The 142062-nt window shown below is 42.4% G+C and overlaps 9 protein-coding genes across 10 annotated transcripts in view; 7 read left to right on the forward strand and 2 right to left on the reverse strand.

Annotated features, from left to right (window-relative positions):
- The first annotated feature begins 9326 nt into the window (after window positions 1–9326).
- Window positions 9327–15968, forward strand: LOC115359037 (inositol hexakisphosphate kinase 2-like). The gene is made up of 5 exons (XM_030051249.1): window positions 9327–9686; window positions 11757–11991; window positions 12828–13012; window positions 13332–13507; window positions 14310–15968. Exons 1-5 carry the CDS (start codon window positions 9419–9421, stop codon window positions 14985–14987), a joined length of 1542 nt encoding a protein of 513 aa, XP_029907109.1. The 5' UTR covers window positions 9327–9418; the 3' UTR covers window positions 14988–15968.
- Window positions 15969–31443: 15475 nt separating this feature from the next.
- On the forward strand, window positions 31444–37000 carry LOC115359580 (protein transport protein Sec61 subunit alpha-like 1). The gene is made up of 12 exons (XM_030052131.1): window positions 31444–31596; window positions 32498–32565; window positions 32681–32746; window positions 32863–32941; window positions 33179–33310; window positions 33501–33610; window positions 33919–34072; window positions 34190–34350; window positions 34535–34732; window positions 35430–35621; window positions 35742–35818; window positions 35930–37000. The coding sequence occupies exons 1-12, from the start codon at window positions 31590–31592 to the stop codon at window positions 36114–36116; spliced, it is 1431 nt and encodes a 476-aa protein (XP_029907991.1). The 5' UTR covers window positions 31444–31589; the 3' UTR covers window positions 36117–37000.
- Window positions 37001–37441: 441 nt separating this feature from the next.
- Window positions 37442–39868, forward strand: chchd4a (coiled-coil-helix-coiled-coil-helix domain containing 4a). Its single transcript, XM_030052559.1, has 3 exons — window positions 37442–37650; window positions 38166–38264; window positions 38370–39868. The coding sequence occupies exons 1-3, from the start codon at window positions 37629–37631 to the stop codon at window positions 38726–38728; spliced, it is 480 nt and encodes a 159-aa protein (XP_029908419.1). The 5' UTR covers window positions 37442–37628; the 3' UTR covers window positions 38729–39868.
- Window positions 39869–41046: 1178 nt separating this feature from the next.
- On the reverse strand, window positions 41047–46543 carry LOC115359588 (netrin-4). Its single transcript, XM_030052141.1, has 10 exons — window positions 46468–46543; window positions 45342–45832; window positions 44935–45255; window positions 44029–44155; window positions 43293–43481; window positions 42655–42871; window positions 42419–42546; window positions 42272–42340; window positions 41981–42151; window positions 41047–41487 (listed from the first exon to the last, which is right to left on the reverse strand). Exons 1-10 carry the CDS (start codon window positions 46541–46543, stop codon window positions 41354–41356), a joined length of 1923 nt encoding a protein of 640 aa, XP_029908001.1. The 3' UTR covers window positions 41047–41353.
- Window positions 46544–55805: 9262 nt separating this feature from the next.
- On the forward strand, window positions 55806–94501 carry dnah1 (dynein, axonemal, heavy chain 1). Its single transcript, XM_030052458.1, has 77 exons — window positions 55806–55823; window positions 56030–56191; window positions 56609–56712; window positions 56980–57139; window positions 57245–57377; window positions 57464–57622; window positions 57771–58026; window positions 58205–58362; window positions 58516–58727; window positions 59039–59337; window positions 59614–59764; window positions 60799–60992; window positions 62359–62584; window positions 62834–62953; window positions 63048–63130; window positions 63299–63440; window positions 64208–64363; window positions 64550–64748; window positions 64960–65213; window positions 65437–65649; window positions 65867–66031; window positions 66240–66361; window positions 66770–66875; window positions 66975–67154; window positions 67249–67389; window positions 67655–67818; window positions 67920–68033; window positions 68118–68306; window positions 68475–68580; window positions 68695–68808; window positions 68904–69053; window positions 69290–69376; window positions 69474–69660; window positions 69757–69848; window positions 69969–70123; window positions 70212–70389; window positions 70487–70681; window positions 70813–70932; window positions 71321–71479; window positions 71611–71712; window positions 71810–71950; window positions 72071–72231; window positions 72341–72498; window positions 72805–72978; window positions 73385–73563; window positions 73953–74183; window positions 75539–75735; window positions 76321–76456; window positions 76821–77029; window positions 77210–77381; window positions 78044–78235; window positions 78443–78553; window positions 78913–79098; window positions 79251–79442; window positions 79644–79811; window positions 79950–80141; window positions 80476–80607; window positions 80856–80981; window positions 81164–81283; window positions 81620–81769; window positions 81865–82025; window positions 82517–82742; window positions 83189–83384; window positions 83580–83731; window positions 83851–84047; window positions 84155–84299; window positions 86514–86672; window positions 87452–87583; window positions 87838–88008; window positions 88183–88362; window positions 88785–88961; window positions 90107–90277; window positions 90700–90830; window positions 91883–92027; window positions 93077–93283; window positions 93562–93796; window positions 94237–94501. The coding sequence occupies exons 1-77, from the start codon at window positions 55806–55808 to the stop codon at window positions 94356–94358; spliced, it is 12459 nt and encodes a 4152-aa protein (XP_029908318.1). The 3' UTR covers window positions 94359–94501.
- Window positions 94502–95728: 1227 nt separating this feature from the next.
- mapkapk3 (MAPK activated protein kinase 3) lies at window positions 95729–114496 on the forward strand. Its single transcript, XM_030051282.1, has 11 exons — window positions 95729–95922; window positions 96207–96528; window positions 101732–101871; window positions 108148–108212; window positions 108452–108531; window positions 108649–108775; window positions 108958–109033; window positions 109536–109660; window positions 110819–110904; window positions 111051–111131; window positions 112567–114496. The coding sequence occupies exons 1-11, from the start codon at window positions 95876–95878 to the stop codon at window positions 112720–112722; spliced, it is 1305 nt and encodes a 434-aa protein (XP_029907142.1). The 5' UTR covers window positions 95729–95875; the 3' UTR covers window positions 112723–114496.
- A 5828-nt stretch (window positions 114497–120324) lies between these two features.
- pfkfb4a (6-phosphofructo-2-kinase/fructose-2,6-biphosphatase 4a) lies at window positions 120325–130002 on the forward strand. Its single transcript, XM_030051084.1, is given in 15 exon segments — window positions 120325–120519; window positions 120521–120611; window positions 122213–122329; window positions 122517–122613; window positions 122704–122770; window positions 122883–122957; window positions 123052–123108; window positions 123208–123329; window positions 123948–124155; window positions 124363–124509; window positions 124619–124723; window positions 126115–126244; window positions 127786–127848; window positions 127958–128022; window positions 129073–130002. Coding segments are annotated over 15 exon segments (1581 nt in total). The 5' UTR covers window positions 120325–120342; the 3' UTR covers window positions 129133–130002.
- Window positions 130003–132609: 2607 nt separating this feature from the next.
- On the reverse strand, window positions 132610–135815 carry LOC115358935 (actin-related protein 2/3 complex subunit 4-like). The gene is made up of 6 exons (XM_030051088.1): window positions 135664–135815; window positions 134768–134886; window positions 134261–134372; window positions 134015–134110; window positions 133454–133624; window positions 132610–133221 (listed from the first exon to the last, which is right to left on the reverse strand). Exons 1-6 carry the CDS (start codon window positions 135664–135666, stop codon window positions 133216–133218), a joined length of 507 nt encoding a protein of 168 aa, XP_029906948.1. The 5' UTR covers window positions 135667–135815; the 3' UTR covers window positions 132610–133215.
- Window positions 135816–135891: 76 nt separating this feature from the next.
- Window positions 135892–142062, forward strand: part of tada3l (transcriptional adaptor 3 (NGG1 homolog, yeast)-like) — a 6551-nt gene continuing 380 nt past the window's right edge. The window contains exons 1-10 of one of the 2 annotated variants that reach the window (XM_030051087.1): window positions 135892–136297; window positions 136398–136494; window positions 136652–136875; window positions 138428–138675; window positions 139061–139166; window positions 139360–139495; window positions 139620–139723; window positions 139909–140015; window positions 140653–140844; window positions 141819–142062. The exon at window positions 141819–142062 is cut by the window's right edge and continues 380 nt beyond it. In XM_030051087.1, coding sequence (XP_029906947.1) covers window positions 136666–136875; window positions 138428–138675; window positions 139061–139166; window positions 139360–139495; window positions 139620–139723; window positions 139909–140015; window positions 140653–140844; window positions 141819–142011 — 1296 coding nt within the window. In that variant the 5' untranslated portion in view covers window positions 135892–136297; window positions 136398–136494; window positions 136652–136665 and the 3' untranslated portion in view covers window positions 142012–142062. Of the gene's footprint in view, window positions 136495–136651; window positions 136876–138427; window positions 138676–139060; window positions 139167–139359; window positions 139496–139619; window positions 139724–139908; window positions 140016–140652; window positions 140845–141818 lie in introns of both variants that reach the window. The other variant, XM_030051086.1, reaches the window with a different exon arrangement.

The raw sequence follows: 142062 nt of genomic DNA on the forward strand, positions 1-142062 counted from the left end.
GCACATCACTGACAAAAGATCTCCAGATAAAGAGACCAGTGTCCTTCAGACCAGCTTATATCTGTCCCCCCTTATCATGAGCGCTCACAGCTCAAACCCTGCCCTCATCTCTCTCGTGCATGCCCTAATCAGACTTTTAGAGTCTTCCAAATCCCGTCCTCCTGACCCGCCATGACCTCGGTCCTTCCTGTCCAAACCAAACCTTGTCCCTCACTTCATATCTCCTGTTTCACCGACCCTTCTCCCCACCTCTTCTCTTTCATTTTTGATTAATACAAGAGCACACCAACATTTGGGGAAACTGGTGCATTGTTCACTATGACAACAGAGACAACAGAAGGCTCCCACATACTGTTGTCTTACTTGAAAGGAAAAAAATTCCTTTTAAGTGAGCCGACAGTGTGTGGGAGCTTTGTGTTTCCTCTGATCTGAACCATTTCTCCAACTGTCCTTTTGTAGGTGTGCATAAGCCTTTTTTTCAGTAAAGAACAGAAGCAATGAAATCCTCCATAAGTCCCTGATGCTTTCTACTAACATTTCAGCATACACTGTGTTGAGTGATAGTGGGAGACGGGCATTATCTCAACCTGGATCAGCTCTGCAGGTTTGTGTTAGCCTGACATCACCAGACCAATTCGCAAATGTTAATTAAGGGAATTATTGAGCCTGATATCGATGTGCTGCAGGCTCCCGCTCGCCTGCAATAGTGGTCGATGGGGCAATCATAAACAGGTTGGAAAAACTAAGATAAGAAAAAGGTAACTCTTTTTCGGGAGAACATTGTGAGATCGGTAAGAGTATACATCGATCTACCTATTTCAGAGAAGTAGCATCTTAATTTTTCAGTGCCACGATTGCCCCATTGACTGTTATTGTAGCTGAGTGGGAACTTGCAGCACACTGATATCAAGATCAATACTGAAGCGGCCAGTGAAATGATGTACTCTATGTCTGAGCATGATGCCAGTTCATCTGTGAATAGGCCCTCGGTTCCAAAATAGCGAACTTGTCCTTTAACATTTTGTTTGGAAGTGAACTCAGAGGCTGATGAGAGAAGTATTCCTTTATCTACAGTCGTACCACAGACAGCTCCACTCTCCGCACTGTTCCCAACTCTTCAAGCACGTCAGGCAGGAAGCTAGTGCAGGATGGATGTGTGTGAGTGTGATGACCTTATTGGTCATCACACAGTTTAACCATCTCCAATCAGCTTGTATGATAGTAATCGACAATAGCTCTCACATGAATCACAAGTATTTTCATCATACCACCCCAAATATAGGAAGACATAGAAAAAAATATGTGCCGATAAGTGATAGAAGTTGGTATGCAAGCAAGCACAAATTGGAAAGCTTACAGCGTCAGTGATACGGTAATGATCTAGATACACTGCAGCTGTCGGCCAACAGGCATCAAGCCATTAAAATTAGTTGACCTTGTTACACTGTCTGCATCACATCTGACCAGGGTGACCAGCATCGAGATCCAGATGATCCAACTGGTCTTGCTTGCTTGCTTCTGCCTCCTGCATTTTCATCCTTGTCACATGGGCTGAACAGTTGCAATATGGCCAAGTGCAATATCCAAACCTCAGCAGCTGCATTTTTTTGATAAAGGTGAAATGTGCGACAAAAGCCTAAATGAAGTATTATGGTGCTACAGAGATGTCCTGGTCTACAAACTGTATTTTTTTAAAAAAAGTTAAAACTACAACGCAAAATAAAATCACTCCTAGTGAAATCATGAATCATATCTCAGTGGCAATATCCGTAACCATTCAGCCCTGCGTGTCACCTCAGAACTGGGTCACACTGGATGTTTCAGGTGTGTTTGTAAGCAAAACACAGACAGCTAAACTGAGAGATAGGCAGCGATGGTTGACAGTGACACACCTGGTGCATCAGTGCAGGTATTTACAGAGCAGCTGCTCTAACTGGAACGCGTGCGCCACTGAGCCTCTCATGCCTGCCTTATCAACACACATCGGCGGCCTGAGAATTGTTTCCTCTGTGTGCGACCCCTCTTTGTATTTGTCTGTTTGCCTCTCTCTGTATGGCATGGAGCAGAGCGGCGTATTAATAGCCACCAGGCCGTCTGAGTAGCCAGCAGCATGTGGTATTTTTAGTGGGAGCTTAGGTGTATGGTGACCTACCAGGATTTGGTTTGCGGGCTTATCTGGTGTGATGTGATGTGAGATGATCAGTCTGGAAAATGACCCTGCAAATCACCACACAGGTGAGATCAGCCTTTTTCCACAGTGCCAGTGCCAGGTGCAGAGATAGGCGGTGTGTGTGTGTGTGTGTGTGTGTGTGTGTATGCGCATGCATGTCTGTGTTTATGTTGTCGTTTGATGTTATGTGTGTATTGTGTGGCTTTGTAGGTGTTATTAGTGCATGTGTGCCACTGTTTCTACATGTATGTGCAAGGAAAGGCCGCTTCATTTAAATATCATATTTCATACACAGAGCCAATTCTAAGTGCTTTACAGAATAAAAACCAGCGCAGGCAGTGCATAACATGTTTATGCTCCTGCAAGTGTTTGCAATCTTATCAGCCTCTGAGTCTACGTGGGTGTTCATGTGTTTGTTTACGTCAATGTATGAGCGATGTGTCAGTGCTTGCTTCCCCTTTTCCATTAATCAGCCCAGGTAAATCCAGACTCATGCCACCTCATAGAGATTATTTGTCTCATCCTAAATCTTTTAAGACTCTTTCAGGAGAAAAGGTCAACATAAAAAATAAAATGGCACCGCACCGCGTTGTAGCCCTCAGAACCCGGAAAACTACAGAGGATAAGGAGTATATTTTTGTAGGTGTTTGTAGTCTTCGTTTATAGGATTGTGTTAAGTGTGGTATACACTGGAAGTAAAAGTTGTGTGTCTGTGTGTGTGTGTGTGTGAGAGTGAGAGAGAGAGAGCGGTCTTTGTTATTGTGCCCTTCACATTCCCCTCTGTCCTGCCTCTACCTCATCCATCTGTCTTCTATCTAAGTTCACTCAGCACCTTCACATTAGCCCCACTCCAGTTACCCATGTCCTCTTGCCCATGTCCCTGGCCACATGGGACACCCCCCACACCCCACCCCACCTCACCCCTCCCACCTCCACATGGGTCCTCTCAGTATCAACAAATCTGTAGATCTCAGTTCTGAGACTAATTGAACAGCATATTGAGTCCTCTGGAGGTGTTGTACCCCTAATTAAATGAAACATTAATTATGTGTGATAACCCAAAGTCATGCCTGGCATTCCTCCTTGTACGCATTGCGCTTGGATCGGGTTGCAAACCTCTACTAGATGGCAGTTAAGAAAATACACAAAATCAGCACATATCCTCAATGCTAGTGGAAATCTGAAATTTCCATGATTTCACAACCATCAGTTTCACATCAGCTTATAATTACGTCTTCATTGTAAGTACTGAGCGGTGGGACAACAGTAATAGTCCAGCTGCTGGTAAATATTTGGACTCAAACGTAGAGATCATTTTATAGCATTTAGCTCCACTGGTCAGCATATATTCTGCTCTTGCACTTTCTTTCTGTCTCACAGCCATCCATGGCCTCAGTTTGGTTGTATCTCTCTCTATAAACTTTGCATGGACTGATGCAGTGTATATATATGATGTATCAGCTCATGTGTGTCTCGTGTTGCATTCTAATGATACAGTGTATCAGGGTTCATGAAAGGCCACTGAGCACTGTGAGACAGAGAAAAACTACAGGACCACAAAGCCTCTCGTCTCTCTTGAATTTACACACAGGTTTCTACACACCACGCTGCACTCACTTGAACTTGGAATTGGAGTTTTTTTGTATTGTTTGATTTTTTGATTTGACCATTGACTATGCTGGATATCCTGTTAAATAAAAAGTTAAGTTACATCAATCATATTACTTGTCATGTTTTTGGTAGATCAGGAAGCCACCATCAAATCAACTTCCTAATCTTTGTGGCACACACATTGAGCCGCTGCTTGGAGTGAGCCGATATGCATTCATATGCACCTTCTGTATGCACAATATTTTGCATTCCTCTGTACTGTTTTAATCAAGCAGGATTAAATCCAGGCAGGCATTTGCTTGCCAATATTTGCCTTTGAATATCGGATATTGACATACCCATGTCTGATTTTTATTGCTGGCTATTTTTATCTCATCTTTTTTTTTTTTTTTTATCTTGCCTTTGCAATTTTCTTCTTTTGTTTATTCAAACATTTCAATAAAAAAGATTTACTCTATCAATAGTTCTTGTCTATTTTTTGCATTATAAGTTTCATATTTAAAGATACTGAATATCAGCACAAAATATTGGCTATCAGCGGCCTTAAAAAGCCTGTGTTGGTCAAACCCTGGTGATAACTAGGGCTGTTTCCTAAGAGCAGATTAAACCATGAGTCAGCATGTGTTCGCCCCTCTGTCTTTGTCAAGGTTGGAGAAGCTCTGACATTGTAAGGGGGCGTCCTTCTAACTATTCATTTGTTTAGCTTTGCAGTTTCCTAAATGTGTGGAGGTGAGGGACTGAAACCCACTTCCTGCTGGCTGCAGCGGTGTGGTTTTTGTAGATCCCCTCGTCTCTGTTTGTGTCTGGCACACATCTCAACAACACTGTCTTAAGCCCTCGCCAACTTCCCCATACTGTGCTCTGCCAATTTCTGTCAAGGTCATGGGTCTGTCTGCTTCATTTCCCAAACTCTGTTCATGGTCACTTTTCCACATTCTGTCGACTGAGATTTTACTGCTGCTCTCCGGTTGTTGCTATAATGTGCCCAACAGTAGGACAAATCGCTACGCAAAGTCTTTTATCCCTTCTGCTATCAAGCTTTTAAACACAGACCCTACCCATTTTAGATGAAACTGTTATATCTTAGAGAATTATCTATTTACTGGTCTTATTTATTCATGGGATTTTATTTATTTATTGGATTTTACTACAGATTCTACTGATTTTACTTAGCACTGATTTTACTATGTAATTGTTTATTATGTGCCCATGTGCTTTATTGTTTCTTTGACTCTGATGGTTGTACGGGATGCATGTGGAAAAGCTGCAAATGAATTGCCCTGTTGGGATAAATAAAGTTTTCTGAACTGAACTGAACTGAACCACTTCGGACCACAGTGTTCATGCACTTCCTAATTTCCTCCACACACATTTAAGGATTTATTGCTTACAAATCAGTGCACTGTTTTGTTAATTTACATTCTGTAATGAGTATTTATGATTATGATAATGCTGCCTTGTGTATCTGGACATCAAAATGCTGTCATGAGTAAACTGTTTCGACTATAAACAACGTACCGGGAGCTGTGCAAGCAGAGAAAGCCTTGAGGGTCTCAACTGCATTCACGTTTCACAACACAAGACATGTGTGTCTAGTTTTGCAGTTGAACATTAGATGTACATGTGTGGTTTTGTAGACTCTAGTTGACACTCTCAAGGTTTGCTCTGCCTACACATTTTGAGCCTCCTGTTTCACTAATTTCATCTTGTCATTTGGTCGTGTTATGTTTTTCAACAAAAATCACTATCTCACAATCAGATGTCGCCCAGAGATGTGTGATGGCTTGAGTGTTTGCGGTCAGTCAGTGACCTCGTTTAAGCCTCCCCTTGTCACTGACTGGCTTCATTTTCTTTATTTATTTTATTATATCATTTCTATCTGTTGGTCCCAAATTTCGAATTATTTGTTATTGCGCTCATGGCAGAGTTTTGGACTGTTTAGATGTCATTGTCCTGCCCTTTTTGTAATTGGCTCTTGTAATATCTGTTGATCACAAAGTTGAACTGATAAAAGTGACATCTTGTCAGACTCAGAAGAGTTTCCTATTGATTTTGTAATTCTATTGATCACAAAGTCGCACTGACAAGAGTAATGGCTTGTTGGACTCAAGGGTAAATATCCTATTGACTGAAAAATGTAATTTAATTTAATTTTTTTCTTTTTTTTTTTCTGAGGTGGATTTTTGTGGGTCTGAAATGTCTTCATTTTGTCTGACATGGCCCCTTTTAGGGTCTGAGTCATGTGTAATTCCTATGTCTAGAGACTTAGGAATTACTCATGTTAGGTTAAAACACTGGAAACTGGCAGATATTGAAACACTTTCATTTCAGCAAATTTAGCAAGTCAGTGCAAGTGCAACAGTAAAATAAGCTCTAATTCTCAGATTGCCACCATTAAATGTAAATGCTCCTACAAAGGCAAAGTGCAGCAACTTTTATTTTTTGACACATTTTGGCACTTAAGCCTCTCCAAAGTCTCAGTATCAAAATTAAATTGTTTACAAAAGCAAACAGCAGACACTAAACTGTTTTGTACTCAAGTTGCTTCCAGTCAACAATTAAAATGAAATTAGGAAAATAAATCATATTACTATTCAGCCTGTTTTTTGGCTTTAGGTGAAGATCAGACCCACACATAAATGCAACATTAAATAATTTTCATAGTTACTGGTGTTAATTAGGTGGCACACTATTTGTGTAAAGACATGCAGACATTATTTTTGAATTATTAAATATAATAAATAAAGGAAAGATAAACTCATCACTTCTGTACCAGTGATTCTTTTGTCAGGACCAGAGGTAAACTTTAAAGTAATATTTTCTCAGATTTAGATCAGATTGTGCTGTTACACATGTTTGGCTTTGTAGGGCAGAAGTGTGAGGCGTGCAAGAGCCAGAGCTACACATCATGTGGATGGACGAGTGCCGGGATAAATAATTGAACCAATCTTGCCAAACAAAAAGTTGATGAAAACCAAAAAACTGCAATATTTTTCTCCCTTTTATTTAACACTTGCTGCAATCCTCAACTACCAGTCTTTCAATGCAAATCTGTGTCACTCACATAACTGGTGAATTGATGATTGATTGTCAAGCACAAAACATTAGAAACATTTGAATGTGTGTGTACATGCATTACATGTTTAAAAGATACACTCATGAGGATTGAATTGCAAACCATGTTACACTAGATATGGACGTAATTTACTGGCAAGTCTCTTGGACAAACAAGTTACATGAAGTTCGACACAGTTTGTATGATTGTGTCTACATGGTCCACATTTGAAATCTGTGTCTGAGTGAATGCAGCTTTAAGTGGAACAGTGTTTATTATTAGTGCTCGCCCTGAGAGCTGTGCATTCATTTATGGTGTATTTGTTTGGTCTTGTGTGACACTTTTCAAGGCACTTTGTCGCACTACAATATGGAAAAGCTCAAAGGGACACTACATGGGTGAGTATGCATACTGCTTGAGCGTTTCAAGCGCTGGCACACTTGTTTCCTACTTGTTTGCCTCGGCCCATTTTCCTCTTGTGCTCCAAGAGGATGGATTAGAGAGATTAACGTCGGGCTGTCTGACTCAGTTCCCTGTGCATACACACATGCACGTGCACGCATTTATGCATACACTCAGGCATATACACACACAGCAAAAAACATAGGGTGGTTTCTTAATGATCTATCCACCATGGCCAAATGTTAAACATGCCATACATCTTAATGAGAGCCACTCTGTCTACCAGCTGTTTTCACAGGAGCGGTCAAGCTGAACTCAGCTATATCACCGTTCAGATGTGGACACATGAATGGAGACAGTGGTGAGTGACTGGCTTAATCAGATGTTATTTTGCCAGCCATCGTAATCTGTGTCAAGAAGGGGAGGGAGGGAGCGACGTGGGGATTATAGTTTCCATTCTGGCTTTATTCCAGTCTGGCTCCTACTCCATTAACACAGGCCTTAACACATAAGTAACAATAGCATATCTTTCATCTCATATCTTTGTTAAAAGTAGTGACCCATGAGACATGTTGGCTCTCTGAGTGCCACAGTTGGTCAGAATAGCGGCGGGACAGTTCATTACATTATATTGTATACTATATGGATACTAGATTAACTTAAGAAGTATTGGTAATTGTCACTTTCGGCCTGTGGGATAGTATTTCATATTTTTACTGCATTCAAATGAAATTTCAAAAGGAACTGAACTGATTTATTCATTCAACATGGTAAAAAAAAATTTATCACCATGAGTCATGTGATAATATCATTTGGACAGTTGCTTGAAATTCTTGACCTTATATACAACCACAGGCAATTTATTCAGAACAGCCTTTTCTAAGCCTTCTCTACAATGAAAAGTCAAACAAAGGTGGCCTTGTGTCACGATGCAATGTAAAAGTTTCAAGAGCAGTAAGTGTAGAACCAATAAAAAACGCCTCTCCTTGAGCTCCACAGGCTAACTGGTGTCTAACTTTAAGCATTACAAAGAGGACACCCTTATTTTTCACCATCCCATCATAAAATAGTCACATGCTGCCAACACTGTTGAGGCTGTCATCATTCAGGCCAAGTTTTCTTTGTCTACTGACTGCGCACGTGACTGGCATTGTGTTTGCATCTGACTACCTGTTGGTGTGTTTCCACTGCATGTGAGCTCGGTCATCTGCAATACTTTATCACCGTTCATTTTCGTCCTTTCCATCTGCCCCTCCTTTTGTGCTCCATTTGTTACGCTTATCTTTATGTGAGGAAATTGTGCTGCTTCTGCTGTCAGGCTGCAAAAAAAACCTCCTGTCACACAGAGAGAAAAACAGCTGAGTTCAGCTTGGCCCTCCCTCCTTGTTTTTGTACTTCTTTCCCCTCTCTCTCTCTCTCTCTCTCTCTCTCTCTCTCTCTCTCTCTCTCTCTGTCTGACTCTCTCTCTCTCCCCTCCCCCAGATCCCCCTCACCCCCCTTCCTCTGTCTTTGTTTGCTTGCTCCCTTCCCTGTAAGGGTTACCACCCAACAACCTGCTCCTGCTGCTCCTCATTGGTGGATTGGGGCTGATGGGGGCGGGATGAGTGTCAGGCTAGTGGGAGCTTTACCAGTCGTGAGCAAGCCCTCGGCTGTCAGATAGCTTTCAGTCTGCAGAGGAGACACATGCAGGATCTCTGTCTCTGTCTGCCTTGCTGCTGCAGCACAGCCTAAACCGTCGTCAACAAAACAAAGGACGTCAAAGGGGCTTTCTGCGTCCACACCAGAAGATTTCCTAGACAAGGCGGACAAAAAAGGGAATTAAACATCACCGAAAACACTGAGCCTTTTCTTGTATTTCTCTTGTATTTCCTACTTCCTGTCCCTCTTTGTTTTGGAGCAGCTCAGTCCTGCTCGTCCGCACAGAAGACGAATACACAGATAATCATCACAGCAGCTTCTGAAGACGCCGCGGGATTAAGAGAAAAGAAGAATCCGCAATCTTAATGCAGAATACCAGGACTAGTCCTCCTCTCTGCGGGTCTGCAGTGCGAGTGACCGACTGAGTGTGAACGTGTGTGTGTTTGTGTGTGTGGTTCTGCCCAGATACGGCCCCCACCACAGTGTTTGTGCGTGTGCGAGGAGGCTAATGCCCGCGGAAGCGTGGTCGAGGCCAGAGGAGGATGAGTCCGGCTGTGGAGGCTCAGGCCCAGGAGGCCATGGACACAGAGCAGCAGCAGAAACAGCAGCAGCAGCAGAAGCAGCTGCAGCACCAGCAGTGCTACATGGAGAAAGGGGTGATGCTTGAGCCCTTCGTGCACCAGGTGGGGGGCCACTCCTGCGTCCTGCGCTTTGGGGAGCAGACCATCTGCAAGCCCCTCATCCCCCGTGAGCATCAGTTCTACAAGAGCCTGCCCGCTGCCATGAGGAAGTTCACCCCTCAGTACAGAGGTAAGCCTTAAACAAATCAGCTACGGCCTGCTGTTGTGTTGCCGTGCTGTGTTGCTATGCTGCTCTCTTTCCTTCTTTTTTTACGTGCGCCTCGTAGGAATTCATGCGCAAGTAGACTTTTGCAGATGCACCTTCCTTTTTTATGTGGGTTGCAGGGTCTAAATTATATAGGGGGGTGATTTTACTGGGACTGAGCTCCCTGCTGCTGCCCAAGTCATTTTTATAGGTGCCTGCCAGGAGCAACTTGTGCTATACTGGACCTTGCCACAGGAGGGCGCTCGCAGTGAGACCCTGTTGGCTGTGTGCGCTATGTGTGAACGAAACCACCCCACCTGGGTGGCCTGCTTGTAGGAGGCCAGGTTCAAAGAACAGGTAAGTCAGGATAAGCAGACAGGTGGGAGCTAGTGTTTCTCTGCCCAGTGCGTAGACAGCCCCAGTGTCTCCTGCCAACAAGGTGAAAGCGATACGAGGCTGAGATCCTGCCTTGCTCGGATCCAGTGGCCGGGAGATAAAGATGCTTGGTGCTTCTGGAGAGATCATGAGGTCGCCTGAAAGGACTAACACAAACAGGGCTTCACCTGCTAATTGGTGTGCTATGTCAGCAACAGACTGTATCATCTTGCACCGACAAATCACAAATATGCACGACTCACATCTTCCAACTACCTGAGCAGATTTTTCTCATCATCAGTTATTGAGTGTGCAGTAGGCATTTAATACACCATGTACAGTAGTGGATGACATCAGTGAGGCTGACATTCACGTGGCAAGTAAGAATCTGCAGGGTCCTAAAAAGCCCTCAGTTCGGTTCATTGTTCATCTCTGCCATTGTGTCCATCCCCCTTTTACTCATGTCACATCCCCTTTAAATGTTATCTAAGATGCTGCCTCATGGGTCAGTGCAGCTGTTTCCCTTTTGTCCCTGGTAGAGAAGTGAAAGGTGAAGCGGGTTTTCATGGAGCATTATCATGATGTCTCTTTCCTCTGACTGTCCTGTACGCCTCACTGATGCTTCTGAAGTTCTAAAAGTTTCTCATGTGATCACAGGATATCATTTCTTTGCATTCTCTTATTTCCTTCTCTCTCTGCCCCTTGCTCTGCCATGACCTGCTTGCAGCAACACCCATTTTCCTTTCCATGTCTGCATTTGCACATAGGCCGAAGTTAACTTCTTATCTCAATACCCCCTTCCCTTTACTTTGCTTTGCCTTGTCACTCAGACACATCCCGGGTATGGGGTGTGGCGGTTTATGTTTGAAACAAACTGGGGCAAATATCATTGGTGTTTAATGAGCTCTTTTACTGTAAATGAAGCTGTAGCCTGTCATTATATGATTCCTACAAGCTATAGCCTATGCAAGGCAATTGTAAATTCATTTTTTTATTTTTTTCACTTTATTTTTTTTTTGTGTAGTGAATGTTGAAATGGCTTGTGTATGAGTTATGGTGATCTCAATATATTTCTCATCATAATGTTTGTAATATATTTTATCTTAAATAAACAGCATTCTGTCTTGAAAGTTTTGTAGCATTGTGTCATTTATGTTTGGGCTGGAGTTATTTTTTTCCCTTTGCTGCTGCATGCTTCATATCATAGCATTAGGCTTGCTTAAGTATGGGTTGAGGCCATGAGAAATTGTGCACAAATTGTGCAAAAGCACATGGTCTGTCCCTGTCCCCAGATTCTCTTTCTCTCTCTTTCTCCCTGTGCTGCTCACTCTTGCTCTCAGTCCACGTCTTTTGCCGTAGGGAACTCAGTATCTCTGTCCCATCCTCTCTGTTTGTCATAGTCTTGTCCAGGTATTGTTGGATTTCTATCAGATGTCTCAAAGGGATGTGGGTGCAGACAAACTGCTCTGTAAGTGTAACTGTGCCGCAAAGCAGAAAGAGATGGGGGTAAGAGATGCTCGGCAGTTCACAGCTTTTTCTACCTTGCCAGCTTCATTGTTTCCTAATTTTGGGTGACGTTTTTATGAGAGAGGCATGTTTGACTTACCGATATCGTTTTGTTTTTGTTTTTATTTCTTCTTTCTGTCTCTCTCCTTCTCTCCCTCTGTCTCTTTGTCTCAGGTGTAGTGTCAGTGAGCTTCGAGGAGGATGAGGAGGGGAATCTTTGCCTCATCGCTTACCCCATCCACAGTGACCCAGCAGGGGACCTGGAGAACAAGGACCCCTCTGCTGACTGTGAGCCGAAGAGCAAGATGCTCAAGTGGGGCAACAAGATGGGCTCCTCCCCGCTTGTGGACAATGACAACTACAGCAATGATGGCCGAAGCCGCCACTCCCGCAAAGACAAGGATAAGAGGTGAGATGTCCAGCTCCTGTATATAGTGCTGGAGACAGCTGTACACTCCTGGGACTTGTTGCTCATGTTTGCGTAGGAGGCACAGTCGCTGCATCAACACACTAGGGCGACATGAGTCACTCTAACACTAAGATCAAGGCTGATATGAATGATGTTGAAGAAGTTGGCAGATGATGCATTGATCGCTTTGAAAGCAGGTACTTAACTCTGATACATTTAAGCCAGTCCTCCTGTAGTTTCCCTGCTGAATGCCAAAGCCAGAGTCTGACTGACAAGAACAAATGACGCACACTAAATAATTACACATACAGCTTTATGCAAACGGACTCCAAATGAGAGCGTGATCCTCAGACCTTGGCTGAGTCAAACAAGGGATACACCCAGTGGGATGGGTAACTTCAGTGCATGCATGCGCACAAACACAGCACAGATCTTTGACTCGGTCAGCCCTGACCTTAGCAAAGAGGAGGAGACTACATGGGTGGTAAGAGGTTTTGGGCAGAGGATGGGAGGAGGTGGATTGGCGTAGTGTTGGTGAATGAATGCCACTTTTGTTTCCCGTGGGCCCTTCTTTATTTAGACTGTGACGTTTGATCACTGCCCTCTTTTTCTGCTCCACTACCCAGATGACACACTTTGACCAAGCACGCAACACATGCACCCACAGGGTAACAACTAAACAGCACATACACAATCAACCTGTAATAGACACCAGGTTCATTAAATGTGAGTGCATTCAGTCAATTGTAACTAATTTTTTGTCCAGTCATGTCGTCCTGTGCTGTACTGCCCTGCATGCCGAACTGACCAGGCTCTCTCCCTCTTGTGATGCCCAGTGGTCTTAAGCTCCCGGAGGACATGGAGCTGGAGTGGCTGCAGCAGGCCGAGGTGCTCTACTACCGTCTGGAGCGCAGCCACAGCAACGCCGTCCCGCAGTTCACACACAACCCCTGGAGCCTCAAGTGTCACCAGCAACACCTGCAGAGGATGAAGGAGAACGCCAAGCACCGCAACCAATACAGTATCCTTTCACTGACTGGAGAGCTGTATATTTGTATGTGCTGCTGAGGCATGCATGGTTTTTAGTGGCCTGACTGTCTGTAACAGAGAGGCTGGTTATCCAATATAACATCTACTTTATCAGTTTGTTTGCCATGTGGAGTCAGTTAGTGGACACTGCTTGACTCTGCTGCACATATTATAACGTCAAAGGTTACAGTATATGATTAGAGGGAGTGGGAATCTAGATGAAATGTATTGAACCATCCTGAGCAACCATCCTGTAATCGGATATCAGTCCATGCCTCTTCCGCTGTGTCCTCCTTGACTTAGTTTCCCAGAATTCATCCTGCTAGAAAACCTTACGTGGCGCCACAACGTGCCGTGTGTGTTGGACCTGAAGATGGGCACCCGGCAGCATGGAGACGACGCTTCGGAAGAGAAGAAAGCCATGCAGATCCGCAAATGCCAGCAGAGCACGTCAGCCTCCATAGGAGTCCGCCTGTGTGGCATGCAGGTAGGCGACCAGCCAAAACACAGCTCTGTGGGATTGTTCTGAGCTCCAGGTTTAATTGTGTAACCTGTGTGACAGCTGACCTTACTATGTGTCCTAACCTATTTAGGGCAGGGAGGACTTCACAGCGCAGCCAGGGTCAGAAAATGACACATGTCAAGTGTCAAATGCCGATGAAATCTGTCTTTAGCTGAGAGGTCAGGTCATCTGCCGCAGTGGCTGGTAACTAGTTGAGGTGAAGACATTGTAACGCTGGTTTGAATAGTATGTTGAACAGTTTTTGGTTTTTCCTGTTCTCAAACTTGGTCCTTGCTGACCACTGTGCATGCCTTCTGACTGTGGACCAATCAAATCAAGAGAAAAATGGCTCTGTATAAACAAGCTCTTGATTGACCTGTTTGTTAGGTTGGTCTACAGAAGGAAGTAAATTTTGATTTCTTCACAGCCAGCATGGTTATCCTGCCCAGTGTTAGTACAAATGTAACAGATGTGAGAGCAGATGTGAATGGAAGCGGTGACATATTTATATGCAAAAGTTATAGTAGTATAGTTGTTACATTATTATGCTTGGCATGAAGATTTTTTTTTTTAAGTTTACCATTTATTGGCTGGTGAGCCAGAAAGTTCATTTCGGACAGTGATCACAGGAAATCTTGGGTGATTTAGTTGTGGTCACTTAAAGAATCCCTGTTTTTAGATTAATCAAAAACCAGGATGTTCTATTTGGAAATATATTATAAATGTATCAATTCTAAATGCTATATAAATACAGTAAAAGTCTTTCTAACCTGATCTCCTCCCCCAGGTGTATCAGTCATACTCGGGCCAGCTGATGTTCATGAACAAGTACCACGGCCGCAAGCTGACCTTGCCAGGCTTCAAGGAGGCCCTGTTCCAGTTCTTCCACAACGGACGCCGCCTGCGTCGCGAGCTGCTCTCCCCGGTGCTGCGCCGACTCAGGGAAATGCAAGCCGCCCTGGAGGCCTGCGAGTCCTACCGCTTCTACTCCAGCTCCTTGCTCATCATCTACGACGGGGAGCCGCACCAAACACACGTGCGCCGACGCACCGAGGACAGCCTCTCCAGAGAAGAGGAGGATGAAGTGGAGGAGGAAGAGGAGATAGAGGAGGACATTGTGGTGGTGGAAGAGGAGGAGGAGGAGGAGGATGAAGTCGCAGGCGTGCTTGATTTCCCCCACAGCCCCTCTGCAGCGAGCGGCAGCAGCAACAGTTGCTCCTCCAGCAGCAGCGGCGGCAGCAGCAGCAGCACTTGCGGTAATCCAGTCAAAAGCCGCCGGTGCCTGTCCCGCTCAGACCCCCGCAGCCCCGTGGTGGATGTGAGGATGATAGACTTTGCCCACACCACCTGCCGGCACTACGGGGAGGACAGTGTGGTCCACGAAGGCCAGGACAGTGGATACATCTTTGGTCTCCAGAATCTGATCACCATCATCTCCCAGCTGGAGGACCACAGCACAGACTAGACTGACAGCATCAACACACACAGACAGACTTGTACACACACTCAAACACACAGATGCACAATTACACACATTTTACAGTCTCTCTTTTTATGACCCTTGGAAAAAAAAAACAAAAAAAACAGCAGGACTGGACTACAGATGAGGAAAGGAACTGACTTTTCCGCTCCTCATCCATATCGAAGAAGTTGCAGTAGCCAGCCCTTTCAGGGGTCTCCCCGTCTCTGTCATTGGTGCTTCTCGATGTTTCTGTCCTGTGTGTCTGTCTACGGGATAGTGAGCAGATCTGAAGGTAACATAGAAAAGCCGTCTGTGATCCTCTGTTTAATCTCAGTGTCAGACTCAGTGTTTTACCCATTGTCATCCTGATACATTCTGTCTAAAAAAAAAAAAAAAGTGTTTTAACCCGGTTTGTTGTTTAGGCAAAAAATTAGTTAGACAGCTAATAAAGAGTAGTGCTGAAGTCCAAGAGAGCGGGCATGCGTTTCCCCTGTGTCCCATTCCAAAGAAAGTGCCAGCATTTTGCACACATAAACATGCACACTTAAACACATGGTGATGAACGAGACTTGCTGTGTGCTGTCAGTGGGACAGGGCTATCCGAGAGAGCAGGAGTTGTATCTGTGTGAAGACGAGAGCCGAAGGGAGGACAGGTAATGATATCTCACCCTCCATTCTTCTTTCCTACATGTCCATTTTGCCGTCCCTCTTTCCCTGTTCCTCTTCATTCAAAGAGACTATATTCATATTAGGTATCAGAGACAGAAGATAGAGAGATATTTATTTATTTGACATGTTTCGTAAAAAAATAATCTAAGAAAACAAAAAAAGAATGTGAATGGAGAATACTACATTCCATGTTATTAATGTTACAATAATGATATTAATGAATATTGTTATTTGATATGTTCAGATACCTCTATCTTGTATATCTGTGTTGTCCACAGTTTGTTGAAGGAGAAATAAAGACTCGGTTTGTGCTAAGTTTCCTGCGTATGATGTTTCTCTTTGACAATCTCATCATCAGTGCAGAAACAAACGACATTTACAGAGGTGGAAAATAATGTGCATTGCAGAATTGGCAGCAATCAAATTTCATGTAAATGCACAGGATGGGCGGTTGTTCCCTGTGTGTGTGTAGATGAGGAGGCAAATGACTGCATGCTGGGTGCCAGCCAGTGCCAGCACATGATGAAAGATTAATTAATGTCCCTGCAGATACCCTGGAAAGTATGATAGGACTGAAACTCAATATGAGCAGGCTGTCAAGGCCCGGTCCCACCACCTGCTGAGCGAAAAAATAACTGGAGCACATGCCAAGCCGGTGGAGTTTTCCTTTCATATTAAAGCTGCAGACATATGACGCTGCACCGTCAAGATTCCCCCAATGCATTTCATTAGACTTGTTTATACCCTTCTAAAAGCATTCTTCCACTGCGGGGATGGTACAATGGTGACAAAGGCTTGTGCTGGCAGAGGGATAGATGACAAGTATGATTACCAAAGTGAGGTCACCCTCGGCGGTCTCGCCAGTCCAAGGCAGAGAGAGGAGTGACTCTCCAAGTCCAGCATGTGCTCCCTGATGAATGCATGAGTCACAGGACTGACAGTCTGCTTGGAGAGGAGCTATTAACCAGACACACAGGCTTGTGTCAACAGTTTGCACGGGCCATTAGCATTTCAGTGTCCTCTCTCTGGAATATACCATCAGTCTGGAATAAGATGGGACAGACAGGTGGAAGGAAAGAGCTCCACTTACTTCAATTAAATTTTTAGAGTGACACTTATTTCTAGAGGCCAGCACCACAATAATAGCACAAAAAAAAAAAAAAAAAAAAGGAAAATTGAGACAGTGTCCACAGTCATGCTGGTACATGTACCCTTTTGCCAGAGGGGGTGGATCTAAATATCTTCCTGAGGTAACACTTAACATGAAGTCTTTTCTTAAGATTGCCATAAAACTGTCATAACAGTGCCACAGCTATCAGTAACATGAAATACACATACATATGCATAATGAAATATATCTAACTTTTAAAAGTTGACATTTTCTTTGTCATGAAAACTTGTCATTAGCCTAACTTTGCAGGAAACATGACCTCAGTAACCATATGACAACAACAACAGTCAGAAATATTCATTAATGTTCATGACTGTTGTGATATCATTACTTAACTTTAAAAAGTGCTTCCCTTTCTGACAACAATTTCCAAATGTATTGTATTATATATTTTTACCATTATATTATAGCATCTGTCACACTGTAGACATTTGGGATGCTGGTACAAACATTGGCAATGATGTTGGTAACAGAATATTAACATTTAACCGTTACTTGAATGATTGAAGTCTTTATTTGTCCGACTTGATTATTGGAGTAAAACAGTTCAGTGAAATTTCTGCCTCGGAGTAGTACTTCAGCTTAACATTTTGTACATCTGTAGCTTAAGCATCTTATAAGCATCCCATAGGCTGACCATCAATCATCGTACATGGTGTGCAGTGCAGTTTGTTGTCAGTCTGACAGACAGGCCGTACAGTAATCCACTTACTGTGTGGTGGTCCAGGACATCCTGACCTTCCTCAGTGAAGGGTTATGACCGAGGAGACAGTCACTTCTAATCTTTAAGAGGAGAGGGCAGGGTGGGTGGACGTGTGGGAGGGGGGGTCTTTACTGTGTGATTGCAGCAGGATAGAGACACTGATAGATAGATGATTGGATGAGGAGAAGGAGGCGATAAGCTCTTCCATCTCCACTCCACTGGGAGGAGGAGGGGGGTGGTAGTTGATGTTGTGTAACAGCCTCAGGGTCAGTGGGCTGTTTTTATCTGCTTCCTACCAGCAGAATGATCCCATTCTGTCATTTTTTTTCAGCATGTGTGTGCGTGTGTGTGCATGTGTATTTTACAGCACATGCATGTATTTATTTCTCATGCTAGTGGTGGTTTGTGCCTGCAAACCAATGTATGACCTGTGAGTGTGTGTGCAAGTGAGTCCGATCCTGTTGCTTTGTGAAGGTTGCCACTGGAAGTAGACCAGTTGTATAACAGTGGTTAAAATCACTATGGCAACAACAGCATAGTATCTGTATTATCCTTTGCTATCAAATTAGGACTGAAATGGTGTCCTAAATTCTGAGGGTGCTTGAACCCCCACCCTGTACGATCATAATTTGATTAAAACACTCAATTTATCCAGATATAGTGACACTGTCATTACTGTGTTCATTCACTTTATTTGTCCCAGTCTACTCCAGTATCTAATGAGCATTAATTGACTTGGCTTCAATCACAATGAAGAATTAAAAAATACATTTGGGTTTGTGTACTTTTCCATATGTAACTCCATGAACATTTATGCCCCTATGCCCCCCCAAATCTCCACAACTCCTAGAGGTCCTTTTCTATGTTTTCAAGTGATGCTATATCATGCTGAACATGATATAATCCCATCAGTATGGTACAAGTCTATTTTTAAACTCGTTCCAAAGTCATCAAAGAATAAGCCCTGAATACCCCTCAATTATAGCCACCAGCCTCCTTAGTATGGTTTACAAATTGTATTATTAATAAACTGAACAGCAGGCTCCCAATATCTAGAAATGGGACAGTATCGTGGCGATGAGCAGAATGGATTTAGATCCTGTATCCATAGCCTGTATCTATCATTTACATTCAGTATCAACCACTGTTAGAACTAAAATCACCAAAGGCAAAGCCACTTTCGCATGTTTTGTTGACTTTTAAAGGGCGTTTGCCTGGATTAATACAGATTTGCTTGCCGTTAGACTTATGGAAGCGGAGGTGGATGGTAGATTCTATCAAGCAATCCAGACCTTGTATCGTTGCCCAGTTGTGTGTGTTGAGATCAAAGATATGTTTACTGACTGGTCTGATCCACCTTTTGGAGTGAAACAAGTTCATATACTTTGGTGTGGGGCTTTACCGAATCTAAAACTATACAGAATGGAGCTATACGATGTTTTCTGGGGGTTCAAGGGAGACATGGGCTAGGCACCAGGGTCTGTACAATGAGAATGTGACGTGATCCGACTGTGGAAACATCTAATCAAATTGGAAGAGAACAGAATAAATGAGAAAGTATTTATGTGGAGCAAATCACACAGATCTCCATGGGTGAAAGAGCCTCATTCAGTTTTTGAGGAGGTGGACATGCTGAATATCTACAGGAATAATTTATGCTGCAATGTCAGTTCCATCAAAAATAAGCTTTTATGGAAATTTGAAGAGAAATGGTTCAAAAACATTCTCTGAAAGCCAAAATTTAAGGACATATCAGCATATCAAAGAGAAAACTGGCCCTGAATCATATGTAACATCTCATTTATCTAGGAGCCAGAAATTTTGGTTGCACAGTTAAGAGCTGTATTCTTCCTTTGGTCATTGAGATTGATCTATTCAAAAATATTCCAGAGGAAAACAGACTGTGTGAGCTGTGTGACCTGGGTGTGCAAATTGAGTACTATTTTCTTTTGTAGTGTACATATTATAATGACCCATGAAAGTTACTGTACGGTGAAATCTCTTGACAAAAGAGATAGATTATTAATTAATGAATAGAGATAGATTATTTAATTAGCATTTTTTCTGATTTTTCATTAGTACATAATAAGCTATGTGACGCTTGTGGGACGTCTCTCTCCAGTAGAGAGTCAGACAGATACAAACATTAGGAAAATACTGTGGAACCTCTGATTTGGTTTCTGTAGTTTTCATTTTTGCTTGTTCCCAGTTGTACGTGTGTGTGTGTGTGTGTGTGTGTGTGTGTGTGTGTGTGTGTGTGTGTGTGTGTGCGTGTGTGTGTGTGTGCGTGTGTGTGTGTGTGTTAAACAGAGCTGGCCTGATAGACCCAGGTAAATCTTTGAACATATGGTTTATCTTCTTATTGCTGTCACATTGGTTTAGGTGCTCGCATGAAATCCCAATAATCAGAGATGCTATAGAATTTAAGCTTAATTCCTCTTGCCCAAATCCGCCTACATAATCATTTTCTTTTCCACACACAAACACACACACAAACACACACACACAGCCTTGCATGTCCAACACAGATTATCTTAGTATACATTTACCCTCATTTTAGGGAAGCTGCAGGATTCAAGATTAAAACTGCACATAACCAAACTGCGTAGCATGAACAGTCCAGTGCACAGGACACCTACATGCGATCGCTCACTGAATCGCTCCATTGTCTGTCATATAATTTGCAAAAATGCAGTAAACTCAGCCTCATCCTGTCTTGCTGTGGCCACAGTCCTGAGCTGTTCTTTCCTCCTCCTTTCATCTAGGAGACAACATTTGGCCAAGCTGCAAGATGAAATCTGTGCAATATTTTCTTGTTTACATGCAAAGAGAGCTTTCTCAATTTGGCAAAAGACTACGAGTATATCTTTACTGAAGCATAGGTATATTCAAGATCTCAGTCTATATAAATGTATATCTTCAAAACCAATCTACACACTTGAAGATGTACCTTTATACAAACTGAACTTATGAATAAACCCACACTTCAGTAACATACTTTTTTTTGCCAAACTAAGGTCTCATTGTTGTGAACTGCCTGTCCCGTTGAACCTCCTGTTTCTACCTGTTTGGAGTTTCTCGCTTAAATGCAAACACACATATATCGGACGTTTCTGAATTATTAGAGTCCTGCATCTATTCCAGTAAAATATCAGCTTTTAAAACTCTTTGTCCAGTATTCCTTCAGCTTAACTGCACCAAAAAAACACCAGGCTTGCAGCTGCGTCGAGTTTTGAGAGCTGGAATTTGATTAAAACGAATTGTTGCTGGGTAGATTGGATGCATGCCAAACTGAGCAGTGGAGCTTGAAAACAGAGATTATGTCCTGTAAGGTATTTATATTTAGTTGTGAGGAAGGGAAACTGTCAAATTTGGGTATTCAGGTTGATTTAACCTTCACTCCCACATGAAGGCGGAAAGAGAGCTCAGCGTGAATCGGGGATAGAGCGAAGGCTGTTTTGACAGGCGTTAAATTGAGCCAACATTATTGCTTCAGGCAGTGAATGGCGACAAGCCCTGCACAGACAGATACATAAACGACTGGATAATGAAACGAGCGAGGGAGATGAGAGAGGTGAGAGCGAAAGACAGACGGAGCGTAGAGGTTGCCTTTCTACTCCTTCTCATGCTTCTGGAGATTACACTTAGAAAAAAAAAAGAGAGAAAAAAAAACTCCTGCGATGAAGATGATGATGTTTGTAGGGATTAATCAGTTGACCTGCTGAGGTCTGTATATGATCTGATAGGATTAAGCCCTCAATGATGTGTGTATGTGTGTGAGTGTGTATGTGAGTGTGTGTGTGTGTGTGTCTAGGTGCACCCACTCAAGCAAATAATTGAAGGCCCATTCTGAAGTTGGTTTTCAGGTCAGGTTGGGAGAGATTAGGCAGCTGCGCTTTCCCCTAAAGATGATGTGATGACAGGACAGAGGTAGAGCTGTGTGCCAATGCACCAGCTGGGCCCTGCAAGAGATAAATCTCCTCCACCATTTCTTCATGAGGCAGTGGTGCATCTGAGTGAGCGGTGTGAGTTGGCCTACTGTCATGTATCAGCATTGTTTACTTCCTCATCAGCCTCAGCCAACCACTGGTCCCCCAGATCTGATGGATGGATCATTACATAAAGGATCCATCCAGTGACTTCATGACCTCAGCCAGTTTCAGAGGTTTGTCAGAAGTCAGAAGTTTGCTTTCAGGGCTTTTGTGCCAGAGAGGCTTTTTAACCCTAACCCTAATCCTTAGAAAAGGCTTTCAAAGACCAAATGTCTCGATCACAGCTCAACTCCACACTTAACTATTTGGTGCTCATGAGATTTATTCTCTCTTCAGCAGAGATTCAGGAACACATCAACCTTAGGAAAATACTGTGGAACCTCTAATTTGGTTTTTGTAGTTTGCATGTTCGCTTGTTCCCAGGTATGTGTATTTGTGTGTGTGTATGTAGGTTAAACACAGCTCTCCTGATACACCCAGGTAAATATTTCCCTGGAGAAATCATGAAATATGATGGTTGAGCCTCCCTGGTTCCCAGCATCATCCTCATCATCAGATATGAAGACATATACTTCAAATTTGAGAGGTTAAATTTTAGGCTACCACATTTTCTAAAGAAAAAGACTTCCTTTCTTCTTCATTGCAAGCTGTTTATTACTAACAAGTGAACTTGGCTCTTATCGACTCTCCTCACTAAACAATTACTGAAATCTGTCCAATCAGGCCAGTGTGCAGGAAGTTTGCAGCCACTGTTGAGACTGTTAAGCCTGTGAGGACTGAGTCTGCAAATTAATTGAGTTTCACTGACTCAGTTCAGCTTTCAACTGAACTACATTTATTTGCCAAACCATGCAGAGTGTTATCATGAGCTGTATAAATAAGCCTATTTGAAAACAAAATCAGAAAAACTGACAAATATTGGACTGATAACAGACAGTTGTGGGAATGGCTCACCAGACTGTCCATGAAAAAAGCCTGCATGATGTAAGCCAAAGATTATTTGGCACCGGATGACAAAATCATGCAGTAAACCTATTCTGCTCTGCTTCATGCAGCTCAATCCTCTTCTCCTCACTGAGGTGTGTCTGTTGCAACCTCCATCTGAGGCGGAGCCATGAAAATTAAAAGGGGACCCATGTTTAGCAGCTTTTACAGTTTTTTTTTAATCACTTTACCTCCACTGTCGACTCAGAAACCATGGTATCAAAACAGTTAATACATAGGCCTAATGAGAGGCGTCTTCCCAAAATAACACATTTTGTTTGCAAAAGGCTCTTACTATGACAAAACATTGGCCAATATAACTTGCAGTCAAGCGAGTTAATCCAGCCACTCACTCACTTCATACTCAACACCAAAATGCAACATACCCTTTTCAGTCTGAGCAGGTTCAACCTTACTTTTTCTTGTGTGTATTGCAGTCACATTTTTTTTTTTTGACAATTTACATAGTTACATATTGTAAAGCAAGTAGCAAAAGCCAATTTTTCCCTCAAACAACTCAACTTATGTCCAAATGAGTAGATTCCTTCAATCAGCTCTACTGTGCTGTAACACAGCTGACAACAGAATACAAAATACAGCTGTCAGTTTGAACAAGGTTCTCCTGTGAGCTACACATTCAAATGTGAACTTACAGTAAAGAATTGCATCCAAACTCAGAATGACTTTGAAGTGAAATTGTACTGTATTGATGGCAAAAACTGAAATACTGTAATTCACATACAGTATTACACAGAAAAACTCAAAGGAGTTGAAAAAAAAAACAGAATACAATTTATAGGCCCCTTTTTTTGGTGCATACTGATTGATTGATGAATGGTGATTTGTGGAAAGGGTAGTGATGCAGGTGCACTAGTGGTTTCACAGTGATGCAGGTCATTTCTATCAGCTGTGAGTAGATTTTTTGTTTTTGTTTTGCTTTTGACTACCACAGTGAAGTCAATGGAGTCAGGGCCATGTAAATGACAAATGTGAGAAGTGAAAAATGTGTGAATCCAATGAAAAGGTATGAACACATTTACAAAAGAAAACGTGATTTGGAGGTGAAGATGACGACAAAGTGGATCCCAGTTTCATTATACTGGAACAAGCGATTGAAAAAAACTGTAACCACTTAATATAATCAGCTTGGCCACTTTCAGTGAGAGGAAGAGAGAGTGATGGCAAAATGAAGAGAAGAAAAGCAAAAGCAAGTCGTGCTGTAATTAGTGTGTTGCATAACAGTGCCGGTGACATTGTCCGGCAGGCATCGGGGCCAGAGGTGGCCCAAGGCTTCTGCCGTACCCTGTGATCCACTCTGTCAAACAAGTTTACACTGACCCCCTAATTACTATAATTAACTGTAGGTGGCACAGAATAACTAGGTTTCGAGTTACAGTCTGAGCTTTGGGAAGATCTCTAAAATACCATTAGGGGCAGAGATAAATAAATAAAAAGATAATGCAATTTCTGGGGGGGGGGGGATCTCACTGATCATTATGCATTATGTGATCTAACACTTTCACACACACAGCAGCTACTTTTAGAAAAACTGTATCCAGTAGATTGCGACATCCCGAAAATGCCCACAGTTTCAGCGATGTATTTTACAGCCAAGGCCCAGCGCCAGGATGAGGTGACTGAATACACCCAAGAAACAGTGCTGTCCATTGTTCTGCAAAAGCTGAGCCATAATCTCTGTAGTGAAGATAATGCTAGCTGTCATGCTCACAGGTGAATTCCTTATGTCTAAAGCTGTTTTTTTTTCTATGTGGAAAAAAAAAAAAAAAAAAAAAACTAGCCCAGTTTGTTGAACCGGTCAGGTAGCTAGTCAATACTACTATCTGTTCAACGTTTTAAACATAATGTTGGCTGATACATATAGTGGCTTCTTCTAAATGGGTTCAAACGTGTGCAGTTTGTGCACTCTCAAAAGGCATAGTTAGTGTATATTCCACTGCGCCCCCTTTTGGCTTTGTATAGAAGTGCAGCCATACTGTCTGTCATTCATGAGAGAATATGGTGCATTTTAGCTCTTCTGCAAAACATGTTTATTTTAGGCTATTTATCTATTAACTTAAATAACAGCCTACTGATTACACTGAAAAATGCTGTATTTGTGATTAAAATAATGGTTGTTGGCAATGTATTAGCGACTCCCACAGATGTTTACTGCTTTCATGGGAGCTCACACCCCTCCTTATACCTCAGCTCCCACCGGCTCCCACATAATTCCAACCCTTACAAAAACATTAAACCCATTTTATTTATAGCTTCCTCATAAAGATCCTCTGAAGGAATCCCTACCACTCTCTCAAATTGGTACAAACTCATGGGCTTTTACCCTAGTTCTGGTCCAGATAGAGCATTACATCATCATACATAGACTGAAGTAATTAGAGATTGCAGGAGTTAATGTTAAAAGCTGAAAAATGAAAATGAAAGAAAATACAAAAAAAAAAAAAAAAAAACATAAAGCACTTTTGATCATAAGTGGCTCTGTTGACCTGACCTCAGTCATGTTGTCATTATGAGTACATTGTGTACATTATGAAATGGAAATAGAAACACAGGATTATAACACAATTCTTTTGATAATTCCCACTGGACTGTTGTATTTAACCATCAGTTTGACACCATTGGTAATATATAATCCCCTTCCGTGTGAGCCAGCCTCTATTCTGAGAGGTGGGTTTACATAACGCCCGCATGTATATTTGTGTGTATGTGCACACAAGTACACACACACATGACTGCATGATTTGTGCATGTGTGCGTGTGTGTGTGTGTGTGTGTGTGTGTGTGTGTGTGAGTGATGACACAGCTGGTGAACAGCTATTGGCTAAAGACTGACGTTATACTGAGACGTCTGTTGGATAGGTATGGAGTGACATGGTTATGACATGGTTATTTCTCTCTCTCTCTCTCTCTTTCTGTATCGCTCTTTCTCATGCTCTCACTCTTTCTCTCTCACTCACACACACATGCACACACACACATACACACACACACACGCACACGCACACGTACATGCATATTCACTGCTAAACAGACACAGATCTGCTGGGGGCACTACAAAATAGGACAAAAACACAAGACAATTACACATTTTTGTGTTTGACTGTCCGATGTGTCAAATGGATTTTGACACACACTTACCCTATTATACAACCAGCAGCCATCACATGGTTTTGCAACATATGCACTTATAGATCCATGATTGAAACTGATGGAGCTCTGCTGAGATGAATAGCCTACTGTTTCCAGGCTCCTATAGCAACTGCTCATGCCATTTCCCTTTGTAACCATTGACAATCTCCTGACAGAATGGCCCAGTGACTAACTAAACACACACACACACCCCGGCACCTACAGGAGCTGTTCACTGTATATATTTAGTCATCCCTAAAGATAGGCCTACTAAATAAAAAAAGATCTGACTCATCAGGAACAGACGCAAATTAGCCGTATAGCACCATCAGTATGTGTTCTTGTTAACATATCAGCTTCCCACACCTCAGGCAGGATGCATGTCTGCATTGCTCTGCACACTGTGATGGGTGGATATGTGTGTGTGTGTGTGTGTGTGTGTGGTTAAGTGTTAATGATGCTCAGCACTGGCATTTTTTTTTTCTTCTCTTTGAGGTCAGCACATGTTTGGTAAGATGTTATGTCATGTAATTTGTGGCTGTAGCAGTATGGATTGGGGAGGAGGGGCTCAGGCTTTTGATGGCAGATGATTAATACGTAGCATGAGTTTGGCTGGTCTGCCACTTAAGCCTCCTATGCCAGCTGGTGATGAAAGAGGAAACTCTGATGCTTATCGTATATAAAGAAGTATCCTGACATGCAACGTACGTCAGTCTCTAACAGAGAAAGTATCATGGCAAAGGCAAGTTTTATGGCTTCATTTCAAATTTGTATTTCAGATTTACAGAAGTCTGGTAGTGTTAAATATAAACTTCATCCAAGACAATAAAATATATGATTCTCAACTCTTCTTTACTTTGTAACACATCCTTCAACAGTGGAGTTTGTCCAAACCAGTCACTGTAAAGAGAACTGAATTGTAGCAGACATTATCCTGCACTGGTAAATTATGTAATATCTCTATCATGTTCAGTGGTGACACACATTGGAAGTCACATACATTCCCTTCGCCACTGCTCAGCCACTACGTTCAGTTCAGCATGGATACAATATTGTAAACCTTGTTTTATCCTTTGTGTGTCTCTGGGTCAATAACAATCAATACTTGTAGGTTTGAACTGGAGTCTCACATTCTCTATTTAGTGCTTACACAGTCACAAATCAAATTGAACAATCGGCTGCATGGCCTTTTCACACATAGAGGAGTCTTACTGTGAACTGACAATCAGTAATTTTCTTCATGTTTCTATTTCCGCAGTTCCAGACAGACAATGTACATCAGCCGCTTCTGTGACAAGTCGAACCAGAGAGAGAGTGATAAGCGGTGGGCACAATTCGCTCTCCTTTGGAAAGAACAAAAATCAACAAACAGGAATTTTCACCCAATGATTGATGTGATTTAGATAAGCAAAATTATTTAAAAGACCAGCCACTGACTGATTACAATCAGAACATCAACATGACATGAACGGTTTATGGCACAAAGCACGTCTCTATAGAGTTGATACATGGAGCAGAGAAGAGTTGGTTAAAGGCAATTTCAAAAGAGGCAATTTGATGTAATTCGGTGCAGAGGAATTAATGTAATATCTGAGCACAGAGTAGATAAGAAAGGACATTTGTTTTGGTTAAAAAAAACAAAAAAACAAAACAAACGGCACCCATGCCTTTGGCACACTGTGTTCCTTTACTTGGTCAGTGTCCATGCAAATTGCTAATGTAAATAGTCTGGCCCAGGTCTATTTCCATGTCTCGGGGTTCCATGTATTAAGGGTACACTGAAACATTGCTTACATAATTGAAGGTTGCAGACAGACACGGTGTTCTTCTCCACTCAAATGTTAATGGAGGTATAACCTTTGGGGACACACAGCATTATTAATATATCAAAACAGTATGATCAGCATCCAGATATTGTGCTTGCATTGATTATATATTTTGAAAGACCTATTTTACTTTGGCACAATGCTGCTGTAGACTATTTACAGCACACAAACAGTATGTAAACCAGGCACGGTGCATTCAGACAGATGGTAGGTGCTGTATTATTGCCTGGGTCATCTTTCAGGGATCACTCAAGCACTGCCTAATGAAAACATACTTGACATTCTGGATGACACAGGCTTCATTTAGATGAGTGTGCTTTAGCCACAATGAAACTGACAACAACAATAATTATAACTTCACTTGATCAAAGAATTAATTGACAAGAGAAACCGTGAGCTAGATCTTAGACACGGACGGCCATTGAAAAACTGTGAGGAGAGACTGCAAGAGGCATGTGCGGTATTTGCTTGTCCTCACCTCTGTGTTAGCTCACAATTTTGTGGTCATTATGTAAGCACAGGAACAAACATCTCCATCTAAGAGCAGATGAGCTAGTTCTAAACCACGCCTGCCTACCTCTGGATGAGCCTGCTGTTTTGCTGGCTGAAATTTAAATTGAAGTGATGAACCCCCACAGAGCCAGAGAGCTGCAGATTGACTAGTGGTGGATGGATCAGTCAGAAGAAGAGCAGACAGAGGGCTGGAAGCTGTAATCATCATCATCATTATTATCGTCATCATCATGGCAGCTTTGGTTTGTGCTGATTAAGTATGGCATTATGGGTCAGTGATTAAGTGTGCCAACTATTCTATACCAGTTACTGACTCATATGTAGGCATTGAAATAAGTTCACTATATAAACACTTTGTTTCTCTCTTTTCTCCATCTATATAAATCCCACCTTATTTTCTTTCTACATTTTCAAGCCCCACTTCAAGTTCAAGTTGATTTAGAGCCCAATATCACTGTTTACAGTCTCAAAGGGCTTTATATGCCCACAGGTTTTTAATGAGTAGGACAACGCCCCCTGACTCAATCCTCATAGCAGGCAAGAAAAAACTCCCTAAAACCCAGAAATCTTGAGAGAGAGGAGGCCCCATTCCTGGCCAGACAGGTGTGTGCGACAGGTGCTGACCCAGTGAGCAAATTAAGAAAAACAATACAGTCATAATGCAAAAGAAAGCACACTAGCAGACAATATGACGACAGAAGCGGCGGGAGTTTAGGAGTTTCACCAAACAGAATTCAACTCCACATTATGAAATCTGTCACAGCACCACTAGCATCATTCACCAACAGACACGCACACATACACACACACACACACACACACACACACACACAGACACACACCGTGACTTGATATCACTGTATCAACAGTGAACCCTAGTGGTAGAAAATTGCTAAAGAGAAACAGACGCTTTACATCCTATCAACAAATAAGAAAACATGTCTCACCTTGGAATGTAATTGTGTCAGAAATATATAATATATTTAAAAAGCAACAGATTTTATATAGAAATGGTAACATATTGCCATAATCTTGAAATGGATAATGCAAAAAAACTGGCAAAATCACTACAATAGAACAGATTTTCAATGTAAAATTATACTGAAGAAACCACAATTCCTTATTTGTTTACTCTACTCCTTCACTGCCTTCATTTCTTGTTCCACCCTATGAAGTTGATCAGAATGCACCCTGGTTCAGTTCTGATTCAAAGCCCATGTGTGTGTTCTTTTTCTTTCTTTAACAATCATAAATACAATTATTTGATTCAGAGAAATAAAACTTTGTTCAGAGGACTGAAGTTTCCTGACTTTATGTCCAAGCGTTCTGACCCAGTGCCCATGAAGACAGTCAACCTTTAATTCTGAATCTCCTAATTTACAATAATGATCAGAGATATTTGGGTAAAAGGTCAGCATAACCCTTAAAATAAACCCTTTCTCCAGCAATATATTTTCATAGATCCTATGGCAATGTAGAAGCCTATGTGCTCTGTGCAGTAGTAGTCTGATAACCAGATAACCAATTAATAGCGCTTGCAAATGTCTGTTAAAATCTAAAGCTGCAGAAAAATGTGATTGGTGTGTTTTAGGTTGATCCCAGTTTTAGGGCATCTAAACACAGAGAGAGGAGTGAACAAGACATAGAATTGGATCTATACTTACCTCCATCTGCATAAACCTGCATGAATACAAACAAAATCAGACTGGTGCAAAGACTGTGCCAATATTTAACTAACCATTTGTCCCTCCTGGTTACAAACTGCCCTTCAGGCTATCAATGAAAAGGTATGTACAAAGCAGTCCCATCATCATGCTGGGACCAAATCAGTGGACAACAGCCTCTGTCTGATCATTCTGCTCTGGGCTCTCTAAACTTCATGAAAGAGAACAGGTGGGAAACTGTCCAATGAAAATAAATAAGCCAAGCTACCACTAGCAGGCCCACTAAAATCACAATATCAAATCAATACATGGGCACAGAATATAGGCTAGGTAAGGCAGCTACTGTAAGTGGCAACAATTGTCAGTCTTGGCGCTCTTCCTCAGACAGCATCCAGTGCTGCAAATCATTTCCATTCTGTTTGTTCGTTTTGTATTTTGTCACCATACAATTTCCCACCTGCTCTGTTTCATGTGGATTCTCTCAAGCCGAGGCAGCCTGTCTGTCTGCTCCTCTGACTGGTTTTACCATCAGGGCTGCAGTGATAAGTGACAAGATCAATAGCCTACTCCTAAGCAGCTGGGTAAATTGCTGTGGATAGAAGAAGTGGTGATAGCCTCCCTTACATATTTCAGTGGTTATCTTGCTGATAGGTGGGTATACTGTAAATTGCCAGGAAAAGAGGCCTGCATAAACCCTTCACTACACCACTGTTCTACCTGTATGTGATTGTGAGAGTTGATATAAAGGGAAAAAGCAAGCCTTTCCAATAAAAGCTGTACTATTCATGTGTGTGTATGTATACACTACTCACAAAAAGTTAGGGATATTTGGCTTTTGGGTGAAATTTATGGAAAATGCAAAAAGTTCACGATACAGTGATATATATCATGAAAGTAGGGCATTTAAGTAGAAGCATACACTGGTGATTTCCTCATCTCAAACAATTTCTTGAAACAAAAGCCAACAACAGTGGTGGGTATACCACAACAAAAAATGTCAGTGTCAATAACTTGTCATGTGCCCTTGAGCATCAATTACAGCTTGACAACGACGTCTCATGCTGTTCACAAGTCGACATATTGTCTGCTGAGGCATGGCATCCCACTCTTCTTGAAGGGCGGCCCTCAGGACATTGAGGTTCTGGGGTACAGAGCTGATCCCATAGGTTTTCTATTGGATTCAGGTCTGGAGAATGTGCAGGCCACTCCATCTGAGGTACCCCAGTCTCCAGCAGCCATTCCCTAATGATACGACCTCGATGAGCTGGAGCATCAAACACCTGATGTGAATTTTGCCGTTAAACTTCTTGTTAGAGAACAGCAACTTGTGCAAAAAGTACTGAAACACTGAACAGTTGGACATGTGCATTCAAAAGTTTACAGAAGGTCACATTAAGTTCACCTGTAAAGGTTATAATGCATTTTAGGTTCATCCTGAAATTTCACCCAAAAACCGAATATCCCTACCTTTTTGTGAGTAGTGTATGTGTGTGTGTGCATTTCCCCCCCTGTCATATGCAACTTTCTCCCTAGACAAAATATTGATTACTAAGTCACACGCCACATCATGTGTGCCACCATGCATGATTATATGTCAGTGTGCCCTTAATCCAGACAGGCCCGCACGGATGAGTATAGTCCCACTGCTCTGTGCTACAAAAGAACTATAGTGTCTTAATACGCGTATTCAAACATTCAATCACACGGTTTCTGATTTGATAGGGCTTTTGCTTGGATATCACTGAGGAGCCAGTGGAGCGTGCCCGTCCTGTGAACTAGCGGCGTCCCGGAGAAGTGACGTGTAGCAGCGGCTTGTCTGGTGACGTGTCTCTACTGCTCTCTCTTTTCTCACGGAGCGGCTGGATGGAGCCACACTGACTCCTCGGAGCATTCAAAGTGGCACCAGCAAGAACACAGGAATCGGCCAAAGGACACGATGGGAAGTAAGTCACAATCTTAACACTCGAGCACGCATCACGGCCAGTCTAAATTAGCTGCTGTTGTTTTCTTAAACCTCATATTTTATATTGATATTTTGTGTTCGTTAGCATGCTAGCTAACCCTGGGTAGTTAGCAAGTTATAACGTTAACGCTAGCCCCCTAAGCTGCCAGCGTTAGCCAGTGTGAAGTTGCTAGCATTTACTACCAAAGCTTGTAGCGACTTTCTACGCTGTGTTAAGTTATTGTCCTTCACAAAATATGCGTCAAAGGGGTTTTAAGTTCATCAAACCCTTCGGACTGCTCATTCATTGACTCGCTTTGGTGATTAGCTTCAGTTAGGTTAGCAACATGCTAGCTAACGGTTGTTGGCTGTCCTTTATAATAAACTGCGATATATTGAGGATATTTTACGCATTTGACCACCTGAAATTCCCGTCTGCTTCACAATTTAATGGCAGGGATTTATTGGATTTGTAGTGCTGGACTAACCAACGGTATGTGTTAACTTAAATCACTCACTGTCAAAGTCAATTTCAGTGATTGACAGAGCTGACCAGCATTAAGGCAATGAAGCCAGCAGTGATTGCAGTAGTTAACCATTTTACACAAGAGGAGCTATCATCAGTCTTGTCCATATTCCTGATTTCTGCAAATCCACTTAGGAATAGGTAGATGTTCCGTTTGGGGCTAAACTAGCCAAGGGACCCAGCCTGTCATGACGAGCTTTGCCTGGCAGATGTTTGGTCAGTAGTTTGTGATGACGTAGCATCTAAGATAAACTGGTTTGAAGAGGACCAAAGACCTTTCAGATTATTTACATGTCTACAAATGTCACAAGGGCTGCTGACTTGAATGTGGTGCTGTTTTTTGGGGCATGTTTAAACCACTCATGTCTTTCCACAGTTAAATTTTTGGAGGTCATCAAGCCGTTCTGTGCGGTCCTGCCTGAAATCCAGAAACCAGAAAGAAAGGTACACTTCTTTTGCAGGTCTTTAAATGTCAACCAAAGCTTCTTAATGTGCACGACATGTAAATGTGAATGAATATGAAATTACATCTGTTCTTTTTTTTAAAAAAAACTTGCAGATTCAGTTTAGAGAAAAAGTACTATGGACCGCCATCACGCTGTTCATCTTTCTCGTGTGCTGCCAGGTTAGTGTCTGTTGATAGAAAAGCTCCATAACAACTAACTTACTTTTGGCTCCGTGTTATTGTGAAGGTTTGTAATGCGCTGTCTTGGGTCTTGTTTTTTCCCCCTGCTTATTCAGATTCCTCTGTTTGGCATCATGTCATCCGATTCAGCAGATCCCTTCTACTGGATGAGAGTAATCCTTGCTTCCAACAGAGGTGACTGAATTGCATACACTTTAGGCTAAGTCTTTATCACAAAATCATTTTACCGTCATGTGCAACTCTAGCAAGGAGGAAAAAAAACGAACTCCTGTGTTATCGCTCTTTACCTCAGATGTGGTCTCTTTTATCAAAAATGATAAGAGTGATAAGCCTGGATGCATTGTTTGAGCCTCCACTGCCACACTGTAAATGTGATTGCCACATACCAATAGTGTCCATTGTGTTTTCCAGGTACTCTGATGGAGCTGGGTATCTCACCCATTGTGACCTCAGGCCTCATCATGCAACTTCTGGCCGGTGCTAAGATCATTGAGGTGGGAGACACCCCTAAGGACAGAGCCCTCTTCAATGGAGCACAGAAATGTAGGTCTCTCTCTCTCTCCACTGTCACTATTTTTAGAACTTATTGCATACTTTTGAAGCCTTGAAGCTTTCTTGTTTACTTTGAAGCTTGCAGTCTCATTATACTATGCATTTGGCAGTAGCATCACTTTTGCAGCAGCTCTGGCTACAAGCATACCGATTGCAAATCATCTCTTTTGTCCTTTTGCAGTGTTTGGAATGATCATCACCATTGGACAGGCCATTGTGTATGTTATGACTGGCATGTATGGAGACCCTTCAGAGATGGGTGCTGGAATTTGCTTGCTCATCATCATTCAGGTTAATAAAGACCCTCACCACTGCTTTCTAATCTAAAGTCCAGTGTCCAGCAGAGATAAATTTTTAGAAAAGGCGAACACATTAAAATGTTGTCTTTGCAAAGTTATTTGTCAAGGTGGCAGTGCACCCGTACTATCTGCCAAAGACAATATTTATTGGCATTTAGTGGTGGACGCTTGGTAATTTCACACCCTGTCTTGAGGTTTATTGCTACATCCATTAAATCATGTTTAACATGTTGCGCTTGACAGTAGCTGGTTGTGTTTGCCTTGCCAAGATTGTTTCTGACTTCTTGTCCCTCTCTCCAGCTGTTTGTGGCAGGTCTGATTGTCTTATTGCTGGACGAGCTGCTCCAGAAGGGCTATGGGCTGGGTTCTGGTATCTCCCTCTTCATCGCGACCAACATCTGTGAGACGATTGTGTGGAAGGCGTTCAGTCCCACCACTGTCAACACTGGAAGAGGTACGAGTATTGGCTTGCAAGAAAACTGAGGATTGGGAAGATAGAGAAATTGGATGATAGCTTTTCGATATTCATCTGTATTATGCTGGGTAACCTGTGAGTCCTGTGTTTTTTCAGGCACTGAATTTGAGGGAGCCATCATCGCTCTCTTCCATCTGCTGGCCACCCGCACAGACAAGGTACGCGCCCTGAGAGAGGCATTCTACAGACAGAACCTGCCCAACCTCATGAACCTCATCGCCACTGTCTTTGTCTTCGCAGTGGTCATATACTTCCAGGTCAGTGAATGACACTATCTGATTACATGTTGTCCTATAGAAAAGGTATTTGATTCTTGAGAAATGATTTCCAAAGTATTTTGCCTGCTTGAAATAAATTTCCCCAGGCTGATTGCTGATGTAGATTGATGTTTTAAGTTGCATCAATGCTGACTGTTACTCATGAACATTGTTATGGCTCCAGGGCTTCAGGGTGGATCTGCCGATCAAGTCAGCACGCTACCGTGGTCAGTATAACACCTACCCCATCAAGCTGTTCTACACCTCCAACATCCCCATCATCCTGCAGTCTGCCTTGGTCTCCAACCTCTACGTCATCTCTCAGATGCTCTCTACGCGCTTCAGCGGCAACTTCCTGGTCAACCTCCTGGGAACCTGGTCTGTAAGTACAGAATGGGCTCTTGGATGCAGCGTCATCCCCTTCACAAAACACATGTATTTTTAATACATTTAGTTTAAAGCTGCATTACTTGATTCTCGGCTATGAGAGAGCAGCAGTGTTCTCCGGGTTTGTAAATAAACACACCACTTCAGGCACCCGCCACCAACCCACCCACCCAAACTTTGTGAGAATATAGGTCTGTTTAGTCATCCAGACAAAAACAGGGCTTTTTCAGATCTCTGTACATCTCTCATTTTAAAAACCAATCCATTGTTGACTCAGGTTTCGCTCTTGCTATATCTACCAATCTGTGGTCGGTCTTGTGTCATCATACTTAGTCTGTGCCTCAGCCATTGCTAAGCTAATAGCAACCGGGTAGCAATGTGAACAACTAGGAGCTGTGTGCAGACACTTTAATAGTCTATTGAGTATGGGGACTGAGGAGGTGTTAGTGTCAGTGCAGCAAAGAAAGTTATAAAGCTGAGAGGAACCTATGCCTATAATATCAATTAGCACAGCTTTAAAAAGCAGGAGAGTTCAAATGTTTGGACAGAACAAGCATGATGACTTGATTGTTAATTCAGGAGTGTGAAGTTCAACTCACTTGAACACTGATGACATGAATATGAACACTGTTAAGCCATGAACATGCACAGATTGGATATTATCTTAACAAAGTAATCTTTTTTGTTGTTAGGACACCTCTAGTGGCGGACCAGCTCGTGCCTACCCAGTGGGTGGTCTCTGCTACTACCTTTCTCCTCCGGAGTCATTTGGTTCTGTCCTGGATGACCCGGTTCATGCTGTCATTTACATCGTCTTCATGCTTGGCTCCTGCGCCTTCTTCTCCAAGACCTGGATTGAGGTCTCGGGATCCTCTGCCAAAGATGTAAGTCTGTGCAAGAATCTAAGCCATGCTTGTTTCAGAGTCCATGCTTCCATACAAGGTGGTATAAAGGATGGTGAAACATGCTCTCTGTGTATTTAACTTTGTGACTGTGTGTCCCAGGTGGCTAAGCAGCTGAAGGAGCAGCAGATGGTTATGAGGGGACACAGAGAGACATCGATGGTTCATGAGCTGAACAGGTACAAAGCAACCTTGGAAATAAACTCCCATGAATCTTCAGAATTGCTACTTGCAGCATGTATTAGGTGCTTTACCAGCTCATTTAATATTTTTTTCCCCTCTTTTCCCAGGTACATCCCTACAGCTGCTGCCTTTGGTGGCCTCTGCATAGGAGGGCTGTCTGTCATGGCCGACTTTTTGGGTGCCATTGGCTCTGGTACAGGAATCCTGTTGGCTGTGACCATTATCTACCAGTACTTTGAGATCTTTGTCAAGGAGCAGAGTGAAGTGGGCAGCATGGGAGCGCTGCTTTTCTAGAAAATTCCCACCTTCCAACACACACCAGACACACAGTACCACTCTCCACATATTATTTTGTTTTATTTTGCATTTTTATGTAATGCACACAATCAATACATTTTGCAGCTGGGATAGGTAACTTTTCTCTGCCACCTTTGTTTTCCACAATATCCTTGTAGGGTATGAATGCAGAGAACACGGGTTTGCATTTTGTCCCAGTGTTCAGCATAGTATTGCATTGTTTTTGTCCTCTTTTCAAAATTTATTGCTCATCTCTGCAGGCTGCCTAAGTCCTCACTGGCTGTCTTATCCTCTGTATAATGCCTAAAAGCACATTAAGTGTGAGGTTCTGTCTTTGACTCACCTCAGGTGTTATTTACAGCAGCTTGGAACATGAAGTGAGTGAAACCATGTTAGCTAGTGCTTATTTCAAGCATAAAGCACTGTGCCTGGACATTTTGGGAGAGTTGAAAGAAAGCCATGTCACATTTCAGGTCAATGGAGACCATGCTCAAGGGTTTTTCAGGGCCTATACCAGGATGTGAAAAGTATAAATAAAATATGCTGGTACTCCTGATAGGGCTTTGGGAGATCTCAGACAAGCTCTTAACGGTTTTCATTAACCTTATTTTTACGTTTGAAATCATGGACTATGTTTATATTCACTCTGGTCTTATCTAGGGCACATTGTTTGTCCGCTGTCTCTGGGTCCTAAAGGGAAGTGTTAGTCTGTGTTGTCATGCTCTTTTATTCCCAGACTGAATCGCTGCACAAAACTGCCGAGATATGGTTGGATAAGGGTGGGTTTGGTAGGGATGAAAAGGGGTTTCATGTTTTGGTTTTTACTTTCTGTATTGGACATAATTGTTATTAAAAAAAGAAAAAGATTTTTTTCCAACACACTTGAAAATGATGTCTTATTTCCTATTCCATCCTTGCTGACCTGGCTGCACAACTGGAGAGCAGTTTTTACACTGGCATCCATTGAGGTCCTGTAATTAATTCAACCTCCTATCTTCCCTATTTCTGTTACCCATCAAAATAAATAAATAAAAAAACGAGGGATACTTAATCTGGACAAATCCAATTATATAGGCTCATTAGGGAGACACTGAGCTGACTCCCCTAACACCCAGCCCAGCTCTCTAAGTTAAAGTTTTGATTAAGGTTAGGCAACTTTAAAGGTAAAGGGTTATGTAAGGTTAGGATTAGACATATCAAGCTGTATCTGCGCTGTAGTTTCCTACGGACCAGTAAGTACGCCAGTGCCGGTGGAGTCCCCTCCCAGCTCATTATGTAGATCGGTGCATTTCATATCGTTGAACCCACGCTTGATAGGACAACCTGGTAAGCTCCTAAGTGACGTCAATGTTGTGCGACCTAATGTGGACGCAGTTGACAGGTCAGATCTGTCAGAAGACGCCGGCTACTTTCTCAAATGCAATTCCGGCAATTGCACAGTAAAATCCTCCAAACCCATCATCGTTTACCATAGACGGGGAGGCCCGACGGACCCAGGCATCGGCAGGCATGTCGTACTGCAGGCAAGAAGGTACATTTTGGTCCTTTTCATTCATTTCAGTCCACGTCCAGTCCAGACAATGTCACCGAGGCAGCCGCAATGCTAGGCTGACTTAACAATACGTAACCAACATAAAGCTAACTTGCTAGCTGCTGGGCTTGCTAGCTGAAACTACGAGCTTGTTTTAGCAACAGTAAGGTTAGCTTCATTTTCACCTGTGCCGTTTCAATGATTTTTAAGCGTATGATGATTTACGCATGTTTTCTAGCCCGGTCATATTTGAACTTAGCTGCTACAGTGGTGGGCCCAGTTTCATTTGACACTCCCAGGCGTCACCGAGCAACCAAATGTCCTCACCTTTGTAGCTGCAACCAATCAATTCACTTAATTCAAGGACTTTTGGTATCTTTGCGAAACCGTGGGATTTTTAATAAAAACTTCTGTGGCTTTCAACAACCCAATGATGGGACCTGTAGGGTTGAATATTATCCAAGTGTCCTACCTGTAGCGTTCACTGTCATTCTTGTTTTTTCCCTCTACCCAAGGAAAAGATCGCATCATCTTTGTGACCAAGGAGGACCATGAAACCCCCAGCAATGCTGAGTTGATTGCAGATGACCCTAATGATCCTTATGAGGAGCAAGGTTAGTTATTGGGACATTGTAGAGCAGCAGTACCCTTTTCACCAAAGGTCTCTTAGCTTATTAAGGCACACCTTTAAATATCTTTGGGATTTCTTGCTCTTTAAGGTCTGATCCTGCCAAATGGAGAGATCAACTGGAACTGCCCGTGCCTGGGTGGCATGGCCAGTGGGCCCTGTGGCACTCAGTTCAAGGAGGCCTTCTCCTGTTTCCACTATAGCAAGGAGGAAGTGAAGGGCTCTGAGTGCATCGATAACTTCCGTAACATGCAGGAGTGCATGCAGAGGTACCCCGAGCTTTATCCCCAAGAGGAAGATAATGAAAGCTCCTCCCAAGCAGAGTCCAACACCGGTGCTCCCTCTGCCACTTCAGCCCCCAACAGTGACTCTACCCTTGCTGATGCAGCTTCCGAGTCTGCTCCCTCGTCTGCCAGCACACCACCCACAGACAGCCAGACTGCCAGCTAAGACCAAACACTTGTCCTCCACAGTCCTTCGTTCTCTCTGTGTACACACACTGCCCAGCCTAGATCACTCTCCATGAGGAGCTCAGCAGTGTGTTTTCCGATTGGCCTTACACCGTCTCTGGTTTTAACACCACTCGTCACAAGGAGGAAGGGTTTTAAAAAAAAAAAAACAAAAAAAAAACAGAGGCCCCTGGGATGGTGCGGTCTTGACACTTTCAGGCAATAAGGGAAGGATTTTACAGACTGAGAGAAATGAGACATATTACTTAGACATAGGCTGTTTCATCTACTGAGCACTTGGAAGATCCTGGGATAATATGTTTTAGTGACAATATGAGGTACTTTCTGCAGGGAAATTCACTGAAAGACATATGCAATAGGAATTCAGTTTGCCGTGTATTTTCATGCTTCAAATCAGATTTTTCTGTTCCGATGTGCATCACTACTTCTCAATGTGTGTCGCTCTGTTAACATCACTTGTCAGACCACTGGATAATGTTCACTGGACAGCCTAGTAATTATAGTCAACAAATCTTGTGCTCAAGCTTGTGAAGTGTCTTTCTGGTGTATGTTTGCTGTTGACTTAAAACAGTCAGTTTAATTCAAGGCGCTTTACAGTTGGATCTATTTTCTTTCCTTTGCTTGAGACCAAAACACAGAATCCTTCAAAGTTAAGGATTAAGTATTTCCATGTTTCTTTCCCCATAGTAGACCACCTCTGAAAAACAATGCCCACATTCTTGCTTATAAACAAACAGCTAAGCCTTTTCAGTCTTTTTCACAGCTGAAGCCTTGCAGATTACTTCAAACCTTACCTTCCAGTGGTTTAAACTGTTATTTAACATATAACTTGAAGGCCTAGTGGCTAAATAGGCTATATCTGGTGCTGGATGAACAAAATGTGGTAGTAACTTTCCTTCACAGACTCTACATCTGGCTTAGGCAGACCCACAAAGGCACCACCATGTGTCCCTATTGATGCTTAAGTGTTTCATTGTCCCAAAATTGTCCTCCAGAATCTAAGGCTCCACTCAGATTCAAGATGCTGTGTTTGTCATTTCAAATGAATGTGATTCAAGCCTTAATGGACTTGACATTTGTCCCTCGAACGTGTCCACATTAAAATGAACACTGAACTGTATCTACTGCCATTCTCCATATGTCCTTGTAGTCTGTGCAGGTTATTGAATATGGCTAGAGCCTGAATGTTACCTGTGTTTTTGGTGTCAAGACTATTGGCTGATATTATATTTGTATGTAAAAATGCACATTTATTGCAAGGAATCATCCAATCATCAATCTGCTGAGCCATCTGCTCAGCTGTTTTACGCTATTCTGCCAATAGAGGTGCTGTGCAAAGTAGTAGCTAATCTCCTATTTCAGTACTGTCACCATAATTAGATTCCACAAGTATTGTGATTTGATATCATGATGTATTGTAACCATGCATCCTCTGAATGCCCTTGGCCTCTAGGTTGTGGTTGTAAAGTTTCATGAGGCTCTAATTATCCTAAAGGCCACATTAGGTCATTTTATATAGTGACATCAAGTGTCAAAAAATGACCTCACTACAAAGAGATGGCTACCATGGGGACCAACATCATCACACATGAATGAATAAAAGTGGGCTCATTTAGTCCATGACTGTTTAGGCCCCAGTATGCACAAATGCACCATTTTAAAATCAGTACTGCATGCACAAACTTGAATGTTTCTTTGCCTCAAACTGCACAGGATTGGCATAAGGTGGACATGTCCGCAAAGGGGAGACCCATGGGTACCCAGACAACCCATTTTCATTCAGATATCTTGAAGTCAGACGTCAAATCTTTACTCTATATCATTTCAAGAATTTAAAAAATCTATTTAAAAAGTAATTTAAAAAATCATAACTTAAGAGAATAGATTTTTCCCCATCTCTAATGCAAATTACTGTAAACAATGAAGTTGGAAAACTATTCAATAATCACAGTGCTTCTTACAAAGACAGAAATATTAAATAACTACACACTGTCTCCCCTTGCTCGTTCTTATTTAATAATACAACATTTAGGAGCTTTTTATTTTAATATGTACTGTATTTTTTGCATATTGGCTAGTATATGACTACAGGAAGAAAAGATTTATAGCCTTATTAATGCTCTTCTCTTGATATGTTGTGAGTCTTATGGGGTTTTCCTGTGGACTGTGTACTGACTGAAACTACCCAGACGACTTTCAAGGTGAGGTAACCCAAGAGCCAGACGTGAGTCAGTTACTGGTTACTTTAATGTGTGAATTATGATAGAACCACACAATCGTATTTTATAGCCTCTGTATATCATAGTATATTAATGATGATATATCAGTTTGGAGGAAATCCTTCTCATGTTTGAAGAGAAAAATCCTCCTGAACCCTCATTTAAGTAATTTTTTAACATGAGGAATACCTGTTCAGTGACGTGGAGCCAACTTGAGTTCAACCCTTGAGTCAGTTCCACTTTGATGACATAATATAGTCACACAATAGTGAGAAGTTCTCTTTAGTGAGTTTCAGTCCATTTGCTGAATTGTCCACCAACTCTGTGTGACTTGGATGATCAAATCCTGTCTAGTTGTCCCTCTGGTTTCTGGATCTTATAGTTCATCAACATCCATGCCTTAGGCCCTGTGATATAAGTGTCCCCAGTCTGGGTGTCCAGGGGACCACTATGCTCTGCATGGTCACCAGCAAACGACCTGTCCCAGCCTCCTCCGGGCCTGCCAGCAGGTAGTCCATACCTGGCAGAGGAGAGCAGTAGAATAGAGAAGATACTGTAACACCATAAAACTGCAAATGGCTTAAAAGTAGATGGGAGCACTAAGTCGATAGCATAGATTTTTTTTCTCACTGTACCACGACTGATGTTTCAGTATACAGCCTTCAGAGTCAACTTGCAAGACACTGTTACAGTTTCAAGCTGACTGACAAGTACATCTTCATTTGTTTTGGTATGGGTGTGCAATCTACTTACAAGAAAAGATCATGTAAATTTATCTAATACATAAGAATGTCCCCTAGATTTTAGATATGCCATTGGTCGATCACCTAATTCATTGAGGGCATGGTTGTGGTAAAACACTGAGACCATATGCTTCATGGATTGTCAAGAGGTGTTCTGATATGTGTGCCCCTCTTATGCTGGGAAGCATGTACTGAGCATTATCATCATACATTCTCATGTCAATTCATAACACAAATTCCTGTTTTGTCTAGTGTTGGATCATGCCTTACCTGGGTTTAGGATGGGACAGGTGCAGCCACGGCTGGTCCAGGACAGAGGATACATGCTGATGGTCCCCAGAGACAGCGCCACCTGGCCAGATTGCAGGACCTTACGAATCTTGACCTGCACCTCTGCATGGCTCCCCTTGTCATGAGCAGACAGCACACTGGCCTTGATCACTGCCGTGGAGCACAGGCACACCGATCCAGAGTTAGCAAGGGCTGAGAAGGTATTTTTAAACATAGCTAACAACTCTGAAACAATTCAAACAACTGTAAATTCAACGTATTATTTCTTACCATAGTCATGTTTGGTCTTACAGAGGTCAGATGCACTTCTCAGCTTTCTCTCTTTGCAGCTGCACTTCCCTGTGCAGAGGCATTGGGATATTCACTGATCCAGTTCCCACTCAGCATTACATGCGACAGCTATGTTTATACACTCACCTGTGTAATGCAGGGCAGAAACTGCAAGCTGCTTTGACCATGTTACCTCACCCTCATGGGTGAGCATATGATCCAAATCAGGAATTTTTCCGCCAATGGGCACATTGAAAACCTGGTTATTTGAGTAGCTGCCAAAGTGGAAATCAATACACCAGACCAAAGTTGATTAGTGATTCTACTGTGGCTTTCTCTCTATTGTGCAAGAAAACTGGCAAAAGATAAAGGACATGGCTAACCTATCAAGGCACTGCCCAGTGGTCGGATCACAGCCCTGAGGGCAGGCGCAAGGTTTGCAACCCTCCACTCCAAAGCCCCAGTACCCAGGCAGGCAGTGGCTGCAGCTTATGCCCCCTATGCCAGATTTACAGTGGCACTGCCCACTCCTAGGGTGACACCAGGGTCCCTCTTGTCCCACATGGGCAGGCATTGAGCCCCGTGGATCACACCAGCAGCCTAAAAAAGAGAGAGAGAGAGTGAATTCTGCATGCTGTGTAAACATGCCACAATCACTTTGTCAAGAGTAATCACTAGTTTCTTATCCGCTGGCTTCTGTTCTCCTTCTCGCACCAAAATATGCAGTTACACAAATGTACCAGGAGATGGAGACACCAGATATTACGACTGTTAAGAGGAACGCTCCTCTCCAAAGTCACTCTGTTTCCACACACAAAATATAGTCTTGCTCTCCTTTTATTCCATTCCGAGGGTTTTCCTTCTTTTGAATGAATTCCACCAAAAAAATAAATAAAATACAATCAGAGGACAGATATGGCAGATTAAGCTGTGTTGCCTCATGGTCAATGCTGAACATATGTTATTTTGCTCTCTGACCACTTGAAAACACACCAGTGACCCCCGGTCTTCAGTCTCTTACGTGTGCAGGCGTGGGGGGAGCTGAGGGGCAGGGACGGGTGCCGGTGGTAGCCATGGCGGCAACGCTGGCACCTACGCCCGACTGTGTTGTGACGGCAGTTGTTACAAACGCCCCCACTGGTGCCACCCGAGGAAAGCCACACACGCTCCGAGAAGTGACAGCTGTCTGCGTGACTGTGGCACTCGCACTCTGAGGTTACACATGTAAAACAGCAGAGGAAGAGGAGCGACAAGATGAAGAGAAAAAAGAGAACATGGTGGGATGGTGAAAAGAAAGAGTGCAATTTGGGATATTAGGTAAACTTTTAGACAAATGATTCTAAGTTTAAAAACTAAAAAAACATTCCACGTATACAGCATATTTGGTTGTAATGGCACACTCAAGGCGTCTTTCCTTAAGAATGAGCAACATGGTTTATGTTTTTGAGCACTGTACTTACAGTCGCGTAGTCAATCAAAGTTATTCACAACTTTTAGTGATGTTTTGACAATACAACATTAATGAACAGTGGAACATTTTAGTGAAATATCAAAACATCTTTCATCTGAAAAAACTGACACAGGCCTGGAGAGTTTTCTTTTTATTGCTCCAAATAGTACCTTTCATCCAAAACTGTCATCCATTCTCTTTGCTATGATTCTCCCTTCATTTTACTCTTGACTGGCTATATTTATCACCATGGTGGAGATCTACTGTCCTAAAAGTGGGTGATGCTGTTTGGCAGTTTCTCACTTACTCTGGCATGGGTTTGGCTCTCCACTGCTGCCGTTGGCTGGCCTCCAGGGACGGTCATTGTAGAGTGGGGCACACTTCTCGCAGTGTTCTCCTGCTGTGTTGTGAACACACACACACCTACCAGGCACCTGCAAGACACAGCTGTGACTGCTCAATAAATTCACCTACATTAGCGGCAGTTACAGACGCTCAGAAACCTGTCAGGTAGCAGACCTGCAGTAAACGCACATCCTGACAGCTGCTATAAAGAGCAGTACAATCTGTTTAATGCCCTTTGACATGTGATTTTTACATGAGTAGAAGACTCATGTAAAAATGTGAGTACATTTCACATCCGGACATAACATCCGGACACCTGCGCTCTACAGCACTGTGTGTGAACACAGGCCAGTGCAAAAACACTATGGGTGTGATTGTTTACCCTTTTCACAATCTGACTACCTTTGTTTTGCTTTAAAAATAAATAAATAAAATAAACAGACTTCAGAATTCAATAGCTTTTATCATTTTTTTTTTTTTTTAAATCCATACCATTAATTCAACACATAAAACTGAACTGGGTTTTTTCCAATGTTGTGTAAAAGTTGTACAATGTAGCAATAAAATTCCTTTGTATGTGTCATTGAAAAGTCACTGAATGGATGAAAAGTTATTGAATGATCAACATTACAATTATGTTGTCTGTAATTTTGCATTGTGTCAAAAATATAAACCCTTCGTGCAGCAAAAAAAAAAAATCACAGTTCAGCACACATATGGTTCAGTGAATCAAGGACTGCAGAATCCTGGTTTTTGATTTCTACTAAAGCCACACAGGTATCCAGTCTTTTCTTGCAGTTTCTTTCTTTTTGTCCCTTCTTTTTTCTCTCAGACATACACCCACACACAGGAAGGATAAGCCACTCACCATGCTGCTGTCCTCCGGTGTGTCCTGGCTGCTATTGTGTGATACACAGTGCTCAGCGTGTCCATGGCACAGGCAGGTCCCTCTAGCCAGTAAAGTGTAAATGGCATAAGGTGCTGAGACTGGGCTCACTGCAGTAGACTGGGAGGACAGAGCTGAGACTGCGGCACTTGTTCCCTCTGCAGGGGTGTTTAGGAGTGCTGGGCATGTCTGAGCCTTCAGGAGTTTGATGCGGAGGTTTGTAAGAGTCAGGCGGGCAAGTGTCTCTGGACTATATGGATCCAGTGCTTTTACAGTGCTGGGGTCTAGGGTCCGCAGTATCACCTGGGTAGAGAAACAGAGCACTAATGAATACTGAATCACACAGTGTATGAGTGGAGTTGTGCCAACCTTTACACATATTGCCTTACCTCCCCATCACTGCAGGGTGTAATACTACTATAACGGGATGTACACAGCGAGCCTGGCTGACTAAGATCATCAGGCAAACCAAACTCCAGGCTACAGTTGTGGGCGAACAGCTTGAGAGTTTCCCAGGTCTGTCCGAAGTTTGACGATCGTTCAATGGCCATGGCAGCAGGCCGGGGTGACCTGAAGAGCAGAACCAAGTGGGAAAGACAGAATTGTGTTTCAAGATCCAAACGGATCTCGTCCTCTTGCTTCTGCCCCGTGCTGCCTGCCCTCGATGCCCACCAAGTATCCGGGTGCAAGAAAGGGTCGTCAGTCATGTGGGCAGGTGGGTGGCTGTCCTCGGGGCAGAGGTGGTGCATCAGAGGAGGAGAGGGGCATTGACTCTGGTGGTGGGAGTTGTTCCCACAGCAGCCTGACAGAGTGATGAGGGCTCTGCCACTAGCCAGGTTCCCGATGGGTGGGCTACATGCATGATCCACACATCTGGAAGCTGAGGCAGAGGTGAGTGGAAAGTCAGTGAAGGAATCATGATATTGAGGATGATGTTAACTAAGTGAAACAGACTGATAGCAGAGGTCAGGAGGCTTCATTACTGCTTTTGTAACTGGTGACAGAAAGGCTTCTGGAAATGAAAAAGGCATCATCCAGCACTGACACCATGAGCTAAACCAAGGTCCTCTTCATTGTTTTGCCATGAATATTTAATTAGCCAGACCATTGTGGCGCTGCTGCTTAGATGTGACACAGAATCCTGCCCTTTCCCCGTGGGATAGCATCAAGGCTCTCAGGTTACATCTAATGGCAACCTATAAAAGAGCCGCTAGCCAGCACTGCCCTATCAAGTTTATCAGCAACAGGTAGCCTATGACCTTTGCTACTTTTCACTGTAAAGATTGCAAGAACCAGGAGATAAAATATTTACTGTAAATAGTGAAGCCATACATATATAACCCATATGTGATAATTTCCTTACCCTATTACACAACTCCTGAACATAACTGCACTAGTGGTGTGCCAGGTCAACAAACTAGCCTGACCACAATGTGAAACAGGAGCGCGCAAAACGAGCTGAGCTGATGAGGTTCAGTCAGCATCAAACATCTTCCACAGAGATGAAGCACTCACCTGCCCCGCTTCGCGTCAGCGCCAAAAACAACCCGCTGACAACCGCCAGCATCTGAAGTCGACCTTTAACAGGCATACTAGACACTATCTCACGTGTTTCTGCCGTGTTTACAGGACACACAGAGCGAAAAAAGCCTCCCAACAGGAATGAGTGTCAACATTGTGAGAATTTATCTGATGACAAGCGCGTTCCTCTGCCGGCGGCCAAGTGCGCAATGCGCGCAGCTTCCAGATGAATTCATGAGTCCTCTGAGATGCTTTTTATCGATGTCCTCTCAGGATAGCGCTGTGTTGGAAAAAAAAATCATCTGCAAAGTTCATATTATATTCGTAGTGCGCATGTTCACATTAGTAATGTGCATCCCGCTGACAGCAGTGGATTGTAAGTGCGCTCCAGTTGTTGTTTATTTCTGTCGGTAACAGAAGGATTATTGGGGTATGGGTTACTGTGGTATAGTCCAAGAATGAAGGCTCCACATTTGACGTAATATCAAAATGCCATTCGTTTCCATGTCATAAATTGAGTCTCAATCCATTTTTGCCCAATAAAGCATAAGACCGTGAGAGCGCGGTGACTTTTGTGTAAAAGCTCTCCCAAATAATGATGAGAACCCTTTTAAACTGACAGTTAAATCCTGCAGTTGATTCACTAGCAGTCAACCTGTGTAGAGCTGTGTAGCCGGCAGACACGGAGAGACGCGCATGTGTCCAATGTCCAGACCTACTTAGCCGTTTACGCGCGGGAGTGCGCTCTATTTATCCAGGCCCCCCCCCACCCCCCAACGCCGTGGACGCTGCACTGCAACACTAAACCAAAACTACACTCGAGCCGATTTTCCCCCAATCTGGCAGCACACACACACTGTCCCTCACTGATCAATAGAGATTCCGCGAAAGTTCGCGTGAAGGGGAAAGCAGACTTGCAAGGGCTCGTCAACGTGGTTAATGTGAACCAGCCGCACTGCGCATACCAACTATACCAGGTCCCTCCACTAACCAGGGCCCCGTAATAGGGCGAGGAAATTAGTTGATCTACCTCTGTCCTTCTGTTTTTCAGCTGCAGGAATTCCCAGTTGCAGGTCTCTTTGAAGTCTAACTGGAAGAAACCTGAGATGGGGGACAAAAATAGTCTTCAGAGTAGGTCCTTACAGCCTGATTACGCATTGTCGCACCAAAGCCTACCAGACAGGACTTGGTGAGAGAGGGGGAATGACAGTGGATTCATGTAACTGACTTGGCCAAGAACAGTGCCTCTCCACACCATCTGTCTGCCTCACTGGGCGGATTATTCTTGCATTCTCTGCTATAACTCAAGACAGTAATACGGGATAATAAACACATGGTCTCAACAGTGCTGATATATCACAGTGCTTCTATTAAATTCCCTTTTAACCACATAGGCTATACCTCAGGAAATTTACAGTCTTTGGCTGAACTTGTTGATGTATCCCCCCCTCCCTAGCACACACTGAGTCCATGGAATAAACACCATGTCTCCTCAGTTTTATGTCCCAGCCTAAAATCCTGAGGGCTCAGAAAATTGGAATAGACACACAAAATTGGATTGGTTTCCATAAATGTCTTCAATGCCATACAAATTGTTTACAGACCAGCTTGATTGCCATTGCACAGAGTGGAGAACAAAAATGGAATTACTATGGAATGGCGTACAGGCCTATGGTATGATAATGTGTTGTGTTTGTGCTGACTGAAAATGTGATATGTTATTTTGGTGGCAACCAGAAGTAGTTTTCTTGCATGTTTTTGTCTCAATTTTCAATCTCAATTCCTAGTCCCAGTCATAGTGATTGTATTCTTTCCCTCAAAATGTATTATTTACTGAAGTCTTGATCTAAGTGAACTAAAGGTACAAAAATCAGCTTTGGCTTGAATTAATAATAATTGACAAGAAGCTACATAGGGCCTACATTACTATTTTGACACTTCAACCACCACATCCATTCATCACCTTACATAACCACATCTCAGGCCTCCATACAATAAAACCCTGGAGGCTCCTCTTCATCTTCAAACATTTCATTGTTTCTCATTTGGTCTCATTCCAGCGGTGCAGTATATGCTATGAATAGCTTTATGAGAGATTTGGATAATCCTGTTTATGAGAAATTAGCTGTGAGCTGGTAATGTTAGTGGCACACAGATGTAGTTTCTGGCTGCTTGTGTCACTGTTAGACTGATTTAGAGTCAGCTCTGTGACAGCACATTAGCCTGAGGAAATGAGATGCAGATCTTCTGTCAGGTTGTTGATGGGAGGGAATGTGATTATTTGTGTGTATATTTGTGAGTGTGGGTGCATAGACACACTGCTTCACATTATCGATGTTACGCAACTAGGTGTAGTGTTATTCTTGTGGACAGAATCAAGCTGGTTCTGAGAAAAGTTGAACAAACAAAGTGATAGGATTGTATTGTATGTATTATTGAACGTTTTTTTTTTTGTTTTAGTTTTTTTTTTAATTTACATGTCATGCCTCTCAAATGCCACATGGGATTACATCACTCTGTTAAAATGTGATGTTTTTGGAAATCAGGACTAACAATCTTTCAGCTTGCCGTATCATAGCTCTAAATAATATTAATGTCACAATTACAGTAATGAAGAATAATGTATTTGACTGTTTTTGGAAATCGGGACCGGTTATGATATTTTTCCCAATTCTCAAATTTATTTGCAGTTGCTATAAAAGAGCGTTGGGGTCGAGGTTTTCAGCGTAATGGGAAAGCGAGCCATAAACCATTTTTAAGAGAAGCCTGCTCAACAAGTCATCTATGTTCTGTTGCTTAGTTTAGCTTCGAAAATGCAAAACACATTGAAATCTTAATTGACTAAAGTGTAATTATGGGTAATTTTCTGTGAAAAAGCAGCACCTCATGCAGTGCTAGCCCACAACCAATAAAGTTTACGACATGTGAAAGTATCAAGGAAGCAAAAGAGCAGAATCTGCTGCCATTCCCAGCACTTGTTGCTGAGAGAAAAATGTACATGTTTTTGTGCCAGGAACTTTCCCTGCAATGCATTCTCTCAATGTTCTGAATGTGTCTTCATCATGGCCCCCAGCTGTGAGGGGTCAAATACCAGCCAGGCAAGGTCACAGGGATCTCCTACCTGCCCCATGACTGCTTCTCTAATTGCTCCTCTTTCTCTCATTTACTAGGCTTAATGGGGGCTGGGGTTAGGGAGTCGGGGTCAGATGAACAGGGACCCCCCCGGCCCCTATAATCCTCAGTGTTTGTCCAGGTTGCTCATACATGCGTGCGTTGAGAACATGGCATCACTCCTCACTTCTCCATCTCTTTCTCCCTCCCTGTCTTTTGTTGGTCCTTGTGTCCAATATGTCAGCTCATGTGTTCCTCTAGGAATGAAGAGGATTAAACTGTTTCCTTAAACCGCTTTACATGGCAGAATTCATAGGACAAAAATGATTATGTCTTCAAACAGCACATCTACTCACTCATTTTATTGTCAATGTATCCTGCTGGATTTAGAAAGATCAGTTTTATTCCTATATAGATTTAACTGCTCGTCAGCTTGTTACAGGCATTTCGTGTGTAGCATAGTGACACACACTGGCTTGAACTGTGTATGATCTGATATACTGTTAAAGAGCAGTAAGTGCATGCCATGGTTAATATGGTTTGTGCTAAAATACCAAGGCCAGAGTTTAATTATCTGGTTACATTTTTCACAAAAAACAAAACAAAACTTTTATAGCTAAGTGGTATATTTCTAAAATTTGGGCAGTTCTATACTAGGCAGTTGCACTCTTACCAACATGTGAAATTGACCCAACAGAGGAGATGACTAAAGCTGTTTCATCCAACAGACATTTTGCAACTGTGGGAGACACCAACAAGATATCAGAGTCAAGGGTTTCATCCGTAAATACTTGACCTTGAAGAGTGTCAGTTGGCATGATTTGAAGTTGAAAGGTCAAGGTGAAAGTTCAACTCCAAAGGTCTAGTTCAAGTCCAGTAAAAAGAGGATTCTTTTTTGATGGTTTCTTTCAGCTGGTCTGTTCTCATGTTATCTCTTTGCTGTCATTTATTATCAGTGTGGGTGGATTACTTTGCTTTCCCTTTGCTACCACAATCCTCATGTCATAGTGGGATGTTTTACAATCCAGGAGAGATGTCGGTTTAAGTAAGTTAAAGCTGATTTTGTTAATGCGTATGCATGCACACATCCATAATATGTGTGTGACTATGTGCGTGTGGGTGTAATAGGTTTAAATTGCACTGTGTGCTTCTTTGATCTGAGAGGATGAATGACATAGATTAAGCTGTCAAGCCAGGGACTGATAGAGGCCAGATGAGGCAGGATGACAAATCAAGGCCCCTGAGGAACACTTGGACAGATTGCCAAAGCAATAATGTGTGTGTGCGTGCGTGTGTGTGTCTGAGGACTTGTGTGTGTTTGTGCGTAGAACAGCATGGTCATAAACTCGTACATATGTGTAAGCACATGGAGACTATGCTGATTCGTTTCAATTTATTCTTTATTAATTCTTAACAAGAAAGAATGGCTGGAATGTTAAGAAGAGAGGCTCATTTGAATTGGTTTGGGTTGAGTGGCGGTGACTTATTTATAGCGGAAACTCCTGTTTAATATTGAACAAGGAATGAACCTCCCACCCACAAGCACACTTGCAAACACACATTCCTACCACTGGCCCAGTCAGTCTCAGTCCCTTTTCAATAACATTCTCTAACCTCTTCTTTATCTGTTTATGATGTTTTCATCCACCACACTCAAGATTTTATTTTGTGTTTTATTCACCCACTCACTCACTGAAATATATACACGGCAATATGCAAACACAGACCCACAATCGTTTTCTCTTTCAGTCCTTCTTAACTTTCCCTCGCCCACCCACATAAACAACCTCAAATGCCAGCACACACTTTCTCCCACAAAAACACACTCAGACATATGTTATAGATTCTGATCAGTGCTTTCTTATTCTTCCAGCTCATATCCGCACACTCACTTAGATAAGCATGCTGACTTGGTTTGTGTAACGATTTGGACACTAAATGTTAAACAACTTCAGTGGATTACCAGGATAACGGTGGTTCGGCCCAGTAATAACCATACATATGAAAGAGTAAAAGAGTTGAACAGGGTCAACAAACAGCCAGAATGTTCTAGGTCAGATGTCAGTGTAGACGTTAACAAATCACACTAGCCATTTGGTGAGGTTCAACAGCATTTGGACACAGCCATAACACATACATGTTCAGAATAACACACACACACACATACACGCATGTGCACACACATACATGAAGTATATGTACACACATCAGTCTCCATTTTTTAACCTCAGATCTGTGAGCGTTCTCCGCTATGCTGAGTATTTTACAACCCATGGTGTCTGATCTTTGAGCTTTAAAGTGACTTTGGCTCCCCTCCTAAAAGTCACACTGAGAAATGGGGCAAATGAGAGGAAAAATCAAAGGCAGATGTTTGGGGTCCAGGGCCACAGGTTGTGAGTTCCAGTTTCTCATGTCTGGCCATTTTGATGCTTTAAGGGCCTTCTGTACTCGTTAAACACACTCTTAACTTGCATGCCAAGAGTCCACCTGTGATTCACCCGACCCAAGACGGCAACTTCAGTGTCTACCCAGACGGGAGGGTCAGTGTGAAACAACAGTACCTAAAACGATCGGGAAGAAAATTTAAACTTCACGGGGCAACTTCTTACATCGCTCGTCTCTGCCTTGGTCTTGTAAATCACGCAGCCACAAAACACAGTGATGTTAATGTGACATTTGCCGCCCTAATGGTGTATCTATTTCATCTATTAACTGGCACCAGTGACATTCATATATCACAGTAGTGTTGTCACTGAGAGCAGACACCTTGTAAAAGAGGGAAAGCACTTGGAAAATTGGATGCAGTGATGAGTTGTAAATGCTACGTGTGAAGCATTCTTAGACTGTGACCAGGTGTGAGTTCAATCTGTTCCATGTCCTACAGTGTTTATGTGTAAAATACAAGTAGGAATGCTTTTTTCCCCCGTCTTCCAGGGCTAAATAAAGCAATATGTTTGCACAAAAGCAGAAAGAAGAACGTGACTTTACTAGAAAGTCATGCCTGCTTATGTTTACAGCCTCATGCACACATACAAAAATATTCACACTCCTATGTAGGGGAGTGCCCACATTTGTGGTTGGTGTGTGGGTTTCTGCAGGGGGAAAGAGGTGTGTGGGAATACTGTACAGTATGCGTAACCACTAAGCCCTGCTGGGTTGGCCAACAATGTGACAATAACAAGGGGATAGACAATGTTTGATCCTATCAGCCAACATCTGGCCGTCAGGAGGAGCTAAAGTTAGAAGCACATGCTGATCTCATTACTGTAAAATGGGAGTTATATTCACACAGGCATGACCCCCACAATAACCCAGCACTGTAAAAGCAAGAGGAAGATGAGAGTGGCATGGATAATAATGCAAGGATCTTAGGATCAAGATGCAAGATGATGGATTGTGGCTAATGCTGATCTTGTGTGGTGGTTGATGTTGAACCAGCTCTTTAAAGTGAGGATATAGCTGCTGCTGGACTGTCAGACAGAGGCGAGGGGGCAGAGCGAGAGAGAAAGAAGGGTACAGGGTGGATCAAAGCTGTTACAAGCTTGTTAAAATCTAATCAGTTCCACACAGCCAGAGCTGCTTGCCACATCTGTCCGCTCCAGCCCCTTCGCACTGGTGGGCTCCAGGCTCCAGTGATGGCCACAGAGCTGCCCGCCAAACCTTGGTAGGCAGCCATGTTTTGATGACCACCACACCATCAGAGACTTGTGGGGCTCATGTGGTTTCCTTTGGATACTCTGGCTCAGAGCCTCTCATTGATCTCATCAATACAATTAGGCACCTGCTAATGATTAATAAACCGCCGTGGCCTGGAGGGGTTGTTAGCATCAGACTACTGAGACCGCTCTGATATGATAATGTCATTATTAGATGTGGGTTAGTTAGACCCTTGGGGAAGTCTTTTATTGGGTTTGGCCTTCCACAATGGGTGAGGTCACTGTTTTGAGACTAAGCTCCACTGCAAAGATACCAATAAAGCAAAGGGCCTATTACTGTAGCCTATATCTCAACAGGCCAAGTCTTGAGTAATGACACGCCAATCCACAGAACTGTAGCATCCACAGCATCCATCAGCTTCTACAGCATGCATATTGAACCACTGTGTGTATTTAACCTTTGAATTTTGTTCCATTGTAAAGCACTCCTCATTATCTCCATGTCCTTCTCTCATGACACTTGAGCACAGCGATATAGGTCACCACTGACTCCCTTGTCCTTATGATCCCAGCCACAGCAGGCGCAGGGCCTCCTGTGGCCTCAGTTTTGATTTTCACACAGACTGCGCTTCCTCAAGTCCTCTCTGCACCCCTTCCGACCTTAATTCTGTCCTCATCTGCACGGCAGCATGTCCTCTGCAAGTGACACGTGAGGGTTCAGACACATGAGACCATTCATTTGTGCTTGGTTACACAATCTCAGACTGCTCTGATGGGTTTCAACTGAAGAGGCCAGGGGCTGGAGCTGGGGCCGGGGAGCATGATGTCCGTGATCTACCATGGGAAACAGACCAGGATACGATGCCCTTGTGACCTAGTAGTGTGGGCATCGCATGGGTCAATGGGGTTTCCCTTGCAGACACATTTAGGCAACCGTGGGTGTGACAAGGGAAGGATTGCAAATATGAGTGCAAGAACATGCTCATTCCAGTCACATTCCATCACCAATCATTACTGCCATTACCATCACTATCTTCACTGGGAAAGTAAAAGGAGAGGGATGTAGGACGCTAACCCGTGGGGACCAATGTCATGTCAAGTTACAGGTTATGTAACCAGAATTAATCAATTTGCTGTCAGTTTGCTCAGAGCTGATGCTTGAAACTACAGAATAATATTAACTTTCCATGTATCATTACCCTTTTCTCCTAATGCTAAAAAAATATATACAGTACAGGCCAAAAGTTTGGACACACCTTCTCATTCAATGCGTTTTCTTTATTTTCATGACTATTTACATTGTAGATTCTAACTGAAGGAATCAAAACTATGAATGAACACACGTGGAGTTACGTACTTAACAAAAAAAGGTGAAATAACTGAAAACATGTTTTATATTCTAGTTTCTTCAAAATAGCCACCCTTTGCTCTGATTACTGCTTTGCACACTCTTGGCATTCTCTCGATGAGCTTCAAGAGGTAGTCACCTGAAATGGTTTTCACTTCACAGGTGTGCCTTATCAGGGTTAATTAGTGGAATTTCTTGCTTTATCAATGGGGTTGGGACCATCTGTTGTGTTGTGCAGAAGTCAGGTTACTACACAGCCGACAGACAAAATTCATATTATGGCAAGAACCAATCAGCTAACTAAAGAAAAACGAGTGGCCATCATTCCTTTAAGAAATGAAGGTCAGTCAGTCTGGAAAATTGCAAAAACTTTAAATGTGTCCCCAAGTGGAGTCGCAAAAAATAAATGAAAATAAAGAAAACGCATTGAATGAGAAGATGTGTCCAAACTTTTGGCCTGTACTGTATATATACATTTAATTCACTCCATACAAGTTCAATCCTGGTTTAAGTTTTTGACCCCTGCCTTTGAAGGAGAGTGGTAGTTCATATACTTCTCTTGATTGGGCTTATGAATATGAACACATTCAGAAAAGCCGTTTACGTTAAAAAAAAAAAATGACACCCCAAAATAAGTATATGAATAAATAAATGAACACCGACAATAAAGTATACTAAATTAAAATAAAATACAGTGTGACAGATGATATGCTCTTTACTCACTCTGCTGGCGGGCCGACACATCACATCAACTTCCCTGACAACCGTTGCCACGTCCATCACTAGGTTACCACTTGGAAACAGAGATTTTTACAAGTTACGTTCAACCGGTCATGTACCTAAACACTGGACGGTTTGAAGCAAGTTTTAACGTTTCCTATTTCAAGTAAGGTATGTGGAAATCATTTCGGCTATGGTTCACAAAGTCAAATCGAGAAATTAGATGTGAAATTTTGAAGAGTTACTTTCACAGTGGAATGACAGTTATGCTAGGCTGTACGGACAGGTGACTTGGTTAGCACAACCCCAGTCTGCTCTAATGGGCTGCATTGATTAGCATTAGCATGTAAGTACAGCCAGAGTTGAGGTGAGCCTTCGTTCAGAGCCAGGGGTGTTTTTCTATTATTCGAGCTAAAACAAACAAACAAACAAACAAAAAAAGATTTTCGAATCAGAAAAAAACTCCAAATTATAGCCTTAATCTGAATTTCCCCAAAATGGCAGAGAACGTTGGAGTGAGGTCAGACAAAATTACCAAATGTGTTTATTTCCCTTAACGTACTACTATTGCAAAATGATGTGCAGCTGATTTAAATTGAAATTCTGAACCCACCCAGGGGCTACAGTCTAAGGTTAGACTAGTGGGGCCGGGTTTCAAAAACAAACAAGGTTTCCTAAAAGATGATCAAGGATTTTTCCACATGTCTTATTCTGTATTCAGATGGATAGAGTACCAGGTTTTGGGCGGCTGGAGCCACATCCACCCAGCACGCCTCCAATATCCAGGTCCTCTGCTCTGAGTCACAGGAGAAAACTCTGTCCTATCCAACCGATGGGGATCTACTCAGATATTATTAGTCCAGCAGCCAAATCTAAACACCAGGTAAAACCACATAAGCTAGTACGTACATTTAAATATTCATAGACACATTCCAATTTAGACATGACCTGTTTATTATATGCAAAATGCTAACCTCCCACTTTGCAATGACTACAACTGCCTATTGATTAGTCTTATGGAGGAGGACCGGAGGCCCGTCCGAGTTTACAGAACCAACCCTTCCTTGAGTGTAACACGCCAAAAGGTGATATATTAATAGGCCACATTTTAACCGTGTTTTAGTCATCTCTGATATGCCTCACATGCTCCAATTCAATATTAGTTTAAGAGGTGCATATGTGCTATGCTTCTTTCTGTCAAATATGAGTTTTTTTTTTTGTTTTCTTAGTGACAAGCTTCAAAACTCCACCGGACCTATGCAAACTGATTGAAATGGATAGCCATGGGCCCACCACACAGCAACCTCAGATCACTGATTTCTCTCCTAATGGATATACACCCAAGGTCCAGTTGCCCTACATAACCATGCCTGGTGAGCGCCCCCGCAGGGCAGAAATAGAGAGGTACGTTTGTGTGCAGATGGAGGAGATGCTGGAATCCAGCAAGAGTCAAAGAGCTACTAGCATACATAGTAAGAGATATTCTCTTACATTAGGTAGTGTTGTGGGATCTACAAATTGGTTTACAAAAGGTGTCTGTTATTATGACATAAATGGAAAGAGTGAATAGTCAAGAATGAACAAGGAGGGAAACACAATGAAAAGTCGTGGGTCATTCATTGTGAATAAACGCTATCACATTACCATTTTATAGTGTGTCTCTTCCATTAGGCGTAGGAGGGAATACCTGAAGCTTGACATTGTCCAGCTCCTGGCTGAAAAAGGCATAAACTCTAATCTACTGATGCCAAGACACCAGAGCAGTGGTAACCAGCATGTGACCACTCCAGACAATTATGCACCTCCCGTGTCAAACTACCTACCCTTAGAGGTGGGCCTAGCAGCATTTATTTTGCCTCTTCAATCTTTCTATAACTTTCCATAGCATAATGTTATGGACCTTGACTCACTCATCTGTGCTGGGACTCTCAACCAGATATTTGATAATGAGGACTATGACTGCCGTACTCCAGAGGACTGGCTTTCCCTGGGCTATGATGAAGGATCACCAGATCGCAAACCTATACCTGCTAAAGCCCTGCTGCCTACAACTGACAAGATTCCACCAGGTAAATTGCCTACAGACATGTATAAACACACAGGGATGTTCAATTCTGTTCCTCCATGGTTCTCTCTTTTCTCTCTCTTTCTGAAGACGACCCAAAAAGCCCCTCCCTGAAGTATGACTGGCACTTTGTTGGGGTTCTGGAGTATAGTAAGGAGAAAGGCCAGTACCTGGTTCAGAAGACTGACAAAAAAGGGAGATTGACAGACCATAAAGGAAAACCTGTTTTAAATGGAGGATACCAAAAGGGTAATTTCCATTGCTGCTTTGCCTTAGCCAGTGTTTTGTATCTTCTTATTCTAATGATGCTGTGTTACTCTTGTCTCAAATTTTCCTGATCTTTCTTTTACTATATGTATATGTATATGTATGCCTCCTGTCTCCATTTTCTGAGTAGGTGTAACCCCCATGCTGAAAGCCACTCAGTACTGGGTGCCCAGGATCAGATTGTTATTTAGTGCTGAGGACCCCCGTGTCTTTGCCCAGCGGGTCCAGTTTGCCCAGCACTCGAGGGAGAATGCAGAGGCCCTCATCCTCTACAAGTTGAGTGTAGACTGCATGCCCATCTGGAGTGGCAACCCCTCTCTTGACACCCACAGTCTCGAGCACATCAAAAAGTCTGCCTTCTCCACTCCTGGCCCCAGACTGGAAAGGTGAGCTTCAGTATTAAGGTTTGACTTTGTGTGTTGCCATCACTTATAATTTCCTCTCTGCTCAATGTACCTTCCTGTCATTACAGTTTTATTATAGATGTTCTTGGGTTTAAAAACGTTGCCTTATAAATAGGTGTTGTTTAAAGGGTGAGTAAGAGAAACATCATTATTTGTGCAGTCTGCCGGAGTGTGTAGGGCACCTGGAGGAAAAGGTGAAACTGGAATATGATCGTACCATAAACCGCATCATTTTTGACAAAGTAGTAATGAGCCATCCAGAGGAGTTCTCACACATCACCCTGCCAAAGAAAGATCCTGAATGTGTACCACAAAAAGGTGCGTCAGTTTGCCTTGTCTGTATGTGTGTGTGTGTGTGTGTGTGTGTGTGTGTACGTCTGTGTTTATGGTGTGGTGGGATCAAAATTTTATCAGCCAGTATTCCTTTTCAAAATGTAAACCCTGAACACTGCATTATTCTTCTGTCTACAGGACATGTGTCTGTCCCTGACTATCACTTCAAGATGAAAAGAGCTGCATTTGTCTCCAAGTCCCTTCTGACTAAGCCAGAGGTGATCCATGTATTGTCTGAAATAGGTGCAGAGTGCAACAAAGTGACAGACATGAGTCTGTTCCACATCACCTTGACCAAGCCAGTGCGTCTGGAGGAGTTTGAGCTTACCCAGACTCAGAAACATGAGCAGGTATTAATTTAGCTAATGCTAAATTAATGGGAGTCATCTGAACAGTTGTGGCTTGTTATGTGGGTCATGTTGAAATCAACCTCTACAACAAATCTTTGCTTAATTTTAAACAAAGATGGTGTTGGAAAAAATGCTCCTACCAATTAAATTAATATTAGTATTTGCAAATTTCTGCTGATTATGTGAGTATTGCTAGAGGGCCAAACAATACATGCTAGTTTCAGCCAGTCCTCAGACTACTTGCAGACACAGGAACCATATATGTGGAGCTATATATAAATAAAGCAGTCAAGCCTTTCCTTCTTTTCTAGGTAGGCTTGTTTCTTCGGGACTCATGGGTGACCACGCTGTCTAACACAATCCGTTTGAAGCTGAGGGATGTTGGCCCTGGCTGGTACAGCCTAAATGAGCATCAGTGGGACTTGTACAAGATGTCCAAGCTGTACAGCCTTATGTCCCTGGTGCGTTACAAACTTCAGGACTCGCTGCGCTTTCTGGTGCTGAACTCCCTGAGCAGCCTGACTCAGATGGTGTTAGACACCTGCCACAGTGTGCTGACGTGTCCTCAGGATCTGGTCTGGGAAAACGACCTTATCACCAGCCCCTACAAGTAGGAGGAACTTATACATATATGCACACACACACACACACACAAACACCCCAGTACACTTTAGTGTACTGGTTGTTACATTTAAATATAAGTTCTGCCACTCCCTTTATTGAAATTGGTCATTCTCTCTCAATAAATCCTGTGGCTAGTCTTATTATATGTTTTCAGTTTTAATGTGTGTGTGTGTGTGTGTGTGTGTGTGTGTGTGTGTGTGACATGCCATATTACTGTGTTTTAATATTAGGGTGGTACTATTACTCCACTCTCTATATCTAGACCAGAGATGAACCCTCTTTTCATGGTGGAACTGGTTCTGGATCAGAGTGGTGTCCATTACAAGACTCCTCTGGAAAACTTTGAGACATGTCTCTTAAACCTGTTTGATAAGGGCATTCTGGCCACATACAATATACCACAGCTTGATAAGGTAAGACAAAGGCATGAACTATGTCATACATAAATAAAGAAAAGTGATCTAAGTGTGTGCATGTAAAAGCCAAATCATGCTTCTCTTCAGTGTTTGTGGTTTTTGTGGCGCGGACAACACAGTCTCCATGTACACCCAGTGATTCAAGGTTTCCTCTTGAGAGAATGGAGTATGAGCTGTTGCCATAATGATGTTGCAGTACTGTTCACTTCCAGCATTTATTTTAGAGTCCTGCTAATCATTGCAATGGGGCCTTTTCAACACTGCACTTGGTGTTACAAAAATGCAGATGTGCATGATCACGTACTGAGACCCTTGGTGGAATACTGCTGTTGAAGTTGCTTAGCCCAAACAAACCGCAAAACCATGAATTGGTTTTAACCTCTTCACCTCTGCTGACCCCAGTAGTGGGTTCATCATCACAAGTGCATGTTCTAAATCCACAGAGGTGAATTTTAACTTGTAGTGGCTATCTCAAGGTTTCCAAAGATACCAAATATGTCCTGCTTAACTGGGAAATATGCCCAAACAAGATGAACAAGACCTCTAGATATTCTCTTTTAAAGATTCTTTTAGGCATTTTTGCTTTGTTAGATAGATACGTGGGATTAAGTTTTGAAAGACCGGGCAGAGAGGGGGAATGACATGCAGCAAAAGGCCTTGGCCAGATTTGAACCTGGACTATTGTAGCTAAGATTTAAGTATTATATTATATATTATAGTAGTATATGGAACATGCTCAACCTGTTGAACCACCAGGGCACCCTCGAAGTTTTCTATTTGATGTAATGATGTAATGATAAAACAATGACATCTTGAGTTTGAATATTTTGGAGCCTCAAAAAAGTTTTGCAACCAGCAGATACAGAATATGAAGCTGATTAAGGGGAAATTGAAGGAAAATTTTGAGTTCAAGTCTTCTTCATGATATACTCTGCTGTTCATGATGATAATGATAACGATGATACATTTTAGGTCACTGGCAGTAAAGTTGCAGGTAATGGTGATATTCAGGTGTTTCTTTTATGTGCCAGTTTGTAATGCAGAAGATGTTCATCTGTGGCACTCCCCTGCTGGAGTCGGTGGCTTTGTGGGATGCAGCCGTCACTAAGCTGAGAGAGAAAGTCTGCATGGCTTTGCGCCAAGCTACCATACCCCTCAGAGCCTACGCTGCTGAATATGAGAAATACTTGGAGCTACACAACTCAAACATAGAAACCCTCCTCAAGTAAGATGGTTGAGACTATGCTGTGATTTTCACAACGTTACCATTTTCCCCACAAGTTCAAGGGCATATGAATGGCAGATATGTTACTATGTAATACTGTCAGATCAGTCAAGATTTGTGGTCCAGTGAAGATGCTCCCCTTATTATATGAAAAAAAGGATAAAAATACAAGGATACAAGGAAGTTTATTGGTCATTACACAACAGGATGTATATAGTCGGGGAGCCAAAGTCTCAAAAATGGGTTGAACCTGACATGGTCTGCCATACTTTTTATTTGTGTTTTTTCTGTTAACTTTGATCCTAAGAAACAATAATTGGAGGGTCTGCTCTGCTGGAAATATAGCGAAAAAAAATTGTGGCCATTTTAGTGTACTAGTAGAGCATGAATGCCGCTGTTACAGGCATACATTTGGGATGAGGAATCATCAGAAATATACTTGCTTTAAGACTGTTGTGGTCGTTTCAGTTAATTATCATTCTTTGCCAAAAAGACCTTCCAGTATTCACTAAAGTCACTGTCACTTACCACAGATGATGATGAGCAGCTTTGAAATCCGTCAGTTACCGTCGGTTGGTTGTGTGTGTAAGTGTGCCATGATACTTAATAACCAGCATGTTTTTCAGAATTTTGAGTTGTCTAAAATTCCATTGAAGTTCGGTGCCTGTTGATCGCCAACTAGTAGTTAAATCACCACAGATCCAATGATTTTGGTTGGATTTTTATCATTTTTTTCTGTGGAATGAGTATACAGTTTGTTGAAAAGAATGGCATATTGACTGATGTCATAACTTGGTGAAATAATTGATTGCCAATGAAGTAAAGATGAAAATATTGGAAAAAAGTGAGAAAACGCCTAATTTGTTTGCATTAAATTGATGCAAAATAATTAAGAAATGTGTTTTAAGAGTTATTTTTTCAGTGGATGTTGTCAGCACATGTGTTCTCTGTATCTGGAATGCATTGATTGACAGCCTACCCAACCCACTGAGGATTTGAGGGAAAAAATCGTTTTTAACATTTTTCTGATAAAAAATACAGGGTGCATACACTAAAATGGCCACAATTTTTTTTCGCGATATTTCCAGCAGAGCAGACCCTCCAATTATTGGTCCTTAGGGTCAAAGTTAACAGAAAAAACACAAATAAAAAGTATGGCAGACCATGTCAGGTTCAACCCAATTTATTGAGCTTTTGAGACTTTGGCTCCCCGACTAATAATGAAATTAAAATGTGGTTCCCAGGATGTGCAGGATGATTTTCATTACTAATTGACCATTTCCCATCACATGATTTGTTTTTTACTGACAGTAAATCTAAAAAAAAATCTTAATCACTGTGTGTGGGTTTGCGATTTGTCTTCCAGTACCCTTATCCCAGCAGAGCAGACGGCTCAGGAAATAAAGGAAGCGGTTCTTCATCAATTGAAAGAAAAAGAGAAACTAGACCACTCCTTGCCATCTTCCATTGTCATTGGCCCCTTCTGTGTCAGTGTAGAGACTGTGCGTCAGTCTCTGTCTAGAAAACGAAGTGCTTTAGCCAACAAAGTACTAGACCACTTTGCCATTTGGCTGCGCAAGCAAGATGATGATGTAAGTCCCAATTTTTGGGAAGGAAAAATAGAAGACAACAGGCAACATGACCACGGAGTGTATTTAGTGTGTACATGTACTGTATGAATATTTATTTAAGTACATATCATCATTTTTGTGCATAGAACTTCCATTTATTTCTAATTAGAGATGACTTTTTTGCTTTTACCCTTTGTGTCCCTGATCATGTCCTTGAACAATGTGAGCATTGTGACCTAACATATTTGTGGGTGTATTGTATTTTTCCAGGTATGTGAAGAGTGTGAAGTCATCTGGAGAAAGCTATATGAGAAGCCCAACAGCATTGAGGAGCTGACAGATAAGAGGGATTGGATGAAACAAATTCCTGAGCAACTCAAGAGTTACAAGGTGCAGATGGAAGGGATGAACTGGCTGTTCCTGTTGTGTGTCATATGAAGGGTTACTCTCAACAAATCTTATTTGTCCTATATGCTCACAACAGGACATTCTAGGCAAGGCCTTATTGGACTATGAAGTAATGGACATGTTCCTCTACAGTCTGTCTGATGAGGATAATAACCGAAAGTAAGACTCTTTAATGCAGGTCATGCAAAGTCATTATGCTAAATTTTGGGAGACTGATATTTGTCTTGTTTTCAGGTGGAAAGGAGAGTTATTTTTGTGTTGATAATGGTTACAATGATTTGGGGGAAATAGTAACTGAATGGTAGTGACTAACTTTTATCTGTGCAGGCAGACAGCTATTGGGTGGCCTCGTAAGATAGCGACTCACATTGAAGCAGTAGTTGCCCAGAATGTGGAGGATGAGGAGCACTTCCACAAGATTCACCTGGTCAACCAGAGTACCTTCCAGGACCAAATAGAGTCCTTACAGGTCAGCTCAGCTGTCTTAGTTATTTCTTAGTCCATAATATTTCTTTATAAGGCACTTGAGGGTGGGGAAGTATTGACACATCAAGCAGCTGGAAAATGACAAACAATAGGCACACTAACTGGAACATCTAAGTAATGGGTTTCAATGAGCAATACAAACAGTAACATGCCATTTTGAAGCTAATTGGAGTCTCAGAGCAGCTACTTTTTACCATGTTGTGACAAGCCTCTAATGAAGAAAAATAGGCAACACATTTAACCCACCTATTATCTTGAGAGTCAGGTTGACTCCATTTATGGTTTAACATCTCTAAATACATGTACATGTATCATTTTGTTTTGATTTTCACATCACATTTTGTTTCTTTGGGGTCTATTTGATCATAACGTGTTTTAGCTGTATAAAACATAGAAATATCAACTGACACTGAGGAACTATAACGTGCCATTTATAAAGTTTAAAAAACTTCATTCTGCATTAGGGCCCTTACCTAACATAACCTTTCCTGTAGTAGTGTGAGAACATATGAAAAACATGATTCCCACAAGAACACAGGAGGGTTAAAATGTCAAGGTACACCTTTAAACATTTAATGTCTTACAGACTGTCAAGAAAATCTGCAGCTGTCTTGTCATATCTCTACAGTACTATTTGTAGTTATACTTAACTCGATTTCCAAAACCAAGGACTCAAGATAATCTTACAACTTCTCTTTTGCAAGTTCAGCAAAGTAAGTTCATCACCAATCACCAGTTATGTGTTTACAGTTGCTGGTTGCTGGGCTAACTTCTCGCACAAACATTGATTGTGCCCATGAGACAGCCAATGAGGTGAGATGTGCAAGCAAGCAGCTTAAGGAGTGCCAGGCTCAAGCCCAAACTAACAACAACAGAGAACGTCTCTTTAAGATTCCCATCTCCAATGTGAGTGGAGAAAACTATGTCCAGCAATCCCTTTCTTCAAGCAAAATAATGTATTGATACCTCTTTTCACACCAGAAGCCAGGTTGTTGTCATGTACATTTTCCCCTGGTTTGAACTATTTAACAAACTGGGAAAGAATACACATTGACTTGCCTTTTGCTAACAGTTGAATGTTGCGTGTCACAGTATGACCATCTTCAGAAGCTGATAAAGGATTTCCAGCCCACCAGGGACCTATGGACCACCACCTCTGACTGGCTGCGTTGGCAGGAAAGCTGGTTCAGTTGTTCACTCTCTGCCATTGATCCAGAGCGGCTGGAACAAGACGTCACAGATGCATTCAAGACAATGCACAAGTGTGTCAAACAGTTCAAGGATGTCCCTGGTCAGTAACACACACATTACTACATATATTGGTTTACAAGTTGAATGGATATGTGTATGGATATGTGTAGCTGTTAGAATGCTCATACTACACATTCATAAATCACAAGTTGATAAATCATAATAAAGTGTGATTCCCAATGCATCTGACCTCAGTTTTCTCACCAGTCTCTTTATCTTTCCCTTCTTCCTTGGTGTTCATCCTTGTCCAGACGTCCAGATGGTGGCAACTGAAATCCGCAGCAAGATTGAGGACTTCCTTCCTTATATTCCTCTGATCCAGGGCCTGAGAAACCCAGAAATGAGGAGCTGCCACTGGCAGATGCTTTCTGATCGGATCCAGATCAATGTCAAGCCTCAAGCCAACCTGACCTTGTCCCGTTGCCTGGAGCTGGGCCTGCAGAACCATGTGGATGAGATAGCGCATGTAGCTGAGGTGGCTGGGAAAGAGTTTGCCATTGAACAGGTACCACACACAATGAATCAGCTACTATGAATAGTTATGGACCCAAAATATGTGTTGCTTACATTTTGCACTGTAATGTATTTCATAATACTTGAAAAGAAGCGCAGGCATAGCAATGTTTGAACGCACTGCATTTTTGATGTATGTATTTTGTACTGGTCAAATTTTAATTTGGTCTTTCAAAGTAAACCATGTGATCACACCTTTTCACCTTCTCACCCAGGCTCTTGAAAAGATGGAAAATGAGTGGTCGACAATAGTTTTCTGTGTGCTGCCCTACAAAGAGACTGGTACCTACATAATCAAGAGTCTAGATGAGGCCTCGCAGCTGCTGGATGATCACATCACAATGACCCAGAGCATGTCCTTCTCCCCCTTCAAGAAGCCTTTTGAGGACCGCATCACCGCCTGGGAGAGCAAGCTGAGATTGACACAGGTATACACATACACACACACACACACACACACACACACACACACACACACACACACACACACACACACACACACACACACATACAAACACACACACACACACACACACACACACACACACACACACACACACACACACACATTAACAGGAAGCCATACAATTTCCATAGCACTGCAGTTACTTAAAAGGTGCTGGTGCCCTCTCCTGGTGCTTGCAGGATGTGCTGGAGGAATGGCTTGCATGCCAGCGCTCCTGGCTCTACCTGGAGCCCATTTTCAGCTCTGACGATATAAATCGCCAGCTTCCCATAGAGGCAAAGAGATACCAGACAATGGATCACACATGGAGGAGGATCATGAAAAATGCCTTTGATAACCGCCAGGTCTGAGCTGCCTCAACAGTTCCCATCATTTAAGATTGAGGTTTATTTTTGTGGATACAGCAAACCTGCAGCTTGATAATTTGTTGTGTGTGTGTGTGTGTGTGTGTGTGTGTGTGTGTGTGTGTGTGTGTGTGTGTGTGTGTATGTGTGTGTGTGTGTGTGCGCACGCGCACTGTGGACATGTGTGTTTTTCTTTGTTAATCCCTAGGTGATTGACCTGTGCCCAGATGTAGATCTGCTAGAAAATCTCAAGAAGTGTAACATACTATTAGAACTGGTTCAGAAGGGGCTCAGTGACTACTTGGAGACGAAGCGAGGCTCCTTCCCCAGGTAGGCCCCACAGGCCCTTACACTCCCCTGGCTGTCTGTTTCTGATGGTGTTAAAAGAACATGTAAAAACAAGTCATAATATTTGTCATTGTTATTACAAACATTCTTGAGTTTGTATGTATCATCTACTGTTAACACGTGTTACTGCATACACTGGAAGGCTGAATGATCAAGATGACAATCCTAATAATTTTGCTGAAAATTATGATAATATTATTAATCACAATCAATGACATTTATTATATGAGGAACCTCATTATTTATTGCACTTTGGCTTTAACATCTAGACTGTTTTAAGTGAAACATATCAGTATTCTGCAATCATTAACTGAGAAAAATAACATCACAGTATATGATAACTTGTGTGGGACTAGTACTATGTACTGTATATTGAATATTTGCTTGTAGATTCTACTTCCTGTCAGATGATGAGCTTCTGGAGATTTTGTCCCAAACCAAAGATCCCACCGCTGTACAGCCTCACTTGCGCAAATGCTTTGAGAATATTGCTCAGGTTTGTGCCTACTGGTTCTTTCTTCACAGTTACTGTCATTTAAGACTTCTTGAAAGACAGCATGCGTATCACATGACTAAGAACTCTGTTGATTCTCAGCTCAAGTTCCAGTCAGATCTTCAAATCACACATATGTACTCTGGGGAGGGAGAGGAGGTAAAGCTGTTCCTGCCAGTGATGCCTAGTGGGAACGTGGAAGACTGGCTGAGGGAGGTGGAGAAGTCTATGAAGGCGAGTTTGAGGGATAACATCGACCGCTCACTCAGAGCCTATGCTGAGGTGTGTGACCCTGACCACTGTCACAGATTTTTGTGTGTTTCAAGCAAGAAAAACAGACAGTGAACATGTGTTTTCTGTTCCCCTGCTTCCTCAGCAACCTCGTACAGAGTGGGTGTTATTGTGGCCTGGTCAAGTGGTGATTGCTGGCTGTCAGGTCTTCTGGACCACTGAGGTATCTGAATCCCTGGAACGGGGAGACCTGGCTGACCGCCTCTACCCACAACTACAGACACAGGTGTGGAGGAAGTATTATGTCTTTCCTCCACAGGTGTGGAGGCAGGCCAAAAAAAAAAAAAAAAAAAAAAAAAAAAGTTGTATTTAATTGTTGTACTGCTCACATTTATAGTGAACATTTTACAGTCTTTATATTGACCATTTACACTAATTTATACTATTTATACTAACTATTTATACTTATATATATATATATATATATATATATATATATATATATATTTTTTTTTTTTTTTTTTTTTTTTTTAAATCGATCTTTTGTTTAGCTGGGTGACTTGGTGCAGCTGGTGAGAGGACGTCTGTCCAAGATGCAAAGGAGTGTGCTCTCTGCCCTCATCGTCATAGAAGTTCATGCTAAGGATGTAGCAGCCAAACTAGTGGAGGAAGGGGTCTCAAGTGTCAGTGACTTTGAGTGGATCAGCCAACTCAGGTTTACCTGACTTTTATTCACTTCTGTTAATTGTTCACTCAAATATTATCTTTATAAAATATTGTGGTTACAGAAATGAGTGTGATACTCATTGTTTGCAGATATTACTGGGCTAAAGATGATTTGTACATCCGAGCAGTGAATGCAGAATTCTTGTATGGATATGAGTATCTAGGCAACTCTGGACGTCTGGTCATCACCCCACTCACTGACAGGTCAGCCCTTATGTACTCTAATTACTGTTTCTACAGCTCTTATTATGCTGTATACTCTTTGAAATCACACCCTGCCTCTTTCAGATGCTACTTGACCTTGACAGGGGCCCTACATCTGAAGTTTGGAGGGGCTCCTGCAGGTCCTGCAGGGACAGGAAAAACAGAAACCACCAAAGACCTGGGAAAGGCCCTGGCCATCCAGACAGTGGTTTTCAACTGCTCTGACCAGCTGGACTTTATTGCAATGGGCAAATTCCTGAAGGGACTGGCCAGGTAAGAGAAACACAACTTGAAGTGTGATGGAATATCAGATTTAATGTCAAGTAGCACAAACCTCGCTATCCATTACATCCATCTTGTATTTCTGTTGTATGTGAAACTAGGGTATTTCTCTCAGAGCATATACTCAATTATGATTGACTTTGTCTTCCCCTCCCTCAGCTCTGGGGCCTGGGCATGCTTTGATGAGTTTAATCGTATTGATGTGGAGGTGCTGTCTGTAGTGGCACAGCAAATCACCACTATTCAGAAGGCCCAACAGCAAAGAGTAAGATTCTGTATAAAATCTAAAAAACTTAGTAATACTCAGTAACACAAAACAGCAATTGAATGTACTCTTACAACACTCAAATACTGGTGTGCATGTTGCTGGTGTTTTTAGGTGGAACACTTTGAGTTTGAAGGGACAGAGATCCCTCTTGTCCCCTCTTGTGCTGTCTTCATTACTATGAATCCTGGTTACGCCGGCCGCACTGAACTGCCTGACAATCTCAAGGTTTTTAAATAATGATGACATTTCAAATGAATACGGCATACTCCATTGATTATGAGCAGCTGAACTTCCAACACATTTGATTCTATTGTTTACAGGCCCTGTTCCGTCCTGTTGCTATGATGGTCCCTGACTATGCTATGATAGCTGAGATTTCCCTCTACTCATTTGGCTTCAGTGATGCCAAAGTACTTTCCAAGAAGATAACAACCACTTTTAAGCTCTCCTCTGAGCAGCTTAGCTCTCAGGTGTGGACCTAGAGGAGTGTTTTTCAAACTGGTCATATTTTTCAGTTTTATGCCCAAGTATATTTCATATATATCTTAAGAATTCAGCCAGGAGAGTTGGTGTAAATAACACTGATAAGTCGATTATTATTGTATTTTATGTAGGCTGAGAATACAGACAAATGCCCAGTGTGCAAAGGCATACTGAAAATGTGAAAATGTCAGAAGTGCTAACTTTTGCTCATGTTTGTATGAAGGATCATTATGATTTTGGAATGAGAGCTGTGAAGACTGTGATCTCAGCTGCTGGAAACCTGAAGAGAGAAAATCCTGATATGAATGAGGTTAGATTCTTTCTTGCAGCTAAAAATAAAAGGTTTTTTATTTGATCAGGAAAACCTATACCCATACCATAAATACTGAATATCCCTCTGTCTCCAGGAGCTGATCTGTCTGCGGGCCATTCAAGACGTCAATGTACCAAAGTTTCTGCAGGATGACCTGAAGCTCTTCAATGGTATTGTGTCGGACCTCTTCCCTACGATCAAAGAGAAGCCTATCGACTACGGCACACTGGAGGAGTCCATACGGAATGTCTGTGCTAAGAAGAACCTGAAAGATGTAGATGGTTAGTGTGGTTAGAAGCACAGAAAAAAACATGTTTTAGGTATGTTATTCCCTGTGTTTTGAGAATGGGTCAATGATGGAATTGTGGTGATTGCAGGCTATATTACAAAGTGTATTCAGCTGTATGAAACCACTGTGGTGAGGCATGGTTTGATGTTGGTTGGACCTTCTGGATCGGGTAAAACCAAGGTGAGTGTTTTACAGGTCTCTGTGGTGCATGTATTTTATGCATAAGTCTTCAGAATTGACAATAACTTTGATTTTGCAGTGAGAAGTCATTTGTTTAAGCTTTACTTTGGCATGTGTCAGTGCTATGAGATACTAGGTGCTGCCATGACAGCTCTAAAGGGCGAGCCCTCTGTGAGTGGAGGTGTGTATGAGTCAGTTCAGACGTATGTCCTCAACCCCAAGTCCATCACTATGGGTCAGCTCTATGGGGAGTTTGACCTGCTCACACACGAGTGGTAAGTACTGGTTTGTTCTACACAAACAATAGAACAAATTCAAATGTAGATACATACACACACTCAGACCTTTTCTGCTTCCCTGTAGGACAGACGGTATCCTATCATCTCTTATCCGTGGAGGGGCAGCGTCAATGGATGAGGAAAAAAAGTGGTACATGTTTGATGGACCAGTGGATGCCGTGTGGATTGAGAACATGAATACTGTGCTAGATGACAACAAAAAACTCTGCCTCAGCTCCGGAGAAATCATTAAGCTCAGAGATGTAAATAATTCTCTTACATTTTCACGTTTCTTTTTTAGGGTTATGGTTTGATCTTCTGTAGTAAATTTTTAAATAATCATGTGCCTTTGTCCCACAGACGATGACCATGATGTTTGAGGTGCAGGACTTGGCGGTGGCGTCCCCGGCGACAGTGTCTCGCTGTGGCATGGTCTACCTGGAATCCAGTATTCTGGGCCTCACACCCTTCACAGAATGCTGGCTGAAGAAGGTCCCTGAGCCCCTGAAACCATACTCAGAGCAGCTCAACGTCCTCTTCACCAGGTTCTTACAGGTAAATGGGAAGACAGCATAACTGAGCAAGAGAATGACTAGCAGACAGAATGTTTTACACATAGTAGATAAAAGTATTACTGCCTTGATGTTTCAGGACAACAGTTTTCTTTTCCTTTATTTTCCCAACAGGACTCCATCACATTTGTGCGTAAATCGGTGAAGGAGGTCATCGCTTCTCTGGACAGTAACCTGACCTGTAGTCTGCTAAAACTTATGGACTGTTTCTTCAATCCCTTCATCCCGCGAGAGGTCTGTCTGTGGATTCTGTGTGTTGGGATAACCCACATTAATGGAGTACATTGGCTTTGGGGCAAATAAGCTGTTTGAGGCAAAGCAATGCTGTGTGACAAGAAGATTGGAACAGTTTTATCTCTGTCATAAGTAGCTGGGGTGTTGTGATGTGGTGGCTTGTACCACGATCTAAATCTACACTGTGTGCTGCAGCGTGAGCATGCACTACTGTACATAAACAAATACACAACTTGACACAAAGGTGAAACTGTTTACAGTCTATTAACACGGTCTATTAACAATTTGATCAGACAATCAGTTTGACACAGACTTTGTATTGTGTTTGTATTCCCAGACAGAGTTTTGTTGGTTTTGCTCCCATTGACCATGCTCTATTGTCTTGTAGGGTGAGAGGCCACTTCCACAAGAGAAACTTAACCGTGTGAAAGAGCTGATTGAACCCTGGTTCTTTTTCTCTCTGGTGTGGAGCGTTGGAGCCACAGGAGATGCTGCCAGCTGCCAGCGCTTCAGTGCCTGGCTCCGGGACAAGATGGTAGAGGAAAAGGTCAGACCATCATCTGACAGACACTACTTTTGAGATTTTATTTCAAATTTACTTTTTACGGATAATTTTAGCACAGTAATCTTTTTTTCCAGAAGTATATTGCTCTTAAAGTGAATGTATTTGTCTTCCAGATTCATTTATGTTTTCCAGATGAAGGCCTGGTATATGACTACAGGCTTGATGATGCAGGGATCAGTAACATGGGGGATGATGGTGAAAACAAAGAGAGAAAAGTATATGGATGATGCTTATAAATTCTATGGATACCACTGAGACTGTTAGATACTTTTTTGCTATTGCCCAATTCTTTTTGTTTGCTCTGTATTATAGGTTCAGTGGGTCAGCTGGATGAAATATGCCCAGAGTGCAGTAATCACCTCAGACACAAGCTACGCTGATATCATTGTTCCCACCCCTGACACCGTGAGAAAGTCTTTTCTGCTGGACATGCTGTTGACAAATAAGAAACCTGTGAGTGCCTGTGAGAACTGTGCCGTGTGTTTGTGTTTGAAATAAATGTTAAAACAAAAAAAGTGAAACTTTTAAAACTTATCAAACTGAATTGTGGAATTTTTGCACTTTTTTGGTCAGGTACTCTGTATTGGGCCAACTGGCACAGGGAAGACTCTTACTATATCAGATAAGCTACTAAAAAACATGCCAACAGACTACATCACACACTTCCTCATGTTCTCTGCCCGCACCTCAGCCAACCAGACTCAAGATTACATTGACAGCAAATTGGACAAAAGGTATAGTAATCTTTTTGGTTCTCTAACAGCATTCAATCAACTGCACATTACCTACAGTGAACGAGTATCTTTGTGTCTGATCATTACAATCGCTTGGTTTGAATGGCAGGCGTAAGGGTGTGTTTGGCCCTCCAAACGGGAAGTATTTTATCTTCTTCATTGATGATCTGAATATGCCTATGTTGGAGACCTATGGTGCTCAGCCTCCTATAGAGCTGCTGCGCCAGTGGATAGACCATGGAGGCTGGTACGACAGGAAGCAGATAGGTGAGAACATCTAAGCATATTTATTGTTGTAACTATTGTGATAGACACCATATCCTCACCATTGCCAAATACGTAGTCATTTCCACCAGTTGTGATGTAATAAGCTACCCTTGAGTGCTCTCCATATTCCTAGCACTGTCTTCCTGTCCCTTGTATTTCTTTAATCCTTGGCTTTTACTGATTCTGAAAGTGATACATTGTACAAATAATCACTTATAAATGTGTGACTTAAAAATATGTTTTACTTAGCTTCATGCTCAGTTGATTTGAGTTTTTTCCTTGCTTTTGCCCATCCTTACCTCACAGGGACTTTCAAGCGCCTAGTTGACATCAACTTTGCTTGTGCCATGGGTCCCCCGGGTGGAGGGCGGAACCCCATCACCCCACGCTTCACACGCCACTTTAACTTCTTATCCTTCACAGAGATGGAGGATGCTAGCAAGAAAAAGATTTTCTCTACCATTGTAGGCAGTTGGATGGGTGAGTTAGGACTGACAATATATTTTAATCTACATATCAGAAGAATCTTGACAGAGGTGAGGCAGGGTGGAGGGGCTAGTTACATTAGCTTAAGAAACCCTGATTTTCTAATTGAGGCTTTGTTCTGTTTCAGATGGAAATATGAGTAAAAAGGATCCAGGAAGTAAGTCAGAGACAGAGAGAAAAGAAGTTAACAAAAAGGAGCGCAAATCACTTGAAATTATTTGATAATCGGCATAAGTTAGTGTAGCTTGTGACAAAAATAAGTAGGCATGGTTTGAATGATGATGAAAGTGTCTGATAAAGTTTTGTGTCAGATCCTACCGTAAATTAAATGGATTTTCACCCAGATTTTTCAACCATATCTTTTCTCCCTTCCACCCCCCCCCCCTCCTTTTTTCATCAGAACCTGTGCCAGCTATCCAGCCACTGAATGAGCCTCTTGTAGATGCCACTATGCGAGTCTATTCTACCATTACCTCCCAGCTCCTTCCAACACCAGCTAAGTCCCATTACACCTTCAACCTGAGGGATCTGTCCAAGGTCTTCCAGGGCATGCTCATGGCTGAGGCGGGCATGATAGAGGTAGTTAGCTTGAACTGAATGAAGTCAAATTGAAATCATTATGCTGTAATATTGTATTATTATGGTAGCATATAGGAATAGTCTCAGAACTTAAGGCATTAGCCATTTAGGCATTTAACTACTCAAAAAGAGTACAGCAATGACCTTGTAATCCTACATCATCAACATAACAAGCAGCCAGTCATAAGGAGAGTATGGCTTGGGCCTGTTGTGTCTTAACAATAGATGCAGCAAGTATTTGTGGGTCCCGGTTGTGGTTTTAACATGCATTTTGTGTGACAGAAGTGGTAGGTGAAGAAGTAGGAACTGAGGATAAAAGTTTGGAAGATGTTTTTTGTTTTTTGCTTAAAATCCACAAATAGGAAAACTTTAACTTTGACAATTTTCAGGACCAGTTACAGCTGCTACAGCTTTGGTACCATGAGAGCTGCCGGGTTTTCCAGGACCGCCTGGTGAATGCTGAGGATAGGGATTGGTTTGACAGGCTCCTGCAGGCCTGCATTCAGGAGTTTGGCTGCAGCTTTGAAGAGGCTTTGCTCTGCCAACCAGTCCTTTATGGAGACTTTATGATCCCTGAAGCTGACAATAAGGTCTACACACTTATAGAAGACAGGGAAAAGGTGAGGAGCCCTGCATCTGAATTGCACTGTAGGATTTGGTGTGTGCCTCTATTGCCATTAAATAGCCAACCAGTTGGCTTTTGAAGAGAGGTGTAATACAAGACAATCATTTTATCATCCCAAGTATTGTGCTTTATGAATATGCTTCACTTCTCTTTGCATGTCATCACTCAAATTTTCTTCCAATCCACATTAAAAATGAATGCATCACTTTATAACAAAGCAAATGATAAACAAAATTTGATAAAATAATTACTGGATATACCTTCAGCATTGCCTCTGCTACTTTGTAAATGGCACTTGTTTAAAAATAATCCAGTCCAGGGCCAGAAAAGGAGGACTCATGATGAAAGAACATCACAATGGAGAGGGGACTAACTTAGAAAACTGTAAAGAAAAATCCACGAAATGGAGGAAGGATAATGGACCAATAAGCAAACTGTGAAGAAAAAATTATTACAGTATGTTAATAGTCTTTGTATTTATTTTTGATACACCTAATATTTTTCAGTGTGTTATACCATAAAACCTTGCATGAAGCCCAGCATTAGCAGCAGCAAATGGGGCCTAAAGAGCATGTGGACTTCATGCTAAACTTTGTAATCTGTGTCCGGTTATATTTCAAACTGCAGACCTATTGGTTTATAGTTGGATTTTCCATGCCTGACCCATGCTAGTGGCACCAGAGTCTGGCACCAGTGGCTGTTGCTGTGACACATTTATATGTTCCTTGGCAGGAGACAAGTGGTAGTGAGGGAGGAGGGGAAATGAGCAATAGGAAAGACAAATGGAACATAGCCCAAGTTAAGGCAATCAGAGCATGTATGCAGAGGTGAAGGTGGAGAACACAGGGCAGACAGGCTGAAGATTGGAAATCTGAACTGATTAACTGAACCATGAACACTAACAGACTAACTAACAGAAAGCAAAACAACAAACATGCAGGTGAGGGAAACAGGAACAAAGTAAGCTGGTTACAAGCTGGGAGCTGGAAACAAAACCGACGACAACAACAAACTGGCAGAACTGAAAGCTGAAAACTTAAATGCAACACTGAATTAATCAAGGAATCAGGAACATAGTGGGTGGACAGGACAACAGGCAGGGAGCTGATTGGCTGGTAGAGGGGTAAGGAGCAGGCAAAACAAGGTAGGTAGGACTACAGATCATAGGAGGTTACAAAAAGAGCACACAGACCATACCAAACAGAAAACTAAGCAAAGCAAACACAGGATTGTGACAATACACGCATGTCTTTAAAAAGTATTAATAATCATGTGGATAATGAATTAAGTTTCATTCTGTCTTATCACTGACTTTGTTTCTTCTGTATTACTCTGTATTGTATTGTCTAGTTGTCCAGGGTGATGGAGGAGTACCTGGATGACTACAACCAGATCAGCACCACCAAAATGAAGCTGGTGCTCTTCATGGATGCCATTCAGCATGTGTGTCGCATTAGTCGCATCCTGCGCCAGCCCCTGGGCAATGCCCTGCTTCTTGGAGTGGGTGGCAGTGGGCGCCAGTCACTCACCAAGCTGGCCTCATATATGTGAGACTCCCATACTTCATCTGCCTGATTGTCACGTACATGCAACTCTTATGCTAGTTCTATGTATTAGGTACCCAGTATAGTTTGTGACCACTTGTGGTGTTATAGTGTACACAAGGAAAACAGATCCTCTTTTTATTTACATTAGTAAAGTACTTCCAGCATGTCATGACCAAGGGGCTGACATATCACACACAGTTGTAAACAATGCAACTTTAAAAATATTACAAAGTAAGTGTTTGAAAATGTCTCATACGTTTCTCCTCTCCATCTCATCCTATCTTTATGACTGAAGTACATCTACAGGTGAAATCAGTAGTAATCAGCTGTGATCTTTCTGTGGACTGAGCTGCTCAGTCTGCTTCAGTTAAACAGAAGCTATTCTTAATCTCTGTAGTCTCAGGTTTCTCTAGAATATGAGTTAGAAGTATCTGGTTCATCAAACGTCTGTGGCCTTTACACATTTTAATGAGTAAGTGTAAAGGGGTCAACAAAACCACATGCTTTCCTGTTCTTGTTTCCTTGTTTATATCCTAGTTGGTCATCTAGTTTTCTAGTCCTCATAGTGTGTCTGTCTGTGCTCAGATCAAACTATGAGTGTTTCCAAATTGAGCTGTCTAAGAACTATGGTCACATAGAGTGGAGGGAAGACATCAAGAGCATCATGCTGAAAGCTGGCCTTCAGAACGAGCAGATCACCTTCCTCTTTGTAGACACACAGGTAAATTCCTCTCTTACCACTTGCTTCTACAATATACACAGCCCCACTGGGAATGTGCATCCTGCCAGACTCAGCTGTTTATCTGACATAATCAAGTTATATACTTACTGTAAGTCTCTAGATAAGAGCATCAACACAATGCCTAAATATATAAATCTCAATGTAGATGTAGATCTAAATGTAGATACCTGAAAAAATACAACATAGATTTTTAGATTTTGTTCACAGAAATTCTATAAATATGTGGATTGACTGGAAATCTACAAAGAGTCGGCAAATGTATGTGTTTGCGTGCTGTATCAGTATTGTCTCTTCAACACAAAGCAACAGCTTCTCCATAATTGCGCTGGTATTATTCCCCCAGATTAAGAGTGAGTCATTCCTGGAGGATGTGAACAACATACTGAACTCCGGGGATGTTCCCAACCTGTATGCATCAGATGAGCAGGAGCGCATCCTTACAGCCATGAAGCCGGTGGTGCAGGACCTAGGCCAGCAGCCTACTAAAGCCAACCTTATGGCTGCCTACATCAGGAGGGTCCGCAGCAACATCCACACTGTACTCTGCATGAGGTTAGCTGTACCTGTACAGGCAGCCTTTTTAAATTGGTTTATGTTTCCTACTTTCTCCCTAGCAAATTTGTATCATCTTTTCTCTTCCATGTCATTGAATGCTTGTTACCCCTCCTTAATTCTGCCCTCTCCGTTTTCCCCTGCTCTCACATTTTCTTCTCTTGATTTCTCCCTCTTAAGTCCTATAGGAGAGGTGTTTCGTTCCCGGCTGAGACAGTTTCCCTCGCTGGTTACCTGTTGTACCATAGACTGGTTCAGTGCCTGGCCAGAGGAGGCCCTGCAGGCTGTGGCTAACTCCTTCCTCAATGAGCTGCCTGAACTGGAGGCCAGCCCCACAGCCATAAACGGACTGGTGAGGATGCTGTGTGTGTACATGAACATTGCTATGAGTGTGTATAGATGTGTGTGGGCATGCATGATACATTCTGGACATGCATGTGGGTACTCCCTGCTCAATTGTCATCAGTCAGCTCAAATCAGTTAATTGTAATATACCTATAGTTCATACAGGGCTAGTGCAACTCACAACAGTATATTGAGTAAGAATCACAATACAAGTTTTGATTTTGGCAGTGAAGAGATCATTTTTTATGCACCCCTGATGTGCTCATAAAATGTATCGTGCATGACATTAAAGCAGATCTAAGGAGGTTGCAGCTGGGGTAGTGGTGGTTGAGCGAAAGCAGCAGATTTTTCATCTCCTTTAGCGAATATAGCAAAAGATTGCGAAGACTAAGCAATGGAATTTGTGAGTATGTACAGTATAGTACTCACCCAGTGCTCACCTACTATAGTATGTGTCAATTGGTGTTATATATTGAAAACATTACAAAAGCAGACCAGTGGAGTGTATCCAGTTGGAATTTCCTAACCAAACAAGCGGCATTTCAGCCTGCTACCTTTTTCAGTAGTTTCAATCAAGTCATCTTGTTCATATATGGGTTTAGCAAGCCTTTTAATAAGGAATAACTTTTGATTGAACACAGTGCCTTCTAAATTCATTCTTTTCTCCAGGCCTTGATGTGTGTGAAGATCCACCAGATAGTAGCCAGGAAGTGTGAACAGTATCTGGCTGAGCTTTCTCGCTACAACTATGTCACACCCAAGAGCTACCTGGAGCTGCTCAGTATCTTCTCAGATCTCATTGGGCGCAAGAGGCAAGAGTTGCACAGTGCCCGTCAGCGCATGAAGACTGGTCTGGACAAGGTACAGCACTGGAAAACAGAAATAAATATACACAAAGTATGATAACCATATTACTATTTATACCTTTGTGTGGTCATTAATTTGGTCACTGTCTTTTTCCTCACTAAAGTAGAGATCCTGCTTAACAGTGTGACTTAATTTAATTTCTGTGTATCTGTATTATTAGTTCTCTTCTCTGACTGCATGTTGTACTGTGATCCTGTGTAGCTCCTCAGCACAGCAGAGGATGTAGGTAAGATGCAACAGGAGCTGGAGATGATGAGGCCTCTCCTGGAGGAGGCTGCTAAGGACACTGTTGCCACCATGGAGAAGATCAAAGTAAGAAGATAAATAGAGGAGCAGAAGCAGATTAGTCAAACTGATCATATAATTGTTCTCTGAATTTTGTAGACTCTGAAATGCTCTGTGGCATATATGCTGTAGTTGTGGTATTAACATTACATCTGTTTCTATGGAATTTTGCACCCTGTGCTCCACAGTTTGTGGATAATCACGTTATGGTGCAGAAAATCAGTAATAGTTGAACAAAAACTGGGACAAAATTATTTTTGGTCCTCTTGGCCTTCATGATTTTGCAGTGAGTGTTTGCACACTGTATTTGGCGGCAGTTTGTATAATTCCACAAATTGTCACACATGGATTTTAGGGTGTGCTTTATATGTTATATGCTTCACTAGGAAGACACGGTGGTCGCTGAGGAGACCCGTACAGCGGTGCAGGCAGAGGAGGCCAAAGCCTCTGAGAAAGCCAGTATTGCAGGGGCCATTGCAGATGATGCCCAGAAAGACTTGGATGAGGCCCTGCCAGCCCTAGATGCTGCCCTTGCCAGTCTCAAGTCACTCACGAAGAATGATGTTACTGAGGTTAGTTTGATCCCACTGTGATGCTTGGCCAAAATATTCTAAAAGTGTTTTTGGTGTATGTATAGCTTATTTTTCTATGATACATTTTTTGGCATATACATTTTTAATATGTTGTATCTAATTGGTTAGTTGGGGCTGTGTGTTTTCTGTAGGTGCGAGCCATGCAGCATCCTCCTCAAGGGGTGAAGCTGGTTATTGAGGCAGTGTGTATCATGAAAGGTGTCAAACCCAAAAGGATACCCGGAGAAAAGCCTGGCACCAAGGTGGATGACTACTGGGAGCCTGGGAAAGGCCTGCTACAGGACCCTGCCAAGTTTTTGGAGAGCCTCTTCAAGTTTGATAAGGTAAAGGGTATATCTAGCTGATTTATAGCTAGGTCTATTCGATATAGTGTGTGCATAATATCTCCATAAAATGTCTGTTTTTATGTTGAGGTCTACAGTCCAAGTTCAAAGTTTCAGGGTTTCGTGTTGGATTAGATCAGTTTGTTTCAGATCTGTGAGGTGTATTAAAATCAGCTTTTTTATCTCTAATCTTTTATGTAGGATAACATCCCAGAGAATGTGATCAAATTAGTCCAGCCCTACATAGATAATGAGGAGTTCCAGCCAGCTTCCATTGCCAAGGTTTCCAAAGCCTGTACATCCATCTGCCAGTGGGTGCGAGCCATGCATGTGTATCACTTTGTGGCCAAGACTGTGGCGGTTAAAAGGGTAAGAACTGAAATCCCTGTTCCAGCAATTCATTTGGTCATCCATGTGAGACATTTTTGTGTTTATCACTGACATTATAGTCAAGTTACTCTGGATAACAGTGTCAGCTAAATTCCGAAAATGTAAATATTTGTACAGCAAGCTCTCCAGGAGGCCCAGGATGACTTGGCAGTGACCCAGCGCATCCTGGATGATGCCAAGGATAAGCTGGCAGCGGTGGAAGAGGGCATCGCCACCTTGCAAGCCAAGTACAGTGATTGCCTGGCCAAGAGAGACGAGTTAGACACCAAGTGCCAACTGTGTGAGAGTCGGCTGGTCCGAGCAGACAAGGTCAGAGACAGGAGCCAATTCAAAGATTTTTTTTTTTTTTAAGATGATTTACTGATAATAACACATCATATGGACTCTCAACTGGAAAGACCAGAGAGAATGCAGTGTGAGTGATAGGGACATTGTCTCATTAGGATGGTAAGATGACCATTTTGATTTTATTACTAAATGTTGATGCATATTGATAATGACCTGATGGCAACCTGCCAGTCTACATTATTTTTATTAGTTTGTTTTATTAACAACAAAGCCTCCTGACCTACTGGAGGCATCCAAGAGCGTGTCATGATTACTTTCTGTCTGACCAAGTTGATGACGTTTTGATCTTCCTTAGCTTATAGGTGGGCTAGCTGATGAGAAGGTGCGTTGGAAGGAGACAGTGCTGCATCTTGACTATATGGTCAATAATGTGGCAGGGGACGTGCTTTTATCTGCAGGATATGTGGCTTACCTTGGACCCTTCACTGTAAGTGGCTTACAAATGGGCTTGTGAGAGTGAGTACTGTATTAGTACTCACTCTCACAAGCAAAAAAACCTGCATTACCAATAAACAACAATATTTTCCATTGCCATACACTGTAAGATACAATATTGTGATACTTTTTGGTCCAAATTAATATACTAATACTTAATATTGATTGTCAACTGCCACATGATTTAAAAGCATTTTGACTAAAAGTGCTCACAATAGTTTATTGTCCTTGTGTGCTCAGGGAGAGTACCGGGCAGCCATGGCAGAGGAGTGGCTGCGTTGTTTCAAAGAGCTAAGTGTTCCACACACTGATGAACCCAATCTGATCAACACTCTTGCAGACCCTGTCAAGATCCGCTCCTGGCAGGTCAGAACCAACATTTCACTAGCCAGCCTTTAGACGTAAAGCTTCATAAAGCAAATAGCAAATGTTGCATTGCCATGTTTGAATGGAATTCGTCGGTATAATGAACCTGCTTGTAGACTGGCATTTGCTTTATCATTCACCTTTAACATCATCATCATTGTTTATTGGTTTTATGTGTATAGATAGCAGGTTTACCCAAGGATAACCTTTCAGTGGAGAATGGTGTAATCACCCAGTACTCTCAGCGCTGGGCTCTGTTTATTGACCCCCAAGGACAAGCCAACAAGTGGATCAAAAACATGGTGAGGAAGATGTCTTTTCATCACATGTTTGTAGTTATATGTTGTTTCTCAGTATGCATCAGTAGTTGTCACTGTAGGGGATCTGATGCAAATACAGCATACGCAATTAATCAAGGGTGCATGCACAGGAACTTGGCTAGGATGTTAGTGAGGTGAAATGGGGATGGATGACAGTGGGTAGATTGTTGGGGAATGCTAATTGGGTTCCAATCACAGATGAATTGTTGAATTAGTCCACAGAAACCTCTCATTATCTGTTTTTGTATTTGAGTGGCATTGGTGCTGTTAATTCATTCATTCTCTCCTCACGCATGCTTGCTCCCTGTTTTCCCAAAGGAGCGTGACAGTGGATTGGATGTAATGAAGCTCAGTGACCGGGACTTTCTCCGCAGTCTTGAGAACGCCATTCGCTTTGGTAAACCCTGCCTCTTGGAGAACGTGGGAGAGGAACTAGATCCTGCTTTAGAGCCAGTCTTGTTGCGGCAGGTGAATGCACACAATATATACATCAGTTACAGACAAAATACAATTTGACGGTGCTATGCGACTAAACTCAAGGTTTTGGTTATTATTGCCTGTAGACATATAAGCATCAGGGCAGCACATTACTGAAGTTGGGAGATGCAGTCATCCCCTACCATGATGACTTCAAGATGTACATCACCACCAAGCTGCCTAACCCTCACTACTCTCCAGAGATCTCCACCAAAGTTACACTCATTAACTTCACTCTATCACCCAGGTATCACACATTTTATACAGGCTGATAAGCTGAAAAATTGAAAAATAGTTATTATTATTTGTTTGCAATGAGCCATTTCTGAAAAATCATATGAAAGTCCTTCATTGTAATCTTCTTGTAATATGTGATATTTAAAAGATAATTCTTAGTCTGATTGACAACAGCACTTGGTAACAAACTTCACCTGCTACATCTCAAAAACTATAACTTTGATGTAGGAGCTTATATGATGGATTAAAGGATAAGAAAACCTAAACTATATTTTTGACTATTTTAAGATTCTGACTATTTCTTCTACTTGCTTATTGTGTTCATACGTGTGTGTGTGTGTGTGTGTGTGTGTGTGTGTGTGTGTGTGTGTGTGTGTGTGTGTGTGTGTGTGTGTGTGTGTGTGTGTGTGTGTGTGTGTGTGTGTGTGCGTGCGTGTGCATGTGTGTGTGTGTGTGTGTGTGTGTGTGTGTGATGTGTGGCCATTCTGTGTATTTTTCCAGTGGTCTGGAGGACCAGCTGCTGGGCCGGGTGGTGGCAGAGGAGCGTCCAGACCTGGAGGAAGCTAAGAACCAGCTGATAATCAGCAATGCTAAGATGAAGCAAGAGCTGAAGGACATTGAGGATGAGATCCTTTTCCGCCTCAGTTCCACAGAGGGAAATCCTGTGGACAATGAGGAGCTCATCCGGGTGCTGGGAGCCTCTAAGATCAAGGCTGGAGAGATCAAGGTCAGACACCTGGAGTTGTAGTGTGTCTAATGTCATGTGTCTTGTAGTCTAACCTGAACCTTCGGCATTATTGATTTACTAGACATTTTTTCTTAGAAACATAGAAAAATATTAGAAAAATATTTATAAGCATAGGGAAAACTGATATCCACTGAAATATCCATTTGCCTTTTTGAAACAAAAGTTACACACAGTATTTTTTTTCCGGATGTCAAACATTTCTTATCAAACGCATTTGCAGTGTTCATTCATAGTGACACACGTGTACCTCGTGTGTCCAGTGTACTGTCATGTGTATTTTTATCTGTTTTTGTATCTCAGCCATATCTGACAAACAATTCCCCCCAATAGCTGACAGATGCGATACTTTGTTGGTAAGTCATCGATATCCTTAGCTATTGTAGTAGAATTGTCCAGTAAGTAACACACATTGATGTCACTGCCAGGCCAAAGTGATGGCAGCAGAGCAGACAGAGCGGGACATCGATGCCACCCGTCTGGGGTACGTGCCTGTGGCTGTGCGCAGTCAGATCCTCTTCTTCTGCGTGTCTGATCTGTCCAATGTCGACCCCATGTACCAATACTCTCTGGAGTGGTTCCTTGGCATCTTCATGGCTGGCATTGCGAACTCTAAGGGAGCAGGTATAGAGAAAATTCACAATAACAATCAAACAAAGCTTTTTCCCTTCAAGATGACACAGAATTTTTGTACAAATAGAAACAGGCCAAAAGCAGGTTGAGAACATTGAAGCCAGGTGTAAAAGGTGTTTTTCTTGGATCCAACAACTTTTTTCAGCTTTAGCTACTGCTGACTATTTCCTGACATGTTTCCCACAGACACAGTGGAGGAGAGAATCGTCAACATCAATGAGTTCTTCACCTTCAGCCTTTATAGCAATGTGTGCCGCAGCTTGTTTGAGAAGCACAAGCTCATGTTTGCCTTTCTCCTGTGCACTCGCATCATGATGAATGAAAACCAGATTGACATGGTGAGTGACTTCACCTCTCTCTTCACTTTCATGTCCCCCAGGAACTCATTCAGCATGTATGAGTTAACCCAAAATCACTTGTTAAATTTAGGAATTGTCTCTCTGTCTGTATGTGCCAGGCTGAGTGGCGCTACCTGTTATCAGGGGGGATACCTGTCCAGCAGCTTAACAACCCAGCAGTGAGCTGGCTATCAGAACGCGCCTGGCAGGACATCCTGGGCCTCAGCGCCCTGCCCAACTTCAGCAGCCTAGCAGAAAGCTTCTCCACACATATGCGGGGCTTCAAAACAATCTTTGACAGCAGCCAGCCTCACAGGCACACATAAATTCCTGCCATGTTAACAGATGCACACTTGATTTCTGTGTTTTTATTGTGCACACTCCATTGGCCATCTGATAAGGTGTTTGTATGTTTGTCTATAGAGAACCCCTCCCAGGAGAGTGGAACACCAAATTGGAGTCGTTCCAGAAGTTGTTACTCTTGCGCTGCCTGAGGGCCGACCGCCTCACCCATGGCCTCCAGGACTTTGTTTCAGCTCAGCTGGGCCAGCGCTTCATAGAGCCTCAGGTATTACTCCTCTCTGAGCTGCTTTACTCTTTGTGTGGGACCCACTATGGGCTCTATTTTCGCAGACCAGGCGAGGCGGAGGCGCAGCGCAGCTGCGCTGCGCCAACTGGGAGTGGCCAAGTGGATTTTGCTATTTTGGCACGCCGTGCGCCTTGGCGCAACTACTGCGCCGTTCCTCCTACCGGCGCAAGGGAGGAGAGAAGGCGTGGAGTGGGTTTGACACAGCCGATTCACTTTAAACCAATCAAATGAGCCCCTGTCCTCACCTTTAAAATGCGCTGCGCGAAGGCGTAATGAACGTTCACACAATTGACATGGAGAAAGAGAGCAGCCGCGACACACACGCAGTGAGGCCAGTCTTGGCTGCTGGAATGTCGCTGGAGCTACCTGCCATCCATCTGTCCATCCATCCATCCATCCATGCATCTATCCTTAAATTCGTCTTCCTGAGTCCCCTGTCTTTCCATTACCTACCTGCCTCGCATCTCTCTTTTTTCCAGCTCTGTCACCCTCTGTTAAAGTTATTGATTTTTACAAGCAAATATAAATTTAACTGTGAAGCCCCCATTTTTAATGAATGTTTTTACATCAAAGGATAATCCTCGCAGTATTCATATAAATACATGTTTGTTTTGCAACTTTTGACTCCCGTCACTTACTGATGCAACGACATACTAGAGATTAAAACAAAATCCGGTTCATGAAAGCTTTTACATTTGTTTGTTTGTTCTAAACGCCCAGAGTCTGGCAAGGAACCGATGCATTTTACATTTTCTATATGTGTGGAATCAGGGTTTCCCCTAGAAAAAAAATTGGCACCGGACAATGTGACCGGCAGGTTTTCAATTTACCGGACAAATGTTTGAAATTCCGGTCAAATATTATCTGAATTTATTGAGCTTAAAATTATATGCAGGCTACATAAGAATGATATCAAGGCATGTCAATTTATAGCATAATATTTTTATTGAAAAGTAGGCTATATCAAATAAAATGAGTGCCGTCAATTGACTCAAGTGCGTAACGTCTAAAATAAATAAATAAATAAATATTGCACAAGCCTGTGCTCTTTTAACGTGAACGCTGCATACAATTGCAAACAAATGCAACTACAATTTGCAAACAAAAAAACTGGCTCATACCATTTTAATAACGCTGCGTGCTGCCAACTTGAAATCAAATAGATGCAATAAAAACTAAATTCAGCAGCTGAATTAAAATCGAAAGTCTCAAGTGTCTCTCCGCAACTTGCAATGCGCATCAGTCTTGTGACCTTGTTCTCCCCCAGGCGACTTCGCTGCTGTTTTGATCCGGTTCTGCAGAGAAAAACCCTCTCTCTCTCTCTCTCTGGTACACTGGAGACAGGGATCACGCAGGCTATTTTTTTTTAAATAACTAAATAAATAAATAAAATTACGTGAAAATTGACTGTTTTAATAAAAATTGTATCAAATTGTGCTTAGAGGGAATATTTTCACCGGGCATTTAAAAATTACCGGACTGACAGGTGATCAGGTTGGGTTTCCATTGTGCATGCCAAACAGTACCAATCTCCTTTGATCTGACATCAGTTGTGTCGGGACAGTCGATATGGAGATACATTTATGTGCTGATTGAGATTATAGCATTGAATTGTGTTTTTTGTGGTTATTTATTGCATGCAATGCATTGTTACTGTGCCTGACAATCTGTGAGGTTTTGGAGACGTGTGCGCACTGCCCGCCTGCCAGCCAAAATTCCACTGCTCCGGCCCCGCTGCGCCTTGCGCCGAAAGTAGACGTGGTTTCAGGAGGCGAGCTTTTGGCGCACCTCGGCGAAGCCTTTTGGCACGAAAATGTCACTGCGCCAGGTTGAATCTGTCGGCACCTCCCCCTGCTGCGCCGCCACTCCCATCTCGGCGAACCTCGGTCTGGGAAAATAAGAAACTGTGCGCCCCACGGGTTGCGCTGGTCGAAAATAGCTTTGCGCGAGGTGCGCCTCACTGCGCCACCCTGCGCTGCGCCGGGAAAATAGAGCCCTATGTGTGCAGTAACAGTGGTTTTGCCCAATAATCATGCAGTCATATAGTATGCTCCAAAACAGCTCCTCAAAAAGATTTAATGGTTATATGAAAAGCCAGCCATATTGCCTTGGTCAAGGTTGTTCATATAATGTGCTGTTGTTCCTATGGTGCTATATTTTTCACTCCTTCCCTCCTCTTTGTCTCTCTTACAGACATCAGACCTGTCAGTGGTCTTCAAGGAGTCGTCATCCTCCACTCCCCTAATATTTGTCCTCTCCCCTGGGACTGACCCTGCCGCCGACCTCTACAAATTTGCTGACGTCATGAAATTTTCCAAGAAGTTGAATGCCATCTCTTTGGGCCAGGGCCAGGTCAGGGCCAGGGAAATGCCTGGAAATTGTATTTCTCTCACTCTCTTTCTCTCTCACTTTCTCTGATAATTTTCTTTTTGTCACTCTTTCTCTCCAACCCAAGGGAAATGCCACTGTAAACCATTTTCTCACAGAATCAGGTCACTCTCATTTGTCTTGCTAAGAATGGCCACCTCAATGCTAATTATTTGCTCTATTTCAGGCCAGAGGACAGGACTTTGTGTCAGACATCTCAGAGTGGTGCCACATTCACCATGACTGTGCACATAAATAAACAGACATTTAGAATAACCCCAGAAAAACACTTGTGGAGGTTGTGAGACTCATTTTCACAAACATAGCTGAAACCTTTTGGCAGGCTAAACATTTTCCTAGTAATGAATTCCCTTAGGACTGTCCCAGTAGGTTCACGAGTTTGTTATGTTTCCTGCAATTACATGAGTTGAAATCTTGGCTCATGCTGGGCTGTTGCATCACCTTGTCAATTTCCTGACTGACAGTGTTGTACTGTTTGGGAAGTGAAGGCTCCTCAGCCTTCCAGAGATATTCCTTGGTAGTCCATGTGGATATAGGGAGACATTCTGTACTCCACAGCATAAAACGAACCTGCAGAATTTTGCTGATGGGCCACCCACCCAGGAAACCAGTGTAGAGTGTCTCTTAAATTAAGGCCTCATGTTTATCTCATTTGTTTGGCAGTTCACTTAATCCTCTAGCACATTTGTAGAACTGACTTGATCACATCTTCGTTTTGTCCTGTTGCTGTTTGTGTGACACAGGGCCCCTGGGCTGAAGCCATGATGCACAGTGCCATGGAGAAAGGACAATGGGTCTTCTTCCAGAATTGTCACCTGGCGCCCAGTTGGATGCCCTCCCTCGAGAGACTCATTGAGAACATTGACCCAGTTAAGGTCAGAAGAGAGCTGCGGTATGCGTGTGTACACGTGTGTACACACAGCCCCATGTGCACAGGCACACACACAATTAAGTCTTGAAATGACCTCCCAAATATAGAACCACCTCAACTAGGCAAAATTGATGTTGATGCTGCTGTGTTAGATGATTTATATGTTAGAGAAACCACATGCAGAGAGCCTCACCACAGCTTTGACAGTTTTAATTACTCCCATTATGACCCTTGGCCATCTCATGCAACCCTCTACAGGTGCACAGGGACTTTCGTCTGTGGCTGACCAGTCTGCCTAGCAACAAGTTCCCAGTGTCTATCCTGCAGAATGGCTCCAAGATGACTATTGAGCCTCCCAGGGGCATAAAGGCCAACCTCCTGAAAACCTACCTGAACCTCACTAATGATTTTATCACATCCTGCACCAAGGTCTGCCTCTCACTCACTCAGTCTTTCATTGATTCTGCTAATTTCATTTGTCTCATCCTATCTTACTTTTGGACAGAAAACCTCCCTTCTTTGGATCGATTGTGCCTTTCATTCTTGCTTGCTCTAGAAAATGTGTTTTCTAATCTCTCTCTTCCTGTTTTATCCTCTGTCCAGACAACAGAGTTCAAGTGTCTGCTCCTGTCTCTGTGTCTGTTCCATGGAAATGTCATTGAGCGCAGGAAGTTTGGCCCTCTGGGTTTCAACATTCCCTACGAGTTCACTGATGGAGACCTGCGCATCTGCATCAGCCAGCTCAAAATGTTCTTGGATGAGTACCAGGACATCCCATACAAGGTGAGGGAAAGAAGGACTCTCTGTCTGCCTGTATTTAAGCAACTGTTAACAGAACAGTATTTCCAAAGATAAAACGAAAGCTTTAACTGTTCCTCTCTCTTTTGTTCTTTTTCTCCCTCACTCACCGTCTCCTAAGCCTCCCTAACCTGTTATGCAATTTCCTTGAATTTCTCTTCATTCCACTCTACCAGCTCTTGTCCATTGCATATCCATTGCCATCATCTTACTGCTACTGTTATTAAAATTAATCTCATATCACCAAAGATATTTGTGCCATCTGCCACTCACATAAATAAGGTACCTTTAGCAAGAATATGCATGTCTATCTTTTTTGAAACCAGAGAATGAGTTTTTGTCTCTGTTCTGTGTGTGTGTGTGTGTGTGTGTGTGTCTGTCCCTTTTGTCCTCCTCCATCTGTCCAGGTGTTAAAATACACTGCAGGAGAGATTAACTATGGTGGCCGTGTGACAGATGACTGGGACAGACGCTGTATTCTCAATGTATTGGAGGATTTCTACTGTCCTGCTGTGCTCAATGTTGACCATGCCTATTCTTCCTCTAGAGTCTACCGTCAGATAGAGACAGATCTGGATATCAAGGTTAGAGATACGTAGGGCCATTCAAAAGATTAGATTAAGATTAAAGCATTGCATGTATTGTCACTTAGCAAAACAAAAACAAAAACCCCAAATGTTCTATCAGCAACTTTATCATTGTCACTTTCTGAAAAAATAATGTGTTAGCTTGTTCTCAAATGTGATCACAATAACAGAAATTTTATTTTCTGTGTTACTGCTTCCTTTAACAAACCAGGAAACTTAGGAGGTGAGACTGTAAGTACTTGTCATGTTGCGTCATAGGCTGTCACAAGTCTCCAGTAACATGAATTTAGACATTTCCTGGTGATGTACTGACTTGTGTTTTCAGTGTGTCTGCAGAGCCTGAAAAAGTCTAGAAGTTAAATCATAAGTCTTAAGTCATATGATCAAAACACGAGGCCTTCAAGGATATGACATACAGTTAAATAAAGCAATAAGCTTTATTAAAGCTTATTGCTGCCCAATCAAGCTTTTTAAATTAAAACTTGGGTGGGCAGTTTTCTGGAAAAGGCAAAAACACAAATGCTATAATTTGAAAATATAGCCCTCCTCCTACATCTCTCCCCGTATACACCATCAGGAACGCCCTCTCTCTGAAATAACCTGTGATTGGCTAAAATCTCCCAGTATGGGTTAGATCTTCCTGAAATACAGAACCAAGAGGAGGTGCAGAAGTCTAGTTAGAGGTCTTAGTTAGACCACTAGAATTGCGATATTCAGAGGTTATTATGGATATTTTGCCCAATGATGCCAAAAACATCCAAAAAACTGTTTACCTCAGCTTTAAAATTTCCAGGTCTAACAATGTGGTTTGTCAGTGCACACTTCTTCTAATGAGGATAGAGAACAGTCATGAAGAGTTACAGTTTTCTGATAGATATACAGTTGTTTTCATTTCCTCATTTTACACTGAAGTTATGTATTATGACCTAGCATTCAAGTTTTTCAAGAATTAGCAATTTTATTTCTCAGAATTCTGATATATATTTTACAAGATCACAATGTGACAAACATGTTAAATAATTACAACTTCTTAAACTACTGACTGAACTCACTATACTATATGTCAGTTTTGTGTGTCTAACACTTTTTAATGTAAATTGAATGTGTTGGGTGACCTGTTGCCATGCTAAATCTGACTCTAGGGCTACTTAGCGTACATTCGCAGTCTGCCCATCAATGATACACCTGAGATCTTCGGACTGCACGACAATGCTAACATCACCTTTGCCCAGAATGAGACCTTTGCCCTGCTGGGAGCTGTGGCTCAACTTCAGCCTCGAGCTGCATCTAGTGGAGGCAAAGCTAGGGAGGAGGTAAGGATGTGTGTGTGTGTGTGTGTGTGTGTGTGTGTGTGTGGTTACTCCCTCAGGAGAGTAAAGGAATGCTGGAGGGGAAGAGAGGAGAAGAACAGAAGAATATGTAATTGATTGATTTCTTTTCCTCTATTGTTATCTTTAATGCATTAGCAGATTCACATTGTCACTGCAGGTATAACATTGTAGCACATCTTATTTCAATCCAGGTTAGTAGTTGTGGAACACAAGATAAAACAGCATCACATTTTCTCCATGAACCAGGTTTTACAGAAAATGCCAAACCTAACAATTTTCCACATGATGCTAAGTAGCCTGCCATGAATTCACGGCTAGTGTGAAGAGTTAGGATCAGTTTCACTTCTACAAGGCTGGACTCAGGTTGGTAAGTTAATGTTGTATTGTCTCTCCCTGCAACATAGATAGTGGAAGAAATTGTGACAGGCATTGCTGAAAAGATCCCCAAGCCCATCAATGTCCAGGAGGTGATGAATAAGTATCCAGTCCTCTATGAAGAGTCCATGAATACAGTGCTCATCCAGGAGGTCATCAGGTAACATGTACTGTATGACAATACTACTGAACACACTGAAAGTCTCTTCAATAGTATAATGGCACACACCACCGTACTCCCTTTGTATGCACTCATGATCAGCAAGTAGCCTAATGGTGCTGAATTCAGAATGTGGCCAGTCTGCAACTGGCCACATTAGAAGGCACAAAAAGTGTTTTATATTGTAACAGCTTGTTTACGGGCCAATAAGTTGTCTGATAAAAAAATCTGCTTCCTACTATCACTGCCCCTGGCTAATTGGCTGGTTGACAAACAGGTTTCATACATGCTCATGACACTCTTTTCTTTCCTTGTATCACCAACTCTGTCTCTGTCAAAGGTGCACTGATAGTATTGGTCAGTGGTGCTGTCCCAAAACTGTTTAAAATACTCAAATGAAATAATTGTCCAGCTGAAGGAAAAAGGTCAAGTGGCCAGACCCAGCCAGAATGACATGGACAGAGAAGCCATTCTTGCCTCTAAAGTAAAAGTGTAATACTGTATTATAGTTATATTGTGCTATAAAGCAGGGAATAAAGAGAGGGAGCAGCAGTAGCAAGAATAAACATTTTCAACGGTTTAGAATCACCACAACCACAAGAGGTTCTTCAGCATATAGTAATAACTGTGCAGAAATCAATTTTAAGGCTGATAGGCCCTGTACAGAAGTTGGCAAGATTAGCTGCAGAGAGCCAGACACATATACATACATATACACATACACACGTACACACACACCAGACCAAATGCATGATCCCCTTCACGCTGCTGCCTGGCAGAGATATGAAACAAACAAAAAATTACACCCTAGTGCCAGTCATGGTCATTGCTGACTTGTTTTCCCATACTTGTCATTATAAATTATTTTGTGAGTTGGTTTTGTGTAATCTGACCCCCTGACTCTCAGGATAAATAAAATAACTATTTGGTGGAAAATGTCCCAAATAAGTAGTATTAGGATCAGAGCAAGAATAAGCTGCTCCAATTCCTCTGCGGTTGTTTTTGTTCTGAAAGCCTGGTGTGCGTTTGCCTCTCCTCTGTGTGTCTCTCAGATATAACAGGTTGCTGGCGGTCATCTCTCAGAGTCTCAGTGACATTGTGAAGGCTCTGAAGGGTTTAGTGGTGATGTCATCAGAACTGGAGCTTATGGCCAACAGTCTGTTCATCAACGCCGTGCCTGATATGTGGAAGGCCAAGGCAAGACACACACACACACACACACACACTCTATCTCTCTCTCACACACAGTTAGACAGCCACACACATGTACACACATAAGAAAAGAGAGGCCACCAAATACTTTGAAATTAGTTTCTCATCTTGTGTTAGATATACTGTAAAACTTCAGTTATTAGCCTGGGCTTTTATTTGCTTCAGTCATCAGAAGCAGCCAGCCTATATTTGGGACCTGCCTTTTGCACAATTCTTTGCAGCAATTCTTGCTCATAAAAAACTAGGAAAAAATAATAATAAGGTATTACCAGAAAATTGGATATCGAATCACAGATTATATGTTTTTGTGTGAGAAATGGAGAAAAAATATCTCCCAAAGCCTCGTGAGTCTTTTTCTTTCTTCTCTCTGTATCTGTTTCACTTCAAAACCGTAACTCACATTAGACCCACACTACAGAAAGGTGTAACTGCATGACCCAGCCTGTCTGCTGTCTACTACAACACATAGTCCAAATTTATCATATCTGTTGGAATAATTACAAAATCTGATCTTGATAGGGTTCAGATTGAGAATTACAAACTTGAAAATATTTCGGGACCTTAGTCGGTGTGCTTATTCTGTCCCTGGGAAGTGAGCAGAGTGTGATGAGAAAACCCACAGCTTCTGCCCAGAGGAAGGTGGCCACTGCTCCGTAGTTTGTCAAAAAGTGGTGGATGCCTATATTTGTCAAAATGTGTAGTCATACCTGTATTATTTTTCTTATGTACACTGCAACTCTCTGGCAAATGCCAAAACATGCTGTGGTTTATTCTTGAGTTGGGGTGATCCTGTGCCAGCAATCTCTGGATTTTACTCATGGACATAAAGTAAGCATTAACTTTTTTGTTGCAGGCATTTTTGTACTTGTCAAGCAGTACTAGGCTATGGATTAGACATCTGACATTTGGGGGTGATTCCAATGTTCAGGCAATCTGTATGGTGGTTTGGTGGTAATTCTGCCTGGACTCCTTGTTATTTTCCTACTTGGCTTTCTGAGAATAACAACTGTTTCCGTGTGGGTCTCATCCCCAAGGCCTACCCATCTCTGAAGCCACTAGCCTCCTGGGTGTCAGACCTCCTTCAAAGGATCAGTTTTCTGAAGAGTTGGATTTCTGATGGCATCCCGGCTGTATTCTGGATCAGCGGCTTCTTCTTCCCCCAGGCCTTTCTCACTGGAACCCTCCAGAACTATGCCCGTCGCTCTGTCATCTCCATCGACACTGTTGGCTTTGACTTTGAGGTCAGACAGTGGGTTTGAGTGCCTTTCTGTCTCAGTGCTGCCATGTCTACTTAACTAGCTAAAAGGAAAATATCTACACTTTTTCAAGCATAAATCCTGGTTGAGGTAGAGAATAGTTTAATGTCTAATGCCACTTGGATTTGACTTTGAAAATCAAAGTATCCTGATCTTATTAAAATTGCTTTCAAGATTTATCCTTCAATGACAGGTTTCACATGACCTTGATCCCTTTTCCTCCTCATCTCTCACAACATCTCTTTCATTCTTTTCTCTGTCAGGTTATGGTGAAATCAGCATCTGAGATAACAGAGAGACCAAGCATGGGCTGCTACATCCACGGTCTATTTCTGGAGGGGGCTTGCTGGGATGCCGAGGCAGGCCAACTGACTGAGTCCAGGCCCAAGGAGCTCTACACAGAGATGGCAGTCATCTGGCTGATCCCTAAGCCCAACCGCAAACCTCCATCCTCTGGGGTCTACATCTGCCCCATCTACAAGACCCTAACACGAGCTGGTCAGTACCAACAGTATCTGAGTATGACTGGCTTCATTTCCAGTACATTATTACAAAACTTACACACTAAATTTATGTATGTATGTATGTATGTATTTATTTATTAATTCTTGGGAAATGGCTATAATGCATTTCTTTTGCTGGTATGACTGCTGTTTGTTTGTATGATTGAGTGTAAGAGTACTCACCCTGGAGTTTGTGTGTCTCTTTTAGGTGGTTTTATTACTCACCCAAAATAGACTGTAGTTAGTGTCCAGTTTCAGAAAGCTTCAGAAAGTGCAGCTCTGTATTTTCCACCCTCAGCTCACAGCCAGAATCTTGTGCAGGCAGATAAGACTGCTTGGAAACACTTGCCTCAGTGCAGTGAACATTATGGAATGAAACAAACACTATACATTTCTGTATTTGTATCAATGGACCGCTCTGTGTGTTGTTTTTAGGGACCCTGTCTACAACTGGCCATTCCACAAACTATGTGATGGCTGTGGAGCTGCCCACAGATCGCACGCAGCGACACTGGATCAAACGGGGAGTGGCCCTCATCTGCGCGCTGGACTACTGAACACACACACTCAAACACATACAGGAATTTACAGGAGATGCACTTTTTAGGTGGACTGCTTTTAACATGAGTCTCAAAGTTAAATTGTATTGAATAAAAAAGAAGTTAATTGAATTAAACTGAGTTGAACAGTGACACAGACACCCAACTTTTCATCATTTTACTCTAGGTGCAAATAGTCCTTGTATTTAACTGTTTAATACAACAATGTGTAAGCCTGTCATATACATATGATTATTTGCCTTCATCAAACCATGTGGTCACACACTATCCTGCTCTAGTTTTGTGGAACAGCAGCTCTCCACATGATTTGTCAGGATCAGGGTTAGAGTTGTAATCTGAGCTTTATGAGGGTCAGGGGTTGGGAGGTAGATAAATAGATGAATAACTAAATAAATACATAAATAGCCTTAGGGATGCGCCTTCGGTGAGAAGGTGCATCACTCATACACACACACACACACACACACACACACACACACACACACACGCACACACACACACACAGAGCAACCCACTACTCAGTTGTATCCAGTAGACTGCAACAACCTGAATCTGCCTCAGATCGCTGCGATATTGCAACAGCAAAGTTTCAAGAGCCCGAAATATGCCCAAATAGGCTTAAAAAGGCCTGGTGCCAGGATGAAGTGACATCAGCGCTGTGCATGGTTCTGCAACAACAGCTCAGTGAAAGTCTTGTAGCAAATCTAATGCTAGCAGATGAGTTTTTGTAAAGGAAAAAAAAAAACAAACCTAGCCATGCTTGTAGACGGTGGCATGATAGCTCATCTCTACTACTACTCTCTACTCATATTAAAATGATAATATTGGCTGATACAAGTAGCTTCTTCCAAATGGGCTCAAACGTGTGGCTTTTGTGCTCTCTAAAGGCATAGTTGGTTCAATAATTTACTGCGCACCCTGGTGACTGGATGGTGAAGTGCAGCCGTCTATCATTTACACCTATTAATCTCATTAATGTAAATAATACCCATTACATTGAGAAGTACATTATTTGTGATTAAAATTTCTGCTAATGTAATAGTGACCCCCTGAGATGTATGATGTTTTTGCTTGCAGGGGAGCTCAAACTCCTCCTTGTAAGAAGCTCAGCTCCCACTGGCTCTCACATAACACAAACCCTGCTCAGGGTCCTAACATAACCCATGCTTCAGACATACTGGCATTATTTCCTCTCATTAGAGCTCTCTGGTACCTGCAGGGATCACTGGCACCTCACAGTTACAGCTCATGCGAAGGTCACTGGACTGACTCGAGTGTCTGCGCTGCTCCTTTAAGAGCGGCCACAGGCGGCCAGTTGAGAAATATGACTTAACTGGAGGAGGGTGGCGCTTACACAAGCCATGACAGTGACTGTCCACGTGAATGCAAACCAAAGGACTCTGGAGAGTGACGAATTCAGATCGGCGGAAACATAATTTGCCGGAACCAACAGAATTCCCCATCACCATGAAGTCACCCTCGACTGGAATACTAACTCGCTGAACCATTCAGATATGCTGAAATATTTATTTGGAGCTCCTCAAACGAACAATTTTGACCGGTAAAGTTGATAGAGTATTTCTAAGTAGAACTAATGCGTATAAGTTAGGTGAGCAACATATTATTTCTCCAATTTAAACAAATTGAAATAGTAGTAGTAGTAGTAGTAGTAGTAGTAGTAGTAGCAGTAGTAGTGAAAGTAGTTTAAGTGTTACTGGGGCTTTGGTGCCAAGGACAGGACAGCCGCAGACGCGCCGCGCAACAGCGGTGGCCAAGGATACGTCTCCACTTTGCGCAATTACCGGTCATCATATTACAGTGGTGAATTACTCATTTCTTCTCCAGAGGACACCAAGCCGGTGTGACCATGCTACAAAATGGGAACGAAAAGGAGAAACCGCTGGAAGCTCCAAAGGCTGAGGCAGAGCCCGACTCCCCGGCAGAGCCCCCGGCAGAGCCCCTCAAACAGCCCGCTCCGACCACTGACAGAAAGGACGCGGGCACCGAGTCCACGCTCTTCGCCATGCCCGTCTACCCCAAACTGGAGATAAAGCGCAACGCAGTGACGGACGATTACAAGATCTCCAGTCAGGTTCTGGGTTTGGGAATCAACGGCAAAGTTCTCGAGTGCACCAGCAAGAAGACCGGAGAGAAGTGCGCACTGAAGGTACAGTAACACCCCCCTGACAGATATGAGCGGGCTGTGTCTGTGTTTGCAGCAAAGACAGTAGAAACTTAAAAACCTCCTCAGCTGACTTACAGGAAGTAAGCTTTTACGTGATGCAGATATGGAAAATGTAAGGGTATTTCAAGGAAGGATAAAACTCTGAAAGTATAATTAATATTGATTTATATTGGTGATGTATAACTCAATCACAAAAGCTGAAACATGAAAACCATGCATAGCTTTTTGTGTTTAAATTACCTCTGCATCACTTGTTTTAATGACATGGAAACGTTCATGAACTTAGAAGTCCTTTATCAGATTTCTCTCCCAGCTGCAGACCCGTGCAGAACTCCTACTGACATACATTTACCAAAAGTATCATATAAATCATTGTGTACAGTTGTCTCATAGTGATAGTGCAATAATACACCAGGCTCATCCCTTTTGTGTGTAAAGGGATGGTCTGTGTGTGTCAGCCTGTTGTCATGCGCTGCCTCACATGCTGGGTGGATGGAGGTGAATGTGATCTGCACCTGCAGCTGGGCTTCCTGGAAGGAGGGCAGCCCGGGCCTATCAGTGGATCAGATTCAAGTCATGATGCACTCAGTCACCCAGCCAGTCGTATGCTATCTAGGACATTTTATGCTGCTTTAGGGGGGGGCACATGGATTTCGAGAATGACACCGAATTCCAAGAGCAGTGGAAACTACTGGCAACCCTACAGACATACGTATGCATAGAAACACACACACGGACCGTCAAGCTGTCACCTGTCACCACCAGTCTACGGGCACAGGAAGATTTACCGGCTTACAGTAATCCAACTGAATCAGAGACGCCAAATCAGGCAGGGGTAGTGTCATGATCAGGCCTGTGGACCCAGGCATTACGGGATGGAAAGAGAGACAGAGGATGAGAAAGTGAGATAAACAGCAGTATTAAATGGGAGCACAAATAAAACATGACAGGGATGGGAAGGTTGATAACATCATGACTCAAGGAAATGCTTGAGAGGACAGCAGAGAGGTCGAGGAAATCAAAATCTGATGGCTGAGAAAGTTCTAAAATCATATTTTCACTTGAATTTTTTTCCCCCCACACATTTCACATTTTTCTTTTTAGCTTTAGAGAGGAACTAATAGGAAGTACAGATTGTTTACAAAAATGCTGTGGATATTGTGAGCAATTACCACACCTAAGTGTTCTGCGTGACAAATTGTTACAGCGGCGGTAATTATGTCCATTGTAGTTTCCTAGGGTGGGCTGTGAAAATGCGTCAGTGCTGTCGCATAACATGCTTGTTCACCCACGGCGGCTTTGCCCGATGTTAATTGTTCATAGTTCACAGAGAAAAGCAGCAACAGGTCAGGGTGACCCACCAGAGTCAAAACATCATGGACCCCCCCCCCAGACTCACAGCGCAGCCTCTGACAAGCAGACAGACTCTCCTGTGCTCCCTGAAGAGCCGGTGTCAGGCTGTTAACTGAGAACTGACAAAGGAAATGCTCAAGTAGCCTTTTGTCTGCAGGGGAACCCAACCACACCGCAACAAATAACACACAAGCTGTGATTTGAGGGAGAAAAAAAAAATAAAGCCACCAAGTTACTTTCCACAGGTCCTAACTGGTGTGTGTGACAGTGGTGTTGGTGTGTTTGTTGCTTCTAACTTGGCCTGTACTGAAGTCTGCAACGCTGTTTGTTCAGTAGGATTGAAAGCCTCAGTTGCCTAGTAGTCTCCTCATACAGTATTTTTACACTGTCGGTGCTACTTTGCAATTTATGACTTTCCCTACATTTTTAATCACAAGGCAAACAGGCAGATAGAGCGGGAGAGGAAATGATAGAGAGTGAATGACTGAGGGGGGGGTGTGGGCGCAGTGTTGACCGACTCACTTGCTTTTTAATTAAGTGCAGCTCCCAGCGCTAAACATAATGGATGGGTATAGGTTTAATCCACTTTGCAGTAGACCTGGATAGAAGCCATCCTTTTAATGTAATTCAGTTACAGCTATCAGGATTGTCTCAACTCGGGTTTTTCTAAGTGGGAAAGCCCAGTGTTGCATGGTGCTGCTCCTGAGCGATCCCATTAACAGTTAATGCCATTAGCAGCTCATATTTGGCAGGTGAATGTTCCATTTTAGAGTCACGCCGGGCTCCTTTTCCAGCCGAGCCTGGCGGTCAGAGCCAGACAAGCTACATCTCTCTCTGAACAGGCTTCCATTCATAGTCAAAGCTTTCTCTCTACTCGTTTGAGTGTGTTCAGTTTCCTCCTCCAGTGTCTGTGGTCAGACCTCTGGCATGTTCGTGGCACATCTGGGTTTACTCTGGAACCCAGTGAGACCAAGCTGTCATGGTAAATGTCAGTGGTTTGGTCAGACACTTGTCTGTGAAACAGTCCTAAACAGTTTTTCAATTATATCATCATCTATAATCTTTCAAGAGTGATGATGTGAAGAAATAAAGATATTGAGTCATACACAGTGCTGTTGTCTAAATGAAAGGTAAAAAGAAAATAATGAATCCCCTTATCTCACAAAATGAGATCTGAAAAAATATTAGGGAGTATTATTTCAAGGTTACTGTTGTCCAGTGAACATTTGTGATCTTAAGTTTTTTCGCACAGGTGAATTAATAACAAAATAACTTCTTAATAAGCTCACCAAGATATTAAATGTGTCCCTGTTGCCCTCGCCCTGCACTGAAAGCTGCACTCAGAGTCCACACAGGCTTGGTCAAATCAGCCGGTGCTATAAAAGCGGTTAATCAGTCTGAGACATTCAGGCTGATAAGTATCCATTCACTCTCAAGCTTCAGAGGCTTGTTTTGCAATTCAGGCTCATTATCTGCTTGGATTGTAGTATGGTGGAAATGTACTGCAATAATGAGGCTCCAAAGAGTCTTGTCTGATGAATGCAGCAGGAAATTTGGGTTATTCAGCCTTACTGTTCATGAAAAGATCCATCGATTGTGGTGGAGGATAGCTGTAGCATTCAAAAGAGCTGGAAATCGCTTTTGTATAGACTCATCCCACTTTCTCTGTGCCTTAAACAATACAATGTATTCTTCACTGCTTAATGGGAAGTGTCATCGAGTTTGTTACATTAGGGATTTCACTGCTAAGGCTTTGTGTATAGCACCACATGCAGTACACCTGTGCTGTCGTGGAAAACCTATATAACTGCAGTTTGGTGTTTTTGTTACTTGAGTTGAAAGTTTATAGTGTTACTTGTCTGCTGAATCATTTTTATGATCCCTGAGCCTTGTTAAAATACCGCTGTGTTGTAAAAAAAAAAAAAAAAAAAAAAAAAAAAGTACATGGAAATGATTAGAAAACTTCCTAATCTATAAAATAATAATAACAAAGTAAAGTTAATTCATATAAATAAATGAAAAAGCATACTTCAGCATAGCAAACATCAGATATGTGAGATTTCAGGACAAAAGTAAACCAACACCAACATGCCAGTTAGTCACGATCAATATTAATTTGACATAATTTTAGGTGTATTTGAGATGCTTTAATGTTATTACTGCCATAAGAAGCGGGTACTGAGTAATAATTAAAGGATTCAAACAGCAGCATTCACTCTGAGTGGCTCTGGGTTTGTGGGCGACACAAACGTCAGATCGGCGTGTATGGGGCACCGACAGAATGAAAGGGTGAGAGTGATACAGCCTGTCTCAGTGTCTGTGGTGGGTCTGTTGCAGCGGCTGTAGAAAGAGATCTGATTGGTTTAGAGGAGTATGAGGATGTGCTTGATTGGTTTACAGCGGGATCAGGAACAGGTGTGCTTTTAGCTCCCATGGTGTCTGCAGAGGACAACACGTAATACCGCCTTGAATTAGAAATTAGTCCATCAGAAGATTAACTCTGTCTCTTACTCTGCCTCTCTCTCTCTCCTTGTTGTTTATACTTATATATATATATTTAATGCTAACACTCCTCTTTTATTATACCCAATTGTCCTTCAATACAGGAAATTAAGAGAAGAGGCTCACATGCTGTTCACTTTGATTAAAGTGACAAGGATATCCATAAATGGTCACCCTGACTCAACAGATACAAACACACCCACTGCTTTGCTGAGAGCAAAACGGAAAGGTTTAACTATAGTTTTAGCTGCGGTCAAGTCACAGCAACTACAAGGGGCGGCGTTGAGCAAAACAGTATGTAGCCTATACTGTAGCGTTGTATAAGAACCGTTAAATAAGCACCGGAAACCCTGAGGTCCCAGTTTCAACATCCTGGGTGTTGAAAGTGAAAGACAGCACATGGTCGGCCCTTCCTCTTTCACGTTATCGAGCGAAAGCACTAATATTCTCTGTCACTGCACTTGTAGACTGTCACCTTTGCTCTGAATAGACAGAGATGTTTACCAACTTCATCGCCACCCACGGATGTGAAAACCAACTTCTCAAGGCAAATGTTCCATTCACGCTTCAGATTCAGATTCAGATTCACGTCACTGGCTGTTAGGGATTTTCTTTGTTGTGCTTTCAACATTCAGCATTCAGCAAAACATCCAACTCATAAAAGGACAAGGACAGGACAAAATGAGTGAATAAAAATAATAATAAAATATATATATATAAAAAACTAACAGGTTTAGTGTGAGTCTGTCACACTCATGAGTCAGAGTCAGAGTGTTATGTATTCCAGTCTGTTACTAACTTGGCCTTTGAACAGCAGATCACTCCAACACTGTCAGATCCCAAAATACACCCTGATGGAGGACGTGTGCTATGTTGAGGTCCACCACCTGCTGTGTGTGTGTGTGTGTGTGTGTGTGTGTGTATGGCTCTGTGTGTGTGTACGTCTACATTCATCTGCTCACGCATGTCCTTCGTGTCGTGTGTTCCCAGGCTGTCTGCAGGACTATGTGTGTGTGTGTGTGTGTGTGTGTGTGTACTCAGGTTACACTTCAGGGAGCAGTGAAGACAGTCAGAAGTGATTGCTTTTTCAAGATCATTTTTGAATGTCCTGCCAGCTTTCTGGAATTGAGTTTGAATTTCCAGGATGTTGCTGTGAATTTGTAAGTTTAATTTTCTCAGTTTAAAAGGTTCTTTGCTTCAGGTTAGCCCACATGACTCAGATGGACCTGTCATCACAGAGGACATGAGCATGCTGAGTCAGTCAAGTCCTGTATCACAGTGAAAATGCAGAAATGATTTTCCGTTCGTTGTTCCCTCCCTTATCTCCCAGATTCTCTACGACAGTCCCAAGGCGAGGCGAGAGGTGGAGCTGCACTGGCGAGTGTCAGGGGGACCGGGCATCGTGCGCATCCTCAGCCTGTATGAGAACATGCATCACGGGAAGAAGTGCCTGCTCATCATCATGGAGTGGTAGGATCACCTGCTGGCATTACTTTCATGGCATTTCCCATAATCCTCACACCCTGGCCTACTTTGACAACCATTAAGCGTACATTTACAGCAAAACTACCTGCCGTGTCACGCTGAAATATAATCTGGCTTCAAACATAGCTTCAAACAAAGCACGTCCTTATTCAGCTATCGAGCATGCAGCGACTACAATTCCCATGAGTCACGGCACTCAGGGGGAGTAGAGGTCTTGTTTTGCGGTTCTCATGTGCGTGGGAATGTTCGATATGTGAGACTTTCAAGCAGGACTCTGATGACGGTTGTGTTGTGCCAGAAAATCAAACCACAGAACCAAACCATAAACAAACAGGGGCATCCTGCAGCCCAACCAGCTAATTTTACAAACTTCACTCAACGAATGTTAGTTACGATGGTTTGCCAGGCTGTCTGTGTGAATGTGTACGTCAGTAGCTTCATACCCCTGACGGACACAAAACCCTATTTTCCCACCGTGTCGAGGAGATCAGACATTATTATTGCGTCATAACTCAGGGTTATCAGACTTCATCATCCAGCTTTGACTGGCATTCTTGTGAAATTTCCAAGTAGAGAATTTGTTTTTACTACACCTCTGATACAATGGTAAAACCATTGAAGCCAATTTCCTGCATTTTTACACAACCGCATATGACTCAGGGCATACCAGTTAGCTCTCTGCAATGACATACCTACATGTGCTGATGTGAATACCAGACTTGGTTACCTTTTTATACTTCTGTTTTAGCCTAGTAGCTGCACGAGACGACTCTTTTCTTTGCTCTACCCCTGAAAAGTGGGAACTTGCTTCACGGTCACTTTGGTCATGTTTAAAATCCATTATCATATTACACGGGTTTTCAATTCAGTCTTAACCCTATAAAGCCTGAACTATGAAAGAATTGGCAGAAAATTCCAATTTTTTGAAATTGAACCCTTAATTTAGTCCTATAAGAAAATGTAAAAAAAAAAAAATAAAAATCTTATTACATGCAGTTTTTCTGTTGTATCATATATGACAGTACTTGAAGTGCCAATGGTATGGTCCAGGGTGAACAGGGGAAGTGTCCAAAGGTATACAACAGTATTTTGGTCAAGTATTGATTAAACTGAAAACGGAATGTGTTATTTGATAACGTGTATCATGTATGATACAAATGGCTTTATAGGGTTAAGGGAACCCCAGAGATTACCTGTTTTCAATTCTAGGGCTTGCACATCTGATTCAGTTAATTGAGGCCTTGCAGAGTGGCTGACTCAGTCAAGGTGTGCTAGCCCAAGATGTACAGAAATAATGAGGACTGGATGGAAAACCCCTGTCCATTTTACACCATCACAGTAAAACACATTCTTTGAAGTGTCCATTGTTGACAGAGCAATGTGGTAACTCAAAATATCAGTTCTCAAAGCCGCCGGGGGACATGTCTCTCCCAGAGCCAAGTGGAAATTACAACACGGTCTGATTGCACGTGCGTGCCTGGCTCTGCAGCGGCACACCATAAAGTCAGGCCGTGCCGCTGACGGCTGAGCCTTCATAGCTGCGAAAGGTCAGTCATAAGACTTGGCATATCCGTGGAAACAAAGTGAAGACACCTGTGCTGACGGTGAAATTGATGGGTATAATTCCATCTGGGCCCCACACGTCATGTCTAACGACCTGAGTGACTCCAGTGACAGTACGACAGGCTGAGCTCAGACTGTATGTGTGTGTTCATGGGTGGTCCCTTTCAGTGTGTGAATGTTACACTTGTGAATGGAAAATCAAAATGTAGCAGTTCAGCGGAAAGGCGACAGCTCAGAAATGACACATGACCTTTCGTCTACTAATGGGAATTTTAAGCACTTCCCAATAGGCGGGGTTTTATCTATCAATTCATAACATTTACTGAAACAGCAACAGGTTGTGGTTTGTACAGTGACCTCGTGCGTGCGTCTGTGTGTGTGTGTGTGTGTGTGTGTGTGTGTGTGTGTGTGTGTGTGTGTGTATGTGTGTGTGTGTGTGTGTGTATTTCCGTAATCTCTCACTTCTCTCAGCTCCTTCCTCTCTTGAGTGCGAGTCAGACCAAAACAGTAGCACAGCCCATTGCAGAGAACACACATTCACACATTCCCTTTTCTTTCTCTGTCTCTTTCTCCAAATAGCTCTTTATCTCTTTGCTCTTGAACCACAAAATATGCACTTACATAATGGGCATATAATCCGTGGTATTACTAGGACATGTTTTCAAAGAATAGAAAGGGGAAATGTTCTTGAGTCAGGTATCCAGACCAGCCATTAGCCGGGTTCATGCTCTTTTCTTATCAGTGGTTTTCAATTAGTTTTCCATGACTTCTGCATAAATGTAGGTGGAGTTTCCATGCCATGCTAATGATGGCGTCCGTTGCACTCCTGTCTGGTCTGGCAGGTTTCCGTTCTCTTAGTGATCGCAAAGCTTCTTCCATATTTGCGTGCAATCAGGGTCCAGGTTGTTTTTTTTTTTTTTTTTGTTTGTTTTTGCTTTGGTTTAATTATTTGGTTTTGTCATATTGTTTGTGCCTGTGGAGTTCTGTAAACCGTTAGTGCCTTTACATACGCACATGAAACCAGATTATTGTGAGTAACCGGGTTAAGGCAGGATATCTGATTACTCAAAACCCCCAGTTTACGTGCACCATCCCAACGTTTCCCAGCCTCTTACTGTGTAACTCATAATCTGCTCTGCAGGGTTGAAGAAGATGTGTTTTGTTATATGTTCATCAGTGGAAACATGCACAGACATAAGATTATTTAATGTTGTTTAATGACCGTGTTGAACAGGTAATAATGCATTATACTGTGCATGTTTACAGTGTTTGTGTCAGATTCCTGATCCGCCCTCTTTTCCTGCGCATGCATGCACATAAAAAAAAAAAAAAAAAAGTTGTTTAGAAATCACTGTAGGACTTTATATGGCACAAGAATTGTTTTTCTCCAGCTGAAATCTACCCTCATTAACTAAATTTCTCTTAATCCCTTAATCTGATCATGGAAACCTGATTACTTGTTTGGATGTCATTTTAAAAATCGGCTAACTGCCGTATGAGGGGAATAACTGAGTGATTAAGGGCTATAAACACATGATAAATAATAAAAGATTTTTAGAGTGTCCGCCTGAAAACGGGTGTTTCATCTCTATATTTCAGAAACTGTAGAAACTGTAAAGTAATAAAGTTCTGATTTTCCATAACTTTTGGAAATTTTACATTCAACTTTACTGACTTTTCCAGGTTTTTCATGTCCCGGGTCACGTATGCCTTTATTAGTGTAAAACAGGAGGTAGCAAGAAAGTTACTATATTCGATATTTTTCATCATTGGAGGATTGTAATCACGGATACTACATGTGGCATTTTAAACAATAATATTTGGCTGTCATATTAATTGTGACAACTTGGTACGGAGATTTTTTTTGTCGTCTATATGACGAGTAAGTTGCCCCCCGGCCCTGACGTCTCCTCTTAGGCTGCATGTTTGCTTTCTCTTTGGCTTTGCTGAAGATGACAAGCACATTGGAAGTGATTTTTCTGTCAGCCTGTCACTTGTTCCACCATCTGCCATTTCCAGAAACTCTGAAGCCTGAGCTCTGATCCTCTGTAGAGTCTGCCAGTCCTCTAGACCATGCAGCCCCGAGCTGACTGCCATTCAAAGTAGTTTTTCCCTCGGGACCCAGAAAATAAAAATATATATATACTTTGGTTTACAGTATGTACTAATGTTTAATTATAATACTTGAACACTGACAAATAGTTTCAAAGTGGCGAGATTGAAAAGTAGTGAAATTCACTTCTTTCTCATTTTGCTGATGAAGCTAAAATGGGTTTTGGAGTTCATATTACCAAACAGACGTTCACCGCCGTCTGATTGTTGGGATCTTTGGTGACCTTTGTATTAAAGAATCTTAACACACATAAAAGACAAGCAACGTGTTATGCAAAGTATATTTATTATACATATATGCACATGGTAAATGAGATATAGTGAACTGCGTTGGAGATGGCACACACATCCTGCTGGTGGAAGTCAATTTCTGCTGGAACCATGAACCAAATAATGACAGCTAGGTGTGAAAAAACATTTTCAGCATCTGAAATAAAAAGAAAAACTTGGCTTTACGAGAAAATGATAACACTGAAACTATATGGTGTGTTTACAAAACTAACTAAAATAAACTAAAATTATGGAGAAACTGTATTTAGTTTTCATCTTTGTCGATTTATTTCATACATAAGTCTAGTATTTGGATGGATATGAAATCTATCTTCCGGTTTTTAGCTGTGGCAATTTTTTTAAAGCAGTTTTTTGAAATCTGTTCACACCTGGCCTCATGGCAGAGAAAGTTGGGAGAAAGACGAAAACTAACACTGAAACTAATAACTAACCTAAAAGTAAGCATTTTCAAAAAATACTAAATCAAACTAAACTAAACAGCAAACCTGCAAACTAAACTGAAACTGTAAACAAAAAGTCAAAATAACATAAAAACAAATGTGAAACTATAATAACCATGGCGGGAAGTGCACTCACTATATAAATAGATGGGAGAGCAGGATATGTGATGTGTGACTGAGCCAACAGAGATGGAGTAAATCTTCCATAATGTTCACTCAGAGCTGCAGATCAATTTTTAGGCTGCTAAAGAAAGCCCCACTTCAGTGTACTGCACAGATACCTCTGGTGACCTCTGGTGACCTGGAGGCCAGCAGGTGTGCGGGCTGTTGGCTGGGCGCTCCGGCCCTGCAGGCTGAGAGCAGGTCAGCCGCTGTGGCGCCGTCAGGCGGCTCCGTTCAGCTCCGGGTTTCCTGTTGGTCTGCAGGTGACGAGGATGTCAAATCTGAGTGGACAAATCCACACCGTAGAGTTTGATGGGAAGTGACTCTTGGTGTCAGTGCTGGTTTTGTGCAGTGGAGCTGTTTACTTGGTTGCCAGGCAACAGGACATGGAGGAGGGGCGTCATCAGGGGAAGAGAAACAAGACCGGCTTGTCTCTCTGTCAGCATCTTTGCAGCACATGAATCTCACTGATCTGAAAATGTGGCCAGTCGATCCTGTTCAGTTGCCAGAGGGCAGCAACTGTGAGCAGGACCTCACAGGAGGATCAAGGTGCGATCCTTCTTCTTCTCTTCTCCTGTTTCCTGCTCAGCACTCAGAGCTCAACCACCTGGACAAAGGGTTCAGACTAGGTAAAAAAAAAAAAAAGGAGTGTTTCCAAGACGCTGGTCCTCACAAAAAGGCACCAAGTTGGAGGGCGGCCTTTTCATCTCAGGGTCTGATAACCAACTTTGTTTTTAACTGTTGTAACTCTAAACAGGTACATGCTTGAAAGTGATTTCTGCCGCTCTCAGAGGACATTGAACATGACAAACATCTGTCCAACCCAGCCTGAGTTATGAAAATAATCTCTACAATATTCATCATACATGTTACAACTTTCATTCAAACACAACTCAGAGAAAAGTGAAACTGTGGAATTGAAGTGCAAAAAGAAATGCAGTTCCCTGTCACTGACTTGTCTGAGTTCTTTGTTTAAAAGTTGAGTGGAGAGTCTGCTGATGGTGCTGCTTTTATGGCCCCAAGGAAAGCTTTTAGGGAAGTGGGATTGGGGCGTTGGGTCATGAAAGTGTCTCTTGAGGTTCTGGGTAATGTAATCATTTGGAGTCTGGTCGTGGTTGAGAGAAGACGGTTTCAGATCTGCAGGCCTCCTCAGTTTCCCTTTACAGACCCCTGGAGGTGGTTTGGAGTAGTGACCTCAGTTTTGTGTTTGTTCCTGGTTGCACTGTTTCTAAAAATGAATGTGGCAATGATTTATTGTTGTTACATGCTACACGTAGCGCCTTTAATTACTCAAAGCTGATGTGTTTGCGTCATCCACTTTACACCACTCAACATCCAGGACTCTAGAGAGCCATTTTTACAGTAAATGACAGGGCTGGAAATCAAATCAAAATTGCAATATCCAACTTGTCACAAATGGTTATTTTGTGATGAAAGTAAAACGTGTGACAAAATACCACAATAAATTAAGTGGTGCTGTGGTGTGCTGCTACAGAGAGGCCTTGGCCTACAAATAGTATTTTCCAGAACTAAGAAAACATGTTTTTTTGGTTTAGACCCCAGCAAATGTCCCACTGAAGTCACAACTCACAGTCATAATATGTATCAACATTATTGCGATTATTATTATTATTTTTTTTTTTACCATATTGTTTGGCCTCAGTCAGTGAGCTGTGTCTGTCTGTGTCTCCAGCATGGAGGGAGGAGAGCTGTTCAGCCGGATCCAGGCCAGAGGAGACCAGGCCTTCACTGAGAAAGGTGAGGACTGGTGGACATGGAATGAGGAAATTACAATAGGAAAAATTCATTCCCAGTGATGAAACTGATATAAGATACAATTATTATAAAATATTAAACAGAAATGAACAAAACAAGACCGAATGCAGTATAATTCATTTCCCCCCGTTTCTCGTACATCTATATTTTATTAATCTTGAGTGCTGTTATATTTGTACAGCTCATGATCTGACAGAGTTTGTTCTCCTCTCCCCTTCCAGAGGGATCAGAGATAATGAGGGACATTGGCACAGCCATCGAGTTTCTCCACACCATGAACATCGCACACAGAGACATCAAGGTGCGCAAAGATCAAGATCCCGAATCACACGTCACGTCATTTTGTAGAATATGAGACAAATCTGGGCTCGTTTAGTGAAATGTTGAGCAAAAGTAAATCCATGTCCTCCTCCCCCAGCCTGAGAATCTGCTGTACACCAGTAAAGACAGCAGAGGAGTCCTCAAACTGACGGACTTTGGCTTCGCTAAAGAGACCACACTACACAACGCGCTGCAGACACCCTGCTACACTCCATACTATGTTGGTAAGTTGCATGATGTCATATTTTGGCGTTCTCACACATTTACGGACTTCACATACTTTTTTTTTTTTTTTAAACAGGGGAAACACTGTAATATGGAGTTGTTTGTGCCTGTGTTGCGTAACATTACTCCTCATTTACAAGCTGTTTCTATTTCTGTATGTGTGTGTGTTTTCATCGATAAGCCCCTGAGGTTTTGGGCCCGGAGAAATATGACAAATCATGTGACATGTGGTCCCTGGGCGTCATCATGTACATCCTGTGAGTATCAGCTGGGTGGAGTGGGTTTGTGTGCACGCATGTGGGTGTCAGTACTTAAGCCTGATATATCAGCTGCCTGATGTTTTTGGTCCAATATCATAAAAACACAGTTCATATGGCAACAAAAAACATCATTAAAACATCATTAGTTTGCCCACCAGACTCCATTGTTTACATTACTTTATATAGCAGCTGAACTGTAAAATACAGGTATCACGCCTCCAGTTCATATCTTTAATACTGTTTGATTATAAAATCTGATGATTTCTTGCTATAAATGTGTGTTTCTCAGAGAATATTGGCCGATATTTGTTTATCAGATGTTTTTTAAACCCAAATATTGATTGTCATTGGTTAAAAAAAATCCAGTATTGCTTAGGCTGCAGTCAGAATGCATGTTACTGTGTGATGTATTACAGTGAATATAGATGAGTGGAGTTAAATCTCTTTTCCAAATTGCTCTTTCTGTCTCTGTCCATTTCACCACCCCTTCATTCTGCAGGTTGTGTGGCTTCCCTCCATTTTACTCCAACACGGGCCAAGCCATTTCCCCGGGGATGAAGAGGAGGATCAGGATGGGCCAATACGAGTTCCCCAACCCTGAGTGGGCTGAGGTGTCCCAGGAAGGTGAGACTGTACTGTAGCTGTCCATCACCCTTCTCCCCCTTGTTAGTGTAAAGACGACAGTATGCTTGATCTGGAACCAACTTCTGGTTGGTTTGAACAAAATAACATGTCATTTTCAATTAATTGTCTCTTTTGCGTTTATAAATACCACACTGACTTAGCCTTATCAGTGTCTTCGGGTGACCCTTCCACAGGACCAGGCTGTGCACATCCACTCATTTCACACAAACAAGCATTTAGTTGGAGATTACACTTAAAAAAAAAAAAAAAAAAAAACTTGCCAACACTTTTTCAATCAGAAGAGCAATTTTAGTAATGAAACGAGAGACTTTGCTGATTAAAATGAAATATTTATCAGTCATGGAGAGACACCAGGGAAAGGCTCCCATGGGAGGTTGACACAATCAGCTAACAGGAGAGGATGATTCCCATGACAGTGGTGCATATCTTTTCCCCCCTGTGTAAAATATATATATATATATGAAGAGGGACAACTTGGTGAGTGGGAAGCAGAGATTCTGATTGGCTCTGTAGAAGATGGACATAGACGGGCAGATGAGCTAGTAGGAGGCCTTTGAAGGTAGCCAAGAAAGGAGTGGCTCAGAGGGAATAGAAAAAAAAAAAAAAAGACAATGTGAAACGGAGCTAACTCTGATAGGACCCTGTGGACAAATGGGGCAGCTTCTGATTGGCTGGTGTGGTAGAGGGAAGAAGAATGAGTGAGGCGGTGAAGACGGTGCAGAAAGTCTCCTTTACTGCATTTCACAGTGCTTCTGTTGCTTTACAAATATAAGCACTATGACAAATTAACATTCCCAGAATTTAACTGCAGGACAGGCTAAATGTAGCACCTCAAAATGTCTGGTGAATCTCACTTGTCCCACTGGTGTCTGCTGTCTAAACAGAGGCCTTGACAGAGGACAGGGTTTTTGCCAAAGGAGTGATGATGACTCAACTCAGATGGCCCTCCATGTGCACACTATCATATTTCTATTTTTCACTCGTCATTTCACTCATTTTTCTCAGAAATAGTCCTATTCTCTGTGAAAGTAGGCCAGCCTGTCCCTGAGACCGGCAGTGCTGGCTTTTGAGTGACACCAAGTTTCTGTATCTTATTAAATACTGATTCTTACCTTTTCATTGCTTTTGCTCCTCCAGCAAAAGATCTGATCCACCAGCTGCTGAAGACAGACCCGAATGAGAGAATGACCATCACTCAGTTTATGAACCACCCGTGGATCAATGTGAGTTTGTGTGTGTGGCACATATACAAAATTCTGTCCTTTGCATTATTTATTAAGTATAGATGTTTGTAAATGCCTGTGTGTCCACTATTTCTGTCCGTGTGTGTGTGTGTGTGTGTGTATGTGCGTGTGTTTGAACCCTGCAGAAGTCCATGGTGGTTCCCTCCACTCCGCTCCACACCACCAGGGTCCTGACCGAGGACAGGGAGATGTGGGACGACGTAAAGGTCAGAAATACAGCAACACTGATCCCCTCTGGTCATGCACTGATATTACATCTCCATTCTGTTGAACTAATTTCTAGATGGTGCCAAAATAGAGGGCTGGTGTTGATTCCCTAACTGCCACAAGGGGGAAGCAGCAGTCACAAGCTGCTCTGTGTTGGTCAAACTAATTGTGTGTATTCGCTCCACATAACTTAAATATGTAACATACCTAGACACAAAGGAAGTCATCTTCCTCGTGCCATTCTTTCCTAATTCCAGCATGGCCTATGGCATGGACCCTCCCTGAGACTAGACTAACACTTTCCCTCAAAGAAATGTGTTTGAAGAAAAGAAACGCTGTTTGCTCAGTTGAAGCCATTGAATGGGAAATTCACCAGCCCTCTGTAAAAATTTCTGAATTGGGCAATCACATATTTTTCCAATCACTGGAAACATGAGGTGAAAAAGGGAAAGAGACATTCTTTCACAACAGCTGAGTGGTGAATGGGCAGGTTTTGAAACAGTAGATGTGAGACGGCCAGGCACCCAACACAATGGGCCCTGGCTTTTACAGATTACAACAGGTTAAGGTATTTAAAAAAAAAACTGATTGCATGAGCCAGATTCCTATGTGTTAGTAAACCACTGCTATCCTGCTGGTCACGTCAACAGGTTTGTCGAGGCAGAGCTTCATTCAATTCATTCAAACCTGCAGAACTTTATTTTAAATTCTAGTGCAGATCCCAAGCTTTCCAAAGGTACCAAATATGACCTGCCAAATTATCGGGAAATGTGTAAAAAATGATACATAACACATTTACATCCATATTATTTAGTTGATGTAGTGGTGCTGCCATAAAACAATGGTGGCTTCACCATTGTTCTCTCAAAATAAAATGATGTAGTTTCAGTAAAGTGTAGCAAACCCAGCAAATACAGAATATGTATCTGAAACTGTTTTACAATATGGAAAAATGTTTTGTTCTAACTTAGTCAGGGAGAAATTTAAGAGAAAATGCAGTGGTTCAAATGGTTAATTTGTTGAATGTTGAATAAAATGGTACAGAATCTTCTTTGCATTTGGAAAGAGTTACATACTCTTTACTGCCTATTTTGCTCTTGAATAGGACTGGAATCTTTTTTAACAACATATTTATTAAGGTTTTCATTTTTTTCCCTACAAGAAAAGATATAGTACAATCAGTGAATCAGTGTCGCACATCAATTCTTCCCTTCAATCTCCAAAAATATCCATAATGGAAGGAAAAGGACTGAAATCTTAAACAGAACTAGTTTGCTCTGGTCTCAGCTGAAGGTGTGCCAACTAACACACTTGAGTGTTTTTAGCTGGAATGAAAACCTGCATACTACTTTACGGTTGAGTCCACCGTTCTAAACTAACACGCTGACTCTCTTCATCTACACCTGTTCCCCTGTTCCCGTCTCCCTCTTACAGGAAGAGATGACCAGTGCTCTGGCTACCATGCGTGTGGACTACGATCAGGTGAAGATCAAAGACCTGGACACTTCCAGCAACCCGCTGCTCAACAAGAGACGAAAGAAGGCCGCTGCCGGGGGCAAAAGCGGAAGCACCGTATGCCAAAGTCAGTGAGAGTCGGAGGAAGGTCGGTGGACTCGTTTAGAACAGCCAATGATGTGGAAGGAAACCTCAGGAGGGAGGAGGGAAATTTGAAATACGCAGAAGAGTTGAGAGGGCAGGAAGACGCAGAGACCTCTGAGGGACTCTAGAGAGACTGGACGGGGAGGAAGTCTCTCCTAGAAAAGGAGCTGCGCTGGAGAGGCAGGAGGAGGCGTTGTCTGGGAACAACAACATCACAGTTTGATATTTATAGAACATATCAGACATGACATGGCCTGTGTTTCCTCCCAGCAGCAGAAACCAACAGGCCTGCTCACTGTTGGCCTGTCTGTTTTTAATAAATATTTTTACAGATGTATGTGTGTGGTTTTAGGTTCTGCAGATTAGCTGTATATGGGTTGGGTATCGAGAACAGCTGCCAGTTAGGGACTGGATGCTGATTGGTCGGAATCAAAATGTCAATAAGCTCCAGGACAAATGGCATTTCTTACGGTTTTTTACTGTACAATTCATTTTTATTCATTCATCACACACTCTTCAGTGTAATGATGCTTTCAAACAGGAACATAGCAATGATGCAGCGATCGACATTGTTTACATTCTGGATTTCAATTATGCTGGAGAGAAAAACTTTACTAAAGCTGACGGAAATACCAATTAATACAGAACAGATGGCTTTAATTTGTGTAAAAATATTTTTTTCTGCAAGACAACAGCACTCCAACATGATGATAATATGAAGCACTGCAGTGTGACTGACTGTTTCAACAAAGTTGCAGCTGCTCGATGTGATTCCTAAAAACTATCCGCTCTTCCTTTTCCGGTCATTGTAATATTACATTTTCAAAATAAGTGAGTTTAGTGAAAATAAGGAACACAGCAAGACAACATCTTGCCTAGCAGCACTTTTTAACTTAATTGTTGTTCCTAAAATCTTAAATTACCAAATTTCAGTAATAATCAATAGTATTTTAAATTACACATTGATGCCAGCAATCTTTTGTAAGTCACGTTTTCTCAGTTTGGATGTTTTCTCTTTTCTCGTGTAACACACCAGGCTTGAACATACAGATAGACAGCTTCAGTTATATAAAACCTAATTCTGTTTATTGATATTTTTTCTATTGCACACAGCAAACATCTTGGCACATGCTTGGTATGAGGTTGAAAAAGAAAGAAATGTATCAAAAGTAGGGATTGCTATGATCACTACCTCACAGCCACACCCGATTATATCACTAGAGTGGATTATTGATGGGAGTACCAATATTGGTATCAGCAAGCTTTATAGATAATGGTATTGGCATTAATAAAATCTTAACGATACCCAACCCTCTATATGGGTGTGTCTTGTGTCTGTATGCAAGTGTGTGTGTATATTACAGTATGTTTTTGCATTGATTAAGTCTTGTGTATTTGTGTGCTGGATTGGCTACTTCAGGTTTCTCTTCCTAACCACGCACTAGTGAGCAGATCACACAGACAAACATCCACGGACACACAGCAAACTGACGGCAGCACAGAGAATAAACAGACTGTGAAACTAGAACGCTCTAGATTATCTGTGTCTTAATATTGTCTGTCTTTTGCTCCCTTCCTTTTCAGGGATTAAAGCAGAGTCTGGAACTGCTTGTCTCGTCAGTTACTTTGCATTTTTATTTTTTACTTTGTAAACATGACTTCTGTGTGTCAATAAACTAGGAAATAAGGTTTCCCTAATGACATGGGTTCAAATCGGGTGAGTGTTTTCCACTGCAACAGTAATAAAACTGCCTCGCCCACATTACCACGTGGTTTAGAGCATTTTTTTTCATTGTTGCTGCTGCATCCAGGAATATTTCATTTATGGTAGTACGAAACAATACACAATCTACCGCGTCCCCGTTGGCGTGAGCCTTGTGTAAGCAGAAGTGGCTTGTTGTTTATGTTACATGGTTGAGTTGTGACACTTTGCCTTGAGTAAGGGTGTGCTTGTGTTTATGGGAGTTGAGTAAAATGCCTCCAGTAAATAGAGGCTAGCAGTCCACATTAAGCCATCAGTGGGATACTTAAACTTTTAATTTATCTGCAGGGTACATCTACATATCAACACGGAGACTCACCCATATGGCTGTAAATAAAAGTTTAAATAAAGCCATAGTATTCATGTTTAGGATGTTTTTGCTTTGAGCTGTGGATGTTTTGTGGGTTTTCTTAATGGTGACTTCAAGAGCTTCGTGCGCTCACTATAAATAGGAACAGTGGTGTAGCTATTTGGGACACCGCCATCTCACTTGGTGTTCTTCTCAGAAAGGTCACCATTATTATGTTTAGATTGTGTAGCCAGTTACCTTTCACCCACTCTCAGCACACAAGGCCTCCCTCCAGTATTTAGTGGGAGTGTTTGAGGAACCTAATCGTAGAAGCCATTTGGCGTTGTTGCTGTAAATACAGGATATCAGCCACGATTAGATGTGGCCCAAATAGATCATGACCTCTCAGCTGTTGTTTGGTGCTGGGTATTACTGACTGAGCTTTGTCCCAAACAAACAAAAAAAGATGAGAGAGAGAGGAGGCCTTGGCTTGAATATAAAAGGCCTTGCTGCCTCTGAATAAGACAAACAACTAAATGACAACCAGCTTTTGTGGGAGGGATTTTACAATCTCACATTTCCTCATAGGTAGGTGGTGGTGATGAGTACTTTTCCTCTCAAGTCAGCCATTTTGCTCAGTGGCTAGACAAGCCCAGTCATGACTAGCCAAGTGCATATCTGCGCATAACCCAGGAAGACAGATGATGACAAAACTGTTTCTCACACACTTCCTCTCAGTACTATTCCAGAGAAAACAGTGGACTTTCAGTGACCACGACAGGGGTCATACAGGAGAGAAATGCGGGCCAGTTGGAATTAAAAGATGGACAGAGTAGGTCAGCTGGCCACAATAGCGACAATATCTAAATATAACCTTTTTTTTGTGCATGCTGCGTAGGTGGGTGCCTGCACTGAAACAAGGCCGATCTTGGATTTAGGCTCGGTGCTGCAAAGGCCAGATGTAAAACATTTGAGTTTAGTCCACTCAAGGCTCTGCATTTACACAGGTCTGGTCTGACTGGTATCTATCACATTTTCTAAGTGTCTAAGAGCAGTGTGCTGCCCCGGGCAAAGGTGTGTCAGAGGCATACAAGGTGAAATGTGGGATTGGTGGTGGAGGGGGATACAGAGGGATGATATTCTCTCTGCCCTTTACGGAGGAATCTGTCGAACGTAAGGGGAGTGGGCCAGGCCATTTCCATCTGACCCCCAACTCTTAATCTCCGTCTTCCTCCCTGCCAGGCTCATTTTATTTTTATTTATTTTTTTTTTTTACACTACCCATTGTTTTTGAGCTGTTTCCTGAGCCCATTCATGCCACCTTTTCATCCCCTTTCCATGTCTTCCATGCCCTTCATCTTTCCAATCTGCTTCCTGTGTATGCAGACACACAGCCCTGTGCTTGACAATCAGTGGCATTGTCATAGGCGGCTGATAAGGGCATCATCACTGCCACTGAACTAGATTCACTTAACATCCACACAGACGGGTCGGTCACGTGATGCAATGTTATCTCTGGGGTCACATTGCTGGGAGGTGTGTGTGCGTGCGTGCGCGCGTGCCTGCGTGTCTCTCTGTGTGTGTGTCAGTTTTTGTGTTTTTTCCTAGCCCATCAAGTTTGCTGTATTTCATAAAGATGCGGTCTTTGGTTTAGCAAAGCCAAGCCAAATGAACTGAAATCAGTCTTATGAATGAGTAAAAACAAGTTCTACGAGTTTGACTGTTTGTCCTTGAAAACGTCTCTAATGGAAAATCACTAAATTCATTAGAGTATATTGAATCAATAGTGAAATTACAGTGTCCCGAGGTGGTTCATCTATTTTCTGTGGTATAATATTTCTATAATCTTCCAATAGGGCCCTACAATAAGTCTGTGACTCTCAATAGTGAATTTAAAGGGACTTTATCGTTCTTAATGATGTTATTTTCCCCGCGGCATCACTATAGTAACCCTTTAAAAATCCTATAATGTATGTCTATAAGAGTGCCTATGGTATATAGGCTATGGTCTGAATGTTTTTCGAAAGTTTCCAGTGATAATTCTATATTATCTTTCAATGCATGACATTATTGCTATAGTTAATTCTGGCAAGGTACAAATATTGTTGCGGCTACAAATATATTCAGTCTGACATCTAACATAAGACAAGACGTGGATCAGCGCTCACACCAGTGACGTTTCTCCAGCTGACTGTCACTGTTGACTGGGAGGGTGGGGAGGGGAGGAGAGAAGAGGGCAGGTACTGAGTGAGTCCATCTACTTTTGGAAAACTACCCCTCATCTTGGACTGAGGTCCCTAAACGTGGGTGTGTGTAGTCAGCATCAGTGTGCTGTAGCCCTCGGCAGGTTGCTGTTGCACACACACGACCAGGCAGCGCGCCCCTGCACAGATCCCATGATGAGAGGCTCCAGTCGATCCAAACACGCGCAGAACCGGGACTGCAAGGGTAAGAAACATCATCTGCGAGCCGTCTTGTCTTATGCATCTGTTTGATCACATCGTGCATTTTTCTCCAGATGGAAGTGTGCCTCCGACAGCGAGAGGCAGAGCTACTAGTCCTTTTTTTTTTTTTTTTTTTTTTTAAGACGTAAACAACAGTCGACGTGACCTCGCTGTGTTGGCACTCTCGCCAAGACCTTTACCCTAGATAATAATAACAATCAATGGTTTATTATAGCGGCGATCCTGTTTAATAACAATAAGAGAATGTTTTAATCGAAGGAAGTGAGCAGCCACCCGCACGCGTACGAACTGTTGTCGAAATGTAAATACAAAATGCAAAACGATTCATGCAGGATACTGTCTGTCATAAATCAGTTTTCTCTCGTGGCTTTCTTACAAGACACATAAGACAGTGATCATGATGAAGATGAAACGATGCAGAAGATGACGGTGTGTGTTGTTTGGCTGTTGGTTGTGTTGAAGATTGTTGAATATGTGGCTGTAGAGCTCCGAGTTGGTGCTGCGATGCAGTGTAGCAATATATTTGTTCCTATTTCTGACGAAAAGCCTGCAGAATGCTGTGGTGTTCATGGTTAAGACAGTCACGCTGCACGTTACACCAACATTTACAGACGGACGTGCTATACTGGGAAATGACTTGTCCAGTTCACACACACACTGAGGGCTTCGGGCTGCATAGCCAGGCAGCAGCTGGGAGGAGCTGTTGTGATCAAGCAGACCTGCTTCCTGTTCATGACCCAATACAGTGTGCAATACTCATTTAGCCTTTACAGGGTAAACACTATCAAACAGATTTCCAGCAGAAACGATACCACTCGGCGCCCCGCTGTGCTTTAGCAATGAGATTGTTGCAAGTCTGCAGCTTTACAGATAAACTGACTTCTGGTGTTTCCACATACCCAAACTTTACTTAAGATAAGATACTGGAAATAGCCCACCAAATAATATTGCTTAATCAACCTACATGCTGAAAAAGCAGGTTGTCTGTGACTATCAAGCCTCTGCACAGGGGCATTCAGCCCCGCTAAGGCTATTTACCATTTTTAATACTAAGAAAGTGTTCCTCTGCAGGAGTTAGTGTGTCATCTATTTGTGGACCTGATGTACGTGACATATATTCTAGTCTACTCGCGGATAGGGGACTTGAGCGAGAGACAGAGTATTTAATTAGAAAAGCTTCATCTCATCATATTTGGGTCACAGGCCCTGTTGCTACATCACCTGGGCTGACTCTGATGCTGGATAGAAGCGTTGCGTTAATAACACCATTAATACACGACTGGTGAGAATACATGAAGTGTTTTTAGACTGGTACAGGCCACATGAACAGCTAAACACACAGGACGAGTGAGGGTACAACTTACGCTTCATTAATTCTCTCTCTCTCTCTCACACACACACACACACACACACACACACACACACACACACACACACACACACACAAACACAAACAAACACACACACAAACATCATGGTGATGCTGCCACCTTATGGACAAATTGTCAGTTGTTGCAAGGCAGTTATGCAGGGTACTGTGAACTTAAATAACTGGAGTTCTTATGTTTTCATAATAATAATAACAAGAAGAAGAAGAAGAAGAAGAAGAAGAAGAAGAAGAAGAAGAAGAAGAAGAAGAAGAAATAATAATAACAATAATCATGGTTTATGCAGTAGGTATGATTGTTTTTGATGAATCCATATTTATCCAATATTGTGAATATCTTTATAGGAGTTGGTGGCTCTAGTTTGCCTCACTACCCTATTTGCAGTACCTGGTGAAAATGGCAGAGCCCCCTAATAGGAGCCCAAACACTTGAGGTGACAAGGGAAAATTTCAGGGCTCATTCCCTCGTAAAGTTGGACTGAGTCGCTGCCAGAGATAATAATCAATTCTCAACTCTTCCACTGGTTACCACTGTTTCCACTGACTCATATGTACATACATAAGCAGTTTGTTAACTGAAGTCCATTTTAACTGACAATTACTGCTTGAACATGTGCTTTAGCCAGCTGATTAAACTGAGTCAAATACATCTGTGTAGCTTTTATCCTCTCAGTCTGTTTTCTTCCACACAGGCAACAGAAATGTCTAATCACAATGTAGATTATGATAATTGAAATGACTAAGCCAGTATAGAAACCATCGTTGCAGTACTGATGCCATACCTCACCACACACACCCATCCTGAGGCCTACAGAATAAATCCTCTATGTTGTGGCTCAATCAAGGGTTCGGCTCTGGACCAAACCGTGGTCTAATATAGGCCTACCCTGGTTAAACTGGTCTACACAAAAGTTTGATCATGGCCTTCTGGGAGTTGGCCAACATCGCCCAGCATGTCTGCAATATTGCAACAGCAAAGTTTCAACAGTCTGAAATACACCAACTATTTCATCTGCAGCTAATGAGCGACAGATGAAAAAAACAGGCAAATCTTTCCTCTTTAATTAGGAATTTGTGGGCACGGTTTGCAAATCAGTGAATTAGGCTACAGAATCTGTGATCCCTGAATCCATGAATTAGGATTTCAGGTTGAATCAGGTGTCTAAACTGTGTGAGCACGGTTTGTAAACCCTGACCTGATGATTTAGTTTTTGTTTCTCAGCAGACGCCAGGGGGCTCCCTACCTGACTACGCCCAATAAACTGCGCTGTCCGTGGTCCTGGAACCACAGCGGCGCTATCCAATGCTCTGCATCAACAGTAAAAGATGTAACATCTGTAGCAAAGATAGTGAATGCCAGTTGTCCAAAACTATTTTTTTGGTTCTTTGTGGAAAAAAAGAAACTAGCCAGGCTTGTTGACCTTGTCGCGGCTTATTTTTCGGCGGCATGGTAGCGAGTCTATAGGCTGCTCAGCTCACACATAACGAGAAAACCGGTTATTATGTTACAAAGTCCGTAGAAATTGCGTATAAGTGTAAATCGGTAACATTTTCACATATTGCGCCGTGCTATGATATCCAGTATTTGCGTATTCGAGAGACACAAGCATTCAGCATGACGGGGGTTTTGTGGTGGAGCACAGTGGCTGTTATTTACGGTCGCCGGTGCGAGCTGCTGCGCCCGTATTACATTGATTACGGCCCTCGGATGGTCTCACACCATGTGACAGGAGCAGAGGAGAGCCAGACCTCTTCACCATCACCACCGAGTAGCGCGGATGAAAGACCGATCACCTTCAGAGCAGCATCAGAGGAAAAGGCCCCGTGTTCCCACCGAGGCCGCCTCCGATTCACCGCCACCCGGGATGGAGGACGAAACGCCGCCAAATCCGCGGGAATTGACCCAAAACCCCCTCAAGAAGATCTGGGTGCCCTGTAAAAACGGCCTTCCTGAGAAACACATTTCTCAAAGAAAGGGTGCGTATCGCGACGTGGCAAGTGTCCATTAACCTGCGTTTTTACCGCGCATGTGGGTCGATTTCAGCCGTGGTTCAAAGGATTTTAATTGACAATTTCATCTCTTCCGCATGAGGATACATTGTTAACTTTTGCGCGCACGCAGCCTGACCCCACAATCACCCCGGTGGCCCAACTTAAAAAAAAAAAAAAAAAAAAAAATCTACCCTACATCCATCAATCTATTCAGCGAGACTGATATAATTACAAGCTGCCAGCAAACCCGTGCAGATAGCATAGCAGAGGTGTTTAGTTTATTTCTCCGCCTGATCTCTCGCTCCTGCAGCCATCTGGTTTACACAGTTATGTAAGAAGGGATTGCACGGTTGATATTCACCGCAGATGAAGGCTGCCCGCACTGATGAGAAAGGACTGGTAGGGATGTGCACTCATTGTTACTATATGCCAAGTCAATCACCACTTGTTGGTAAACAGGAATTGTATCCCTGCAGTCATGTGAGTGATTTGCTCTGTGGATGTGCCGCATTTTAACTGAGCTGGTACTCACATGTTTCTGTGCGGTCAGTGCTTCTCCGCTAGAGCCTGGCTGAGAAGGGATATGAGGGTCGGGTTGGCCTAGAAATGTCAATAATATCACGACCCTGGCCCCTTTAATGTCATATTTGTTTGGAGTGCAGTTCTGAGGTATTGGGCATCAAAAACAACTGGCAGAACTGTCACGTACTTTCTATCTTGTTGAATATTTAACCCCAAAAGCCTTTTTTAAAACAAAACCACTTAGCATACAGTAACATTGAATGATCATACATTTGTGGATGGCTTCATTTTGCTTTAAAAAGGTTGATTATTCCAAAATCTTGCATTACCAGGTAAAAGTAATAAAAAAACAATTAAAAGTTGGACCTAAAAAATCGGCATTGAGACAAAAGACTAGAATTTAAATCGTCAAAGCTGAAATAAAAAATAAAAAAACACTCACTGGGCATTTTTAGATGTTTCTTTGAGATATATGATGTGTCAATATATTTTCATCCTCACTCCCAATCAAGGGAAAACCTGGTGTTTTTGTGTGTTTCCTGCTTCTGTTGTTGAGTCATCATTCATTACTGATGGAGGGACAGTGTCTTAACCAAAAAAAAAAAAAAAAAAGATGTTGTGAATGGAGTGCTGTCTCACTTCGTTCTCTGAGTAGCATGTTTTACCACAGTGTGTCTTGGTGTGGAAAAAAAAAGCTGCAAGGTCTCCGGTTTCTTGCTGAACTTTCGCAACTTTGACACAGTGACCCTTGTTCCTCGCTGACAACATTCTCCGAAAAGGAAAGCTCATACACACACTGATAAAGGCAATCGAGTGTTAAGATTAGATCTGCACTGCTCACCTTTTCTTTTAAAAATTACATAACATATCAAGATAGCACTGGAGTAAATTTCGAAAGTGTTGCAGGCATTTGTAGGAGTTTTTCGAAACCTTGTGATAAACTGTGTGACCAACATTACAGCACATTACCCGGTGAAAACTCAAAGCAGATATTTTCAAACCGCCTTATCAAGTGTGACCAACATATGACTGAAACTTTATCTCCCCCTCCTTCTTGTCTCCAGTATGTATGACGAATTGTCCGACCCTGATCGTGACTGTGGGCCTTCCTGCCAGAGGGAAGACCTACATCTCCAAGAAGCTGACGCGCTATCTCAACTGGATTGGAGTCCCCACCAGAGGTACAAGCTTGCGAGATTATCAGCTTCAGCTAATAAACTTGGCTGAAGTATGATGACTTTGTAAAGAAAGCAAATCTATAGTATGACAGGAATGGATCCACCATGGGTCTGTACATGGATAGAAAGCTGATTGCATCTGTCCCTCTCTCTCTCTCTCTCCCTCTTTCTGCTCTTTTTTCCCCAACAGAGTTCAATGTTGGGCAATACAGGAGGGAGTATGTGAAGATCTACAAGTCTTTCGAGTTCTTCCGTCCAGATAATGAAGAGGGGTTAAAGATCAGACAGTAAGAAAGGTTAATTGTCTCTCTCTGGCTCATGACAGTGCGTTTCTGTCATGTGACATTTTTGACTGCATTCCTCTGTGATCTTTGCAGACAGTGTGCTTCAGCGGCGTTGAATGACGTGCGACAATACCTCACCGATGAAGGAGGCCAAGTGGCGGTGGGTTAAACAGCTCATATGCGTCGCCTCAAAACGCTGAAAAAGTTGTCCCATTTTTGCCGGATTGTGAAGAGATATAACGTCTTATATGACGTGGTTGTGTTTCATCCAGGTTTTCGATGCGACAAACACCACCAGAGAAAGGAGGGAGACCATCATCCAGTTTGCCGAGCAGAATGGCTTCAAGGTAAACACGGCGGCTCACGGTCCTGAGTGAGGATGCTGCGTTAACGTCGGCCGCACTGAACCTGACCTTTGCCCTTTTCTCCGTCTTCATGCAGGTTTTCTTTGTGGAGTCTGTGTGTGAAGACCCTGATGTCATCCAGGAGAACATAGTGGTGAGCGGCTCATTATGTATGTTCACGTCAGCAGAAAGCTTGTTTCTTGCTTCATTGCTGTGCTCACTCCCCTTGCCTTTTCTCGTTTGTTTTTATCAGCAAGTGAAGCTGGGCAGCCCCGACTACACCAACTGTAACACGGAGGAGGCCGTGGAAGACTTTATGAAGAGGATCAAGTGCTATGAAAACTCCTATGAAACTCTGGATGAAAGTCTGGACAGGTAAGCGGCGGGGATGAGGAGTGTGTCAAGGAGAAGGTTCAGTTTCAGCGAGACGGTTGTTCCTGGTACATTATGATTCATTTATCAATAGGATTAGGCAATAAGTCACTATCATCATTTAATATCCCACAGTAAACCTAGGATGAGATAATGATAATCAGTTACTGTGACACAATTCCTTTATCTACATGAATGATAAAACACAAATACTTAAAAAAAAAAAATCTCTCTCAAACTGAGATTTGTCACAAATTATTAATATTATTCATATTTCTCTCTCTGTTGCCCAGCCCTGTTGATCAGTACTCGTTTACTTTGCTAATCTTTCCACTGAAGTCAGAGAGAAAATTTGCCCAGCTTACAGCAACGTGACAAAACACGGGGTAACAAATCTTGTATTCACACGATTCAGTGTGGTATAAAGAATAGAGATTTTTACCAATAGGATTTAATTTTTGCAGCAAGAGCTCTACATTTGCTCAGATAAATAAATGTGGTAACCTTCTGTATCATTTGTTAAATTGCATCATTCTTCATAATAAACTTATGGATTAGGTTTTATAAAACAGCAAACTGGAAGGCCTTTAGTCTAATTCTCTCCATGGTTGTCTGCCTCAGGGATCTCTCCTACATTAAGATCATGGACGTGGGCCGGCGCTTCCTGGTGAACCGGGTGTTGGACCACATCCAGAGTCGGATCGTCTACTACCTCATGAACATCCACATCACGCCGCGCTCCATCTACCTGTGCCGCCACGGCGAGAGCGAGCTCAACGTCAAGGGTCGCATCGGAGGAGACTCGGGCCTGTCAGCCAGGGGCAAAGAGGTACGGCAACCTCTCAAACGCAAGAGCAGCCGCTCGTTTTTTTCTAAGAGGAGATGAAGAGAAGACATTAGGAAAACCAGATAAAACACAGAGTGGGCTGACCGCCGTCCTGGGAGATGAAAGAAAATGAAATGAGCATGATGTCATTCTGGTTCTGTTTTTCCTCCACCCATTATCGACTCTATTTTGTCTTTCTCCTCCACCCAGTTTGCAAGGTTCCTGGGCCAGTTCATCCAGGAGCAGGGCATCAGCGACCTGAAGGTTTGGACCAGCCAGATGAAGAGAACCATCCAGACGGCCGAGGCTCTCAACGTGCCCTATGAGCAGTGGAAGGTCCTCAATGAGATCGACGCGGTATGTACCAGACCCTCTGCTTTTACATGTTAAAATTTACAATCCCTAACTGTAGTGTTAATGGAGTTTAACCTCTGTATGTATGTGTGTGTGTGTTTTATGTCTGCAGGGTGTGTGTGAGGAGATGATGTATGAAGAGATCCAGGAGAACTATCCCCTGGAGTTTGCCCTGAGGGACCAGGACAAATATCGCTATCGTTACCCCAAAGGAGAGGTGAGGCTCTCGGTCATCCTGCTCATTTCATGCTGTCGGAGTTTTAACATGTTTTGTGCAACGCAGCGACATGATTTTGAAACTTTTGAACCATGAGTTTATTTTGTAAAAAATTTGCTTGTGGACACTGTGTCCCTGTCTGAAATTTGGGATTTCATAACGCTGACTTGGTTTTCCTCCCTGGATACAAAGACTCTCACTCTCTGTCTCAATCGCACACAGACACACACTCACACACACACACTCCCCAGACTCTAACTACATCCAGATGGCTAATGGCCACTTACACTCTGTTAATGAGCCCAAGCTTGGAAGATGCGCGTGTCAGACAGATTTGGCTAAATACCAGGATACTGCAAACAAGCTCTTCACATTAGTCTGTGTTCACTCCGTCTCTGCCAAAAAAAAAAAAAAAAATGTGGGTGCATGTTGTTTGCTGTGAGCGTTAATGGCCCTGGGTGTGTTCTCAGAGTTTAATTGGTAACAAGTTCCAGCTTAAAGGACAAGTTCACTATTTTGGAATCTAGGCCACATTTACAGATTGTCTGACATCGTCCTCAGACCATCATTTCACCGGCCGCTTCAGTATTGATCCTGATATCGGTGTGCTGCAGACTCCTGCTTGCGATAATCGTGGTCAATTGGACAATCATAAATGGATTTGAAAAACCAAGATGTTGTTACTTTTCCAAAACGGGAAGCTTGCTGTATACTCGCAAAATGTTCTCCTGAAAAAGGACTTGCAAAGTGAGCAATTTGTCAGTGGTTATGGGCTTAGACAGTAGTATTCCTCTGGGACTAATTTTGGCTGCTTCTGCGTAGGACTCTGCCAGCTGAGCAGACAACATCTAGCTACAGCGCAAGTTAGTGCTTGGATTGTGAAATAAAATGGTGCTCTTCCAAATGCAGCATATTTGTTTTAATGATCAATTTGCGAACCCTTTTTGTGAAGAATATTCTGAGAGTACACGCTGAGCTTCCCATTTCAGACAAGTAACGTTATCCTGGTTTTTCAAAGCTCTTTATGATTTGCGAATTGACTGCTGTTGTAGCTGAGTGGGAGCCTGCTGCACATTGATATCAGGATCAATACTGAAGCAACCGGTGAAATGATGGTCTCTATGTCTAAGGATGATGCCAGACAAGCTGTAAATAGGGTATAGCAAACCTGACATTCAAGAACAACCCGCAAACTGTATTTTGGGTGAACTGTCCCTTTGAATAACACCAGCGCTCGCTTGTAATGACTCATATGACTCCAGGTCCTGTACTGGTAGAGGTCCCCTGAATGAAATCATCTTCATTTGCAGTGCAGTCAGTTCTCAGACAACAGTCGTCTGGTTTCCCTTTGTCCTGTTTGTCCAACTCTTTCCCTCTCTGCCGCCCCGCAGTCTTACGAGGACCTGGTGCAGCGTCTGGAGCCGGTCATCATGGAGCTGGAGAGGCAGGAGAACGTGCTGGTCATCTGTCACCAGGCCGTCATGCGCTGCCTGCTGGCCTACTTCCTGGACAAGACAGCAGGTCAGTCCCTCAGCTGCACCTCCTGCGGTCTGTAAGGCCACATGAGGACAGAGAACCACGAACAAACAAGCGCACAGCCTGTGTAGTCCCACAGTGCATTTGTTACGGTGCCGTGCGCTTAAATCCACAAAAATGTGCCCTAAAACAATAACTCTGTTTTCTTTTCTTTTTTTTTATTGGCAATGTACCTTCACTGGCCCGTTTTGTTGTTTGGTGATGCATTCATGTTATTCCTGTGGATAAAAGCCCAAATACAGAGAATGATGTCCTGTGTAGAGTTTTGGCACATGTAGAGTCGAGCACTAAAGTTCACCCGTCTAAAACAGTTCACAGTTTCGCAGGGAGACATCTATCTTAAAAGAAAAAGAAATAGCAGCTTTCTCCAGTTAACAGTGTTGATAGACCGAAATGCAATGCAGCCACAAGACATGCTGTGTTTTGAGGAGCAGCCAGCTGACACAACTCTCAGCAGAAGCTCTTACTGTGCTGTTGCTGTTGTTGTTCCATCATATGTCTAAACCCCCAACTAAATGCAACAAACTGGAGATGTAGGAAATCACTAAATGAAGCTGTAGGCAAGGCAGGTGGAGGGAAAGCATGTACACACACACACACACACAAATGGAAATTACAGCACTTAATCAGAAATGACCTCAACATTTGCATATTGTTATTGGATGAACGTGTAATAGTGATTTTTGTTTCTTTAACAGCCAAAGCTGAAGTTAAAGTTTCACAACAATCAGAATAATGATAATAATAATAATTGCTATTACTGTCATTGTACAACTTTTAATTCCTTTTCCTTTATGAAAAAAAATGATTTTCTGCACACGGTGATCGTTTTACTGTGAAACGGTTTCATAGTGTCACTCCTAGCGGATAAACCTGAATTTGCTGCTTAAAGACCAAGGCGCTGTAGAAATCATATCCCGTTAAAAATACTCCTTTTTAATTTATGCTTTTCACTACTCTCTGTCCCAAGATAGAGTTGGAAATGTAACAGAATTGGAGACGTCGGTGTAGCTCGTTCTTCTGGCAGAAGCACTCCTGATTCAGCAGTGGGCTTTTAGGCTTTTGTCTTGGCAGGCAGCACAAGACCGAGTAGTAGCGCTGCAGCTAATGCAATTAATCATTTAGTCTATAATGTGTCAAAAATGATGGCAAATACTCATCAGAGGCAGGCAGTGATGTCTTAAATTACTTCCTCGGTCTGACCAGCAGCCAAAACAGCCCAAAGGAGCAAATCTTAGTGAATGCAGTGAAACTATAGTGGATTTTTTACCTGAAAAATGACTAAATTGCTGATAGACAATTAATTAATCAGCTGATTGTTTCAGTACTACAGAGTAGAGAGGCGAGAGGAGCCTCCACAACACACTAGCAATCAACACCAAAAGTTTACCTAAAGATAAAGACTGATAGCTGTAGCATGCACAGTATATGTATAGCATATCAGGAAAATATATAGGGACTGACTTTCCCTATTTAATCTCAGGTTGTTCATTAACTGTCACTCCTGTGCATTTGTCCTCAAACAGAGGAGCTGCCTTACTTGAAGTGCCCGCTGCACACTGTGCTGAAGCTAACACCAGTGGCCTATGGTAAGACCAGCCTCCTGCCGGTGTTTTCTGCACCTGTTGACCAAACACAAGTGGAAATTCTTTGTGCATCTGAACAAATAATGACTGAGTCTATATTCTGCGTCCTCAGGCTGTAAAGTCGAGTCCATCAGCCTCAATGTGGACGCAGTGAACACTCACCGAGACAGACCGGAGGTGGGTATTCACACACACACACACACACACACACGCAACAACTGACCCACTTTGTGGAAGGTAAGGAGGCCACCATTTGCTCACATGCCCGTGCAAGTGCTGCACATCATGGTGTGAGATGTGGTATTTCACAGCAGCGTTCAAATATACAGCAGTCACTTCTGCTGGTCAAGTCTCCAGAATCAGTGTGTGACAGCTTATCAGACCCTGACACAGAGATTGTGACTAATGCTGTCACTTTGCATGTTCCTCATTTTCACTCTCACACCTTCTAGGTAAATATGCTTCCAAGTCGATTGTGTTACAGTAGTTCATCATAACTACTTTATTGATCCCTAAAGGGGAAATTTGGTCTGTTGCAGTTGCTAAATTCTCAAGAGAAGAATTAAATTTCAAGAAATAGAAAGAAATAAGAAATATAAGGCACATATTTTATAACTTTGTAAAAACATATGTGCATTATGTGTAAAGTTGTATCAAAACTATGTGCATTATGTGCACATAATGGCGCTAGAGAGCATGAAAACAGGAGGCCAGAAATCCAGAAACACTTATGTGATAGTCATAATATTTATAGTAATAATACGTATGCATGGAGAAAATTGCTGTTTTTGCAGTGAGATTTAAGTATGCTCAAAAGATTTAAGCGATCAATATATGTATCAGAAATGTTATAATGTAAGGATTAAAAGATGGATGCATACACAGCAATCCAGGCACACTCAAGGTAAAGTTTTGGATTTTTGAAAGTCTTTATTATATAATATCAATAAATCTCCTTAGTAAGTAGTAAGAATAAGCCGTAAAACCTGCATGCAGTGGTTCCAGTTTTCCTTTTCTTTCATGTGCATTGCCAAGATAAGCTAACAAGAGGCAAAAACCTCACTTTTTTTTTTTCCTTTTGTAATCCATGTATAAATCCTAAGGCTTCCTTTTTAAATGCACATCCCGTTAATTCTCTTTTCTTTCGCCTAGTGTGTGCACTGGCTCTCTTGTGTCCCATGTGTATTTGATGCCTCCCGCTCTGTGTGTGTTTTTATCGTTGAACAGAACGTAGAGGTGTCACGGATGTCAGAGGAGGCTTTGCTAACAGTGCCAGCTCACCAATGAGGCAGTGTCACCCTCTCTCACCTCCCTTCACACACACCCCCAAACCCCTTTACCCTCCTTTACCCCCCTCCCCCTTGTACCCGGCTTCCTCAGCCACAAACCCACCCAACCAAGCGACTCTAGCTTTCTGCTCCACCTTCCTCTGACTGGATTAGTTTCCACACTTGTCTGTTTCCCCCTCCTCTTACATTTTAGGACTTGATAGTATGGTGGTAATTAACTGGAATCCAGTTTATAATTTTTGACTATTATCTTTATGGCACAGTTCATCGAGTGTCATATGCATTTTCTCATTTTTGGAGAATGACTGAAAAGCCAATGAAGGTTTTTGTGAATCACTACTGTACTCGGAACTGTGACGCAATGAAGCTACGGCACTTTTCATTTGAAATGACATAAGTTTGAAGTAGTATTAATAAGTGGTAGTTTACTTTCTGAGTACTTTTGTCTCTGGATCCACAATGTTGATTTTGATCAGTGTCTTGTATACTTTATATGTACTGTGGTAAGAATCACTAAACTGTAATCTGCTGACATGTCTTAGTATTACAGTGTTGCACAAAATGAAACAATGTTGTGCATTTGCCACATTTTGCACATAAAGAGCAGTTTAATTTTTTTAGTTCTCTCTATAATTTCTTCCATTAGTTTATTTCTATTTTTAGGATATCTGAAATTAAGTTTCACCAACAATCTTGTATGAAGAAAATCATAGCGGCACAGAAGTGCTTTGCTTTATTGTTGTCTTTCCTCCAGTAATGTGAAGGGTCTTGTCTTCATGTCATTGGTCAGAAATAAGAGGAAGTCATTTCTGTTTACTGTCTCTGAATAAACTCAACTTGACCAGTGCTGCTGCACGTCATGCATCCATATCACACTCTTGTTGTGCTTTATTTTGGCAAGCTCGAAATGAAAACGGTTTACCTTTAACGTCTCAAACTTGGGATTTTGGTGATTGATGACATTTGCATCGATCGCTCAGTACCACAGAAACCAGGACACGCTGCAGTAGCCCTTATCATGGAGACGTGTGTGTGTGTAGGCTGCTCAGATGGATATTTTTGCTTTCCTGCACAACATGGAGATCAAAAGAGGATGCTGTTTCCTTCCTAGAGATCAAATGTTCGATACGCTGCCCTTCCTCGGCTGCATATCCAAACTGTACTCCGCTGTGCACACTAAGTACACAGATTTGGACAGCCATTCATATGCAAAGCTCTGCTGGGAAGCAATAAGAAGCACTGCCATTCATTGTAGGGCACAAAACCCTCACTGTTAGTCACACAGCCATCTCGTTCTGCCTCGCATAGGAGAGATTACAACACGTACACCGAGTCCATGCATAAAATGATGCCGGCGTAATGTTAGATTAAGAGCTTAGTCTTTGAATTGGATGTTAATGCTTAAAAGTCAAGTATGCAAACTTTAATTGATTTTGATAGCCATCTCCAAGCGGTTCACACAGTAAACACAGGGATTAGGGCTGCTCCTGGAAATCAAACCACAGATGTTAACAGCACGTCGGTGTGCCTCTTTTCTACCTGTTTCTATCGTTTTACTTGCATTTCAAATTTTTTGCTGTTTCACTGATGCATCAAACCCCCTTGCCAGTTGTATTGAGCTTGGCTAAGGCATTCTGTGTGTGATCGAGAAAAAGGGATCTGACACTGTTGCATTCCTCTTTTCAGAATGTAAACGTCCATCGTACATCTGAAGATGCCTTGCAGACTGTCCCTCCTCACCTCTGACTGCCTGCTGAGCCGTTGTAACTCAGCGAGGTGGAAGTTGGGCCTCTCTCTCTCTATATATCTCTCTGTCTCTCTGTTTTCCTTTGTGGAGAGCTCTGTCGTGTTTTTATTCACCCTCCCAATCTGCACAACCTGCTCACACTGGTGGCTGTTTTGGGTGACGTGCCTCCCCATCCCACACCTTTTGCCCGAGCACACACACACACTTGTCTCTCCCTCTTGTTTCCATTTTGTGAAAAGGGATTCGGAGGAGCTCACTATTGTGAAGGATCCAGTGGAAAGCCTCAACACAACATGAAGAGTGTTTGGGCCCGTATTTGTAAGCTAGATGATATCTAAGAGCCAATATTAAGCACAGCTGGTCCAGTGTATGTATGTATGAGTGGATTATTTTCATGCACAGAGGGCTTTTTGACTCTTGGGTCATGGCAGAATCATATCTCTTGTTGCTCTTTTTAGTATGATTTCAATGTGTTTATCAATGTGCAGCAGTAGCATTAACACTGAAGGTTACTGTAACATTTGTGTTCAGTATTAACCATGTGGGGTTCTCAACTAATTATTGTGATTTTCTGGTACGTTTGACGTGTCACTGTACTGTCCAATCATTGTTATATGTGAAGATGTCTTTAGTGATATGTGCAATTTTAAAGGTTTTAAACCTATTTGGATGACATTTCTATGTAACAATTATCTATTTTGACTGGAGATTCAGATGCACTGAAAGGATTAGGCCATTATTTTCCTTGTTAAGTGTTTTCTAAGGTCACAGTCATTAAAATTTTATAATGACGGATAAAATGGCACAACAGCTTTCTTTAGACGTGTAGTGTGCAGCAAACAAAATTCTCAGACCTGTTTTTACAGGCGTGTTACGGAAATTGAAATGCTCACGACACATGCATGCATTTGGTGAAGTTGAACCTTGACCTCCACACTACGTTTCATCCGTTTGTGTGAAACACGCCGGGGTTCACGAGGCATTTGGAGCACAGACATGCAGCACAGCTCAAAGGTGTTTTTATGGGTCATTACTTCAAAATGTTTGCCTCAAGCTCACTGCAATCTAATAAAGATGTATTTTTATACACTAACCTGTCGCCGTCCCCTCGTGTCTTTCTTTGCGTATCCCTCCTCAGATGAGATGTTAAATGGAGGCTTTGGTAGTTATATAACCAGAGAGTTGCCGGAGAATGCCTGGGTTGAGGATTTGAACACGATCCTTCCTCTCCTCCTCAGACGCTATATTTTAATTGCTGTTGAGCAAGGCAGTCGACCTCCAGCTGCTCCAGTGGTAAACAGAGGACTGGTTGTGTTGGGCAGCAGATTTAAAGTAACTAAGAGCTGAAGAAGACCGTGCATGCACAGCAAACATTCATGAGGAAATGAAGGTTACAGTTCATAAAAAAAAAGTTAAATCCAGTGTTAAATTGCTTCCATTTCTTGGCTGTAAAGTGGATTTCAGTAAGCTGAAGAGAAGTTGTAAAAGTGCTTTGTCATGCATGAATACCACCACAATGGTTCCCACACAGCTTAAGGTCACTTTAACCTACTTCCCCTTTTCAACACCTGAAATAACAGTTGCTAAGCTCAGATGTGACAGAAGTGCTGATTTCAACAGCAAAGAACCAACTTGCTCATCAAAAGTCAGTAGAATCACACAGGACGGCACAAACGCTAAGCCATGAATAAAGAAGCTGGATTAAGAATACCTAAATATGACCCAACATCAGTATAAACAATCGTGAGTTTTATTGATTATTTTATCATTCAATATTTTCATATGTGGATTTTTGGTGGTTTACTCAAAGAGAGCACATATTCCATGTAATAAAATGCCACACTGATTACTTTCCTCCTCTCAAAACATGGATATCATGAACGGAGAATTTTAGAAACAAATTTGAAACGAGACAACAATGGCAGACTGGGTACAGGACGTAGAAGACGTACAGACGTACATACAAAAAAATATATTTAAAAAAAAAAAAAAATACAGGCCATTTTATTTGCAACAACACATTCTCTATGCCCCTGTATTCATGGATATCAACTTGATTAATACTTTAAAGGACCCGCCTTGGTTTGGGGATTTGTTCTGAGTGGCAGAAAAAAATGAAACTGGTAAATATTTCATTATATACAGTTAGCGATATTCACGAATACAGGGGAACGCTCGAGAGACGTGTGCAAAGCGCATCATCGCCAGATTGGTCACGTTTTATACTTCTCCTCGCTGATTGGCTGCTCACTCCGATAGTTCGCCATTCCTTGTGCTGATTGGCCCTTGAGGCGTTCCCCTCCATGTGCGGAGCCACGGGAGGACACTTTGCCTTTAGAACTGAGTAGAAGAGAAGAATATCAGCTCATTAACGTCTTTTATTATGAAGAAATTTTTAAACCATCCAAAACATTGATCCTGGTTGTAAATCGAATTTATGCAGAAAAACCCAAGATATCACATGATGATATCCAAAAACATATGTGCAACAAATAAATTCTTGATTAAAAAAAAAAAAAAGTCAGTCAAGGTATTTTCTTCATGGAACTGAAAGACAGAACAAATCTCTTACGTTCTTGAGGAATTCCTCGGCAACAATACGGGCGCGGGCGTTAACGGACAGTTTCATCTCGCTGATCTCCTTGTCGATCTCCTCCATGAAGTTGATGACAAAGTCCACCAGCTTGTGCTTGTACATTTGCTCCGTGTGAAAGTTGGTAATCAGGAAGCTAATGTCGTACCCCTGGATCACAGAAATGCAAGATGGGAGAAAAAAAAACAAACCAAAATTATTAAATTCCATGAGCCAGAGAGAGACTGACCAACATGTGAATACAGTCATCTAATACAGTCTTGTAGTGTCTTTTCTTGATTGGGAAAACTAGTATTCTGTCTGATGACTCTGTATGTTTTAATTGTGCACATGCATTTTGTATTTGTCTACAATGTTGCTGTTTTTAAATGCGCTGCTTGTGTAGCAAAGGGCATTTTCAAACAGGTCAGTTTCTTGAATGTCTAAAGGCTGTGCATCTATGACATATGCATCTAAAAATAAACTATTCCCCTTTTTATTTTTATCTTTCTCTTCTGTGCTGCTTGCACAACCTACAGTGTTTTCTCCTCTCTCTCTCACCTCGACCGGTTTCCTCCTCAGAATGAAGAAGTTCTCGGCCCTCATCATCATGAAGCGCATGAACTTGTGGCACAGGATCTTCTCGATCTCGTCAGCCTAAAGTTTGCGACAGCGAGTCGTTACAGACGTTTATCTTAAAGCCACTTTGGCAGCATCAAGCAAATTCTTTTCAATAAACATGAATCAACTCATAACGGAGAAATGTTCAGGCGAAGAATGAATGGCATCCTGTTTTTTTTTTCTGACCTGCTTGACAGCGATGCTGACTCTGACAGAGTTGATGGATCCCTCGATGAGCACCTTTTCCTTTTCATTACGGCTGATCACCACGGGCTGAAGCAGCAGCTCCTTACTGCTCCTGTAACCAAAGCATAATTCATCAGTTACATCATCAAAAACAGGCCTGCTCGCTTTTAAAGCTTATATATCTTCCAATTAATAAAAACCCTGCATGAATATATTATCATTATTGTGGAAAATGTAAAACTTCCTGACACCGTGAATGTAAATGTCAGTGTTTTTGACTGACAACGACTTTTGAAAGCATACCATCTAGCAGTCTTGCCCATGCTTGTGTCATTTTTTTTCCCCAGCTGGATTTTCTAACGTGTGCTCGAGCAAGTCTGCACTTGCATGAACCTAATGGATGGCCTGCAAGCCGCTGCAGAGCAGGGAGAGTGGGTGGTGGTAGCAAGGCAGCGGGACAGCCAGCCAGAATGCAAACTCAAATCTCTACTGTGCGATTATACACACCTGACCTCGACCTCTGGCTTGTTGTGGCGCTCTACCACCTGAGAGGAGAAGTTCTCCAGACAGAGGGCTGCCTGCAAGGTGGCCTTCACAGCGTTCAAGTAAGGACGCAGTGTCGCTGTCTGAGGAAAAGAGAAGGAAGAAAGAAGAAAAAAAAAAAATCAGTCACACTGCAGGAGAAATTCTGCCAAATGATGGGTTTGCTTTTAAAAATCAGGCTATGTGGGCGACCTGAATTTATCAGGCTACCCAGGACTTAGGAGATTACATTTGTTCAGTTATAAAACAGAGCTATTTACAGTTATGAGGAAGATTAAACACACCTAAACTCTGCAGGCAATTCTCACTTGGAGAACAGTTTCCTTTCCTGTTTAGGCTTCCAGAAATGCAAATGCCAAAAATGACCAGTGAACATCCAAGTAAATGATATTAAACTGATGCAAGTTACCTGCAAATCTCTTTGAAAACATAACTGATATATATATTTGCATTGCCGGTGGTGATGATCACCTACTGCAGGTCATACGGATTATCCACCTTTTAATCTACATCTACACACTGGCCACACAGCTAATATCTTCACAGCTCTCTGGGCAGCTTTTACTGGTGTTAAAGACTCCAGTTTGGCAGAGCTCCCAGCCAAAGTGAACATAATGAACAGGCCAAGAGGAAAGACAGCTCGGCTCAATCACTTCTTGGGTTAGTTTCTGCAAAAAAAAAAAAGCAACACCGAGGATGCCCGTCGTCACGCCCATAGCAATGCAACCAACCGCGGAACCTCCTCTGGCACAAAAACACTGATTTACCAAACCTGGCGTCGGCGGTAAAGTCACAGCAAACACGGACACAAAGTTAGAGATTAATACAAAAAAAGGGTAAAGGTTTAGCAGTGGACTTACCATTTTTGTGCTGTAGAAGGCGGAAGTTCCTCTGCCACGCCTGGGACTCCGCTTCCGTAAATCTTTACATCGTCGAGTAAAGATGCGGTGCGCTCGCTTTGTTGAACATCTTTGTTTTGAGAGGGCGGGTTGCTCGCAGCTGCTGTGTTAGCGATAAGAAGCCCCGCCTATCAAACTTACACCTTTTATTAAAACGAACACACTCTAGGAATCGCCCATCTCGTCGTGTTAAGGGGAAATTTGAGGCTTAGCAGCCGTTTTTAGCCAACCCGTTTCTGAAAAATAAAAAGTTTAATAACTAATTATTTGCGTTTAAACCCAAATAATTGTGATAATTATCGGTCTGGTGTTAAGCTATTTAATTTAAGTCCACTCAACATGGTTTCGACCGAGGATACCATTCTGCATTTTAAGTTTGTGTATTTCCAACTCTCCGGGTTTGGTTAGGTGTTTGATATCACAATAAGTCAAAGCTTCTCTTATGAACTGTTATCATTTTGTTTGTATTTCCATTTAGTCGTTAAATTCCTTATTTTGTCGACTAAAAATAGCACAAATGCACCTTGACTCGACCTGATGTCCCCCCCCTTCGCACCTGAATGGTCGCTCCCATCATGGACGCCATTTACTGACGGTGAATATCATTGTGCCTAAATATTCAATCAACAGCCTACCAATTAGTCGGCGTAAATATTAATAGGATAATTTATGTGATTTTTTTGCGATATGTGCAGCCACATGGACGTTTAATGAGATTTATGAGCGACTGGATCGGTTATCGTCATTGCATGGGGGAGATCTGCTAAGCGCGGCTACCTGGCAGTCTATGAGGTATACATGAGTGTGTGTGTGCGTGTGTGTGAGAGAGAGAGAGATAGAGAGAGTGTGTTTGACAGAGAGAGCAGCACCTCACCTGCACACTGCACTGTGTGTGAGAAACTGGCGCACCTGTAACTCGCCACGCCGTGTGCCTCTCCTCCTCCTCCAGGTGTTGGCGGCATCATGAGTGAGTTGAAGGATTGCCCCCCACTCAAATACTACGACTTCAAACCCGTGGAGCACGTCAAGGTGTGTCCCCGCTACACGGCTGTGCTTGGCCGCTCGGAGGACGATGGCATCGGCATCGAGGAGCTGGACACCCTGCAGCTGGAGCTGGAGACGCTGCTGTCCTCAGCCAGCCGCCGCCTCCGAGCCCTGGAGGAGCAGAGACAGGTAGCACGGAGCCGGGGAGCAGCCTCCTGCAGGCCTCCCAGCACACTGGAGCATCATCTGTATTGTGGATTTTTTATTTATTTTTTTTACTTTGACCTCACAAGTTGGTAAAACATATCACAGTAAATCACAGTATTAAAAACGCAACATGCAGAGTACAGGCAGCAATAACAGACATGGTTCCAGTGTGAGTGGTGTTTACAAGTTTAGCCGAGTTATTGCATTTGGTATGAAAGACTTTTTGTAAATGGATTTGGTTGCTGCAGTGTCTCATAAAGGGTCAGACACAATTTATCCATCTATTTGTTTCCCCTGCATTTCATATGTATTTAGACATACCCAGTTGTCTCACCACTTTCAGTAGAGACAGTCAGCCAGTATAAGTATCTGGGAACTATTCTGGATAACAAGTTGAGCTTTGAGGCCGATACAGACAGAATTTGTAAAAAGGTCAACCAGAGATTGTTTTAGTTAAGGAAGTTGAGGACTTTTCATATTGAGAGCTCACTCATGAAGATGTTCTATTCGTCATTTGTTGAGTCTATTTTCACATTTGCAGTGACTTGTTGGTTCGGCAATCTTAACCTAGTTTACAAAAACAGTCTGGGAAGTGTTGTTAAACCGTGTTGTAAGATCATCGGGGTAAATCTTAGTGATCTTAGCCAGCTCTATCAGGCTAGGTGTGTTTGGAGGGCTTAGGCCATCCTGGCAGACCCTCAGCATCCTCTATACAAAGAGTTTCAGCTGTTGCCATCAGGTAGGAGATTGGCCTTTTCTAGGAAGGCAAAGTCTAATAGATACCTGAAATCATTTGTACCTTCAGCTGTTAAATATTTAAATCAGCTGTGAGATTGCATTCTGTTACATTCATTATGACAACTATGTGTTAATTGTATTTTATGAATTCTTATTTATTTCATTACTTTATTCTGTGCTTTTATTCTATGTGTCTGATTGTGCCGACGACTGCTGTACACCAAATTGCCCTTTGGGGACATTAAAGTTTTCAAATCAAATCAAATCAAACTCTTATGCAACTCCAAAACTGTTTAGGCCCCAGTATACCATTTTAGAATAGGCCAAAATAACATATTTGTATTGCATGCACAAAAAAACTGCATGGCTTTTGCCCCAAACTGAAAGGGATTTGCGTACGGTGGGCATGTCTGCAAAAGGGAGACCCATGGGTGCCCAGAGAACCCATTTTCATTCAGGTATCTTGAGGTCAGAGGTCAAGGGACCCCTTTGAAAATGGCCATGCCAGATTTTCCCTTGCCAGAATTTAGCCTAACTTTGGAGCAACTTTGCCCTCTAGCAAGATGTGCTTGGCACCAACAGATTCCTCACATCGTTTCATATGATACCAGTATCTTTACTTTAAGTTGATTTTTTTTTATTACTGCATTGAAAATCATTTAAAAAATGTGATTACGTAAGTGAGTTATTTTTTTTCCCCCATGCCTACTAACTAGTCATTACTTTATAGTCTCAGATATGCCAGTGCGTTGATCCTCTCCTTTCTCTTTGGCTGACATCGGCGACTGCATCTCAGATCCTCACAGACTGGCAGGACAAGAAGGGAGATAAACGCTTCCTGAAGTTGGGAAAAGACCCGGACCCCTCTGCATCATCTCGCCACAAACCCAAGAAGCAGAAGGTAGATGGCAAAGGCAGTCATGGACCGGGGCCTGGTCCTGGCAGACCCAAGTCCAAAAACCTGCAGCCCAAAGTCCAAGAGTATGAGTTTACAGAAGACCCACAAGACATTCCCCGCACGCCGAAAAACGACGCGCCCAACAGGTCAGCAACAGTTGCTCTTTATAATCTCGGTCATAGCTGTGTTATACCTGCCTTATTATTTCCAAATTTACAAAGTTCTTTGCTCATCAATTTCTCTTAATTTTGTGCTTGGAAATTGAAATAACAAATTAAAAATTGTATAGAACAGAGGTAAAACATAAGATTCTATTCATCATAGTTAGATCTTAACTGGACATCCCATATTTTAAATTACTTCATATGTTTTTTTTTTCAATCCATTGTTTTTGAAAGGATGAGCCTGCTATTCACGTGAAAAGACATTTATTGACTGAAGGAAATTTTGGTAATAGAAAAGGCTGATTCAGTTGGAGAAAAAATAATAGGAATGAGTTGCTTTGTATTTGAAATGTTTTTGGGTTTTCAGATTTTGGGCGTCCGTCGAGCCATATTGTGCCGATATCACAAATGAAGAGATCAGATTGCTAGAGGAGCTTCTGAAACCCCCGGAAGATGAAGCTGAATATTACAAAGTATGACATAAAGCTCTTTACACTTGTTACTATTTTATGTAAGCTCTGCTATACAAACATACAACACATCATTTGAGACTTATCCTGGTTGTTTTTATTTAGCATCATTGTAAAGATCACACACCAGTCCATAATTCACTGATAAATAGTAGTGCATCAATGACCACTTTGGTTCTGTCTGTGTAAATCGTAGATCCCTGCTTTGGGCAAACACTATTCTCAGCGCTGGGCTCAGGAGGATCTGCTGGAGGAGCAGAGGGAGGGAGCACGAGCCAACGACAAGAAGAAGAACCTGATGGGAGGGCCTCTCTCTGAGCTGGACGCAAAAGGTGAGGGAGCATGGCAGCCTGTCTCCACAAGGGCTACATGGTGTTTGCCCATAGCACCGCCACCCTGTTCTAGTTACTGCTCAGCATGTGTTCAGCTTCCACACTCAGCCTCATGTCCTTCCAGATGTCGACTCCTTGCTGAAAAAATCCGAGTCCCAACACGACTCTCCAGAGGACGGCTGTCCCTTCGGGCCGCTCACCCAGCGTCTGCTCCAGGCCCTCGTCGAGGTCAGACTCTGCAGTAGCTTTTGATCCTGCACGCTCTCTCTGATATAAGCTCGAGTTTATACACTGTGGTTTCAGCAAATTGTGATGTCACTCTCAAGATACAACATCTGAAACATATTAGTGTTTGAGCCTTGAGACACCACTGAATGTGACTATAAATGGTAATGTTGGATGTCCCCTTCCAGGAGAACATTATATCCCCCATGGAGGATTCTCCTATTCCGGACATTTCAGGGAAAGATGCTAACGACGGCGCTGGGACCTCTCCTCGAAGCCAGGGCAAAGCCTTTAGGTATTCCTTGTTCATTGTATTATTCATTGTACTAGATATGGTCTAAATAACAGAAACACCAGCATCAGTTCTTCACGAGGAAAACTATGTTTTGGTTGAGTTCTGGTTTCAGACACATTTCTGGCATGATCTCAGGTCCAGTCATGAATTATACAAACCACCATAACATAATTCTGACTGATCACCTTCATCCTTCAGCCCATGATGCATTTCTTCCTACATGACAGCACTCCTATCAACCTGCCGGTGTCCATATCAGATACCAGAATTTCATTATGACAGCTAGGACGAACCCTCAGTGCTTTAATCAGTGAGGATCGAATGTTCCTCTCTGTTACAGCCTCACTGTGTGATTTAGGCTGAAAACACCAGTGTGGTTTTACATAGAAATCTTGAAATATGTGCAAATATATGAGTGGTCACTCTGGTGTCTGGTTTACATAACAGCAGGGAAATAACGGTGACAGAAAGTGTTTGGTCTCGGGGAATGAAATGCTCAAGAGTTGTAATATTATAGTCTGTCTGGGGAGGATTTCCTGCTTTTCAACTCATTTTCACTTCACCATTTTCATCTGCTGAACAGACTCTTAAATTTGTCTTTGTTCCTTCTATCCCCTGCCCACTCTGTGTCTCCAAGTGTTCCTCACACACGCCCCCTGGAGGCACGGATCAAGGAGGAGCTGGTTTCGCAGGGACTGCTGGACTCTGAGGAGCGACCTGGACCAGGAGGAGACTCTGAGGACGAGGTCCTGGCTGAGCTGCACAAGAGACAAGCAGAGCTCAAAGCCCTGAGCGCTCACAACAGAGCCCGCAAGCAGGAGCTGCTGCGGTGAGGATACAGGCATTGACATTACATGGTGTAACCCAACAACAGCAGCCAACAGAGTTTTTCTTAGAACAGTCTACCAAGAAATGACAGTGTGCAGGTACAACTAACTTGGCCAAAATATACCTATAAGGTTGTGCAAGCCTGAGATAATGCAGATGCTGAAAACCAAAAGTGAAAGTAGTAAAATACTTTCACAGCCCATTCACCCATTTAATGTTGTAGTCAGCCAGCCGTGTTCACTGGGTTTCTCATCATGTTCATCTTCCTCTTTTACCGACATATAAATCCCATATACTGCATTTTTGATTTTTTTAAACCTGCAGAACTTTGAGATAATCCTCAATTAAAAGCGACTTAGGAATAAAATGTATTATTTCCAGTATAAGTCAACTCAACTCAAACTTTTTTTATAGAGCACATTTAAAACAACCAGGGTTGACCAAAGTGCTGTACAGATTAAAAGCAGCAGAAGGCATAAGACATCAACACATAACCAATTCACTTGAATAACCGTGTCGAAAACAGATTTCTGTAGAGTTTTGTAGCCGCGGAGATATTCACCTTATTTTTAACAGAAATATTGATGCAGGCACTTCACTTTTTTTTTTTGTGCAAGACTCGAACTGGTCAGGCACCTCTGATCATTGTCTAGCTAACGTACTTTTCACCGTAGCAGCTACCACAACAACTGATTGGTTCGTGGAAGTGCTCCCACAACATCGTGAGATAAGCAAGTCAAGCTAGTTAACAGGGAAGCGAACCAAAGAAAGTTCGACCAAGTGTTTATTTTCACATTCCAAAGTAAGGTGGAACGTGCTTACCAAACCTTTTCCACACGTTCAAGACGATGATTGGCCGGGAAAGATATACAGTCACAGCTGTCGAAAAGCACAACAACCGAATGGACTTGGTAGCAGTGTTGTCACAAGCAACAGGATGACTCTTTTTGTTTGTGTGCCGCTTCTGCCTCACAGGTTGGCGAGGGAGGAGATGAGTAAGCAGGATCTGAGGCAGAGAGTCCGGATGTCTGACAACGAGGTCATGGAGGGATTTCGGCGCATCATGGCAGCCAGGCAGAAGAAACGTACGCCGACCAAGAAGGAGAAAGACCAGGCCTGGAAGGCACTGAAGGAGAGGGACAGCATCCTCAAATTACTGGATGGATAAACAGTTTGGGCGTTGGGCTGCAGGTGGAAAAGCTGCAGGAGGACGAGCGTT

The sequence above is a fragment of the Myripristis murdjan genome, chromosome 5 (assembly GCF_902150065.1).
Source record: "Myripristis murdjan chromosome 5, fMyrMur1.1, whole genome shotgun sequence".
NCBI lineage: Eukaryota > Metazoa > Chordata > Actinopteri > Holocentriformes > Holocentridae > Myripristis > Myripristis murdjan.

What these genes read in the sequence shown, in the direction of transcription:
- LOC115359580 (XM_030052131.1), top strand. An exon ending in TCTTTCTCGTGTGCTGCCAG is followed by an intron (nt 32,747 to 32,862) that starts GTTAGTGTCTGT and finishes CTGCTTATTCAG; the next exon opens with ATTCCTCTGTTTGGCATCAT. An exon ending in CACTGTCAACACTGGAAGAG is followed by an intron (nt 34,073 to 34,189) that starts GTACGAGTATTG and finishes GTGTTTTTTCAG; the next exon opens with GCACTGAATTTGAGGGAGCC.
- LOC115359037 (XM_030051249.1), top strand. Translation starts at nt 9,419, where the DNA reads ATGAGTCCGGCTGTGGAGGCTCAGGCCCAGGAGGCCATGGACACAGAG. An exon ending in GTTCACCCCTCAGTACAGAG is followed by an intron (nt 9,687 to 11,756) that starts GTAAGCCTTAAA and finishes TCTTTGTCTCAG; the next exon opens with GTGTAGTGTCAGTGAGCTTC. An exon ending in TCCGCCTGTGTGGCATGCAG is followed by an intron (nt 13,508 to 14,309) that starts GTAGGCGACCAG and finishes CTCCTCCCCCAG; the next exon opens with GTGTATCAGTCATACTCGGG.
- mapkapk3 (XM_030051282.1), top strand. Translation starts at nt 95,876, where the DNA reads ATGCTGAAATATTTATTTGGAGCTCCTCAAACGAACAATTTTGACCG. An exon ending in GGCTGAGGTGTCCCAGGAAG is followed by an intron (nt 109,661 to 110,818) that starts GTGAGACTGTAC and finishes TTGCTCCTCCAG; the next exon opens with CAAAAGATCTGATCCACCAG. An exon ending in AGATGTGGGACGACGTAAAG is followed by an intron (nt 111,132 to 112,566) that starts GTCAGAAATACA and finishes TCCCTCTTACAG; the next exon opens with GAAGAGATGACCAGTGCTCT.
- dnah1 (XM_030052458.1), top strand. An exon ending in TCAAGGCTGGAGAGATCAAG is followed by an intron (nt 82,743 to 83,188) that starts GTCAGACACCTG and finishes TGTCACTGCCAG; the next exon opens with GCCAAAGTGATGGCAGCAGA. An exon ending in ACCAGGACATCCCATACAAG is followed by an intron (nt 88,363 to 88,784) that starts GTGAGGGAAAGA and finishes CCATCTGTCCAG; the next exon opens with GTGTTAAAATACACTGCAGG.
- LOC115358935 (XM_030051088.1), bottom strand. An exon ending in AAGCCAGAGGTCGAGGTCAG is followed by an intron (nt 134,373 to 134,767) that starts GTGTGTATAATC and finishes CTTTGGTTACAG; the next exon opens with GAGCAGTAAGGAGCTGCTGC. An exon ending in TCAGCATCGCTGTCAAGCAG is followed by an intron (nt 134,111 to 134,260) that starts GTCAGAAAAAAA and finishes CGCAAACTTTAG; the next exon opens with GCTGACGAGATCGAGAAGAT.
- chchd4a (XM_030052559.1), top strand. Translation starts at nt 37,629, where the DNA reads ATGTCGTACTGCAGGCAAGAAG. An exon ending in GTCGTACTGCAGGCAAGAAG is followed by an intron (nt 37,651 to 38,165) that starts GTACATTTTGGT and finishes CCTCTACCCAAG; the next exon opens with GAAAAGATCGCATCATCTTT. An exon ending in TGATCCTTATGAGGAGCAAG is followed by an intron (nt 38,265 to 38,369) that starts GTTAGTTATTGG and finishes TTGCTCTTTAAG; the next exon opens with GTCTGATCCTGCCAAATGGA.
- LOC115359588 (XM_030052141.1), bottom strand. Translation starts at nt 46,543, where the DNA reads ATGCCTGTTAAAGGTCGACTTCAGATGCTGGCGGTTGTCAGCGGGTTG. An exon ending in TTCTGCCCTGCATTACACAG is followed by an intron (nt 42,341 to 42,418) that starts GTGAGTGTATAA and finishes GCCTCTGCACAG; the next exon opens with GGAAGTGCAGCTGCAAAGAG. An exon ending in TAAGACCAAACATGACTATG is followed by an intron (nt 42,152 to 42,271) that starts GTAAGAAATAAT and finishes GCTCCACGGCAG; the next exon opens with TGATCAAGGCCAGTGTGCTG.